The sequence below is a fragment of the Dermochelys coriacea genome, chromosome 17 (genome assembly GCF_009764565.3).
Source record: "Dermochelys coriacea isolate rDerCor1 chromosome 17, rDerCor1.pri.v4, whole genome shotgun sequence".
Classification (NCBI taxonomy): domain Eukaryota; kingdom Metazoa; phylum Chordata; order Testudines; family Dermochelyidae; genus Dermochelys; species Dermochelys coriacea.
Genome location: NC_050084.1, coordinates 25,283,371 through 25,426,853, shown reverse-complemented (window position 1 = coordinate 25,426,853; position 143,483 = coordinate 25,283,371). Strand labels below are relative to the sequence as shown.

Sequence of the window (143,483 nt, the reverse complement as noted above, 5' to 3'; positions counted from 1 at the left end):
TATGCTTGACTTGCCTTGCCTTGCCTTGCCTTTCCTTGCCTAGGCTAGCCTTGCCTTGCCTTGCCTTGCCTTGGCTAGGCTAGGCTAGCTTTTCCTTGCCTTGCCTTGCCTTGCCTTGCCTAGGCTAGCCTTGCCTTGCCTTGCCTTGCCTTGCCTTGGCTAGGCTAGGCTAACCTTGCCTTGCCTTCCCTTGCCTTGCCTAGGCTAGCCTTGCCTTGCATTGCCTTCCCTTGCCTATGCTAACCTGGCCTTGCCTTGCCTATGTTAGGCTAGGCTAGTCTTGCCTTGCCTTGCCTTGCCTTGCCTTGCCTTGTCTTGCCTTGCTCTGCCGTGCCTTGCCTTGCCTAGGCTAGCCTTGCCTTGCCTTGCCTTGCCTTGCCTTGCCTAGGCTAGCCTGCCTTGCCTTGCCTTGCCTTGCCTTGCCTTGCCTTGTCTAGGCTAGCCTTGCCTTGCCTTGCCTTGCCTTGCCTTCCCTTGCCTAGGCTAGCCTTGCCTTCCCTTGCCTTGCCTTGCCTTGCCTAGAAAAGGCTAGCCTCGCTTTCCTTTGCCTAGTCTAGCCTTCCGTTCCCTTGCCTTGCCTTGCCTATGCTAGGCTAGGCTAGGCTAGCCTTGGCTTGCCTTGTCTTGCCTTGCCTGGGCTAGGCTAGGCTAGGCTAGGCTAGCCTTGCTTGTCTTGCCTTGCCTTGCCTTCCCGTTCCTAGAGTAGGCTAGGCTAGGCTAGGCGAGCCTTGCCTTGCCTTGCCTAAGCTAGGCTAGCCTTGCTCCGCCTTGCCTTGCCATGCCTAGGCTAGCCTTGCCTTGCCTTGCCTTGCCTTGCCTTGCCTTGCCTAGGCTAGCCTAGGCTAGCCTTGCCTTGCCTATGCTAGCCTAGGCTAGCCTTGCCTTGCCTTGCCTTGCCTGCCTTTCCTTGCCTTGCCTAGGCTAGGGTAGGATAGCCTTGCCTTGCCTTGCCTTTCCTTGCCTAGGCTAGTCTAGGCTAGCCTTGCCTTGCCTTGCCTTGCCTAGGCTAAACTACAAGTATAAACTTCCTGGTGGCCAGATTATACCCCTTTGTTCTTCTGTCCACATTGGTGCTGAGCTGAAATAATTCCTCTCCCTCTCCTATATTTATCCCTCGGATATATTTAGAGAGAGCAATCCTGTCTCCCCTCAACCTTCTTTTAGTTAGGCTAAACTAGCCAAGCTCCTTTCATAAGTCTCCTTTCATAAGACAAGTTTTCCTTTCCTCGGATCATCCTAGGAGCCCTTCTCTCTACCTGCTCCAGTTTGAATTCATCCTTTTTCAACATGGGAGACCAGAAATGCACACAGTATTCTAGGGGAGGTCTCACCAGTGCCTTGTCTAATGGGACGAAAACCTCCCTATCCCTACTGGAAATGCCTCTCCTGATGCAGCCCAAAACCGCATTCGCTTTTTTCACAAGCATATCACACTGGCAGCTCAAACTTATCCTATGATCAACCAATACTCCAAGGTCCTTCTCCTCTTCCGTTACTTCTAATTCATGCGTCCCCAACTTAGAACTAAAATTCTTCTTATTAATCCCTAAATGCACAACCTTACACTTCTCACTATTCACTTTCATCCTATTACTATTACTCCAGTTTACAAGGTCATCCAGATACTCCTGTAGAAAACGCCGATCCTTTTCTGAATTGGCAATATCTCCCAGCTTTGTATCATCTGAAAACTTGATTACCACACTTCCCCTTTTAGTGCCAAAGTCAGGAATAAAAAGATTAAATAAGATTGGTCCCCAAACCGACCCCAGAGGAACTCCACAGGTAACCTCCCTCCAACCTGACACTTCTCCTTTCAGTAGGACCCGTTGCAGTCTCCCCTTTAACCAATTCCTTAGCCACGTTTGGATGTTCATATTGATTCCCATCTTCTTCAATTGAACTAATAATTCCCCATGTGGCACAGTATCAAATGCCTTACTGAAATCTAGGTAAATTAGATCCACTGCATTTCCTTTATCTAAAAAAATTGTTCCTTTTTCAAAAAAGGAGATTAGGTTGGTTTGCCACCATCTACCGTTTGTAAAACCAGGTTGTATTTTCTCCCATTTACCATTGACTTCAATGTCCTTATCTAATATCGCCTTCCAAATTTTTTCCAGGACCTTGCATACTACAGATATCAAACTAATTGGCCTGTAGTTACCCGGATCACTTTGTTTCCCTTTCTTAAAAAGAGGAACTATATTAGCAATTCTCCAATCATATTGTACTACTCCTGAGTTTACAGATTCATGAAAAATTCTTGCTCATGGGCTTGCAATTGCAGGTGCCAATTCCTTGAATATTCTTGGATGAAGATTATCTGGGCCCCCCCGATTTAGTCCCATTAAGCTGTTGGAGTTTCGGTTCTACCTCCGATATGGTAATATCGACCTCCATGGGCTCATTCCCATTTGTCATGCTACCATAATCCCTACGATCCTCTTTAGCCTTATTAAAGACTAAGGCAAAGTATTTGTTTAGCTATTGGACCATGCCTAGATGATCTTTCACCTCCACTCCATCCTCAGTGTTTAGCGGCCTCACTTCTTCTTGCTTAGTTTTCTACTTAGTTCTATGGCTATAGAACTTTTTACTCTTGCTTTTAATTCCCTTTAAAGGTCCAACTCTACTCGACTTTTAGCCTCTCTCACTTTATCCCTACATCTTCTGACCTCCATTAGGTAGCTTTCCTTGCGGATCCCTCTCATCTTCCACTCCCTGGATGCTTTCTGATTCTTCTTAATCACCTCTCTAAGATGCTTGCTCATCCAGCTTGGTCTATAACTCCTTCTTATGAATTTTTTCCCCTTTCTTGGGATACAGGCTTCCGATAGCTTCTGCAGCTTTGATTTAAAGGAATCCCAGGCCTCCTCCACCTTTAGAGCCAGAAGTTCTTCAGTCCAATCCACTTCCCTAACTAATTGCCTTACTTTTTCAAAGTCAGCCCTTTGGAAATCGAAAACTGTACTTGAGATTTATTTGTGTTAATCCTTCCATTTAGTTGGAACTGAATTAGCTCATGATCACTTGAGCCAAGATTGTCCCCTAAAACCATTTCTTCTACGAGGTCCTCTCTACTCACCAAAATTAAATCTCAAATGGCATCCCCTCGAGTCGGTTCAGCAACTACTTGATGAAGGAATCCATCCGCTATGGCATCTCGGAAAATCGGAGCCCTATTATTATTACTAGAACTGCTCCTCCAGTCTAGATCTGGGTAGTTCAAGTCTCCCATGATCACGCACTTTCCATGAGTATTTCCGTGATTGCAAACATTAAAAAGGGCTCTATCCATACCAAATTAGATCCCGGAGGTCTAGAGCACACCCCAAGCACTATCGTAGGAGAGGCTTTACTACTTATCATCCCCAATGTCGTTTTTGCCCAGACGCACTCTCTCTTATCTATTGCATCGCTTCGGATTTCTTTACATTCTACCTCATCCTTGATATACAATGCTACTCCACCACCTTTACCTTTCTTTCTCTCTTTCCTAAACAGCACATCCCCTTCAATACCTGTAGTCCAGTCATGACGACTAGTCCACCATGTTTCTCTTCTCCCTATACTATCTGCTTTCACTTCCTGCACCAGTAGCTCTAGTTCCTCCATATGGTTACCTAGGCTCCTCGCATTGGAGTATAAACATTTTCATTTTTGTCTTTGGCCTCGCTCACATTTTTACCCTATGAGGCACAGTCATTCTACAGCCAGGAGAACCTATTAGACTAGTATCCACACCGCCCTCGCTCCTTATATCCATTCTCCTACCCACGGCTGTAGCCTTTCTTACTTCGTCTTCTTCCCTCTCAAGGCGAAAATCTGGCGTGGCGATTACCTGGACATCTCCCAACCATCTCCCCCTAATTCCTACTTTCAAGCTCTCTTGACCAGTGGTGCCAGCCTCGATCCTTGAAGTCTATTTCCTTCCCTACTCAGATGAAGGCCATCCTCCGCTTGTCTTGCCAGATTATCGACATAATGCCATTTCTCCATTCTCACAAGACATTTGACCTCCTGGTGTGCCTTGCTCTACTGCTCCTGAGAGTTGTCCTTTAGCTTCTAGGATTTTGTCTCTAAAACTTTTTTCTTCAGGACTCCTCTGGTTTCTCTGGCGTTCCATGTGCTGGGTGGAATCCACTCCTTCCTTTTCTTCTGCCTCTCGCCTAGACAGGCATCATTGCTCTCTTGATAAATTCTCTTACTTTGTCCCTCTTCTTCTTGATCTCCTCATCTGCATTCTCCTCCTCTTATCACGCTCTCCAAATGCTTGAAACCTGTTCCTTGATAGACAGAAAGCCTTCATTCTGCAGTTAAAGGACTTTATCTTGTCAGGATCCTAACATCTATGTCCCTTCTCAGTTTTAGCTTGATGGAGGCCATCACAAGGTGCTAGTCTCTGCCAACATCTGCACCCCTTCTCACTTTCACATCTCTCAGGGCATTTCTGAGCTAGTGAAGTCCCTAAATTATGGTTTAAAGACTTCAAGGAGCAGAGAAGCCTCCCTCAAGTCACCCATGCCCCATGCCACAGAGGAAGGCGAAAAACCTCCAGGGCCTCTGCAATCTGCCCTGCAGGAAAATTCCTTCCCCACCCCAAATATGACGATCAGCTAAACCTTCTTTTAGTTAGGTTAAACAAGCCAAGCTCCTTTCATAAGTCTCCTTTCATAAGACAAGTTTTCCATTCCTCGGATCATCCTAGGAGCCCTTCTCTGTACCTGCTCCAGTTTGAATTCATCCTTTTTCAACATGGGAGACCAGAACTGCACACACTATTCTAGGGGAGGTCTCACCAGTGCCTTGTCTAATGGGACGAAAACCTCCTTATCCCTACTGGAAATGCCTCTCCTGATGCAGCCCAAAACCGCATTCGCTTTTTTCACAAGCATATCACATTGGCAGATCATACTCATCCGATGATCAACCAATACTCCAAGGTCCTTCTCCTCTTCCGTTACTTCTAATTCATGCGTCCCCAACTTAGAACTAAAATTCTTCTTATTAATCCCTAAATGCAGAACTTTACACTTCTCACTATTAAATTTCATCCTCTTACTATTACTCCAGTTTACAAGGTCATCCAGATCCTCCTGTAGAATATCCCCATTCTTTTCTGAATTGGCAATACCTCCCAGCTTTGTATCATCTGCAAACTTGATTACCACACTCCCCCTTTTTGTGACAAGGACAGTAATAAAAAGATTAAACAAGATTGGTCCCCAAACCGATCCCTGATGAACTCCACTCGTAACCTCCCTCCAACCTGACACTTCTCCTTTCACTAGGACCCGTTGCAGTCTCCCCTTTAACCAATTCCTTAGCCACCTTTGGATGTTCATATTGATCCCCATCTTTTCCAATTGAACTAAGAATTCCCCATGTGGCACGGTATCACATGTCTTGCTGAAATCTAGGTAAATTAGATCCACTGTGTTTCCTTTATCTAAAAAATCGGTTCCTTTTTCAAAAAAGGAGATTAGGTTGGGTTGGCACCATCTACCTTTTGTAAAAACAGGTTGTATTTTGTTCCATTTACCATTGACTTCAATGTCCTTAACTAATTTCTCCTTCAACATTTTTTCCAGGACCTTGCATACTACAGATGTCCAACTAACTGGCCTGTACTTACCCGGATCACTTTGTTTCCCTTTCTTAAAAAAAGGAACTAGATTAGCAATTCTCCAATCATTTGGTACTACTCCTGAGTTTACAGATTCATGAAAAATTCTTGCTCATGGGCTTGCAATTTCAGGTGCCAATTCCTTGATTATTCTTGGATGAAGATTATCTGAGCTCCCCAATTTAGTCCCATTAAGCTGTTGGAGTTTCGGTTCTACCTCCGATTTGGTAATATCATAGAATCATAGAATATCAAGGTTGGAAGGGACCCCAGAAGGTCATCTAGTCCAACCCCCTGCTCAAAGCAGGACCAAGTCCCAGTTAAATCATCCTAGCCAGGGCTTTGTCAAGCCTGACCTTAAAACCTCTAAGGAAGGAGATTCTACCACCTCCCTAGGTAACGCATTCCAGTGTTTCACCACCCTCTTAGTGAAAAAGTTTTTCCTAATATCCAATCTAAACCTCCCCCATTGCAACTTGAGACCATTACTCCTCGTTCTGTCATCTGCTACCATTGAGAACAGTCTAGAGCCATCCTCTTTGAAACCCCCTTTCAGGTAGTTGAAAGCAGCTATCAAATCCCCCCTCATTCTTCTCTTCTGCAGACTAAACAATCCCAGCTCCCTCAGCCTCTCCTCGTAAGTCATGTGCTCTAGACCCCTAATCATTTTTGTTGCCCTTCGCTGTACTCTTTCCAATTTATCCACATCCTTCTTGTAGTGTGGGGCCCAAAACTGGACACAGTACTCCAGATGAGGCCTCACCAGTGTCGAATAGAGGGGAACGATCACGTCCCTCGATCTGCTCGCTATGCCCCTACTTATACATCCCAAAATGCCATTGGCCTTCTTGGCAACAAGGGCACACTGCTGACTCATATCCAGCTTCTCGTCCACTGTCACCCCTAGGTCCTTTTCCGCAGAACTGCTGCCGAGCCATTCGGTCCCTAGTCTGTAGCGGTGCCTTGGATTCTTCCATCCTAAGTGCAGGACCCTGCACTTATCCTTATTGAACCTCATTAGATTTCTTTTGGCCCAATCTTCCAATTTGTCTAGGTCCTTCTGTATCCTATCCCTCCCCTCCAGCGTATCTACCACTCCTCCCAGTTTAGTATTATCCGCAAATTTGCTGAGAGTGCAATCCACACCATCCTCCAGATCATTTATGAAGATATTGAACAAAACGGGCCCCAGGACCGACCCCTGGGGCACTCCACTTGACACCGGCTGCCAACTAGACATGGAGCCATTGATCACTACCCGTTGAGCCCGACAATCTAGCCAGCTTTCTACCCACCTTATGGTGCATTCATCCAGCCCATACTTCCTTAACTTGCTGACAAGAATGCTGTGGGAGACCGTGTCAAAAGCTTTGCTAAAGTCAAGAAACAATACATCCACTGCTTTCCCTTCATCCACAGAACCAGTAATCTCATCATAAAAGGCGATTAGATTAGTCAGGCATGACCTTCCCTTGGTGAATCCATGCTGACTGTTCCTGATCACTTTCCTCTCCTCTAAGTGCTTCAGGATTGATTCTTTGAGGACCTGCTCCATGATTTTTCCAGGGACTGAGGTGAGGCTGACCGGCCTGTAGTTCCCAGGATCCTCCTTCTTCCCTTTTTTAAAGATGGGCACTACATTAGCCTTTTTCCAGTCATCCGGGACTTCCCCCGTTCGCCACGAGTTTTCAAAGATAATGGCCAAGGGCTCTGCAATCACAGCCGCCAATTCCCTCAGCACTCTCGGATGCAATTCGTCCGGCCCCATGGACTTGTGCACGTCCAGCTTTTCTAAATAGTCCCTAACCACCTCTATCTCTACAGAGGGCTGGCCATCTCTTCCCCATTTTGTGATGCCCAGCACAGCAGTCTGGGAGCTGACCTTGTTAGTGAAAACAGAGGCAAAAAAAGCATTGAGTACATTAGCTTTTTCCACATCCTCTGTCACTAGCTTGCCTCCCTCATTCAGTAAGGGGCCCACACTTTCCTTGGCTTTCTTCTTGTTGCCAACATACCTGAAGAAACCCTTCATGTTACTCTTGACATCTCTTGCTAGCTGCAGCTCCAGGTGCGATTTGGCCCTCCTGATATCTTTCCTACATGCCCGAGCAATATTTTTATACTCTTCCCTGGTCATATGTCCAACCTTCCACTTCTTGTAAGCTTCTTTTTTATGTTTAAGATCCGCTAGGATTTCACCATTAAGCCAAGCTGGTCGCCTGCCATATTTACTATTCTTTCGACTCATCGGGATGGTTTGTCCCTGTAACCTCAACAGGGATTCCTTGAAATACAGCCAGCTCTCCTGGACTCCCTTCCCTTTCATGTTAGTCCCCCAGGGGATCCTGGCCATCTGTTCCCTGAGGGAGTCAAAGTCTGCTTTCCTGAAGTCCAGGGTCCGTATCCTGCTGCTTACCTTTCTTCCCTGCGTCAGGATCCTGAACTCAACCAACTCATGGTCACTGCCTCCCAGATTCCCATCCACTTTTGCTTCCCCCACTAATTCTACCCGGTTTGTGAGCAGCAGGTCAAGAAAAGCGCTCCCCCTAGTTGGCTCCCCTAGCACTTGCACCAGGAAATTGTCCCCTACGCTTTCCAAAAACTTCCTGGATTGTCTATGCACCGCTGTATTGCTCTCCCAGCAGATATCAGGAAAATTAAAGTCACCCATGAGAATCAGGGCATGCGATCTAGTAGCTTCCGTGAGTTGCCGGAAGAAAGCCTCATCCACCGCATCCCCCTGGTCCGGTGGTCTATAGCAGACTCCCACCATGACATCACTCTTGTTGCACACACTTCTAAACTTAATCCAGAGACACTCAGGTTTTTCCACAGTTTCGTACCGGAGCTCTGAGCAGTCATACTGCTCCCTTACATACAGTGCTACTCCCCCACCTTTTCTGCCCTACCTGTCCTTCCTGAACAGTTTATAACCATCCATGACTGTACTCCAGTCATGTGAGTTATCCCACCAAGTCTCTGTTATTCCAATCACGTCATAATTCCTTGACATCACCAGGACCTCCAGTTCTCCCTGCTTGTTTCCATATCTACCTCCATAGCCTCATTCCCATTTGTCATGCTACTATTATCCCTAAGATCCTCTTTAGCCTTATTAAAGACTGAGGCAAAGTATTTCTTTAGCTATTGGACCATGCCTAGATGATCTTTCACCTCCACTCCATCCTCAGTGTTTAGCGGCCTCACTTCTTCTTGCTTAGTTTTCTACTTAGTTCTATGGCTATAGAACTTTTTACTCTTGCTTTTAATTCCCTTTAAAGGTCCAACTCTACTCGACTTTTAGCCTCTCTCACTTTATCCCTACATCTTCTGACCTCCATTAGGTAGCTTTCCTTGCGGATCCCTCTCATCTTCCACTCCCTGGATGCTTTCTGATTCTTCTTAATCACCTCTCTAAGATGCTTGCTCATCCAGCTTGGTCTATAACTCCTTCCTATGAATTTTTTCCCCTTTCTTGGGATACAGGCTTCCGATAGCTTCTGCAGCTTTGATTTAAAGGAATCCCAGGCCTCCTCCACCTTTAGAGCCAGAAGTTCTTCAATCCAGTCCACTTCCCTAACTAATTGCCTTACTTTTTGAAAGTCAGCCCTTTGGAAATCAAAAACTCTACTTGCAGATTTCTTTGGTTTAATCCTTCCATTTAGTTGGAACTGAATTAGCTCATGATCACTTGAGCTAAGATTGTCCCCTACAACCATTTCTTCTATGAGGTCCACACTACTCACCAAAATTCAATCTCAAATGGCATCCCCTCGAGTCGGTTCAGCAACTACTTGATGAAGGAATCCATCAGCTATGGCATCTCGGAAAATCGGAGCCCTATTATTATTACTAGCAGTGCTCCTCCAGTCTAGATCTGGGTAGTTCAAGTCTACCATGATCACGCAGTTTCCATGAGTATTTACGTGATTACAAACATTAAAAAGGGCTCTATCCATATCCAAATTAGATCCCGGAGGTCTAGAGCACACCCCAAGCACTATCGTAGGAGAGGCTTTACTACTTATCTTCCCCAATGTCGTTTTTGCCCAAACGCACTCTCTCTTATCCATTGCATCGCTTCTGATTTCTTTCCATTCTACCTCATCCTTGATATACAATGCTACTCCACCACCTTTACCTTTCTTTCTCTCTTTCCTAAACAGCACATCCCCTTCAATACCTGTAGTCCAGTCATGACGACTAGTCCACCATGTTTCTCTTATCCCTATACTATCTGGTTTCACTTCCTGCACCGGTAGCTCTAGTTCCTCCATTTGGTTACCTATGGCTCCTCGCATTGGTGTATAAACATCTTCATTTTTGCTCTTTGGTCTCGCTCACATTTTTACCCTATTAGGCACAGTCATTCTACAGCCAGGAGAACCTATTAGACTAGTATCCACACCGCCCTCTCTCCTTATATCCATTCTCCTACCCACGGCTGTATCCTTTCTTACTTCGTCTTCTTCCCTCGCAAGGTGAAAATCTGGCGTGGCAATTACCTGGACATCTCCCAATCATCTCCCCCTAATTCCTACTTTCAAGCTCTCTTTATCAGTTGTGCCAGCCTCCATCCTTGAAGTCTATTTCCTTCCCTTCTCAGATGAAGGCCATCCTCTGCTTGTCCTGCCAGATTATCGACAGAATGCCGTTTCTCCATTCTCACAAGACATTTGACCTCCTGGTGTGCCTTGCTCTACTTCTCCTGAGAGTTGTCCTTTAGCTTCTAGGATTTTTTGTCTAAAACGTTTTTCTTCAGGACTCCTCTGGTTTCTCTGGCGTTCCATGTGCTGGGTGGAATCCACTCCTTCCTTTTCTTCTGCCTCTCGCCTAGACAGGCATCATTGCTCTCTTGATAAATTCTCTTACTTTGTCCCTCTTCTTCTTGATCTCCTCATCTGCATTCTCCTCCTCTTATCACGCTCTCCAAATGCTTGAAACCTGTTCCTTGATAGACAGAAAGCCTTCATTCTGCAGTTAAAGGACTTGAGCTTGTTAGGATCCTAACATCTATGTCCCTTCTCACTTTTAGCTTGATGAAGGCTGTCACAAGGTAGTAGTCTCTGCCAACATCTGCACCCCTTCTCACTTTCACATCTCTCAGGGCATGTCGCCATTTCCATTGATCATAATATGATCAATCTGCTTCTTATCTCGGCCATTTGGAGGATACTATGTCACCTGGTGAATTTCACAATGTTCAAATAGGGTTCCACCAAGGACTAGGTCATTCCTATGACAGAAATCAACAAGCCTTTCTCAGTTTTCATTCATGGTGCCAGATGAATGGACCAATGGGGTTAGAGTGAAGATACCAAAAAAAGGAACTCTCAGTGATTGTAATACCTGGCATGGTATCGCACTTTGATCTGTACCAAGCAAAGTATTGTGTAAGGTCATAGTCCAGTGTATATCAGAGGCAGTTGATAGCGTTCTGAGAAAAGAGCAAGCTGGTTTTCAGAAAGGGCTTGGATGCACAGACCAGATCTTTACTCTACAAAACATAATAGAACGGTGCTAGTATGGCAACGGCAACTCTACATAAATTTCCTAGACTTTGAGAAGGCTTTTGATAGGATTCACAGGACCACCTTAGGGCACATTCTATGGGCATATGGAATTCCTTTCCATATGATCAACATCATCCAAAACTTCTCTTTCAACTTGACATGCAGCGTTGATCACAATGAGCTCAGTTTTGAAGTCAAAACAGGAGGATGTCAGGGGTGTCTCATATCTGCAATCCTCTTTGACATTGCCATTGACTGGGTAATGCAGCGTGCAACAGAAGACATGCCAAGAGGCATGAAATGGGACACTCTTTTAATCCCTTGATGACCTGGACTTTGCAGATGATATCACTTTCCTATCACTTACCCAACACCATAGACAAGAAAAAAACAACAACTTGATTCAACGCATTCAGCCAGAAAATTGGACTGAAAATCAACTGCAAGAAGACACATAGCATGACCTTGAATATTGCCTCCCCTTCACCAGTACAGAGAGAGGATTCTGTTCTCACCAATGTAGAAACTTTCCCATCCTTGGGCAGCCCCATTAGCCAGGATGGTGGGACAAGCCAGGACATCTAGAAGAAAATCAGGAAAGCCAGGAACACCTTCAGGAGCTTAAAAACAGTTGGGAAATCCTTAAAATACACACACCAAAACCAAACTCAAGATCAGAGCAGTGGACTTTCAACACTACTTTGTAGTACAGAATGCTGGGGAAGGAGGAAGTATGACATGTCCAAAGTGTCTTCATTCCGTGCCTCAGACAAATCCTCCCTATCTTTTGGCCCAGAACAATCTCCAACCAAGATTGAGATAGTGCAGCCAAGAGGATCTGAGCACCATCGTTGCCTGGAGCATTGGAGATGGATTGGTCGTGTGCTTTGGATGGAAACTAATTCCGTCACCAGAGGAGCAATAAGACGGAAACCTGACGGCAAGCAAAACCAAGGCCGCCCAAAAACTACATGGTGAAGAGCTGTGGAAGCTGAGCTGAAAAACCTGGGGCACAGCTGGGGAACCATTGACAGACTTGCCAGAAACAGACAGGAATGGAGGAGCTTTGTCACTGCCCTAAATGCCAGAGGCGTAAAGGAACAGGAATGAATGTAATTGATGCCAATCAACATGGTTGAAGGAAAATAGAGCCTGTCAAACTAACTGGATGTCTTTTTTGATGAGATTACAAGTCTGGTTGATAAAGAGAATAGTCTTGATATAATAAACCTAGACTTCTGTAAGGTATTTGATTTGGTTCCACATGTCATTTTGATTTAAAAAAAATTTAAAAAATTTTGACTTAAAAAAATATTTGGGAGGCTTTTGGGGGGAAAGACATTTCAAAACAAACTCTTTCCCAGTAAGTGGTGTTAGACGTTTGGTGATGTCAGCAAAAGGTCAAGGGCAAAAGGTAAAATAGTTTGTACCTTGGGGAAGTTTTAACCTAAGCTGGTAAAAGTAAGCTTAGGAGGTTTTCATGCAGGTCCCCACATCTTTACCCTAGCATTCAGAATGGGGAAAGAACCTTGACAAAAACTAAGCTTGATAAGTTGATGGAAGGGTTGATATGATGGGATAGCCTAATTTGGGCAATTAATTGATCTTCAACTCTTAGCGGTAGATATAGCCTGTGATTGGATGTTACGTGCGGGTGGGATCTGAGTTATTACAGAGAATTCTTTCCTGGGTTTCTGGCTGGTAAGTCTTGCACACATGCTCAGGGTTTAGCTGATCACCAAATTTGGGGTCGGGAAGGAATTTCTCCCTTAGGGCAGATTGGCAGATGTCCTGGGGTTTTTTTTGCCTTCCTCTGCAGCATGGGGCACGGAGTCACTTGCTGCAGGATTTTGTGCCTGTTGAAGTCTTTCAACCACGATCTGAAGCCTTCAATAGCTCAGACATAAGTTACAGGTTTGTTACAGGAGTTGGTGGGTGAGATTCCAGGGCCTGCCTTGTGCAGAAAGTCAGAGTAGACAATCAGAATGGTCCCTTCTGACCTTAAAGTCTATGATTCTAAGAGTTTTAAAAAAGTTGGCTGAGGAGCTGACTGGAGGGGTAATGTTAATTTTCCATAAGTCTGAGCGCTCTGGGGAAGTTCCTGAGAGCTGGAAGAAAGCTATTGTTGTGGTAATTTTGAAAAGGGGTAAATGGGATAAGCCAGGTAATTCTTGCCTGTCAATCTCACATCAAATCTGGGCAAGATGGTCGAGCGGCTGATATGGAACTCTGTCAATCAAGAATTAAAGGAGGGCAATGTAATTGATTTACCTTGAACATTGATTTTACACAGCATTCAAGTTATCCTTGGTAGGAGCTTTCCCATTTTGGAAGGATTTGATGGCTTGAATGATCTCTTCCTTAGTTGGGAAAAAGAAAAGGAGTACGTGTGGCACCTTAGAGACTAACAAATTTATTTGCGCATAACCTTTTGTGAGCTACAAGTACTCCTTTTCTTTTGGCGAATACAGACTAACACAGCTGCTACTCTGAAACCTTCCTTAAATGGGGGTATCTGTGTTGATATCAAGCTCTTCTTCTGTGTCCTGTTTGCTTCCTCTTTAGTTGGCTCCCTGTACAGCAATTCTTTGAAATGCTCTGTCCAATACATTTCTTGTTCCTATTTGGTTGTTAGTACGTGTCCTTGTTTGTTCCTGATGAGAGTGATGAGAGTGTTTTTTGGTGTCTGCCATTTACCACTGATAAACCTCGTCCTTTTGTAGATGGTTCATAGATACTAAGGTCAGAAGGGACCATTATGATCATCTAGTCCGACCTCCTGCACAGCGCAGGACACAGAACCTCACCCAGCCACTCCTACAAAAAACCTCACGTATGTCTGAGCTATTGAAGTCCTTAAATCATGGTTGAAAGACTTCAAGGAGCAGAGAAGCCTCCCTCAAGTCACCCATGCCCCATGCTAGAGAGGAAGGCGAAAAACCTCCAGGGCCTCTGCAATCTGCCCTGGAGGAAAATTCCTTCCCCACCCCAAATATGGCGATCTGCTAAACCCTGAGCATCTGGGCAAGATTCACCAACCAGATACCCAGGAAAGAATTCTCTGTAGTAACTCAGCTCTCATCCATCAAATCTCCCATCTCAGGGGAGTAGTCCCATTGATCCTGAATATTGAAAGATCAATTACTTACCAAAATCCCATTATCCCATCATACCATCTACTCCATAAACTTATCGAGTAGAATCTTAAAACCAGATAGATCTTTTGCCCCCACTGCTTCCCTTGGAAGGCTATTCCAAAACTTCACTCCTCTGATGCTTAGAAACCTTGGTCTAATTTCAAGTCTAAACTTCCTGGTGGCCAGATTAGACCCATTTGTTCTTGTGTCCACAATGGTGCTGAGCTGAAATAATTCCTCACCCTCTCCTGTATTGATCCCTCTGCTATATTTATAGAGAGCAATCCTATCTCCCCTCAACCTTCTTTTAGTTAGGCTAAAAAAGCCAAGCTCCTTAAGTCTCCTTTCATAAGACAAGTTTTCCATTCCTTGGATCATCCTAGGAGCCCTTCTCTGTACCTGCTCCAGTTTGAATTCATCCTTTTTCAACATGGGAGACCAGAACTACACCCAGTATTCTAGGGGAGGTCTCACCAGTGCCTTGTCTAATGGGACGAAAACCTCCTTATCCCTACTGGAAATGCCTCTCCTGATGCAGCCCAAAACCGCATTTGCTTTTTTCACAGCCATATCACATTGGCAGCTCATAGTCATCCTATGATCAACCAATACTCCAAGGTCCTTCTCCTCTTCCGTTACTTCTAATTGATGCGTCCCCAACTTAGAACTAAAATTCTTCTTATTAATCCCTAAATGCACAACCTTACACTTCTCACTATTACATTTCATCCTATTACTATTACTCCAGTTTACAAGGTCATCCAGATCCTCCTCTATAATATCCCCATCCTTTTCTGAATTGGCAATACCTCCCAGCTTTGTATCATCTGCAACCTTGATTACCACACTCCCCCTTTTTGTGCCAAGGTCAGGAATAAAAAGATTAAATAAGATTGGTCCCCAAAATGATCCCTGAGGAACTCCACTCGTAACCTCCCTCCAACCTGACACTTCTCCTTTCAGTAGGACCCATTGCAGTCTCCCCTTTAACCAATTCCTTAGCCACCTTTGGATGTTCATATTGATCCCCATCTTCTCCAATTGAACTAAGAATTCCTTATGTGGCACGGTATCACATGCCTTGCTGAAATCGAGCTAAGTTACATCCACTTCATTTCCTTTCTCTAAAATATCTGTTCCTTTTTCAAAAAAGGAAATTAGGTTGGTTTGGCACCATCTACCTTTTGGACCACCATGGTGTATTTTGTCCCATTTACCATTGATTTCAATGTCCTTAACTAATTTCTCCTTCAACATTTTTTCCAGGACCTTGCATACTACAGATGTCCAACTAACTGGCCTGTAGTTATCCGGATCACTTTTTTTTCCTTTCTTAAAAAGAGGAACTATATTAGCAATTCTCCAATCATTCGGTACTACTCCTGAGTTGACAGATTCATGAAAAATTACGGCTAATGGGCTTGCAATTTCAGGTGCCAATTCCTTGAATATTCTTGGATGAAGATTATCTGGGCCCCCCCATTTAGTCCCATTAAGCTGTTGGAGTTTCACTTCTACCTCCGATATGCTAATATCTACCTCCATAGCCTCATTCCCATTTACCATGCCACCATTATCCCTAAGATCCTCTTTAGCCTTATTAAAGACTGAGGCAAAGTATTTCTTTAGCTATTGGACCATGCCTAGATGATCTTTCACCTCCACTCCATCCTCAGTGTTTAGCGGCCCCACATCTTCTTGCTTAGTTGTCTACTTATTGATATGGCTATAGAACTTTTTACTCTTGGTTTTAATTCCCTTTGCAAGGTCCAACTCTACTCGACTTTAGCCTGTCTCACTTTATCCCTACATCTTCTGACCTCAATTAGGAAGCTTTCCTTTCTGATCCCTCCCATCACCCACTCCCTGTATGCTTTCTGCTTCTTCTTAATCACCTCTCTAAGAAGCTTGCTCATCCAGCTTGGTCTACAACTCCTTCCTATCAATTTTTTCCCCTTTCTTGGGATACAGGAAGCTTCCAATACCTTCTGCAGCTTTGATTTAAAGTAGTCCCAGGCCTCCTCGACCTTTAGAGCCAGAAGTTCTTCAGTCCAATCCACTTCCCTAACTAATTGCCTTACTTTTTGAAAGTCAGCCCTTTGGAAATCAAAAACTCTACTTGCAGATTTCTTTGGTTTAATCCTTCCATTTAGTTGGAACTGAATTAGCTCCTGATCACTTGAGCCAAGATTGTCCCCTACAACCATTTCCTCTATGAGGTCCTCGCTACTCACCAAAATTAAATCTCAAATGGCATCCCTTCTAGTTGGTTCAGGAACTACTTGATGAAGGAATCCATCAGCTATGGCATCTAGGAAAACCTGAGCCCTATTAGTATTACTAGCACTGCTCCTCCAGTCTATATCTGGGAAGTTCAAGTCTCCCATGATCACGCAGTTTCCATGAGTAGTTACTTGATTACAAACATTAAAAAGGGCTCTATCCATATCCAAATTAGATCCCGGAGGTCTAGAGAAAACCCCAAGCACTATCGTAGGAGAGGCTTTACTAGTTCTCTTCCCCAATGCAATTTTTGCCCAGACGGACTCTCTCTTATCCATTGCATCGCTTCTGATTTCTTTCCATTCTACCTCATCCTTGATATACAATGCTACTCCACCACCTTTACCTTTCTTTCTCTCTTTCCTAAACAGCACATCCCCTTCAATACCTCTAGTCCAGTCAGAACGACTCTTCCACCATGTTTCTCTTCTCCCTATACTATCTGGTTTCACTTCCTGCACCGGTAGCTCTAGTTCCTCCATTTTCTTACCTAGGCTCCTCGCATTGGGGTACAAACATCTTCATTTTTGCTGTTTGGCCTCGCTCACATTTTGTACCCTATTAGGCACAGTCATTCTACAACCAGTAGAACCTATTCGACTAGTATCCACACCGCCCTCGCTCCTTATATCCATTCTCCTACCCACGGCTGTATCCTTTCTTACTTCGTCTTCTTCCATCTCAAGGTGAAAATCTGGCATGGCGATTACCTGGACATCTCCCAGCCATCTCCCCCTAATTCTTACTTTCAAGCTCTCTTTATCAGTTGTGCCAGCCTCCATCCTTGAAGTCTATTTCCTTCCCTACTCAGAAAAAGTCCATCCTCCGCTTGTCTTGCCAGATTATCGACAGGATGCCGTTTGTCCATTCTCACAAGACATTTCAGCTCCCGCTGTGCATTGCTAGCTATAATGCTGCTGATAGTTGACCTTTAGCTTCTAGGATTTTGTGTCTAAAACGTTTTTCTTCAGGATTCATCTGGTTTCTCTGGCGTTCCATGTGCTGGGTGGAATCCACTCCTTCCTTCTCTTCTGCCTGTAGCCTAGACAGGCATCATTGCTCTCTTGATAAATTCTCTTACTTTGTCCCTCTTCTTCTTGATCTCCTCATCTGCATTCTCCTCCTCTTATCACGCTCTCCAAATGCTTGAAACCTGTTCCTTGAAAGACAGAAAGCCTTCATTCTGCAGTTCAAGGACTTGAGCTTGTTAGGATCCTAACATCTATGTCCCTTCTCACTTTTAGCTTGATGGAGGCTGACATAAGGTGGAAGTCTCTGCCAACATCTGCACCCCTTCTCACTTTCATATCTCTCAGGGCATGTCGCCATTTCCATTGATCATAATATGATTAATCTGCTTCTTATCTCGACCATTTGGAGGATACCATGTCACCTTGTGAATTTCACAATGTTCAAATAGGGTTCTGCCAATGACTAGGTCATTCCTCTTACAGAAATCAACAAGCCTTTCTCAGTTTTCATTCATGGTGCCAGATGAATGGACCAATGGGGTTAGAGTGAAGATACCAAAAAAAGGAACTCTCAGTGATTGTAATACCTGGCATGGTATCGCACTTTGATCTGTACCAAGCAAAGTATTGTGTAAGCTCGTAGGCCAGTCTATATCAGAGGCAGTTGATAGCGTTCTCAGAAAAGAGCAAGCTGGTTTTCGGAAAGGGCGTGGATGCACAGACAATATCTTTCCTCTGCAAAACATCATAGAACAGTGCTGGAATGGCAACGGCAACTCTACATAAATTTCCTAGACTTTGAGAAGGCTTTGGATAGGATTCACAGGACCACCTTAGGGCACATTCTATGGGCATATGGAATTCCTTTCCAGATGATCAACATCATCCAAAACTTCTCTTTCAACTTGACATGCAGCGTTGATCACAGTGAGCTCAGTTTTGAAGTCAAAACAGCAGGACATCAGGGGTGTGTCATATCTACAATCCTCTTCGACATTGCCATTGACTGGGCAATGTAGCGTGGAACAGAAGACATGCCAAGAGGCATTAAATGGGACACTCTTTTAATCCCTTGATGACCTGGACTTTGCAGATGATATCGCTTTCCTATCACATACCCAACACCATAGACAAGAAAAAAACCACAACTTGATTCAACGCATTCAGCCAGAAAATTGGACTGAAAATCAACTGCAAGAAGACACATAACATGACCTTGAATATTGTCTCACCATCACCAGGACACATAGAGGATTCTGTTCTCACCAATGTCGAAACATTCCCATCCTTGGGCAGCCCCATCAGCCAGGATGGTGGGACAAGCCAGGACATCTAGAAGAAAATCAGGAAAGCCAGGAACACCTTCAGGAGCTTAAAGACAGTCTGGAAATCCTTAAAATACAAACACCAAAACCCAACTCAAGATCAGAGCAGTGGACTTTCAAGACTACTTGATAGTACAGAATGCTGGGGAAGGAGAAAGTATGACATGTCCAAAGTGTCTTCATTGCATGCCTCAGAAAAATCCTCCCTATCTTTTGGCCCAGAACAATCTCCAACCAAGATTGACACAGTGCAGCCAAGAGGATCTGAGCACCATCGTTGCCTGGAGCATTGGAGATGGATTGGTCATGTGCTTTGGATGGAAACTAATTCCATCACCAGAGGAGCAATAAGACGGACACCTGATGGCAAGCAAAAAGAAGGCCACCCAAAAACTACATGGTGAAGAGCTGTGGAAGCTGAGCTGAAAAACCTGGGGCACAGCTGGGGAACCATTGACAGAGTTGCCAGAAACAGACAGGAGTGGAGGAGCTTTGTCACTGCCCTAAATGCCAGAGGCGTAAAGGAACAGGAATGAATGTAATTGATGCCAATCAACATGGTTGAAGGAAAATAGAGCCTGTCAAACTAACTTGATGTCTTTTTGGATGAGATTACAAGTTGATAAAGAGAATAGTCTTGATATAATAAACCTAGACTTCTGTAAGGTATTTGATTTGGTTCCACATGACAGTTTGATTTAAAAAAATTTAAACAAATTTGACTTCAAAAAAGATTTGGGAGGATTTTGCGGGGGAAGACGTTTCACAACCAACTCTTTCCCAGTAAGTGGTGTTACACGTTTGGTGGTGGCAGCAAAAGGCCAAGGGCAAAAGGTAAAAGAGTTTGTACCTTGGGGAAGTTTTAACCTAAGCTGGTAAAAGTCAGCTTAGGAGGTTTTCATGCAGGTCCCCACATCTGTATCCTAGCATTGCGAGTGGGGAAGGAACCTTGACAAAGACTAAGCTTGATAAGTTGATGGAAGGATTGATATGATGGGATAGCCTAATTTGGGCAATTAATTGATCTTCAACTCTTAGCGGTAGATATAGCCTGTGATTGGATGTTAGATGGGGGTGGGCTCTGAGTTACTACAGAGAATTCTTTCCTGGGTGTCTGGCTGGTGAGTCTTGCCCACATGCTCAGGGTTTAGCTGATCACCAAATTTGGGGTCGGGAAGGAATTTCTCTCTCAAGGCAGATTGGCAGAGGCCCTGCGGGTTTTTTTTGCCTTCCTCTGCAGCATGGGGCACGGAGTCACTTGCTGCGGGATTCTGTGCCTGTTGAAGTCTTTCAACCACGATTGGAGTTCTTCAATAGCTCAGACATAAGTTACGGGTTTGTTACAGGAGTTTGTGGGTGAGATTCCAGGGCCTGCCTTGTGCAGGAAGTCAGAGTAGACAATCAGAATGGTGGTCCCTTCTGACCTTAAAGTCTATGATTCTAAGAGTTTTAGAAAAGCTGGCTGAGGAGCTGACTGGAGGGGTAATGTTAATTTTCCATAAGTCTGAGCGCTCTGGGGAAGTTCCTGAGAACTGGAAGAAAGCTATTGTTGTGGTCATTTTGAAAAGGGGTAAATGGGATAAGCCAGGTAATTCTTGCCTGTCAATCTCACATCAAATCTGGGCAAGATGATCGAGCGGCTGATGTGGAACTCAGTCAATCAAGAATTAAAGGAGGGCAATGTAATTGATTTCCCTTCAACCTTGATTTTACCCTGCATTCAAGTTATCCTTGGTAGGAGCATTCCCATTTTTGAAGGATTTGATGGCTTGAATGATCTCTTCCTTAGTTGGGAAAAAGAAAAGGAGTACGTGTGGCACCTTAGAGACTAACCAATTTATTTGAGCATAAACTTTCGTGAGCTACAAGTACTCCTTTTCTTTTGGTGAATACAGACTAACACATCTGCTACTCTGAAACCTTCCTTAGATGGGGGTGTCTGTGTTGATATCAAGATCTTCTTCTCAGTCCTGTTTGCTTCCTCTTTAGGTGGCTCCCTGTACAGCAATTCTTTGAAATGCTCTCTCCAATACATTTCTTGTTCCTTTTTGGTTGTTAGTAGGTGTCCTTCTTTGTTCCTGATGAGAGTGATGAGAGTGGTTTATGGTGTCTGCCATTTACCACTGATAAACCGCATCCTTTTCTAGATGGTTCATTGAACCTAAGGTCAGAAGGGACCATTCTGATCATCTAGTCCCACCTCCTGCACAGTGCAGGCCACAGAATCTCACCCACCCACTCCTACAAAAAAACCTCACCTATGTCTGAGCTATTGAAGTCCTTAAATTATGGTTTAAAGACTTCAAGGAGCAGAGAAGCCTCCCTAAAGTCAACCATGCCCCATGCTACAGAGGAAGGCAAAAAACGTCCAGGGCCTCTTCCAATCTGCCCTGCAGGAAAATTCCTTCCCTACCCCAAATATTGCCATCAGCTAAACCCTGAGCAGATGGGCAAGATTCAACAGCCAGATATCCAGGAAAGAATTTTCTGTAGGAACTCAGCTCCCATCCATCTAATATCCCATCTCAGGGGAGTAGTCCTATTTTCCCTGAATAGTTAACGATCAATTACTTACCAAAATCCCATTATCCCATCATACCATCTCCTCCATAAACTTATCGAGTAGAATCTTAAAACCAGATAGATCTTTTGCCCCCACTGCTTCCCTTGGAAGGCTATTCCAAAACTTCACTCCTCTGATGCTTAGAAACCTTGGTCTAATTTCAAGTCTAAACTTCCTGGTGGCCAGCTTAGACCCATTTGTTCTTGTGTCCACATTGGTGCTGAGCTGAAATAATTCCTCTCCCTCTCCTCTATTTATCCCTCTGCTATATTTATAGAGAGCAATCATATCTCGCCTCAACCTTCTTTTAGTTAGGCTAAACAAGCCAAGCTCCTTAAGTCTCCTTTCATAAGACAAGTTTTCCATTCCTCAGATCATCCTAGGAGTCCTTCTCTGTACCTGCTCCAGTTTGAATTCATTCTTTTTCAACATGGGAGACCAGAACTGCACCCAGTATTCTAGGGGAGGTCTCACCAGTGCCTTGTCTAATGGTACTAAAACCTCCTTATCCCTACTGGAAATGCCTCTCCTGATGTCTTTTTCGATGAGATTATAAGTCTGGTTGATAAAGAGAATAGTCTTGATATAATAAACCTAGACTTCTGTAAGGCATTTGATTTGGTTCCACATGCCTTTTTTGATTTAAAAAAAAAATAAAACAAAACAAAAACCTAGAACACTATAAATTTAAGATAGCCACTTTTTTAGTCCATTTAATGGGTGCGAACTGATAGGTTGCAACATGTAACTATAAATGGGGAATCCTTATCAAGCAGATGTGTTTCCAGTGTTATCCCGCACAGATCAGTTCTTGGCCCATCGCTATGTAACATTTTTATCAATGACCTGGTAAACCTAAAATCATCACAGATAAAGCTTGCAGACGACACAAACCTTGGGAAGCGGTAAATGATGAAGTGGTCAGGTGACGGATTCAGAGCCCTCTGGATCCCTTGGTAAACTGGGCGCAAGCAAACAATATGCATTTTAATACGGCTTAAGGTAAATGTATACATCAAGGAATAAAGAATATAGGCCATACTTACAACGTGGGGACTCTCTCCTGGGAAACAATGACTTTAACAAGATATGGGAGTCACAGTGGATAACCAGCTAAACATGAGCTTCCACTATGATGCTATGCCCAAAAGAGCTGAGGCACTCCTGGGATGCAATAAACAGAGGGATCTTACGTGGGAGGGAGCAGAGAGGTTATTTTACCACTGTATTTGGCACTGGCATGGCTGCTACTGGAATCCTGTGTCCAGTTCTCGTGTCCACAATTCAAGAAGGATGTTGATAAATTGGAGAGGGTCCCCTCAGTTCCTCTGTGCGCTGACAGTGGCAAGGGAAGTGAATGATCTCCTTCAGCAGCACAGAGGAGAACAGAGGTTCTGCTATAATTAAGCAATCACCTGTCTGTCTTTTGCTGCACTAAGACCTGTCCTGCTGCCATCTGTGCATATCCCAGGACAGCTTCTCGCTCAGGCCGCTCTAGGGGGACATGCATTGTCAGCCATAATTAAACACGACAGTATTCTGCGGTGCTGGCGTAGAGCCCAACAGCTCACAGCAGGCTGTGGGGGTCACAGGAATCCATAGTGTTGTTCTGCTTAATAGGGGATGGGGCAGAGCCTGCCATCGCAACAGTTACACTTGTCAGACAGACCTTTGCAGGGAAGGTGGTGTCAGAGCTGGAGAAAGCAGGGGAAGAAGGAAAGGAAACAATGTGTAAGAACCTGACATGCCCAGAGAAAACAATGTACATGGATCTCCTGTCTTTGCAAAAGCAAGTCTATGGAAATCATTCTGCCTGGCAAGGTAGACCTGACTCCAAAACCCACATATTCCCCATTCACCACAACTTCCTTTAACCTTTTTCTGGCCGCATTGCACAGGCAGGCACCCCCTGTAGCTGGGTGTATTGCATCCAGGAGAAGTGGAAGCTTCCTATGGGTGGGGCTAGGGGGAGGGAAAATGAGCGCCTGAACACTGGCCCCACCCCCTGCACCACACCACTCCCTGAGACCCCATCCCACCCTTCCCCCGAAGCCATGCCTCCATCCCACCCTTCCCCCGCCCCCCAAGACCCTGTCCCCTCCCCCCTTCGCTTGTCCTTATGGTATGTAAAAAGGGGGAGGGCATAGCCCATTGCCCCCTGGTTCCCCCCTCCCTGTTCCAGCACCCCTGATTGCACCCTGACACTACTGATTCCTTCTGTTTTGCCTCTCAGGTGAGCTCAAAGCTTGTGACTGCATGGTCCCTGGCCCTTTGGCCATAATGAAAATTGACCATGAAAACTGACCCTTTTTGTCTTCTATCAATAAGACACTTTCTGGTACGTGACAGCTCTCTGTCTCCCTCACCATCGCACTATCAAGCCTATATCACAATGCCAGATAAAAGTTATACGGGCAGTCCTCATGCTGGCATGTCCCATCTTTTGAGTGTTTGACTTTGCAATCTTAATATAATAATTTGGGTGTGTGTAATTGCCTAGGTTTTTAAAAAAGCAAACAGAGAAACAGAAATTCCACCATGTGGCCTCATACTGACACCAGGATGGGCCATCCACAGGACTGGAACATTTACACCCACCACACAGCCCTCTGCCACCTGAGCTAAGATAGCAGTTGTAGCTTGTCATTCCCTGCATGGAGCAGCACTAGGAGAAGATGAGATGCGCTTTGCCAGGAGCTCACAGATGTTTGTTGACAGCAGAGGAATGGAGAGACTCAGGGGAGTTGGGTTCCTCTCCTCCTTGGAAAGGACTGTGCTCTACTGGGCACAGACTCTTCTGGCCCTTTCCCTCCAACCTGTCTCTCTCCCAGTCCTGTCTCTTCCCTACCCCTGGCTTCTCGCCTAGCCAGCCCTAGTCTCCACTCCTCAGTCATCTTATCCTAGACCCAGTTTCATTCCCCAGCCAGTCCTAGTCTCCCCCTTGGGGCCCTGTCACCACTACAGCGCCTCCTTCTGGCCATGTTTGGGAATTAACTCCACCAGGCCGACACCCCTTCCTGCAGTTGCACTCTGTCACCCTCAGTCTTGCTCTCTTGGGACTCATCTGCTCCTGCTTCATGGCTTGGCCCTCCGGGCAGGTCCCTATAGTCCTCTCCTTCCAGGGGATGGGGCGTGTATCTAGTTCTGTCAGAACCCACTGTCCCAGGCACTCTTCCCTTTCACTGCCCATTAACGGCACCACAGCCAGTGGCTGGAAGGGGAACCCAGACCCACCGTCTACGCTGGGGTTCCAGCCCAGCGACCCTACAACAAGCAATCATGGTCTGCACACTCCTGATCCTTACTGCTCTATCCCTGGGCTAACTCCCACCTTGTCTTCGCTCACCCTGAGTGTCTCTGCAGCCTCTCTCTCTCTGCAGCCCCCTTCTGCTCTTTGCTACTGGGCTTTCTACAGGCCCCTCCTATCCCTGGGCAGCTGAGCCTCATCTTTAATTAGTCCTCATTGCTCCCTGGCTCCTCCTCCAGGTGCAGCCTAGGTGGTTATTTGGCCCCCTTAACCTCTTTAGGCCTTGTGTGGGGTAGACACCCCATCCCAGTTCCACCCCAACCAGTCCAAGTTCCTCCGAGATCTTCGCCTGGTCTGTCTCTCTACCCCGTTGGATTGGCCCCCAGTTATCCTCCTCATCCCCATTCCGCTCCCTCCCACTTCCAGACTCTCTCCCAGGGCTCCTCACCCAACCTCTGTCTCCCACATCCACCCTGTCCCTGGTTTCTTGTCCTGGCCTCTTTACCCAGCCAGTCCCTGTTCTCCTCCTGCAACCCTGGCTCCTCATCAGATCTGCCTCCCCTCACCCACAACAAAACTAAAATGGGGAGTGGCACAGGCGAAGAGGGTTTAAACTCCTCCAGGCCAGAGGGCTACAGGAGAGCGATCCTATTGGGATCTGGGAAGTGCCAAAAGATCCCCCCCCAACCTAAGAGGGGGCTCCACAGGACCTGGATACCAAATAAATTTGGGGGACAACTAATGAAATAACAGGGACAGGAGTGTGGTCAAAGGGTCAAACGAAGGGAACCGGATGGGGACACCGAGCAGAGAACCCCGGACAGCACCCACTGCTCCTTGAAGGCATCAAGGGAGTCAGAGGACGCCACCCAGAGGAACTCTGCCCACATACGGAGGATCAGAAATAGGCCCCACAGTCACAGGAGACTCCATCAGCCAACCTCCTCACTCTGGTTTTATAGATGGCCATTTTAGCTAGGGCCAGGAGGAGGCTGACCAGGAGATCCCATGACTTTGTGAGGCCACGGATAGGGAGTGCATAAATGAGAAGATGAGGGGGAAAGTGCAACCAGAAATGTAATAAAATATTGGTGAGGAGCCGGAATAGGGGTTGCAGCCTGGCACACTCCAGATATATGTGTGCCAGGGTTTCCCTCACACCTCAAAAGGGGCAGGTGTCTGGGATAGAGGTGAACCGTGCCAAGAACACACCCGTGCTCACGGCTCTGTGAAGGAGCCGCCAACTGATATCCCCGGTGGAATATAGGCTGGCCCACCAGGGCGCATCACCCTCCAAAGGTGGCAGGAGGTCCCGCCATTTTGTGTTGGGGCGGGACATGAGGGTGAGGGTGTGAAGCACGAGCGTGTATAGATGTTTCCTTGGCGCGGTTTGGAAACAGACCGGCTGCAGCTCGTTCAGCCGGCTCACAGTGAAGGGGTGAGGGGGTCGGTTCTGTCCACGGGGCTGGGGCCCAATTAAAAGGTCCGGCGATCCTGGGGTAGAGGGTGGGTGGGGCGTGCCTTTGTGCAGGACCCAGTAGAGGTAAACCCGAGCAGCGGGCGGCAAAGCGGCCTTCACCTCCTGAAGTATGCGCCGGAGAGTACGAGGTCTGGAGAGCCGCATGCGCTGAGCGAGCATCAGGGGATCCAGTCAGTCTCCCCGGTAGTAGTCCAGGAGATCCAACTCTTGTGACTTCCGCCAGGACCAACCTCTGGCGCAGCGATTGGGACTCCGCCACCTCCACACGGAGCTTGGGGTTGTGTAGCAGGGGCTTCACAAGGAGATCTGCCCCCTCAGTGGCCGCCATGGACCCGGTTGTTGAAAACTGTTTCCAGGTGTGGAGGAGTTCCTGGTAGAAGACCGGCAACCCAGAGAGGTCTCGCAGAAGACCTCTCGGATGGAGATAAAGGAGCTGCCGGTTGTATCGGAGCCCTCGGAAGCAGCGCAGGAAGGCGTGCGCCAGTATGCTCCATGCCGGACTACCTGCACCATAAAGGAGCCTCTGCAGGGCCTTGAGGCGGAAGACATGGACCTGAGTAAGCGGACATTTCAGGCCTGCCCTCCCTCCTCCGGGGTAGGTGGAGAACCCCTACAGGGATCCAGTGCAGTCCTGACCAAAAGAACTCCAGAATCGATGTCCGGAGGTTGACCAGGAAACCTGGGGCCGGGACCAGGGTGTTGAGCTGGAATCAGAGCATGGCCAGGACTAGTTGATTAAGCACCAGCTCTCTCTCGAAGGGAGAGGCACCGGAGTAGTCCTAGGTTTCAGAGTAGCAGCCGTGTTAGTCTGTATTCGCAAAAAGAAAAGGAGTACCGGTGGCACCTTAGAGACTAACAAATTTATTAGAGCATAAGCTTTCGTGAGCTACAGCTCACTTCATCGGATGCATTTGGTGGAAAAAACCATTTCCGGAGCCACTCTATCACTCCGCCCTCTAAATTCTGCCAGTTCTCCGGCGGAGAGGGATGCGTGGCAGAAAAGTAATCGCCGAGATAGAGCAGCGGACCTGCGCTCCACCAGATGGCCTGAAACGTGGGTGGGAGGGAGCTCGCCTGCCAGCCGTCCCGGACCACCAGGCCAGAGCTCTTGACCCAGTTGACCCGTGCAGAGGAGGCTGATGAATAGATGGCCTGGCAAGCCTCCAACTGCACCAAGTCGCCCAGCTCCTGGACCACGAGGAGCACATCATCAGCGTACGCCGACAGGACCAGCTGCAGCTCCGGCTCCCATAGCACCAACCCTGTCAACCTCCTTCGGAGGAGACAGAGGAAGGGCTCGATTGCCAGAGGGTACTGCTAGCCTGAGAGGGGGCACCCCAGATCTACTCCTTGCCCAAAGCTGACCGGTTCCGCAGCAGCTGCCCCAATCACTGTAACCTATGTGTGTGTGTGTCATGCGGGGGTGGCAGGGTGCTAGGCCAGCCCGGGGGGGCGGTGGGACTAGGATGCGGGGGAGGGGTCAGGCTGGCCTAACGGGGGGGGCTGACATTGGCAGGGGGAGTCGGACCCATACTCACTGGTGAGAAATGGTATCCGCGATCCCAGCCCGCCCCAGCTCCCGGCATCTCCCGGCAGAGGGAGCAGAAGGTGGAATGAGGCGGAGCAGGGGTTGGAAGAGGTGGGGTGGGGATTTAGGGGAAGAGGTGGAGTGGGGACGGGGTCTGGGGCAGAAATGGAGGGATTTGTCCCAGGCCCCGCACCCCCATAAGGATGGCTCTGAAGGGAAGCACTGACCATTACAGTGATCATAAAACTGACCAGCATTGTGGGGGAGACAGAGGAGCTCCACACTCATCAGGTCTCTTTTCTCCCCCAAGGTGAGCCAGACACTGCTCTCTCCTGACTCTCATTCTAGCAGCTGGATGCCAAGGAGCTATTTCCCCCAAGAAGCGCATTGAGTGCCCCTGTGGTGCTGGGGTGGCTAGTGCTGCTCCTGGCTAAGGGGGCTGTCGGGGAGGGGGTGGATGTGTGCATAGACTCTCAGCTGCCAAGCCAGAGGGCGCACTTGGGACTCGATCAGACTGGCTCAGTGAAGGTGAGGGACTGACAGACAAATACAGACGCTCTCCAGAGTATGGAGCAGCTTCCGCCCATGCAGCCAGGCAATGAGCATTTCCCACAATGAACCTGCTCATCGGAGCCGAGGGGGAGGCGGCAGCTGCTGTTCCCGCTCCTCAGGGAAAGGCCTGTCAGCCAACAGACACTTGTTACTCAGCCACTGCTAAGGGCGTTGGGTTCCTCTGGTGGGAGTGTGGAGCACCCGTTTGTTTTCCTGTTCACACTCCTCTGTAGTGTGAAAACCGGGGAGGGGAAGCAGAAGCCCCACTTCCCTCCCTAAATGACGTCCAGTGGGAAAGCCAGGATAACAGGGTGGGGTGGCAAGTGGTGGCCAGACTCTTGCCACCAGGGTCTAGTCTAGCTCAGGGTCCAGCTCAACTTCCTCCCCGCGCACTGGCCCCCAATCTCCTTCCATCAACAGGTCAACCCGGGAACTCAGGCAGGAACGGGGTGAGGCAGCAAGTCAAGCTGAGCAAGGCAGGCAAAAGCGAGTCTTGCCTTTGTAGGCCACTCACAATGATGTCCTTTTTGTGAGCCATGGCTGACAAAACATCCCAGACAGAGAAGCAGCAGGGCAAAAGACTACGACATAGTTGCCAAAGTAGCTCAGTTGGGAGAGCGTTAGACTAAAGGTCTCTGGTTCAATCCCAGGCTTTGGCAGGCCTTTTTATCCCTCTTTGTGCAGGGGTGGTTTGTTTTCTAGGAGCACAGTGGCACCTTTACCTGATGTGAGTCCCTGATTTTGAGCTCCCCAGCAGGACAACAGAGCATGGGCTTCTGCCCCTAGTTGGCCCACCTGACCTTTAACAATGAGAGACGGGAGCCGTCTTTCCAACACACTTATTGGTCAACCCAATAAGGGTGGCGCCTGGGGGCAGCAGGGCGTGGAGGTCCCCCCCTCACCTTGGAGCCCCAGGGAAGCGCCGCACCTCCGACCCGCTCCCAAAGCCTGCATCCCCACCCCACATAAACCCCTCCCACCCACAACTCTCACCCAGAGCCTGCACCACATTCTGCAGCCCCCAAACTCCCTCCCAGAGCCTGCACTCGCACCCCCTCCTCCTGCACCACCACCCCTTGCCCCAGTCCAGAGCCTCCACCCAGGACCCAGACCCCCCCTCCCCGACCCAAACTCCTTCCCAGAGCCCAACCTCTCACCCCTTCTGCACCCAAACTCCCTCCGAGAGCCTTAGGCAGGTGGGGGGCAGAGTTTTTTGGGGGTGGAATTTTGGGGAGCGGTTTCTGTGCAGCAGGAGTGACATTATTGGTCCACTGGGAGAATTTGAGAATTGGCACTGGCCCTAAGGTAAAGTGAGTTTGAGACCCCTGTTTTAAGGGATTGGAGCAATGCTGGGGAGATCGAAGGGCACAGAATTGGGGAGCAGTGTATGCTCTGGGGAAAGTTGTTGTGCTCTGGTGGTCCTTTTCTTTTTGTTGAGAGTGTAGCTCACTGGTTGAATATTTGCCAGCAGGACAATGGGTTCCTTATTCAAATCCAAGCGCTTCCTTCCAAAAACTTTTTCCAAATGAAAATCGATTTCCAGACCCATCTCCAGTGTGTTTATGAATGGAAACACTCAGCATTTCCCTAGGCGAATGTAGAAAACCCAGCAGAGCTGTCCAGTAGCTGTAATCCGCTCCAGTCCTCCCGTCTCCAAGAGGAACACTCTGTATTTGAGGTATGTGCGACACGTCTGGGACGATAACAGGTGACAAAATTCTGGATCAATGTCAGCTGAGACCACAGGAAGGGAAGGTGAATGGCAGCATCACACAGGGTCGTAACACTCAGACCCAGCGCTTCATTATCACTACCCCTGTGTTTGCCATCATTTATAGCCTAAGAAACACACCCTCCTCCACACACTGTCACACCCAACCTTTTCCCCTGGAGCCCAACCCAACCCTACCCTACCCCTCTCCCACACACACTCCATGGGACACAGCCTCTCGGTGACTCACCCAGGTCGGGGCTTGCCTCTGCATCGCCCCAACAGTGGAGGAATGAACCAAAAGGGCCACAGGAGACAAATGGAGCTAGGCAGGAAGAGAAAAGATTTCCCTTCGCTTCTTCAGAGTCTCGTTAACCTCACCCAGGAGAAGTTCAGCATCGGGTGGGCTCAAAGCACCAACCAACCCCTCAGCAGTGGAAGGTGGGAACCAGCTCAATCACATAGAAGGAGGCTCCCCACCTTTGTTGCTGCCATTCTGCAGCCTTTCATAGGGATTTATTTTAGTAATGCAACCCCCACCAACCCATCCATCCATGAACTAAAGAGACAAGCACATAACTGTGGGCTCCTGTGGTGCAATGGGTTAGTGCACAGTACTTCTAGAACGATGCTGTAGTTTTGAGTTCAAACCCCAGCTAGAGCACTGGTTTTCTGTAAGCAGATGGCTCCTGCTAATCATTTTGCACTGCGGAAAATACAATTCCAGCCAGCAGACACCGAGGTCCCTTCCTTTACCGAGTGCAGGGCAGATTCACACATCTACAAGGCTGTGCTCTCCAGCCGCCGCCTGTGTCAGGAGGGGTCAAGCAGAGCCCAGAGTTCTGCCCATCCTGTGGTTCTTCACTCCCTGACTCCTCTTCAATCTTTGCTCCCCAAATCACCTGTGGGCACACCCTTCTGCCTGTGAGACTCAAACCCTGCCTGACTTTCTGTATGTTGATACGTTTTGTGTCTGTCGTATTGATGTGCATGTGGTCCTGGGTCATTTTTGTGGATGTCGTGCCCAGTTTTGTGTGCGTGTGTGTATGATTTTTACATGCATATTGATATTGCTTAGTATTCTTTTGGTATGTGGTTTTTTGTGTTTTCTTGTTGTGTGCTTTTTCCGTGTTTTTTGGTGTGGATTTGTTCTTTGTATGTTTTGAGTGACTTTCCCTTATGTGTGTATGGCTTGGTGTGTGTGGTTTTTGTTTATGTCTGTGTGGGCCTGTGCACTGTGCGATTGTCTCTTTGTTTCTGTGTTTGTCTCTCTGTTTGTATCTTCATGCGTAAATTCACTGTAACTTTTCAAAATAGCCACAGCTTTGTCAATTTTCACCAGGAATTTTTCTCCATCAACCAATTCTCACTTGTTCCCTACAGGTTGGTGACCATTGCCCCTGGGCAGTGTCACTCTCAGGGCCCTGACTTCCCATTGACCTTTCCCCCTTCTATTGGGACTGGGAACTATCCAACCAAAAAACCCCACAAAGTTTTATTAAGGGCCAACAGTCCCTTACACAAGCCAGCCCAGTGAGGGTCACTGATGGCCAGAGAAAGCAGCAGAAGCTGGTCCCATGGTGTAATGGTCAGCACTTAGGACTCTGAATCCTGCAATCTGATTTCAAATCTCAGTGGGAGCTTGTGGTAAATCCCTGGAGTTCAAAGTGATCCTGTCTCCGGCTGCGCAAGAGAGAGTTGTTTGCCTCCTACTGGGTGACTCATGCCCACTAGACCCAGGTCTTTGGTCAGGATGGCTGCAATGGGTTGGGGCTCTAGCAATGGCTACTGACACCTGGAGTCCTGTGGTTTGACCTGGTGGTTGGGGTTCTTGCTGCTTTACCTGATGCCCACAAATTTGGTCCTTGTGCTTGCAGCCACACTTTTCCTCTTTCCCACATGGCAGCTGAAGAAAGGAGTGCCGATGTGATGAAGCGGGACTGTTCTTAATGTTTCCTCTGAATATTTTGGGGGTGCCTCAGTTTCCCCTATGCAGTTCTTAAGTATCTAGGTAGTGGGAGAAGGGTGTATGATCGTTGCAGAGCTCTAGAGGGCAGGTGTGTGCTGGGGTCTGGACACAGAGAATGGCCAACAGCCTGTTTCCTGGCGCCTGATGGCCTGGCTCTTCCCCCCTGCAAGGTGAGAGCTAAAGGGTTGGAGAACAAAGCAATCCGGTTTCCTCCTGGCCCGGGAAATGGACAAAGCCCAGAGGACGAGGGGCTGGAGACAGTTTCAGTGTGGGGCTGGCTGGTGATATGGAGTGAAGTGCAGATGTGGTTGTCTGGCTCACTGCCCCCCCAAAATGGACTCAACTGAGGGGTCCTGTTCTCTGCACCTACAAGCTCTGTGTTAGACCATGTTCCTGCCATCTAAAAATCTCTGTTTTACTGGCTGGCTGAGAGTCACATCTGACTGCAGAGTTGGGATGCAGGACCCTCTGGCTTCCCCTTGGATCCCGCCTAGAAAGACTCACTGTGGAAGAGCACGGAGGGGCAGAGGCTGCTGAGTGCTCCGAGGTCAGACCCAGGAAGGTGGAAGCTGTGTGAGCTGTGTGTCCTACAGAGAGTCTGCTCACAGCCAGGAGACTTCCCCAGAGTCCTGCCTGGTTTCGTAGGAAGCAGTTCCAGAGCATCGCCCAAAGACTCCGTGACACCTACACAAACCCCTTTCAGGCAAACTTATAGACTTCCTAGATAAAAGGCTAGAAGCATTTGCCTTCCCTTTGCCACACACAAGTTCAGGAATCTTTTCCTTCTTGCTATAGGTTTCCACACCATCAGAAGGTAACACAATAAAATTCCCTTTCTGCTCTCCTTGTGCACTGGCTAGGCTCTCACCCTGATCAGACATAGTTCCTACAGCCTTTCCCAACAACACACTAGCAACAGGCAAAATACAAGCACCAGAATTGTCTGATCTCTGGGATTCTGCACTAACTGGATGCAAACTAGTTACAGTGCCATTCTCCCTAGCAGACACAAACTTAGGACCATTCCCTTTCTGGGCTTTAGCTGAATCCAGAACCAACTCTGAGACAACTGCACTATTCTCAACCATCACAGGCTGAAAGGCCCCTTCTATCTGCTCTACAGACAAAGAAGAGCCGGAGACACATTCTCCTTTCCCAGACACTCAGCTTGGGATCTCATTTTCCTGGTCCCAGCACACAAGGCTGTTCACAGTCAACTGCTTGGAGACTGGGCTAGCTCCCTCCATAGGCAAGTGTCCCTGACAGACACAGGCACATTTCCAGATGTGCATCCGATGAAGTGAGTTGTAGCTCATGAAAGCTTCTGCTCAAATAAATGTGTTAGTCTCTAAGGTGCCACGAGTACTCCTTTTCTTTTTAGGCACATTTCCTTCACTGTCACAATTTTCCACCCAGCTAACAGGTAAGGTACAGGGCCACTCATCTTCCACTCTCCTCACCTTCCCACACTGCTGATTAGACAAAGCCACAGCTCACAAGGCTGCCTAAGCTCATCCAAACTTTCCTTACCAAGCACCTTGCCACTCCCAACAGATAAACTGCTGCTCCTCTCACTACACTGAGCTACTTCCAGCAAATCACAGTTACCCTTCTAAGGTTCACTTTTATAAACTGTACTCTCAAAGCTCTGTTGTCCTTCCCTTACCCGGGTTGACCTGTTGATGGAAGGAGATTGGGGGCCAGTGCGCGGGGAGGAAGTTGAGCTGGACCCTGAGCTAGACTAGACCCTGGTGGCAAGAGTCTGGCCACCACTTGCCACCCCACCCTGTTATCCTGGCTTTCCCACTGGACGTCATTTAGGGAGGGAAGTGGGGCTTCTGCTTCCCCTCCCCGGTTTTCACACTACAGAGGAGTGTGAACAGGAAAACAAACGGGTGCTCCACACTCCCACCAGAGGAACCCAACGCCCTTAGCAGTGGCTGAGTAACAAGTGTCTGTTGGCTGACAGGCCTTTCCCTGAGGAGCGGGAACAGCAGCTGCCGCCTCCCCCTCGGCTCCGATGAGCAGGTTCATTGTGGGAAATGCTCATTGCCTGGCTGCATGGGCGGAAGCTGCTCCATACTCTGGAGAGCGTCTGTATTTGTCTGTCAGTCCCTCACCTTCACTGAGCCAGTCTGATCGAGTCCCAAGTGCGCCCTCTGGCTTGGCAGCTGAGAGTCTATGCACACATCCACCCCCTCCCCGACAGCCCCCTTAGCCAGGAGCAGCACTAGCCACCCCAGCACCACAGGGGCACTCAATGCGCTTCTTGGGGGGAAATAGCTCCTTGGCATCCAGCTGCTAGAATGAGAGTCAGGAGAGAGCAGTGTCTGGCTCACCTTGGGGGAGAAAAGAGACCTGATGAGTGTGGAGCTCCTCTGTCTCCCCCACAATGCTGGTCAGTTTTATGATCACTGTAATGGTCAGTGCTTCCCTTCAGAGCCATCCTTATGGGGGTGCGGGGCCTGGGACAAATCCCTCCATTTCTGCCCCAGACCCCGTCCCCACTCCACCTCTTCCCCTAAATCCCCACCCCACCTCTTCCAACCCCTGCTCCGCCTCATTCCACCTTCTGCTCCCTCTGCCGGGAGATGCCGGGAGCTGGGGCGGGCTGGGATCGCGGATACCATTTCTCACCAGTGAGTATGGGTCCGACTCCCCCTGCCAATGTCAGCCCCCCCCGTTAGGCCAGCCTGACCCCTCCCCCGCATCCTAGTCCCACCGCCCCCCCGGGCTGGCCTAGCACCCTGCCACCCCCGCATGACACACACACACATAGGTTACAGTGATTGGGGCAGCTGCTGCGGAACCGGTCAGCTTTGGGCAAGGAGTAGATCTGGGGTGCCCCCTCTCAGGCTAGCAGTACCCTCTGGCAATCGAGCCCTTCCTCTGTCTCCTCCGAAGGAGGTTGACAGGGTTGGTGCTATGGGAGCCGGAGCTGCAGCTGGTCCTGTCGGCGTACGCTGATGATGTGCTCCTCGTGGTCCAGGAGCTGGGCGACTTGGTGCAGTTGGAGGCTTGCCAGGCCATCTATTCATCAGCCTCCTCTGCACGGGTCAACTGGGTCAAGAGCTCTGGCCTGGTGGTCCGGGACGGCTGGCAGGCGAGCTCCCTCCCACCCACGTTTCAGGCCATCTGGTGGAGCGCAGGTCCGCTGCTCTATCTCGGCGATTACTTTTCTGCCACGCATCCCTCTCCGCCGGAGAACTGGCAGAATTTAGAGGGCGGAGTGATAGAGTGGCTCCGGAAATGGTTTTTTCCACCAAATGCATCCGATGAAGTGAGCTGTAGCTCACGAAAGCTTATGCTCTAATAAATTTGTTAGTCTCTAAGGTGCCACCGGTACTCCTTTTCTTTTTGCGAATACAGACTAACACGGCTGCTACTCTGAAACCTAGGACTACTCCGGTGCCTCTCCCTTCGAGAGAGAGCTGGTGCTTAATCAACTAGTCCTGGCCATGCTCTGATTCCAGCACAACACCCTGGTCCCGGCCCCAGGTTTCCTGGTCAAACTCCGGACATCGATTCTGGAGTTCTTTTGGTCAGGACTGCACTGGATCCCTGTAGGGGTTCTCCACCTACCCCGGAGGAGGGAGGGCAGGCCTGAAATGTCCGCTTACTCAGGTCCATGTCTTCCGCCTCAAGGCCCTGCAGAGGCTCCTTTATGGTGCAGGTAGTCCGGCATGGAGCATACTGGCGCACGCCTTCCTGCGCTGCTTCCGAGGGCTCCGATACAACCGGCAGCTCCTTTATCTCCATCCGAGAGGTCTTCTGCGAGACCTCTCTGGGTTGCCTGTCTTCTACCAGGAACTCCTCCACACCTGGAAACAGTTTTCAACAACCGGGTCCATGGCGGCCACTGAGGGGGCAGATCTCCTTGTGAAGCCCCTGCTACACAACCCCAAGCTCCGTGTGGAGGTGGCAGAGTCCCAATCGCTGCGCCAGAGGTTGGTCCTGGCGGAAGTCACAAGAGTTGGATCTCCTGGACTACTACCGGGGAGACTGACTGGATCCCCTGATGCTCGCTCAGCGCATGCGGCTCTCCAGACCTCGTACTCTCCGGCGCATACTTCAGGAGGTGAAGGCCGCTTTGCCGCCCGCTGCTCGGGTTTACCTCTACTGGGTCCTGCACAAAGGCACGCCCCACCCACCCTCTACCCCAGGATCGCCGGACCTTTTAATTGGGCCCCAGCCCCGTGGACAGAACCGACCCCCTCACCCCTTCACTGTGAGCCGGCTGAACGAGCTGCAGCCGGTCTGTTTCCAAACCGCGCCAAGGAAACATCTATACACGCTCGTGCTTCACACCCTCACCCTCATGTCCCGCCCCAACACAAAATGGCGGGACCTCCTGCCACCTTTGGAGGGTGATGCGCCCTGGTGGGCCAGCCTATATTCCACCGGGGATATCAGTTGGCGGCTCCTTCACAGAGCCGTGAGCACGGGTGTGTTCTTGGCACGGTTCACCTCTATCCCAGACACCTGCCCCTTTTGAGGTGTGAGGGAAACCCTGGCACACATATATCTGGAGTGTGCCAGGCTGCAACCCCTATTCCGGCTCCTCACCAATATTTTATTACATTTCTGGTTGCACTTTCCCCCTCATCTTCTCATTTATGCACTCCCTATCCGTGGCCTCACAAAGTCATGGGATCTCCTGGTCAGCCTCCTCCTGGCCCTAGCTAAAATGGCCATCTATAAAACCAGAGTGAGGAGGTTGGCTGATGGAGTCTCCTGTGACTGTGGGGCCTATTTCTGATCCTCTGTATGTGGGCAGAGTTCCTCTGGGCAGCATCCACTGACTCCCTTGATGCCTTTGAGGAGCAGTGGGCGCTGTCCGGGGTTCTCTGCTCGGTGTCCCCATCCGGTTCCCTTCGTTTGACCCTTTGACCACACTCCTGTCCCTGTTATTTCATTAGTTGTCCCCCAAATTTATTTGGTATCCAGGTCCTGTGGAGCCCCCTCTTAGGTTGGGGGGGGGATCTTTTGGCACTTCCCAGATCCCAATAGGATCGCTCTCCTGTAGCCCTCTGGCCTGGAGGAGTTTAAACCCTCTTCGCCTGTGCCACTCCCCATTTTAGTTTTGTTGTGGGTGAGGGGAGGCAGATCTGATGAGGAGCCAGGGTTGCAGGAGGAGAACAGGGACTGGCTGGGTAAAGAGGCCAGGACAAGAAACCAGGGACAGGGTGGATGTGGGAGACAGAGGTTGGGTGAGGAGCCCTGGGAGAGAGTCTGGAAGTGGGAGGGAGCGGAATGGGGATGAGGAGGATAACTGGGGGCCAATCCAACGGGGTAGAGAGACAGACCAGGCGAAGATCTCGGAGGAACTTGGACTGGTTGGGGTGGAACTGGGATGGGGTGTCTACCCCACACAAGGCCTAAAGAGGTTAAGGGGGCCAAATAACCACCTAGGCTGCACCTGGAGGAGGAGCCAGGGAGCAATGAGGACTAATTAAAGATGAGGCTCAGCTGCCCAGGGATAGGAGGGGCCTGTAGAAAGCCCAGTAGCAAAGAGCAGAAGGGGGCTGGAGAGAGAGAGAGGCTGCAGAGACACTCAGGGTGAGTGAAGACAAGGTGGGAGTTAGCCCAGGGATAGAGCAGTAAGGATCAGGAGTGTGCAGACCATGATTGCTTGTTGTAGGGTCGCTGGGCTGGAACCCCAGCGTAGACGGTGGGACTGGGTTCCCCTTCCAGCCACTGGCTGTGGTGCCGTTAATGGGCAGTGAAAGGGAAGAGTGCCTGGGACAGTGGGTTCTGACAGAACTAGATACACGCCCCATCCCCTGGAAGGAGAGGACTATAGGGACCTGCCCGGAGGGCCAAGCCATGAAGCAGGAGCAGATGAGTCCCAAGAGAGCAAGACTGAGGGTGACAGAGTGCAACTGCAGGAAGGGGTGTCGGCCTGGTGGAGTTAATTCCCAAACATGGCCAGAAGGAGGCGCTGTAGTGGTGACAGGGCCCCAAGGGGGAGACTAGGACTGGCTGGGGAATGAAACTGGGTCTAGGATAAGATGACTGAGGAGTGGAGACTAGGGCTGGCTAGGCGAGAAGCCAGGGGTAGGGAAGAGACAGGACTGGGAGAGAGACAGGTTGGAGGGAAAGGGCCAGAAGAGTCTGTGCCCAGTAGAGCACAGTCCTTTCCAAGGAGGAGAGGAACCCAACTCCCCTGAGTCTCTCCATTCCTCTGCTGTCAACAAACATCTGTGAGCTCCTGGCAAAGCGCATCTCATCTTCTCCTAGTGCTGCTCCATGCAGGGAATGACAAGCTACAACTGCTATCTTAGCTCAGGTGGCAGAGGGCTGTGTGGTGGGTGTAAATGTTCCAGTCCTGTGGATGGCCCATCCTGGTGTCAGTATGAGACCACATGGTGGAATTTCTGTTTCTCTGTTTGCTTTTTTAAAAACCTAGGCAATTATAAACACCCAAATTATTATATTAAGATTGCAAAGTCAAACACTCAAAAGATGGGACATGCCAGCATGAGGACTGCCCATATAACTTTTATCTGGCATTGTGATATAGGCTTGATAGTGCGATGGTGAGGGAGACAGAGAGCTGTCACGTACCAGAAAGTGTCTTATGGACAGAAGACAAAAAGGGTCAGTTTTCATGGTCAATTTTCATTCCAAAGGGCCAGGGACCATGCAGTCACAAGCTTTGAGCTCACCTGAGAGGCAAAACAGAAGGAATCAGTAGTGTCAGGGTGCAATCAGGGGTGCTGGAACAGGGAGGGGGGAACCAGGGGGCAATGGGCTATGCCCTCCCCCTTTTTACATACCATAAGGACAAGCGAAGGGGGGAGGGGACAGGGTCTTGGGGGGCGGGGAAAGGGTGGGATGGAGGCATGGCTTCGGGGGAAGGGTGGGATGGGGTTTCAGGGAGTGGTGTGGTGCCGGGGGTGGGGCCAGTGTTCAGGCGCTCATTTTCCCTCCCCCCAGCCCCACCCATAGGAAGCTTCCACTTCTCCTGGATGCAATACACCCAGCTACAGGGGGTGCCTGCCTGTGCAATGCGGCCAGAAAAAGGTTAAAGGAAGTTGTGGTGAATGGGGAATATGTGGGTTTTGGAGTCAGGTCTACCTTGCCAGGCAGAATGATTTCCATAGACTTGCTTTTGCAAAGACAGGAGATCCATGTACATTGTTTTCTCTAGACATGTCAGGCTCTTACACATTGTTTCCTTTCCTTCTTCCCCTGCTTTCTCCAGCTCTGACACCACCTTCCCTGCAAAGGTCTGTCTGACAAGTGTAACTGTTGCGATGGCAGGATCTGCCCCATCCCCTATTAAGCAGAACAACACTATGGATTCCTGTGACCCCCACAGCCTGCTGTGAGCTGTTGGGCTCTAGGCCAGCACCGCAGAATACTGTCGTGTTTAATTATGGCTGACAGTGCATGTCCCCCTGGAGCGGCCTGAGCGAGAAGCTGTCCTGGGATATGCACAGATGGCAACAGGACAGGTCTTAGTGCAGCAAAAGACAGACAGGTGATTGCTTAATTATAGCAGAACCTCTGTTCTCCTCTGTGCTGCTGAAGGAGATCATTCACTTCCCTTGCCACTGTCAGCGCACAGAGGAACTGAGGGGACCCTCTCCAATTTATCAACATCCTTCTTGAATTGTGGACACGAGAACTGGACACAGGATTCCAGTAGCAGCCATGCCAGTGCCAAATACAGAGGTAAAATAACCTCTCTGCTCCCTCCCACGTAAGATCCCTCTGTTTATTGCATCTCAGGAGTGCCTCAGCTCTTTTGGGCATAGCATCATAGTGGAAGCTCATGTTTAGCTGGTTATCCACTGTGACTCCCATATCTTGTTAAAGTCATTGTTTCCCAGGAGAGAGTCCCCACGTTGTAAGTATGGCCTATATTCTTTATTCCTTGATGTATACATTTACCTTAAGCTGTATTAAAATGCATATTGTTTGCTTGCGCCCAGTTTACCAAGGGATCCAGAGGGCTCTGAATCCGTCACCTGACCACTTCATCATTTACCGCTTCCCAAGGTTTGTGTCGTCTGCAAGCTTTATCTGTGATGATTTTAGGTTTTCCAGGTCATTGATAAAAATGTTACATAGCGTTGGGCCAAGAACTGATCTGTGCGGGATAACACTGGAAACACATCTGCTTGATAAGGATTCCCCATTTATAGTTACATGTTGCAACCTATCAGTTCGCACCCATTAAATGGACTAAAAAAGTGGCTATCTTAAATTTATAGTGTTCTAGGTTTTTGTTTTGTTTTATTTTTTTTTTAAATCAAAAAAGGCATGTGGAACCAAATCAAATACCTTACAGAAGTCTAGGTTTATTATATCAAGACTATTCTCTTTATCAACCAGACTTGTAATCTCATCAAAAAAGACATCAAGTTAGTTTGACAGGCTCTATTTTCCTTAAACCATGCTAATTGGCATCAATTACATTCATTCATGTTCCTTTACACCTCTGGCATTTAGGGCAGTGACAAAGCTCCTCCACTCCTGTCTGTTTCTGGCAAGTCTGTCAATGGTTCCCCAGCTGTGCCCCAGGTTTTTCAGCTCAGCTTCCACAGCTCTTCACCATGTAGTTTTTGGGAGGCCTTCTTTTTGCTTGCCGTCACGTGTCCGTCCTATTGCTACTCTGGTGACGGAATTAGTTTCCGTCCAAAGCACATGACCAATCCATCTCCAATGCTCCAGGCAACGGTGGTGCTCAGATCCTCTTGGCTGCACTGTGTCAATCTTGGTTGGAGATTGTTCTGGGCCAAAAGATAGGGAGGATTTTTCTGAGGCACGGAATGAAGACACTTTGGACATGTCATACTTTCTCCTTCCCCAGCATTCTGTACTATAAAGTAGTGTTGAAAGTCCACCGCTCTGATCTTGAGTTTGATTTTGCTGTTTGTATTTTAAGGATTTCCAGACTGTCTTTAAGCTCCTGAAGGTGTTCCTGGCTTTCCTGATTTTCTTCTAGATGTCCTGGCTTGTCCCACCATCCTGGCTGATGGGGCTGCCCAAGGATGGGAATGTTTCTACATTGGTGAGAACAGAATCCTCTATCTCTACTGGTGATGGTGAGGCAATATTCAAGGTCATGCTATGTGTCTTCTTGCAGTTGATTTTCTGTCCAATTTTCTGGCTGAATGTGTTGAATCAAGTTGTGGTTTTTTTCTTGTCTATGGTGTTGGGTATGTGATAGGAAAGCGATATCATCTGCCAAGTCCAGATCTTGAAGGGATTAGAACAGTGTCCCATTTAATGCCTCTTGGCATGTCTTCTGTTGCACGCTGCATTACCCAGTCAATGGCAATGTCGAAGAGGATTGCAGATATGACACCCCTGACGTCCTCCTGTTTTGACTTCCAAACTGAGCTCACTGTGATCAACACTGCATGTCAAGTTGAAAGAAGCTTTTGATGACGTTGATCATCTGGAAAGGAATTCCATATGCCCATAGAATGTGCCCTAAAGTGGTCCTGTGAATCCTATCTAAAGCCTTCTCAAAGTCTATGAAATTTATGTAGAGTTGCCATTGCCATTCTAGCACTGTTCTATTATGTTTTGTAGAGTAAAGATCTGGTCTGTGCATCCAAGCCCTTTCCGAAAACCAGCTTGCTCTTTTCTCAGAACGCTATCAACTGCCTCTGATATACACTGGACTATGACCTTACACAATACTTTGCTTGGTACAGATCAAAGTTCGACACCATGCCAGGTATTACAATCACTGAGAGTTCTTTTTTTTGGTATCTTCACTCTAACCCCATTGGTCCATTCATCTGGCACCATGAATGAAAACTGAGAAAGGCTTGTTGATTTCTGTAACAGGAATGACCTAGTCATTGGCGGAACCCTATTTGAACATAGTGAAATTCACAAGGTGACATGATATCCTCCAAATGGCCGAGATAAGAGGCGGATTGATCATGTTATGATCAATGGAAATGGCGACATGCCCTGAGAGATGTGATAGTGAGAAGGGGTGCAGATGTTGGCAGAGACTACCACCTTGTGACAGCCTCCATCAAGCTAAAAGTGAGAAGGGACATAGATGTTAGGATCCTGACAAGCTCAAGTCCCTTAACTGCAGAATGAAGGCTGTCTGTCTTTCAAGGAACAGGTTTCAAGCATTTGCAGATCATGATGAAGAGGAGGAGAATGCAGATGAGGAGATCAAGAAGAAGAGGGACAAAGTAAGAGAATTTATCAAGAGAGCAATGATGCCTGTCTAGGCTACAGGCAGAAGAGAAGGAACGAGTGTATTACACCCAGCACATGGAACGCCAGAGAAACCAGATGAGTCCTGAAGAAAAAAGTTTTAGAGACAAAATCCTAGAAGCTAAAGGACAACTATCATGAGCAGTATAGCAAGGCACACCGGGAGGTCAAATGTCTTGACCCTTGACCCTAAACCTAAACATAACCCTTAACCCCTAAACCCAAACTGCAACCCCAACCCCAACCCTAACCGCAACCCCAACCCCAACCCTCTAAACCTAACCCTAAGCCCTCTCCCTGACCTATCACTAACCCTAAACCTTAACCCTAACCCTCACCCCAACCCCTGACCCTAAACCCAACCCAAACCCTAAAACCTCAGCCTGACCCTGACCTAGCCCTAAACCCTGACCCTAAACCCTAACCCCTAACCCTGACCCATAACCCACAACCCCTACCACCCCACAACTCACACACCATACCCTGCAGTTTGGCACCCACTTCGGTTCAGAGCTGTTTTTGATCAAACAGACCAAAACACGGGAAGACAGATTCTTTGTTCATCAACACAGTGCTTTTATTAGTGCTTTTATTGACTCAACGAGGCATTGGTACATTAATGGCTTGCAAATATTGGACACTGTATAGTATGGCATACAAGGTCAATGACGTTTTATTTTGCATACATTCACATGATGTATTACATAACATGATCACCAACAGCAAAGTCCACATTTAATTTCCAGATACTTCAAAACGTCGCCTGTACGAAACCTTGCACATATTGTTACAGACGGGTATGGGGCTCGACCGTACCTCACCTAGCAACTGGCCAGAATGCTCCCTCAACAGCACCTCCCGATGCAAAAAGTCAAGTCGAAGAGTGTCCGGGACAGTCCTGACCATGGTGCAGTGCAGCGAAACATCCATAAGGCTGACAAACAACGTCAGCCTTCTGGCTGTTTGACTGCACTGCACCATGGTTTCAAAATCACTGCAGTGATTCAGCACGCTACGACATGGATGACTAAAGGAGTCATCTGACCGAAATACAAGCTATACGTTACAGTTCTACAAATACAGCATGCGCAACGATAAGAAAACAATTGACAAACGCTTCGGAATGCCCAAAATAATTATACCACCCCTAACGGTGTTCTCTGGCGACTTTGATGGCTAGAATGTTTAGAGAGGCATACAAACTACTCCTTCAAAATAAAGTTACATTTTGTGCAAGTAATTACAGGAACTACTTCGCACAAGTGACCAAATGCATGAACCTGATCTCTCCTCTTGGGATTGCACAAATGACAATAATGCCATTTCATGATATTGGTAGTTCTGCTAGATACCGGAACACAGTGACACCAGCCCCGCTGCTCTACTACATTCTAGCCATCGAACAGAGGACACTTCACATCACAACCCCAAAAGTATACGATCTAACCCTGATTCTTCCAAACAAAGCACGCCGAAGTCTTCTTCGGTGACACCAATACCTTCGGACCACAGGGACGGAAATAGCATCCTATGAGAATCAAAAAAAAGTTTCACACATTCAACAGCTGTAGAACAAATGCTAAACATCTCGGTTTCTAAAACAACCACAACAAAAGCACATGAAATTCCCATTGACATGCACCCAGTGAAACACGTTTCCCATCTCCGACACAGAACAGACAGACAAAAATACCATGATCGATAACCATACTTAACTTGCAAACCTGCCATCGAATCCACTTCCATTTTGGGAAACGAGTACTTCGTGTCCCTCACAGTCGTACTTCAACTTCACTGGTTCTTTGCCAAATTGGACCCCCGTCTTCGCACAAGACCTACAATGACAAAAAACTTTAACGACGCCCGCACTGCACATAGACCGACAGCCTAGAGAGTATCTCGAACCATCTTCGGAACACACCGATGGTGAGTAGAAGAAGAGAATACAGTACGAACACCAGGACTTCGCACCCCAATATTTACGACGAGAGTTGAGGACCAAGCACCTTGACTGACGGGAAACCTGCACACCGAAAATCGATTGTATTTCACCGACGTTATTACACTCCCTACCCGAATCCCGATCTCTCCTTCCGATATTCAACTCGAAACACAGCTGGATGATCTCTTTGCTCAGAACCCCGGCCCATGCAAATATAGGGAATGTTTCTCCGTCTCCACGATCTAGTCGATACTTACCTCGACCGAACAATGATTTCCTCTTCCTCCGCACGGGACTGTCGCATTTCCATGTCCCCGGATGCACCCGCATTATCTTCATTTCATCACACGTTCTCATCGACTCATTACCCTTAGACTCTGAAAAGACACCGACGCCTATAAAAGTATCCGGCGCTAACGTCTGCGATTCAGACCCGCGCGTGCTGACAAAAACCCCATGGCAGCTTCCTGTAACCCTTCGTTCGTCCCCGCCTGATGTAACTATCGCTACGAGTTACGACCAATCGGGTGACGCTCTGCTCCCTCTCCTCCCACCGAACCGCCACCTGACCGATACCGAAATTAGCTACATACGTGACAAAAAGCAACGAGCACCAGTGATGTGACAAGAGACAGCTTGGAAGCACATAAAGTCGACTCTCTATTTCACCTCCACCTCTGCCAACCCCACAAAGGACCGTAAAAGTACTCATGCACCGTGCACGACATTCTTTTCCAAACTGCACCTCCTGAAGCCTCTTAACTACCTGCAAACAACATAAATGATGCAACGAGTACTGACCGTCAAACCCACGGGTGATGCGACACATCCCGCCCTATTTCTCAAAAAAACCATCTACGGTAACAAACCCCGGAATCGCAGGTCCTGAGATCTCTCACCCCTCCCTAGCATTGCAACTCTCAGTCCCCCGATGTACTTTCCACGCTCTCCTCCCCATCGCTACCTCTGCCCCAAAGGATAGCAACACATGTCCGTATCTTGTATCACACATCCACAATATGTTCGAGGAAAAACAAAACTCAACGTTTTAGGGCACATGTGACAATACCCTTGCTAACCACCCACCTAAATCCAACCTTCTAGATAACAAGCAACACTTTAACCCAAATGTTGTCTTCTCTGTCTGTTGTCTCACATATACAAAACTGGTGAAGAACCCGTGTGTAATAAGCCCACCCTCACCTAACACAGCAAAGACCGCATGCCCATTGAGAGAAGTGCATTAAAGCTCTAACTTAACACTTACCTCGTGGATGTGACCAGCTCCTCTGCTCCCACTGGCACCATGTAGACCGAACAGGGTGTGCTTGGCACAGCCCGTTCCCTTGGTTCCGGACTCGGATCCCCCTGTGGCACGCAAACAATAAATGCCACGTTATTGCTAAATGTCACAACGGCACAATACCAAACTCTTTGCTAAACTGACCTATTCAACATGCCAAAAGAGCCCTGACGCATTCATACCCACAATGAAGGAGCAACCGACTACTTCTGTATGGTTAAAATGAAACAGCAAAACTCAAAATTTACACAATACTCATGGCCTTTTCCCACCCTGACGGGGGCCCATCACTAACTACGATGCTCACATCCTCCCGAGGAAACCAACACCCGTTACAGGACGGACAAACAACGTAGTGGTGACCAGTGATACAAACCCAGTGCTGTGTAAGAGAGAAAAAGTGAGAACGGAGCATCTCTAGTTATGGACAGGTCACTCGGCCAGCACTTGACCTTCCTCCATGGAAAAAGCATGCTCCCTCCATAAAATGAGCTCCCTCACACGCCAGTTAAGAACTAGCAGAGTTTACAGGACTTCTCTCCCTAAACAAGAAGCCTCAATGGCACAGATACTTCTGATTATCGAACCCTTTGGCAGAGACTTAACTTTGACAGCCGCTCCCGCTCTCAACATCTTATTGTCCTTTGTACACCAGCCTTCACTCCTGTACTTTGACAGCCATACCGCGATGTCGTGACACGGTCACAGAGAAGTAGTCGCGACCCTCCATGCAACGACATGACGCAGTACCGGATCTGGACGCGTCTGCAAAGACGAACAAAGCTTGACTGCAAACCAACTCACAATGCGCCGAACTACACGATATGAAACATGACTTCACCTGCATACTGCTTTCCAAACAGAAGGAAAGCCTACTACGCATTACACCCCCCCCAAGAACCGCCTAACCCTAACCCTTAACCCTAACCCTAAACACTAAACCCTAACCCTAAACCCTACCCTCACCCTGATCCCAACCCTAACCCTGACCCTGATCCCGACCCCAACCCCTGACCCTTCCCAAAGCACCCTTCAGCCACTTGCACAGTGGGATAGCTACCCACAGTGCTCAGCTCTCTGTGTCCATGCAAGAGCTACTACTGTGGATGTGCTCAGTCAACATAAGGAGCTAGTGTGGACATGCAACAGTGGCTTAATTACAGTTGTGGCTGTACGTCGACGTAATTTAAATCGACTTAACTTTCTAGTGTAGATATAGCCTTAGACTCGGTTGACTCGGGGCCTAGATCAGTGGCAACTGGAATTGCCATAAGGACAGGCTCTTGATTATCTGCTTCAGGATTATCAAAAGAGCTGCAGCATGTGGTACAGGTTTTAATGCTTGATGGAAGAGACTTGGTTACTAAAGAGATGACGAAGGGGGGTGTGACAGGGTTGGGAACTCACCACCGCAGCACCTCCCACTGGTACATCTGTGAATTAGCTCAGTCCATGTGAAGCGCCCTCCGTTGGTGGTGTCCCGTCCATCTTTCGCCCTCTGTTGGCATCTGGACCTGCAACGCTCCCTTTTCTCGCGGTGTCCTCTTCAGGACATTGCCCTCTGGCAGTGCCCCTAGTCCAAGGTCACCCCCTTCTGGGTGGGGGGGGTTAACAGCAATCCTTCCGCTTCACCCCAGCCACTGTGGCCAACCACACTCCCAAAGTCTAACCCCTTTTGGCAGGGGTCTGGTGCAGTCCATGATGGCCACTCCTAATGGCCAGGTGTAAGTGCAAGGGGGAGGGACCCAGGCCCACCCTCTACTCTGGGTCCTGACCCAGGGACCCTTTTGTGGCAGCCTTCCTTGCTGCCCTCCTTCTCTCCGTTTGTCCATCTCTCTCCCTGGGCCATTTCCCCTTTGGCCTCTTTGCACCGGCTAGGCCCTTTCCTCAGGGCCTGCAGCCTGGCAGGTACCAAACTGGAGTTCCCTTCTGCTCCCCCAGCCTGCCCAGTACTGCATTGTCCATGGTGCTAGTCTCCTCAAGCAGGAGACAGACCTTCACCCTCTGAAGACCTGGGAGAGACTCCCTGCCTCCCGCCTGAGCAGCCTTTATATAGGGCCTAGCCTGGCCCTGATTGGCTGCCTCTTGCTCAGCCCTGATTGGCTCCCCACAAGCCCTCTCTGATTGGCTGTCTGTCCGCACAGCTGCTCTGGCCTGCTGTAGCCCAATCTGGCCTGGGGGTGGGGCACTGCCCCACCACAATGGGATATGGTAGAGGTCTAGAAAATCATGACTGGTATGGAGAAAGGAAATAAGGAAGTGTTATTTACTCCTTTTCATAACACAAGAACTAGGGGTCACCAAATAGGCAGCAGGTTTTAAACAAACAAAAGGAAGTATTTCTTCACACGGATTACCAATCTGTGGAACTCTTTGCCAGAGGATGTTGTGAAGGCAAAAACTATAACAGGGTTCAAAAAAGAACTAGATAAGTTCATGGAAGATTGGTCCATCAATGGCTATTAGCCAGGATGGGCAGGGATGGTGTCCCTAACCGCTGTTTGCCAGAAGCAGGTAATGGGTGACAGGGGCTGCATCACTTTGATTACCTGTTCTGTTCATTCCCTCTGGGGCACCTGGCATGGCCACAGTTGGAAGACAGGATACTGGGCTAGATGGACCTTTGTTCTGACCCAATATGGCCATTCTTATGCTCTTATGTTTTTATGTACTAAAACAGATGACACTCTGCACTCCTGAAAGATTCTCGGGCACGCTTTGATCTCTGGGCTTTTATCCTTCCAACTTTAAAATAAACAGTATAAACCTCAGTATACCGCTTGACAGCAATCTCATTCGTCTTCCTCCTGATATCACCAAAACAACAAGTTCGGCTCAGGAAGAGACAGAGGTTCCTAATGTGGAAACCAGCTTCTCCATTCACTTCTTAAGCATCCCAGTAGCAGAAACAACAAATGTGAAGCTTTAGTTGAGGATACCAAGCCAGCCTATGTGGATCTGCACCTTTCTCCCCCATCCCACCCCACCCCCATTTGGTTCCCCCCTCTCTTTAGGGATGCCTGAACTGCAAGAATCTCAGTTCATTGGGACTTGCAGGTCATTCAATAGGGGTATACCTGACAATGTCATATCATTCTCTCCCCATCACATCAACTTAAAGAAATCACATTTGAGCCCATCCCAATCCATAGAGTTTATAGGCGCTGTCCTGGATTCCAGGCTGACAAGGGCTCACCTCTCTCAAGAAAGAATTCAGAGTGGATCCCATCTGATCTTCATTCACACCCACAGACACTGATAAGAACTGGTTTGAGGTTACTAGATTGCACGGCCTCTTCCACTCAGGTGACCCCCTTTGCCAGACTGAGACAGATCTCTTCAGTCCTGAATAACATCTGAGCGTCAACCAATGTATCGGGATTCCTCAGTTGGTGGTTAGATTAGGACTACGTTTGTCAAGGAATAACTGTCTGATCTCTCCCACCCAGACACTAATCACCAACGCATCCACAAGTGGCTGGGGTGCATATCTGGCTCAATTCCACAGTCACAGCCTGTGGACCTCTGCAGATCCATCAGCTCGCAGTATTGAAGCTGAGGATGATTTGTGATGCCTGCAAAACATTCCTACTACTGTCGAGAAACCAAGCAGTGAGGATATTAAACAGACCACACCACAGCAGTGTATTGTATAAAGAGACAGGGAGGAGCCAGATCAGACTCCCTCTGTCAAGAAATCATTCTACTCTGGGAATGGTGTGTCAGTCACCACATAGTTTCATAGATTCATAGATACTAAGGTCAGAAGGGACCATTCTGATCATCTAGTCCGACCTCCTGCACAACGCAGGCCACAGAATCTCACCCACCCACTCCTACGAAAAACCTCACCTATGTCTGAGCTAATGAAGTCCTCAAATCGTGGTTTAAAGACTTCAAAGAGCAGAGAAGCCTCCAGCAAGTGACCCGTGCTCCATGCTACAGAGGAAGGTGAAAAACCTCCAGGGCCTCTAATCTGCCCTGGAGGAAAATTCCTTCCCGACCCCAAATATGGCGATCAACTAAACCCTGAGTATATGGACAAGATTCACCAGCCAGATACTACAGAAAATTCTTTCCTGGGTAACTCAGATCCCATCCATCGAATATTCCATCTCAGGGGATTAGGCCTATTTACCCTGAATATTTAAAGATCAAGTAATTACCAAAATCACATAATCCCATCATACCATCTCCTCCGTAAACGTATCGAGTAGAATCTTAAAGCCACATAGATCTTTTGCCCCCACTGCTTCCCTTGGAAGGCTATTCCAAAACTTCACTCCTCTGATGCTTAGAAACCTTCGTCTAATTTCAAGTCTAAACTTCCTGGTGGCCAGTTTATACCCATTTGTTCTTGTGTCCACATTGGTGCTGAGCTGAAATAATTCCTCTCCCTCTCCTGTATTTATCCCTCTGATATATTTATAGAGAGCAATCATATCTCCCCTCAACCTTCTTTTAGTTAGGCTAAACAAGCCAAGCTCCTTAAGTCCCCTTTCATAAGACAAGTTTTCCATTCCTCGGATCATCCTAGTAGCCCTTCTCTGTACCTGCTCCAGTTTGAATTCATCCTTTTTCAACATGGGAGACCAGAACTGCACACAGTATTCTAGGTGAGGTCTCACCAGTGCCTTGTCTAATGGTACTAAAACCTCCTTATCCCTACTGGAAATGCCTCTCCTGATGCATCCCAAAACCGCATTCGCTTTTTTCACAGCCATATCACATTGGCAGCTCATAGTCATCCTATGATCAACCAATACTCCAAGGTCCTTCTCTTCTTCCGTTACTTCTAATTGATGTGTCCCCAGTTTATAACTAGAATTCTTGTTATTAATCCCTAAATGCATAACCTTACACTTCTCACGATTAAATTTCATCCTATTACTATTACTCCAGTTTACAAGATCATCCAGATCCTCCTGTATAATATCCCGATCCTTCTCTGAACTGGCAATACCTCCCAGCTTTGTATCATCTGCAAACTTTATTAGCACACTCCCCCTTTTTGTGCCAAGGTCAGTAATAAAGAGATTAAATAAGATTGGTCCCAAAACTGATCCCTGAGGAACTCCACTGGTAACCTCCCTCCAGCCTGATAGTTTGCCTTTCAGTAGGACCCACTGTAGTCTCCCCTTAAACCAATTCCTTTTCCACCTTTTGATGTTCATATTGATCCCCATCTTTTCCAATTGAACTAAGCATTCCCCATGTGGCACGGTATCAAACGCCCTACTGAAATCTAGGTAAATTAGATCCACTGCATTTCCTTTATCTAAAAAATCTGTTACTTTCTAAAAGAAGGACATCAGGTTGGTTTGGCACGATCTACCTTTTATAAAACCATGTTGTATTTTGTCCCATTTACCATTGACTTCAATGTCCTTAACTAATTTCTCCTTCAAATTTTTTTCCAGGACCTTGCATACTACAGATGTCAAACATATATCCCATACAGATCCATCTCCCAGGAAATCAAAGGTTCTGGCAGATAAACCAAGCAGGGGAAGTAATTGCACTTCCAAATGGTCTCTGAAGGAGTCAGCACTGATGGACACCTCCTTAACACTGGATTTCTGAAAACAGATCTATTTGCATCCAACAACAAAAAATACCCGTTTTGCTCTCATAGGGATTGGAGTCACGGAACTCTAGCAGATGTGTTTCTAATCTCCTGTTCAGTCACTTGGCCTGTATGTCACCCTTCTGCCAATGATCCTTATTCTAGGGGATTCACTACTATTTTTTCATTTTTTGGCTCGAGTCCCCACCCAGTAATCTGGGAACTGATAACCACTCTGAGGACCTCTGCAAATCTGTACCCACTCACAAGCACAGAGGTTTAAACAAACAAACTTTATTGGGATAGGTGGAAGAAAAGGGAAAGGCCAGGCTGACCTGGGAGAAATATTTACACTTTATAACTTTTCACCCCAGTTACCTCAGGGTGCACAAGCCAGTCCCAGACAGTTGGACCCTGGTGCAGTTTTCGGCCTCCCACTCTCAGTTTGTGGGTCCCCCAACTTCCTCACTCACAGTCTGTGGTTCCAAGAGTCCAGGAAAATCATGGGACCGGTTTTGTAGACAGCTGGAGATCTACCTCCTGACTTGCTATAATGATGTCAGCAGCTAGGACAGGGAAGCCTCACCAGAGTGCTAGGCTGATGTAGACAGTCGCTATGGATTTCTCTGCTCCCTCTGGAGTGCACCCAACTTCTTTCACTCTGATGCTCCATCTGTTGGAGGCTGTGGCCTGTGGCTGAATCCAACTGTACTTTGCGCTGCCTGCTGGGGGCTTCAGTTGGGCCCAAAAGCTGCCTGGGCTCTGCCTGCTGCTCAGGTGAGCAGAACTGCTGCCTGGCTCTGGTGTCTGTCCCGCTGGCTAGACAACTGGCCGCTCTGGGAAGCTCTGCCTGCATACTGCAGGGATGGCGCTTGGCTCAGCTCTTTCAGATAACAGGGGATCAATGGCCTTAGGCACCCATCAGAGTCCCTGTCACTCCCCGAGAGGTGTTCCCAGCAACAACCCAAGAACGATGCAAACTCCTGCTCTTTGCCCTCTAGCTTTGTGCTCTTACCACCTTCCCTCTCGGCAAACATCAGCAATCATCAGGGTGACCCCATACCCAGTCATTGGCCAGGCTTTGCCCAGGTGGGTTCCCAGCAGAATCATCTCAAAAATATGGGTTCCAAACACAAAACTTAGTGCAATTATACCCAATGTCCTCAAACTACCCGCAGTTATAGTAATAGGCAAATAAGGTACTGCCTCTCTCAATCCACTCCCCTTGCTCTCCAGTAGATGGCACTCGAGAACACAGCTGATATTTAAATGAGGCGCTGCCTCACTCATTTAACTCCCCTTGTTCTCCCATGGGTGTCCTCAGAGAGCTCACCGATACCTCCCTCCTCTGGTAGGCTTCAGGCCTCAGGGTTGACATTTCACCCACGTCTCCGATTCCTGGGAAGATATAGACAGAGAGGTTGTAGAGGGCTCAGCTGATCCTGGTGGCCCCAGCGTGGCCTTATCACTTCCGCTATCCAGACCTACTGTGTCTATCCAATCATCAATTCGTAACTCTTCCGCCTCTGCCAGACTTAACTGGGCAGGGTTCAACCTCCTTCTGTACCGCTGTTGACCGCTGGGCCTGGGAACCCTCTGGTTATCATCACTGGGTAAAGGCTGTTCTCATGACATACAGAGCATTATCATGGAAAGTAGAAAGCCTTTAACTAGGGAGCAGATTTGGCTAAATGGAGGAGTTTTTCCCTATGGATGCATTCTGCTCCTCTTCAATCATCTATTCCACAAATCCTGGACCATCTTTTGTTGCTAAACCAGTCAGAACTTTTGCTTAATTACCTGAGATTTCGGTCTTTTATCCTCCTAGTCAAGATTCCTTGGGTTTTTCACAGGAACCAGTCATAGGTATTCCTTACGGATTTATTGCTCATGTATCTGCCAGTAAAAGAAATGTCACCTTCTTGGGACTTAAACTTAGTTTTCCCTTCACTTGTGGAGCTCCCTTTGGAAGCTCTGGCCCGCTGTTCTCATTGCCATTTATCAATTAAAGTGGCATTTGTGGTGACAATCATTTTGGCATCTACAGTAAGTGAGATCCAGGCATTTATGCCTGCTCCTCCATATGCAAAAAGAAAAGGAGTACTTGTGGCACCTTAGAGACTAACAAATTTATTTGAGCGTAAGCTTTCGTGAGCTACAGCTCACTTCATCGGATGCATTAAGTGGAAAATACAGAGGGGAGATTTTCCACCTAATGCATCCGATGAAATAAGCTGTAGCTCACGAAAGCTTACGCTCAAATAAATTTGTTAGTCTCTAAGGTGCCACAAGTCCTCCTTTTCTTTTTGCGAATACAGACTAACATGGCTGCTACTCTGAAACCTCCATATGCAGTATACCTTGCAGACAGAGTAACTATGTAACCTCACCCTAGGTTTATCCCTAAGATTGTCTCAAACTTTCATATTAATTGATACATATACTTACGGGCAGTGATGAGCTGCCAAAATCTTAACAACCAGTTCCCTCCTCACCCCACAAGGGAGTCGTGCCCCGCCCCCGTCCCCTGGGACTCCTGCCCCATCCAACCCCCTACATTCATTGACGCCCCCCCCAGGACCCCTGCCCCATCCACCCCCCTCCCCTGTCCCCTGATTGCCCCCAGTACTGGGCAGGAGGGTCTCATGGGCCACCGAAGTGGGTGCCCACCCCACTGCTAAGAACCAGAGGGACCTGCGGGGGGCAAGGTGGGGAGTCCCAGTGCTGCTTACCTGGGGCGGCTCCCAGGAAGCATCCAGCAGGTCCCTCAAACTCCTAGAGGCGGGATAACATAGCTATGGGGGGAGCAGGGGGAATGGCTTCTCCCCCCACTGATCACATCAAAAGTGGCACCTTAGGCACTGACTCCGTGGAGCCCCCACCAGCAGCTCCCCACCCCATGCCTGGCCCCAGCTCACCTCCTCTCCGGCTCCGCCTCCTCCCCTGAACACACCACCCCACTCTGCTTCTCTGCCCCCTGGCTTCCCGTGAATCAGCTGTTTGCGCGGGAAGCCATGTGTGGGGGGGAGCTGAGAAGCAAGCGGCAGTTTTGTGCTCAGGCTCAGGGAGGCAGAGGCAGAGCGGAGGTGAGCAGGGGCAGGGGGGCGCGAGGAGGGCTGCCCGTGCCGCAGCAGGTAACCTGGGGGGCGTGCAGGGGAATCGCTCCCTGCCCCAGCTCGCCTCCACCTCCCTGGGCCTGCCGCCACTTGCTTCTCAGCCCTCCCAGGCTTCCCGCGCGACCAGCTGATTCACGGGAAGCCAGGGGGCAGAGAAGCAGAGTGGAGTGGTGTGTTCAGGGGAGGAGGCAGAGCCGGAGAGGAGATGAGCTGGGGCCAGGCATGGGGCGGGGAGCTGCTGGTGGGGGCTCCACAGAGTCAGTGCCTAAGCTGCCACTTTGATGTGTTAGTCTCTAAGTGTATGATCTTGCACTTTGCGCTATTAAATTTCATCCCATTTCTATTACTCCAGTTTTCAAGGTCATCCAGATCTTCTCATACAATATTCTAGTCCCCCTCTATATTGGCAATACCTCCCAACTTTGTTTCATCCCCAAATTTTATAAGTGCAATCCCACTTTCTGTGCCAAGGTCATGAATGAAAATGTTAAATAAGATTGGTCCCAAGCCAGATCCCTGAGGAACTCCACTAGTAACCTCCCTCCAGCCTGACAGTTGACCTTTCAGTATGACCAACTGTAGTGTTCCTTTAACCAGTCCCTTATCCTCCTTTCAATTCTCATGTTAATCCCCATCTTCTCCAATGTAACTAATACTTTCCCATGTAGAATTGTGTCAAAGGCCTTATTGGAATCAAGGTAGATTAGATCTACTGTATTTCCTTTGTCAAAAAAATTGGTTATCTTCTCAAAGAAGGAGATCAAGTTGGTCTGGCATGATCTACCTTTTGTAAAACCCTGTTGTATTTTATCCCAATTACATCTGATGAAGTGAGCTGTAGCTCACGAAAGCTTATGCTCAAATAAATTTGTTAGTCTCTAAGGTGCCACAAGTACTCCTTTTTTTTTATCCCAATTGCCGTTTACCTCTACATCTTTAACCACTTTCTCTTTCAAAATTTGTTCCAGATACCAGATCAAGCAATTGCTCATTCTACCAGGTCCAAGTTACCTCAGCAGCGGGCTTCAGTAGACTTCCAATCATCTAAATCTGTAGAGCAGCGACATGGTCCTCAGTATATACCACAAAACCTTAATCTTCAGTATCAGCATTTAGAGTGAATACTCAGCTTCTGCAAACCATGTGGAGACGGGCTCCCAGCTCCCACCACCTAATTCACCAAACTGCTGGTAAATCCCCGTAAATGAGTGACATGTAGACATGAGTGGCAGGTGGAGCCCCCCTTCAGGGAGGCTAGCCCCTGGCTCCGCCCCTTTCACCCAGGGCCAGTGCCCTGAGACCCCCGACCCTGCTGGCTGAAGCCCCAAGTCCCCCCACCTGCCTGAAGGAGCCCCGAGCCAGCCACAGCCATGCCGTGCCTCCCCTCCCCAGACCCCAACCTGCCCTGGGGAAAAGCATCTCACTCTCATGAAGATGCTTTTGCTATGGCCCATGAAGGTTCCAGGGTGGCTGAGGAGGCGGTATTTGCTTCCTGGGTTCCTCAGTAATCTCTCTGGAGTCCAGGAAAGTTACTGATGAACCCAGGAAACTGAATAGCACATACCACCTCCCCAGCTGCCCCAGAATCTGCATGGGGCATAATAAAACAAAAACTTACCTCCCCTCAAAATCCTGCAAAATCCTGGGGGTCCAGCTGCCGCAGCAGTGCTGGGGAGGCAGAGCCTCCCTTGGCCTATTATACCCGCCACCCATGCATATGGACAGGAACTGGAAGAGGAAGAAACAATGACTTACCTTATACAAACTGTTGCTCTTTGAGATGTTCTGTGCTCACACAACCCATCCTCCATCCTTGCAGCTCAGAGACTCCTCTGGAGACTGTGGACAGCAAAGGAACTGAGGGTGAAGGGTCATGCTGCCCCCTTATGCCTGTGAGGTGGGATGCAAGGGCATGAACTGCTGTCTGAACTCCTGAACTCCTGGACAAGGGGCACTGCCATTCCCTGTATGGGAGCCACACGAACAAAACCTCTCCAAGAACAACAGTTACTATCAGGTAAGTAACCGTTTCTCCTCGTGGGGTATTGCACTTATCAGTAGTCTTCTACCGCCACAGCTCCCAGACTATGGTCCATGGAGCCTTTCCTGGTTCTTTGCAGATTGAAACACTTCGAAACGCATGTAGTGTGGGTTGGGAGAAAGCGGTTCGCCTGGGGATCTTTCTCTGCAAGTGCCTTAGGAGGAAAGAACTAGACAAGCCCTGGTATAGAAGAGTCCTATTGTACTGATTGCAGGAAGGATTGTGCTCAACGTTGGTATGTGTGACACTGACAGATTGGTCAACTGGGTATGACCAACTTAACAACAGGCATTGAACAGAGACATAACATAAACATAACAACAGAACAACTTAACAACAGGCATTGAAATCTAATCAAGACAATCTACTTGTATGTGAATTTCAAAGAGGTGTACTAAACCATAAATCATTAACCCATTTATTTGTAGTGATAGAAATCCAGGGTAGATGCTAAGTGTATTTTTCTGTGTTTACCTGTATCTTCTTTGAAGTTCATCAATGTAACCAAATCAGCTTATAGAATCTAATTCCCTTTCATGTCTTAATGGCATTATATTATGCATGCAGATGGTTCAGTTAACCTTAAGATCAAAGATGTAAGATACTGTAGGAATCAATAATATAATTTACTTTGTCTTCAGCTTAATTATCTAGGCAAAATCAACTGCCTTGATATTTTGAATCGCTAATTGCCTTATGTCATTAGTTTATCTGTATATGCATAGGAAATAAAAGTTTAGCTTCTAAGCAGCAATATGTGCTGCCTATTCTTCATCCAGGAAAGTCCTGCTGTGACAATTGCTGTCAAAAGACTTATCAGCTTGCTAGAAAACTATACAGAAAAAGTCCGTGGCCTGATCCTTTTTATCTCAGGTCTGCTTAAACTTTGAGAGGGATGCTCTAGCCACAGGTCTGAGGTCTCCAGGTTTATTCTGGATTTAACCTGGGATTCTCATGAAATACTTTGAACAAACTCTAAACTTGGACTGCCTATTGGAATATAACCTTTAAAATTGATTCCAGAGAGATTTTATAAATCAGTAGCCTTGCCAGCTCCGCTGTGAAACTGACCTAAGGACTTTTCCCATATCTGTATGTATATTGATCTATTAACCACTGCAACTTTCTTCTTTCTGTTTCTTTCTAGTTTTAGTTACTAAAGGGTTGACGCCTGTGTGATTATTGGGTAAGATCTCAGATGCATATTGAGCTGGGGATCAGCATCTGGTTATTTAGGACTGGTGGACCGAACATAAGGGGAATCCGGTTTTCAGTAACCACTCACTATATCAGACTTGGCTGTCTAGATGCGGATCAAGAATCAGAATGCTTAAAGGGGACTGTATTTGACTTCTTGGTGTGGAAGCAGAAAAAGAAAAAAACAAAACTAGAGGATCTGGGGGTAGATGTCTTAGTCAATTTAAGGATGGAGTGACAGGAAACCCTAACCCTAATAATGCGAGACTTATAAGAGATGCTGGTGCCATTGCTTTTAGTTGATAAGGATGGAATGGTGATTTAAGCAGAAACCTTGAGATAAGGTAGCATCTGCAGGGAATTTGTATAAACAAAGGATGACCGTTAGCCATTGATGTATGTAACAGGAAAGTATAAATAGTTGTCTTATACTACTTATAGACAACTGCCTAAGGTCAGGGGACCCCCCTGTCCGACCACAGTCTTCCCTTGAAATTGCTCATAAAAAACTGTCTCTGACTTGTTGCTAACAAACGCAGAACGAGGACTGGTTTTCTTCCACAATTTGGTGCTGTGACTCAGATGGCAACACCTACCTGAGACAGCGGCAATCACTACAGACCGTTCCCCTTTGAACCCCAAGGCACCAGACAAGCGGTAAGAGACCTTTTGAAATCTCTAATGGGGTTCAGAGGAGGACTGCCCATGGGGCCATCTGTCCCCCTTGGGCTTACACCATGTGAACTTATTGATTTGCAACAAGGTCAGATGCAAAGAGGTGCTGAGGAGATTGCTGCCTCAAATAAGGGACAGGTTACAGCTGCATATTGGTGCTGAGGAGATTGTCGCCTCACATAAGGAAACGGTTGTGATAAATCTGGACGTAAGGAATTAAGATTATGGTTAAAAGAGATGCATCCAGGTATGGGAGGAATGAATAAGACTGAGTGAATAAGTGACGAGTGAATGCCGCTGACCAGGTCTAAAGACTTAAGCTGACTCCAGCTGCCCCAGAACTACCCCATGCAGGAGGAGTCAGCCGAACCTTCTGACCCAGCAGAAGATTTCCCTTGCCAAGTCTGCTGACCAGGTCTGGGACTCAAGCTGCTGAATGGTGGAACTCCGTGACCCAGTAGACCCTTTCCCAGGAGTGCGAGAGAGCAAAAGTCTTCCCTTACTTATTTGCTGACCAGGTCTGGGACTAAGCTGACTTCAGCCGCCCCAGGACTACCCCATGCGGGAGTTCTGAAAGCAAGGGAAGTCAGCCGAACCCCGTGGCCCAGTGAACTTTCCCTGAGTGCCTGAAAAATGGGTAGTGATCAGTCTAAGAACATTCCCCATCACAGAAAGGTACCCATGTGTACTACATGTATGGGCATTATGGTCCTAGGACTTGTAAGTATCTAGATAACTGGAATTTTTACAGGTTTCAGAGTAGCAGCCGTGTTAGTCTGTATTCGCAAAAAGAAAAGGAGTACTTGTGGCACCTTAGAGACTAACAAATTTATTAGAGCATAAGCTTTCGTGAGCTACAGCTCACAAATTTGTTAGTCTCTAAGGTGCCACAAGTACTCCTTTTCTTTTTGGAATTTTTACACGTGTGATAATCCATCTAAACAGTTTCCACTAAAAGGTAACCTTCAATTTAGATAAGATCATACATCTCAGAGGAGCTCTTGAATTACCAAAAATCCCTAACATACAGTGGGAACAATTTGTCTATTGGTGGCAGGAAGCCACAAAGAGACTCCATGAATCTTGAGTGCATAGTCTAAAGGACTCCCAGAAAAAGTTAAAAACCCAAGTGCAGGATTTAAAAACTAAATGCAAGGCATCCTGATGTCCCCCTACCCAAACTACCTCATCAACCCCCTCGGCTCCTTTATATCCCCAATTAGTAAAGACTGAGAGCAAGGAGGAGACAGCCAAAGACATTGCAGATTTTTTTAACAGTGCTTCTCAGTGGGCTGTGCCTCCAGCAGGACACAAGCAGCAGCTGCCACCATCTTCCTCCCAGCACCTCGGGGCCACACAGACTATCCCTTCTGATGGCTTCCGAACAGTAGTGCCATCATCATCACCACACATACTGGCTACACAAGCCATTCATTCCGGAGAGGAACCTCCCCCTCGGCTGCCCTACCCACATCAGCAGCCGAGGGCTGTTCCTGATCTATCCAACATATCGCTCAGCTCTGATACTTGCATCCCAGTCTCCAAAAACACTAGGAGCTGACAAGACCAGTCAGTAGTGTGCTAGACCCCCTTAAGGCAATTGCCTGGTGAAGGAGATCATGCCCCCTGGACACCAGCGGACCTTAGAAATTTAGTTAAGGAATTTCCTAATATTAAAGAGGAACCAGAAAAATTTAGAGAGAAACTCCAGACAGTGATTCAGTGTTACAATCCATCATGGAAAGACGTTAACCAACTCTTGCGAATAGTTCTGCCATCTGAAGTTCAACAACGGTTACTTACTCAGGCCCAATGGCCCAGAGCTGACCCAGGAATTGGAGATGCCCTGGTTCAGGCTAGGAATAGCCTCATGATTGCCATTCCGGAAATTTGCCCTAGGAAAATGGATTGGACAAAGATCAACAACTGTAAACAGAACAAAGTCGAGTCTCCCACTGATTATTTAGATAAATTGACAAAAGTGTTTGAACAATATTTGGGGATTGCCTAGCCAGCTAACAACGCCAGAGAGGCAGTGGTGGCTGCTTTTGTTCAAGGACTCTTGCCAAAGATTCAACAGCAGTTAAAGTTGATCTGCATCGGCTGGCAAACTAAGCCCCTTTCTGAACTGGTGACAGTTGCCAACCATTGTATAGCTTGCATAGAGAAGAAGAAAGAAAGTTCTGAAACAGAACTACTGGCCGTGAAACTGCGGACTTATCAACATAGAGGCTGTGGGGTAATGAGAGGCGGGAGAGGATGAAGTTGGGGAAGAGGAAGAGAGAGAGGTCCCTAATGCCCTGACTCAACAGGGAACAATACGTGTCATTATTGTGGTCAGGAGTGGCATTGGAAAAATGAATGCCCGAACCAACCTCCTCAAATCCCCCAACCCCCATTCCCAAACTCTGATGTGCCTGCTTTTTCTCCACAAAATAATTCCTATTAGTACACCCTGAGGGAACGTAACTGCATCATGCATCCTTTAATTCCTCTTGATCAAAAAGGCCCATATGTAAAATGTGAAATCGAAGGACAATCTGTAGCTTGTCTTGTAGTTACTGGTGCTAGCAGATTAGCTTTAAGGTCCTTTGAAAAAAGAAAAGGAGTACTTGTGACACCTTAGAGACTAACACATTTATTTGAGCATAAGCTTTCATGAGCTACAGCTCACTTCATCGGATGCATTCAGTGGAAAATACAGTGGGGAGATTTATATACACAGAGAAAATGAACCAATGGGTGTTACCATACACACTGTAATGAGAGTGATCGGGTAAGGTGAGCTATTACCAGCAGGAGAGTGGTGGGGGAAAAAAACCTTTTGTAGTGATAACCAAGGTGGGCCATTTCCAGCAGTTGACAAGAACATCTGAGGAACAGTTGGGGGTGGAGGGAAGATAAACATGGGGAAATAGTTTTACTTTGTGTAACGACCCATCCACTCCCAGTCTTTAGTCAAGCCTAAATTAATTGTATCCAGTTTGCAAATTAATTCTGACTCCAACGAGAGACTGCTGAATTGGAATTAATTTGTAAACTGGATACAATTAACTTAGGCTTGAATAAAGACTGGGAGTGGATGGGTCATTACACAAAGTAAAACTATTTCCCCATGTTTATTTCCCCCCCTCCCCACACTGTTCCTCAGACGTTCTTGTCAACTGCTGGAAATGGCCCACCTTGATTATCACTACAAAAGGTTTTCTCAAACCCCTCCCGCAGCTCTCCTGCTGGTAATAGCTCACCTTACCTGATCACTCTCGTTACAGTGTGTATGGTAACACCCATTGGTTCATGTTCTCTGTGTATATAAATCTCCCCACTGTATTTTCCACTGAATGCCTCCGATGAAGTGAGCTGTAGCTCACGAAAGCTTATGCTCAAATAAATTTGTTAGTCTCTAAGGTGTCACAAGTACTCCTTTTCTTTTTGCGAATACAGTCTAACACGGCTGCTACTCTGAAAACTGTCAAACCAGCCTGTATCCCATCCTATTATTAAACCCCTTTCTGTTTCCTTAGGACCCATTTCAGATCAACATGCCTTTTTACTCAGCCTGTCTTCTCCTGTTAACTTGCTGGGACGAAATCTTTTGTGCAAATCGGGCTGCACTATCTATTGCAGACCAGACAGCGTGTCCTTAGAAGTCCCTGATGAGAATACCAACCTAGTGCTGGCCACCCTTCAAACAAAGGAGCCAGCCCAATCAAATGGGGCTCTCAGCAATGATCTTGTTAAGTTGTTGTCACAAGTACCCTCTTATCTTTGGTCTCAGCCTGCAAATGAAGTAAGGCAGATTCAAACAGCCGAACCAGTTAAAATTCTTGTTGACCCTTTCAAAGCACTTCCAAGGGCACCACAATATCCACTATGTCCTGAAGTGGAAGAAGGAATAGCTCCAGTGTTAGAATCTTTGTTACAGCAAGATATTATCATCCCTACTACCAGTTTTTGTAACACACCTTTTTTACCTGTAAGGAAACCAGGAAAGAACGCTTTCGTTCAGGATCTCTGCGCGGTTAATGCTGTTGTCTTGCCGTCTTTTCCAGTGGTCCAAAATCTGGCTACCATACTTTCTTGTGTTCCCCCCAGCCACTTATTTTCCTGTTGTAGACCTTTGTTCAGCCTTCTTTTCTATTGCTATTCATCTTGATAGCCAATAGTTGTTTGCCTTCACCTAGAGAGGGCTCCAATATACCTGCACCCACTAACCCCAAGGATATACTGAATCTCTATCCCTGTTTTCCCAGATCCTAAAAAAGTATCTGGATGATGAGGCTTTTCCAGGAAAATCCACACTCATACAATACGTGGATGATCTTTTGTTGGCATCCCCTTCCTTTGAATCCTGTAAAACTGATACTTTAGTTCTTCTGACTGCTCTTGCTGCCAAAGATCACAAGACATCTCAGGATAAGCTTCAGTTGTGCCAATTAAGAGTCCATTACCTTGGTCATGATATTTCATCCGGCACCCATCAATTGTCAGATTCCCGCATTACAACCATCTTTAAAATGCCCAGGCCTATCACTATTTCTCAAATGCGAACCTTCCTTGGCATGACTGGGTACTGCAGGCAGTGGATTTTGGGTTATGCAACAATAATTAAGCTGTTACAAAATCTGACTAAATCAGACACTTCTGAGCCACTTCCATGGTCCCAAGAGGCTGAACAAGTTTTTGTGGACATTAAACAAGCCCTTTCTAGTGCCCCAGCACTTGGACTTCCTGATTGCACTAAACTGTTTGTTCTTTTCTGCCATGAATGCAACAGGTTTGCCTTAGCTGTGTTAATGCAAAAACATGGAGATAAACACCACCCATTTGCTTATTATAGCACTGCCCTGGACACTGTGGCAGCTGGGTTTCCTCCTTGTTTAAGGGCTGTAGCGGCGGCTGCTCTATCTGTGCAATTGTCTGAATCCATAGTCCTAGGATCACCCTTGATTGTTGCGGAACCTCATGCTGTGGCTGTTCTTCTGTTAAAATCTCAGACTCAACATCTATCTATTTCTCGCCTCACCAAATATGAACTTGTGCTGCTATCCTTGTCTCATATTACCCTGACTCGCTGTCCCATTTTAAATCCTGCTTCTTTATTGCCTGGGCCAGAGGACGGAGAGCCCCATGATTGTGTCTGTGACTTCTCTCCTTACTCATCCAAGGGAAGACCTCATGGATGTGCCTTTACAGAACCCTGACCTCATTTATTTTGTACACGGCTCATGTTTGCAAAATTCTAATGGAAATCTGGTCACTGGCTAGGCTGTATGCTGTTTGTATTCTGTCATTGAAAGTGCCCTCCTTCCCTCTGTATTTTCAGCCTAGGTTGCTGAACTCATTGCCTTGACCTGCGCCGGTATTTTGGCACAGGCTCAAGCTCTTACTATTAATACTGATTCCCGCTGTAGTACAGCGTAGTACATGACTATGGTCAACTGTGGAAACACAGAGGCTTCCTTACATCCTCTGGTTCCCCTATCAAAAACGGCACATATGTGTCTGCTCTTTTGGATGCTCTTCAGTTGCCCAAAGCTGTTGCAGTTGTAAAATGTATTGCTCACCAGACCCCTCATGATGAAGTTACACATGGAAATGCTTTGGCTGATTCAGCAGCCAAAACCACGGCCCTTTCTGCCCCTCAGGCTGCGTACACTCTTGCCATGATTGAGCAACCTCTGCTGGCCTCTCTTGAGGACCATGCCAAGATCCAGGACATGGCACCGGAAGCTGAAAAATGTTCTTGGAGTGTTGCTGGGTGCACCTTGCACTGTGATCATCTATGGTGCTCCCCGGATGGCCGCCTGGTTGCGCCTAAGGTGCTCTTGCCCTACTTTGCTTGCATACACCACGGGATGGTACACGTGAGCAAAGGTGGGATGATTGCTGCAATTAAATGAGACTGGTATGCACCAAATTTTTCTCCTGTAGCCCAACATTACTGTCAACAGTGTGCGATCTCCCAGTAACATAATGTTGGAAAAGCAGTCAAAGCTAGAAAGGCAGTGCAATCCCCTCCTTGGGGACCTTTTGTAAATATTCAAATTGATTTTATTCAAACGTCTAAATGTTGTAATTATGAGTATGCGCTAGTCTTAGTGGATGTTTTTTTCAAGCTGAGTTGAAGCCTTCCCTTGTAGGAGGGCAGATGCTAAGTCTGTTGTGAAAATTTTGCTTAAGTACCATGATTTGGCATACCTGTTGGTATCAACAGTCGAAAGACTGGACTTAGCCCTCATGAAATCCTGACAGGGTGCCCAATGAGACTTCCAGCAATGCCTCCTCTGGCCCTCACACAGATGGACATTCATTTGATGGATGATACAATGCTTAATTACTGTCAGGCATTAATGAAATGTGTTAGGTCTTTTTATTCACAGGTGAAAGAAGCACTACCTAAGGATCGTGAGCAACCCTGCCATTCATTGGAACTAGGGGACTGGGTCTACATAAAGGTCCATCAATGAAGGGCCACTCTAACCCCGTGCTGGAAAGGCCCTTATCAAGTTCTGTTGACTGCCAACACTGCCGTGAAGTGCCAAGGACTGATTGCCTGGACCCAGGCTTCTCACTGCAAAAGGGCCACACCACCTCGAGATGATTCTACTCTGACTGCTGATCAGCCTCTCTCTCCTTCTGGTACTTCTTTCCTTCCTCCTGGACAGCAGGAAACAAAGACAAGGTGAAGTGCTAGTAACCTCTCCGTTGTCCACTCACGGAACCACCATATATCCAGCATCTGTTAAAGGAACCAAACCACCACAGAGTGAACTGCTGGTAACCTCTCCCCTGCATGATCCTGCACCATGACTACTCCGAGAAAGAAGAAGGAACACTCGTTCCACCAAAACTGCCAAAGTCCAGGGATTCCTGACTACAAAAGACATTAAGAATTGGCGCTGGTGGAGGAAACGGAGTATTGTACATTGGCAGGGAGGGACTTGCGGGGACCGTTCCTGGGAATGTGGGGTTGAGTGGTGGTTTGGGTTTCTTCTGGGGGCTGGGCTCTGTGCTTACAGACAAGTACCGTCAGAATGCACTGCCCTCCCTAATTGGCTTCTGGATGATGAATACCAAAAGTGCCTTGCTGCCATGAACACTACCACTGCTAGCTCCTCCACCACCCCTGCAACTCACCCAAATATCAACAATACCATATCTTCTGATGAAACCCAATGGCCAAGGCCTTCACATCTTAGTGATATATTTAAATATTGTTTGGAAAATTTATTCTTTAAGTTTCAGAATTTCTCATACAAGCGAACAATTGAGTAGAAAACAGATGGGTCAATAGAAATAGAAGTGTATGATATCACTACAAATGAGTCTCAAGAATCCGACATTGAGATTAGTGGGTTTCATAGTGGGGTTGACATGATGGCCATTCCCAGAGCCTGCAAAATGTTGGAAGAAAGGGGGCCTTACTGTTATTTAGTTATCCAATTAGTAAATCAAATTTATACTCAAAAGGTGTGCTCCACTAATGGAAATTTTACCTTGTGACAAAGTTCCTACTCTGCCTTGGTGGGTCCTACACTTATTGGTGGATTTGCTTGCCTCAGAGATTCATAGCAGCCCTCAGTTTGGCCACTTTTGATAGTGGCTCAAACCTGCCATTCACTCATCACTGGCCAGCATGGGGAAAAGGAAGGAGAACAACCCCCACAGTCTCTGCTGGTCCACCATGTGGGTCGGGGAACAGCCCAGAGACCTCCCCTCTGGTGGAACCCACAGTCCAGGTCAACTCCTCCTGTATCTGATCAGGAGTTGGGAGGTTTGGGGGGGAACCCGGGCCTGCCCTCTACTCCAGGTTCCAGCCCAGGGCCCTGTGGACTGCAGCTGTCTAGAGTGTCTCCTGGAACAGCTTCAACTCCCTGGGCTACTTCCCCATGGCCTCTCCTCCCAACACCTTCTTTATCCTCACTACAAGATCTTCCTCCTGGTGTCTGATAATGTTTGTACTCCTCAGACCTCCAGCAGTACGCCTTCTCACTCTCAGCTCCTAGTGCCTCTTGCTCTCAGCTCCTCACACGCACGCCACAAACTGAAGTGAGGTCCTTTTTAAACTCAGGTGCCCTGATTAGCCAGTCTGCCCTAATTGATTCTAGCAGCTTCTTAATTGGCTCCAGGTGTCCTAATTAGCCTGCCTGCCTGCCTGAATTTGTTCCAGCAAGTTCCTTCTTGTTCTGGAACTGCCCGTGTTACCTTACCCAGGGAAAATGGACCTGCTTAATCTGAGACTAATATATCTGCCTTCTAAAACTCTCCTGTACCCTTCTGGCCTGACCCTGTCACAACTTGTACTGAATTAATCCCGATAACCAATAACTTAACCTGCACCATATTGCAATATCCTCCTTCCAATGCCAATAATGTTGATATTTCCCAGAACTATATGAGAATTGTTAACCAACAGATATGGTATGACACTGTACCAGAGAGAGATGTGCTAGGATATCAATGGACAATAGTTAATGCTATGCTAGGGATTGTAAAATTTATATTGCCATTATCCAGTTTTCAGGTTACCTCTTTATACCCAAATTGCTCCAAGGGGGCTGCCATTCAGTTACAGAGCAAAGGGCATCAGTCTTCTCTAGAAGGGAAAGGGACTTGGACGGATGCCTATGGGATGGTGCCAATAGCGCAGCAGCAATTTGGAATATTTACAAGGGCCAACAACATGAGGAAAAACTAGGGCAGCTGGAGAAAGCCACAGGACTTATTATGGAGCACAGTTAACCCAGGTACAGGCTGGAATCGGTGAATTGCATCTTATCTCCACCCTCACCTCAATAACCCAGGAACTACTGACAAGGATGGTATTAAACATCACTGAGGCGGGAAAGGTATTGCAGTGGGATTTGGCCTGTTCAGAGAGTCAGGATTTCCTGAATGTCCAGCTCATGGCCATTTGGAGTGATCTTGAGCATCAGACTTGGCCCACTGCCCTTACTAATGCTTCGGGGTGCCATCTGAGTTATGGACTTGGAGACGTACTTGGAGGCTGTCAGGGTGGAAATGCAGATGCTTGCAGTGCTCCTTCCAAGCATACAGGCCAGTTGGAGGGGTGTGGGCTCCCACATACCGAATCCTGCTGGGTCCTTGGGGAGGATGCATGTGGGATTGGGTAATTCACCACGATATTTGGGAAATTAAACCACCTGGTGAGCCTAGCCAATTTATAGTCAGTGCTCCTGGAATAACACCCAATATTTGGATAGGGATAGGAAGCCAATGAACACTCTGGCCTCTAGAACCCCCGCAGCTTCATGAAAATTGAAACAAGGAGAGGTTGTCACAGTTCATGACAACGTTTGTTGGGAAGGCATGGGACTATGAACAACCCTGGCAGGGTGCCTGATCTTTCAGGCTAATGACAGTTGTGTATATGTTAAGAGCTTCCTTTTGCAAGATATACATGTTAATCTTACCACTGCTGCAGGAAGCTATATTATCTAATGGCCTGCAGACCGAGTCTTACGCTCAACCCTTAGGTTCCAAATACCCTTTAATTGGATTATTTTAGTACCTGATTGATTCCAAAACTTGCTTTCCTTCCTACCAGAAGTACAGAAAATCTCTGAATTACAAGGTCAAATTCATGTACTCCAAAATATATATCAAATTGAAAAACATGCTTTCCATACCGCCTACAGAACATCTCTCTTGTTTACTAATTATGATATATCATGTTATGTAACTAAAGTTCTGGAACAACCACAGGATGTTAATAATTTTATTGTTTTTGTTTATCCTAGGAATGTTTTATTGTTGTTGCAAGAGGTGTACTAATGGAAATAGTTTTCATGTTCATACTAATTATGTATTAACGTTACAACCAACCAAAATTTATAAGGTCAATCTCACTAATCTGGAAACAGAAATACAATGTCTAATGAAAATAGAAATTTAATAACATTAGTTGTGCTATAAGCACAAAAGGGGGGAATGTGGAAGTAGAAAAAGAAAAAAAACAAAACTAGAGGATCTGGGGGTAGATGTCTTAGTCAATTTAAGGACAGAGTGACAGGAAACCCTAACCCTAACCCTAACAATGCAAGAATTGTAAGAGATGCTGGTACCATTGCTTTTAGTTGATAAGGATGGAATGCTGACTTAAGCAGAAATCTTGAGATAAGGTAGTGTCTGGAGGGAATTTGTATAAACAAAGGATAATGTTAGCTGCTGAAAGTATAAATAGTTGTCTTATATTGCTTGTAGGGGGAAGATCTGCCTAAGGTCAGGGGACCCCCCCCCCGTCCAACCGCAGTCTTCCCTTGCAATTGCTCATAATAAACTGTCTCTGACTTGTTGCTGACAAACGCAGAGTAAGGACTGGTTTTCTTCCACATTGGTAACCAGTCTGGTATTGCAGAAGCTGTTTCGTTACTGGCTTGTTGAATCTAATTCTAGAATGAACCACCAGTTTGGAGGATTGTCTGCCCTATTCCTTGCACTCTGCCCTGAGTGTGGCATTCTCCATATAGCCTCTCCAGGCACTCAGTCACAGTACATCTCTTCCATTTCCCTTTTCCTCTGGTAAGTAGCTAATCCCCAGTCTCTAAGGGCACCAAGCCTGCTCACCATGGCTTTGAAATGTCTCCAGATAGTATTTTTTTTTTAAATATTTCCCTTTAACTTCTCAACGGCTAGTCTATGAGATGCTCCCAATGTTGTAATGAATCCACAGGGCACAGTGGTGAGGTCCAGGCTTGTTTTTCTCTGACTTGTGAGCGAATTAAGAGCTGGTTGGAGAATGAAGAAATGATTCCTGCATGAGGCTTGTGCCAATCAATAGAAAAGTCAGTCAAATAAACTCTCTGTGCATGTTATTCACCCAGCTCTCAACAATGACCTCCATACTGAATGTCATGGAGACTACTCACCTGGACAGGGACTACTCATCTGAGTGCAGATTTGAAGGGCTGATCTCTCAGTAGGAGTTGAGACCACTCAGCCCCTCACAGGATCTGGCCCTCCATTTGGAAATCAGGCCTTATGAGACTGACCCCAGCTTTATGTCACTGTTTGCCCTGGTTATAATTAGGGGGCTATGCCAGGAGTAGCTGAGCTGGACACTTCTATATGCCTATGCTGGGGCTGGTCCATGTTGTTCTTGTATATTTATTATTAATAAATTGGGGAAAAAGAGATTAAAATAAGAATCTCTGACCAATTCACCCCCCTGCTGATCTAGTGACAGTGGGGAGGCAAAACTGGGTGACTGGCCAACAAAATGGCAGATGAAATTCAATGTTGATAAATGTAAAATAATGCAGATTGGAAAACATAATCCCAACTATACATATAAAATGATGGGGTCTAACTTAGCCGTTATCACTCAAGAAAGAGATCTTGGAGTCATTGTTGGTAGTTCTCTGAAAACATCCATTCAATGTGCAGTGGCAATCAAAAAAGTGAACAGAATGTTGGGAATCATTAGGAAAGAAATAGACAATAAGACAGAAAATATCATGTTGCTTCTATATAAATCTATGGTATGCATACATCTTGAACATTGCATGCAGATCTGGTTGCCCCATCCCAAAAAAGGTATATTGGAATTGAAAAAGGTTCAGAAAAGGGCAACAAAAATGATAAGGGGCAGGGAATAGCTTCCATATGAGGAGAGATTAATAAGACTGGGATTTTTCATCTTGGAAAAGAGGAGACTAAGGGGGGATATGGTAGAGGTGTATAAAATCATGACTGGTGTAGAGAAAGGAAATAAGGAAGTGTTATTTACTCCTTCTCATAATACAAGAACTAGGGGCCACTAAACAAAATTGACAGGCAACAGGTTTAAAACAAACAAAAGGAAGTATTTCTTCACACACAGCACAGTCAACCTGTGGAACTCTTTGCCAGAGGATGTTGCGAAGGCCAAGACACTAACAAGGTTTAAAAAAGAACTAGATAAGTTCATGGAAGATGCATCCACCAATGCCTATTAGCCAGGATGGGCAGGGATGTAAAACCATGCTCTGAGTTTGCCAGAAACTAGGAATGGGCAACAGGGCATGGACCACTTGATGATTACCTGTTCTGTTCATTCCCTCTGAAGCATCTGGCATTGGACCATTGGTCTGAACCAGCATGGCCATTCTTATGAGGCCATGGTGACATTCTTTCAAATCCACATGGCGCCAGGAAAATGAATAGATTCATAGATTCCAAGCCCAGCAGGGACCACTGTGATCATCTAGTCTGTCATCCTGTATAGCACAGGCCAGAGACCTGAACCTAAATAATTCCTAGAGCAGATCTGATAGAAAAACAGCCAATATTGATTTTTAAAGGCCAGTGATGGAGAATCCACCACAACCCTTGGTAAATTGCTCCAGAGGTTAATTACCCTCACCGTTAAAAGTTTACACCTTATTTCCAGTCTGAATTTGTTGACTGAATTTGTTCATCTTCCAGCCATTGGATTGTTAGACCTTTCTCTGCTAGACTGAAGAGCCCATTATTAAATATAAGTTCCCCCTATATGTACTTATAGACTGTAATAAAGTCACCCCTTAACCTTCTCTTTGGTAAGCTAAGTAGATTGAGCTCCTTGAGTCTTTCACTATCAGGCAGGTTTTCTAATCTTTTAATTGCTCTTGTGTATCTTCTCTGATCCCTTTCCAATTTACCAACATCTTTCTTGAATTGTAGGCACCAGAACTGGATATAAGATTCCAGCAGCAGTCGCACTACCAACAAATACAGAGTGTAGTGGGGCGGTTACCCCACTCCTGAGATAAGAGGAGTGCAAACAGCTGAGGGAAGCTGACTGCATAGCTGACCACAGGTGTGGCCAGCTCAATCAGGGCCCAGCTGGCCCTGATAAGAGGGCTGTGAGGGAGGAGCTGGATCAGAGTCTCATTCCAGCCCTAGCTGCCTGGGAGCACAGGGTACTGGAAGCTGGGAAGGGCAAGAGGAGCTTGGGAGCTCCAGCCTGGCAACTCCCCAGACTGAGACCTTGGTAAAGGCCTAGGGAGGTACTGGGACTGCAGGGAAAGCCAGCTGGTCTAATCCCCCCTTGCCAGTGATGAGTGGCTGTTGCAGACTGCAGATTGCCCCCATGAGAAGGGGCTAGATGATGACTGGCAGTAGCCACTGAGGCAAGGTGGGCATAGGGGGAGGAGGTTCTCCTGGGAGGGGAGACAGAGCATGGGGACTGCTGGGGGAGAACCCTGAAGTAAGGGGCACTGGGGTCTGGGAGGGACATGAGGAGGGCCTGGGGCAGGTGAGAAACCAGCCAACAGGAGGCATTCTGAGGGCTGGAAAAGAGCTAATTCCTGAGGTAACCAGCAGGAGGTGCCGTGCCAGTGAGTGCTCAATTTGCTACACAGAGGTAAAATAACCTCTCTGTTCCTGCTCAGGATTCCCAGTTTATACAGGCCAGGATTACATTATCTGTTTTTGGCCACAGCATCACACTGGGAGCTCATGTTTAGCTGATTATCCACCATGACCCCAAGATCTTTTTCAGAGTCACTGCTTCTCAGGATAAAGTCCCCCATTGTGTAAGTATGGCTGACATTCTTTGTTCCTAAATGTATACATTTATATTTAGCTGTATTAAAATTCATATTGTTTGCTTGTGCCCAGTTTACCAAGTGATCCAGATCACTCTGATTCAGTGACCTGTCCTCTTATTTATTTACCATTCATGCAATCTTTGTGTCATCTGCAAACATTATCACTGATGATTTTATATTTCCTTCCAGGTCATTGATAAAAATGTTAAATAGCCTAGGGACAAGAACTACCCCACTGGAAACATACTTTCTCGATAATGATTCCCCATGTATACCTACTGAGGCCTATCAGTTAGCCAGTTTTTAGTCCATTTAATGTGTGCCATGTTCATTTTATATTGTCAGAATTCTTTTTGTTCCTAATATATTTTAAAAACTCCTTCTTATTGTCCTTAGCTTTGTTGGACATAGATTTCTCCTTGTGTCCCTTATTAATATTCTACAGTTCATAACTTCTGATTTATATTCATTTTGTTGTATATCTATTTTTTTTTTTTATAGCTGCCTTCACTTCCCCTCTAAATCTGGTGGGTTTTTTAACCCGCACAGCTTTCTTTCTCAGTTGTGGGATTTTGGCTTTTTGTGCATCTAGAAGGTGTTCTTAAACAATTACCGATTTATCATTCATATTTTTCTGATTAAATTCTTTCTCCTAGCTGATTTGGCTCATAATTGTTATTGCCTTTGTGAAACTGGTGCTGTTAAAGTACCAAGTATATTATTGGTCTGGAGTTTTTCTGCTTGCACATTACAAATGTGATCAAGTTATGATCACTTGTACTTAAGCTACCATTAATTTTTTAAACTATTTATTTAGGAAGTGTTAAGTTTACAATCCTTGCCATGTAAATATCAGAAACAAAACAATCATTAAAACAAAGCTTTTGTTTAAAGAGATGTTATACAGGAATATAGTCATCAGATCTTTCTATTTAACAGGCTGTTACCATATTGCAGCGTAAGCACCATTTCAACATCTATGTTGTTTCTAGTGAGTTTATTTAAAAAATGAGTGAAATCTCTATATATGTATGTTTGTCAAATGTTAATAGTCAAAACATTTGACAGCTATACTGGTTCTTTTACAGGCTACCATTAATTTTTAGTTCTGTGATCAGTTCCTATTTATCTGTTAGAACAAGGTCTAATAGAAAATTCCCCCATGTTGGTTGCAAGACTTCCTAAGTTAGGAAATTGTAATTTCTAATGTTTGAAACTCCAAGGATGTTTTAGTGCTGGCAGCATGAGCCCTCCAGCATGTGTCACTCAGATTGAAGTCCCCCACGATCACGCAGCTTTTCCCCTACACACTATAGATAGGTGTGTAAGGAGACACCTTGTGTGATTTGGTGGTCTGTAGCACGCACCAACTAATACCCTGGTCTGTTAGGACATTGCTCCATAAGCATTCAAGATCATTGTCTTCCAAGTTATCAGTGACTTGGAAACAGGTCATGGCATTTTTGACGGAGTGCCACTTGCCCTCCCTTTTTGATCCTTCCTACATAGGTTACAACCATTGATTTCAACATTCCAATGGTGCAAATCATCCCACCAGGTGTCAGTGATACAGCATGCTCCCGATAATCCAAATGACCTGGGGGACATGGATTTGTTTCAGATAATCGAGAGGGCAGGAGCCATTGAGCCATTCAGCAGCAGGGTGGCCTCCCCTTGGCCAGGGCCACCACCTCCTCTCCCTCGCCGCCCTGGCTGGGGGGGGCGGGGTGGTCCTCTGCTCGGCCCGCTCTCTCTCTCTCTCCATGACAGCAGGGATGGAGAGGGTTCCTGAACTGCCACAGGAGCCGTTCAGCTGCAGGGTGGCCTCCTCTCAGCGGGGGCCCGTCCTCCTCCTCACAGCCCTGATCGCGGTCTCTGCTTTATTATCTGAGCTTCTGCGTCATCAAATCCCTTCCTTATCCCCTGGCATGAGATCCACACCCTCTGCAGCATCTGTCTCCAGCTGGGGAACAAGGAAGGGACTCGGATAGCATGGAGGTTCAGATAACAGGGTTCTGGATAAACGGGCATGTAACTACCAACTAGAGCAAATGTAGGCTCCGAAATGAGCAATTCCTCTTGTTTGTTACCCAGGCTCCTAGCACTGTTGTGTAGGCAATTCAATAATTCCTTCTCTTCACGTCCTTTGATTCCTTGATTAATTTTGTTCTAAACATCTCAATTTTGTGCTGTTTATATCTTCCTCCCCTGAAGAGGTTGGTCCCCCTTCTACTGAGGTGGAGGCCATCCAAACTATATATCCCCCTCTCCACATAAAGGGTAGATCAATGTTCCACAAAACCCTCTACCCTACACTAATAACTCATCCAGTGCTTCACTTCTAGAATCTCCTGCCATCTGTCTTCCTTGGCATAGACTTTAAGGTCAGATGGGACCATCATGAGCATCTAGTCTGACCTCCTGCACACTGCAGGCCACAAAACCTGACCCACCCACTTATGGTTTGTGGCCCTGGAAAGATCTCAGAAGATCACTTGGACACTTTTCTTCTTCAACATGCTTCCAAGTTCCCTGAAGTCATCTACTATCTTTAAAATATCCCATGACACAGGGTCATTAGTGCTGATATGAACCATGGCCAATATGAGCCATCACCCACTGACTTCAGACGCCTAGCCAATTGGAGAGTGACATCTCATGTCTTGGCCAACCTGTGGTCTGCCTGTCCCTTGAAGAATCTTCTTTCGATTCTTTCTGAGTATTGAATCTCCAACAAGAATTGTCTGTCTTCCTTGGATGATTGGAGACCTCTTTGTGGGCAAGCTTGCGCTTTTTTTTTTTTTTTTTTTAACAGGTTGGGCTAAGCTGCCATCCCCAGGTGTGTCCCATACATCTCTCCCTCCCCTTGCCCCTGCAGAATCTTGACAGGCACCTTCCAAAGTTTCCACATGGAGGCCCTGTTGTCGACTGGAAACTTCTAGCTGTGTGGAATTCCTCCTGGTCCTTCTCACTGGTGGCCACAGTCTGCCTAGCTCCCATGTCTCCATCTGTGCAGAATGCTGCCGTGACCTCTTGTCGCTGGTGGTTATGAACTGCCAGGTCTTCTCTCTCTCTCTTCCTCTCTCCCCAATTCCTTGATGGCCAGCTCCATTCTTCTTTGAACCTGAGCTACTGGTGTTTCCCAAACCTGACAGTCTAGGAACATCTCAGCTTCTCAGCAGCATCTCTACTCACCTCTCCAATCCAATAATCTTTTCCTCCAGCACAGCCACCAACTTGCATTTCATGCAAGGAAAGAAAGCATGGCAGGCACAGAAAATCGTAGAATATCAGGGTTGGAAGGGACCTCAGGAGGCCATCTAGTCCAGCCCTCTACTCAAAGCAGGACCAATCCCCAGCTAAATCATTCCAGCCAGGGCTTTGTCAAACCTAACCTTAAACCTCAAAGGAAGGAGATTCCACCACCTCCCTAGGTCACACATTACAGTGCTTCACCACCCTCCTAGTGAAATATTTTCCTAATATCCAACCTAAACCTCCCCCACTGCAACTTGAGACCATTACTCCTCGTTCTGTCATCTGCTATCACTGAGAACAGTCTAGATCCATCCTCTTTGGAACCCCCTTTCAGGTAGTTGAAAGCAGCTATCAAATCCCCCCCTCATTCTTCTCTTCCGCAGACTAAACAATCCCAGTTCCCTCAGCCTCTCCTCATAAGTCATGTGTTTCAGCCCCCTGATCATTTTTGTTGTCCTCCAACGGATGCTTTCCAATTTATCCACATCCTCCTTGTAGTGTGGGGCCCAACACTGAACACAGTACTCCAGATGAAGCCTCACCAATGTGGAATAGAGGGGAACGATCATGTCCCTCAATCTGCTGGCAGTGCCCTTACTTATATAGCTCAAAATGCCGTTACCGTTCTTGACAACAAGGGCACATAATTGACTCATACCCAGCTTCTTGTCCACTGTAACCCCTAGGTCCTTTTCTGCAGAACTGCTGCCTAGCCTGTAGCAGTGCATGGGATTTTTCCATCCTAAGTTGTCTTTGTTGAACCTCATCGGATTTCTTTTGGCCCAATCCTCTAATTTGTCTAGGGCCCTCTGTATCCTATCCCTATCCTCCATCATATCTACCTCCCCTCCCAGTTTAGTGTCCTCTACTAACTTGCTGAGGGTGCAATCCACACCATCCTCCAGATTAATGAAGATATTGAACAAAACCAGCCCCAGGACCAACCCTTGGGGCACTCCACTTGATACCGGCTGCCAACTAGACATGGAGCCGTTGATCACTACCCATTGAGCCCAACAATCTAGTCGGCTTTCTATCCACCTTATAGTCCATTCATCTAGCCCATACTGCTTTAACTTGCTGGCAAGAATACTGTGGGAGACTGTATCAAGAGCTTTGCTAAAGTCAAGGAACAACATGTCCACTGCTTTCCCCTCATCCACAGAGCCAGTGTTCTCGTCATAGAAGACAATTAGGTTAGTCAGGCATGACTTGCCCTTGGTGAATCCATGCTGACTGTTCCTGATCACTTTCCTCTCCTCTAAGTGCTTCAGAATTGATCCCTTGAGGATCAGCTACATGATTTTTCCAGGGACTGAGGTGAGGCTGACTGGCCTGTAGTTCCCAGGATCCTCCTCCTTCCCTTTTTTAAAGATGGGCACTACATTAGCCTTTTTCCAGTCGTCCGGGACCTCCCCCATCACCCTGAGTTTTGAAAGATAATGGCCAATGGCTCTGCAATCATATCCGGCAACTCCTTTAGCACTCTCGGATGCAGCGCATCCGGCCCCATGGACTTGTGCTCGTCCAGCTTTTCTAAATAGTCTCGAACTACTTCTTTCTCCACAGAGGGGTGGTCACCTCCTCCCAGTGCTATGCTAACCAGTGCAGTACTCTGAGAACTGACCTTCTTCGTGAGACAGAGGCAAAAAAAGCATTGAGTACATTAGCTTTTTCCAGATCCTCTGTCACTAGGTTGCCTCCCTCATTTAGAAAGGGGCCCACGCTTTCCTTGACTACTTTCTGGTTGCTAACATACCTGAAGAAACCCTTCTTGTTGTTGTTAACATCTCTAACATCCGTTCCATTGCTGGCCATTTTGATATCACATGTGATGCTGAACCTGGAAGGAAAACCTCTCCCTCCCTCTACACTTCTCCAAACTCCTGTTAGCTGTTTTTCTGTTGGCAGCTCTGATGCCAGGGCAATTCTTCTCATTAATATTCAGTTGAGGTCTGGCTACAGCACCGCACCCCCTTTAGACTTCCCCCGATGCAGACCCATCATCCACAGCCAACACAGAGCATGGAGACTTGGGCAGAAGGTCCTGCCTGCCCATGCTACCTTCATTGGCTGCCCTGTAGATACCTCCTGGGTCTAAGGGAGAGATTCTCAACAGCACCCATGGAGCTGGCTGCCTGACTCCTGTTGAAAGCCAGAAGCAGGTGGGATCCATCTTTGAAAATCTCCCCAAGACTTTTGTTTTAAGTTTTCAGGCCCTGAATAGACTATGTCTACCAAACTTTCTCTGAGTCCTTGCCTCCTCAGAGGTCCCCAGGGAGACCCTGTCTGTATCTTTGCCTCTGCCTTCTCCCTGGCTCAGAGGAAGACCCCTGGAGAAGCCAATTTAAAGCGGGTTCTCACCCTGTTTCCTGGGGCATGGCTCAATGAGTTGCTCTCTTCTTTGTGCTGAGCTGGACCCTGGTTGCTATAATCGCCTCTGTTTTTGTCCCTTAATCTGTATTTGTTCCCTGGGAAGTGTTGGGGGATACATTAGTACAGAGGCGCTAGGTAAATACCATGTATTTTTCTTCCACACGCAGGCAGAGCAGCCACCGAGCCAAGGTAAACAAAGCCGAGTGAGCTCTCTAGCAGCAGGGTGAGGACCTGCTGCTTGTGAGTCCTGTCTCTGGCTTCCCAGCTGGGGGGAGGGGGGGCGGAGGGGGTTGGGAACAGGAGGAAGCTGGAGCAGCTTCTCATTTTAAATTTAGGCAGCTTGTTATAGAAATTAAAAATCTAGTGTGACCCAGAGGCCCCACCTTTTCCCAAGATCCAGCAGACAAGGAGTTAACTCCCTGCTCGACTCCTGTGCCCACCCCCTAGCCCCACCCAAGGGCATGGCTGGGGTAAAGAAGCTAGGCTGAGCACTGAGGCGGGGTGGGGTTACACCCTATAAATAGGACTCACCAGGAGACAGCAGGGGAACTGCAAGCTTAGCAGGGAGTCTTAAAGGAGACAGAGCAAGCAAGAAAAAGGGTGTGGAAGCAACATGCTGACCAGGGGGTGTGGTGAGCACACATTATGCTAACTGGCATGTGTGGGGCTGCTGTGAGGTGGGCTGTCTATGTACTCAGACAGGTTTACTGGCAGGTGGCTACTTGCCACCAACACCGGACACAATGGCTGGAACACAGGTGGGGCTGCATGGACCATTCCCGGACCCGCAGGTCGGGTCAGACCCTGACTCTGACTCTGATTCAGACTTAGAGGGTCTGGGCTCAGGCAGTGCTGGGCCAGGCTCAGGCTCCCTGTCCCACTCACAGGTCATCCACAGTGGCCACTTCATGGTCTCCTCGCCGCACAGCGACTCGGTGCCCCGCCGGCGCCACCATGGTACTGAGCCAGAGCCAGCTGATCCCCGCACCATCGACCTGACCCTCACCCGGCTCTTCGAGTGCATGAGCCTGGCCTACAGGTGAGTCTGAGGATCCTTTTGCCTGGGACCCCTGGCTTCCCTCTCCCCTGGGATCAGTGATTCCCCCTCTGCCAGAATAAGGCTCCTGGCCCAGGATACATGGGCTGCAGAAGAGGAGGGACAGACTAAAGAGTCTGCTTAGGAATTTCCCCAACCAACCTTCTCCCTCTTAACGAAAAAGGATGCAGCAAAGGCCCAGGAAGCCCCATTTGTTGCCCAGATTCCCTGTCACCCTGCAGCCCTTTGCAGCTCCTTAACGCCTGTAAAGCAGCCGCACAGACCCTTGGGGAATGCCCCAGGGGCAGTAGGGTCACCCTGGCCAGTGCAGAGCTGGTTCTGCTAGCTCTGGACCTCCCCACAGGGCTCCCGGGCTTAGGGCACATTCTAGGTGAGTGAGAAGCATTCCAGAGGCAGAAAGGGGTATGGCTGTGGCAACTACAGCCTGGCTGCCCCTAGTTCCATAGGGACCCTTGGAAAGCCAGGTACAGGGTATGGCAGATTTCAGGGCTGTGCCTGGGCCAGGAGGCTGAATGGAGCCCTGGCAGCTCTGGGATGGAGCAGTGCAAGCTTCAGCCTTGCACTCTGCACAGCACTGAATTCAGCCAGCATTCACACTGGGCTCCTGAGGCTCCCACTAGTACAGCTGGAGTCCGAGCATGGGGCAGGGGAAAGAAAGCCCTAGTGTTTCTACTGCATCTTTTTTCCCCCCTCCCCTTCTCTGCCCTCAGCCAGCTGGACACCCCACAAACCCACACCAAACAGGCATGCTCCCTATCGCACACTGGCTAGTGGGACAGAGGAGAATTGGGTCTGTTTTGCATTTGCCTTATTCAGGCTTTAGCCCATCTCCCATTCTAACCCCACTTATAGTCCCTCTGCACTTCCAGGCCTGGTCTCTGACCCAGGGGCGTTGTTTTGTGTTGGATCACTTTGCGGAGGAGCCAGTTGTCTGCATTTGAGAAGCAGAGTAGGAAGCCAGTACTGTCACCTTTCCAGGGCTAGTTGTGCCTCTGTCTCTCACAGTGCGCACACCTCACATCTTAGGACTCCTGCCCCTACCTGTCTCAGGGCCCACATGCTGCACAGCAGGGGTTGCTACAGCTTGGCAGAGTCTTGCAATTCTTCAGCTCTTAGACTGTACCTTACCCTGTGTCTACCAACCATTACTACCCTGCAGGTCCCACTGCGTTTTGGATACCTGCAATTAGTAACACTGACCACCAGCCTCTTGAATTATTTTTACTTAGCAACTGGAACAAAACATTAGAGAACAAAGATGATAAAAGCAAACAGTTGATACACCTATTTACTCCTACACTTTCCTACCCCAGAGATCAACTTTCCTCTTTGGTTACAGGAGGAGACTAGAATCAACTCCTGTTCTCCTATTAAGCTCAGATGCTTCTGTAAACCACATTGGTGACCATTCACAACGCGTCTTCTTGTTCTTCACCTCACACTTGTCTGTTCATCTCTCGCCTCATCTACACAAACCTGCATTGCTTTATTTACACCCCTAGAGTTAAAGTGGTACAACCCCTTAGTGCAGATAAATTCATACTGGTGTGCTTGTAGCAGTATAGCTAATTCCACTTATTCTCTACAGGAAGACCTATACCAATGTACAGCATCCTTATACTGGTATAGCTGCAGCCACAACAGCAGTTGTACTGCTATAACTATTTTGGTAATTAAAAAAAAAAACACACCCTAACCAAAATAGCTATACCTGGGAAAAATTTGTGTAAACCTGGTCTATAGCACTGTCTTAGGTGTCAAGCACATCTATTGTCTATTTTGATCTGTATCCAAAACACAACTAGTACAAGTGCTTTGGACCACGGTTCACCCCAAAGTCACTTTTCCCATTAGAAAATAGCTCCAGCAGCCTTTTTTGTTTTTCTTTCAGAAGTGCCCTGCAACTGAACATACTGAGGTTGAAATTGGCAGGGAGAAACCTTTGCATGTTAAGGCTGCCATGTGCTTGTTTGGTACTAATCTGATCTCATAGCCCCCAGCAGAGTGGTAGCAGATTCTGTAGCTTTGCAGTGGGTCAGTTTCTTATTAAAAAAGAAACTGGTGTAAACAGAAAATCACAGCAGAAGTCACCAAGTCTGCATCACAACTGTCCCAAATCCTGTTTCCCTTCATAGGGCTGTACCCAAGCAATTGCACTTGCAGAAACCCCAGCTACAGACCCACTGAGTATTTGCTCCTGGTGCCAAGACGCAGTCCCTTTCCCTCATCCTTTGTGTTGGTCCCTTTGTTTTTAGAACACATGGTCTGTTCCTCTTTCCTGCTGGTGCCCTGGCTATGTCTCCTAGCTGCTATGGAGTGGTATGGCACTCTTGCTCACAATGCTCTATGTGGGCTAGTTCAAGTGGGCCTGGGCACGGGCACCAAGCCTCCTGGTGAGCAGTTTGCTCTCACTACTACACTGCTCAGCTAGTCCCCAGTCAGAGAAGAGAGCTTAATCCACATGATTCTTCAATGCACGTCCCGGTGTGTATGAGGCAGCCAACCCTCTGGGGGGAACTGAGCCCAGATTCATCAGGCCCAAATCACTGCCCTACATCTTGAGTGTACATGTGCCGGGGGGGGGGGGCAAATTTACTGCCCAACACACCCCCCTCCTGGCTGGATGTGGCATTGCAGCACTTTTTGCCTCTGTTTCTCCCACCTTCCTATGCCAACTCCAGGGCAGGAATAACCTGGCACTCCCGCCAGACCACATTACAGATAGCTGCCCTGCTGGGGCTTCAAAGCCTGACGGAAATGCATAGAAACCAAACCTTCCGCTCGGCTGTCATTCACCTCATGGTGGGCGCACCTCTGCTGCTCTATACTCTCCACCTGTGCGACCACGAGTTCTGTGCCTCAATCAACGCTTGTTCCTGGGGCTGGCACACTCTCCCCTCATTCAGGGGTTCAGGTAGCTACAACTCTACAGGGCCCCACTCACCCTGAAGGAGCCAGCCTGCCTGTATACTCTTCTCAGCTGTCTTTCAGGCTGCCTCCTAGAGAACTTCAGAAGAACAATCTACCTCACCTCCTCTGGGTCTCCTCCCTACTGCTGGGTTCTCCAGCTCTTTATGGGGGAGCCATCTCTGCCCCAGCTGGGCTGTACCTCTAAGGAGGCCTAGCCCACCCTCCAGGCGCAGGAAGACAGGTTAAGTGGCTTTTCAGCACAAGGGGCCATGCACTGGAGAGTCAGGCCTTTGTGTCTAACCTTTTCCATAGAGTTTCCCTAATCTCTCACATGCATTTCATTAATGCCTTTAAGTCCCATCAGCACAGGCACATGTCTCATCTAGATACCTAGATGTAGCATCTTCGGCTAACGAGGCTGCCAGAGTTCAGTGCTGTGACTTCCAGGAAAGGACTCAGTAAACAACACAATACTGGGTCACGGTCAGCACTTTTCATCAAAACAAGTTTTTAAGAGAAGCTTGTTCTGTTCCCCAGGACAAGGCTTCGTACTGACAAGCTGCAGTTTGGTAGATGCTTTCCAAGTTTGGGATGAAAAGCCAGAAATGAAGAAATTTTCAGGCCAATTCTTGGTTAAAAATGTTTAATGTTCAGGTTCACTTTTTGAATATTTTACTTATTTTTTTTTTTTGAAAACCAACATTTTTCTCTTTCATTTTTATTTTTTTAAAAAAAGGCAAAAATCTTTCATGAGCAAATAAAAAGAAACTCACCATTTATTTTCAAAATTTCCCCAAAAAACCACTGGCATTTTTAACCAGCTCTAAAAATTGGGGGTCTCATGCTTTGTAGCTTTTGTTGGCCGAGCTGCCAGTAGACACTCTCACAAATTTGCATCCCCCTCACAAATTTTTTGTGTGCCATCTCCCATCCCACTTTATTTTAGGGACTTTCTGCAATGCCCCCCTAATGGCAGGAGATGTGTGCCCCCCATTTGCATTCCAGGGTCCCCTTTTCCTCTCCATGCCCAAACTCTGTGTACCCCTCCATTTCCCCCTTCACATACCATTGTCCCCCTTTCTCCCTCCATGCCAGGGGCTCTGTGTGCTCCCCCAATATGCTTTCCCAAATTATTGTCACCTGTACACCTCCCCAACCCAGGAGCTCTGAGTATGCCTCCATGCTTCTCTCTTGCCCCTTTTATTCATATTTCTGTCTGAGATCTCAGTCCTTCAGGCTGTCAGCATTTTACACTGTATTGGGAGGGAGGGTGAATGGGCAGGGTCTAGATGTGGTGGTATTATACTGGAAGCTAGTAATTGCTGCCATCACAGGTTCTTTGATCTACAGACAGTTATGGAGGTGGACGAAGCTGATGGTCCTGCTAACCCTCTGCCAGTTGCCACACCTCAGGGTTACTGCACCTGTATGCCCCCTCTGTGGTCCCTCAAAAACTCCCATTTAAAGGTTTCTGGCTCCCAGCCATCCCCTCTTCTGGGCAGAGACCCATGTCTCCGTCCTGATCAGGGGTTGCAAGGCTGCACAGCTCCCTGGATTTACACTGTGATATCCCCCAGCAAGCCAAGCTGCCTAAACAGGCCAGCGCCTGCTCTTTGCTTTCTCTCTGGGGGTGGTGACTTGGTATTGCCTGCAGCTGAAATGACCACCCAGCTCTTTCTAAGTAAGCATCTGTAGTCTTAAGATAAAAGCATTACAGAGAAAACCTTTTAAAGCAATAGCATGCTAAAAAGCTCACCAAAGCTCACCCCAAATCCAGCCTGGGGCAGTGCTAAGAGTCAATCCTTCAAAACCACAACTAGGTTTTCTCCCTGGTTACAAGTTCATATCTGTCTTAGACCCAGAACCAAATCAAGAACAGGGCAGAGCAGCCATTTCTTTAGGCAGCTTGGGCCTTTGATATTTTTCTTCGGTAACAGATAATCAGCAGACAAAGCTGATAGACAAAGCATAGCTTCAAAAGGCTGGGTTTTTGCATAATCTCTGCCATAGGATTCCCTAGGAAATCCACTTTACATTTATTGTCCCAAAACTGCATTCTGGTCTGTACATTTTCAATATAGCCTTTTGAACTCTCAGATCTTATATTCGTCACCCTAGAAAGGTTACACACACCCCAGCCCACAATAATATATATGCTTAATACAATCAGATCCTGGAAATTGCCATGTCTGTCATAGAATCATAGAATATCAGGGTTGGAAGGGACCCCAGAAGGTCATCTAGTCCAACCCCCTGCTCAAAGCAGGACCAAGTCCCAGTTAAATCATCCCAGCCAGGGCTTTGTCAAGCCTGACCTTAAAAACCTCTAAGGAAGGAGATTCTACCACCTCCCTAGGTAACGCATTCCAGTGTTTCACCACCCTCTTAGTGAAAAAGTTTTTCCTAATATCCAATCTAAACCTCCCCCATTGCAACTTGAGACCATTACTCCTCGTTCTGTCATCTGCTACCATTGAGAACAGTCTAGAGCCATCCTCTTTGAAACCCCCTTTCAGGTAGTTGAAAGCAGCTATCAAATCCCCCCTCATTCTTCTCTTCTGCAGACTAAACAATCCCAGCTCCCTCAGCCTCTCCTCATAAGTCATGTGCTCTAGACCCCTAATCATTTTCGTTGCCCTTCGTTGTACTCTTTCCAATTTATCCACATCCTTCCTGTAGTGTGGGGCCCAAAACTGGACACAGTACTCCAGATGAGGCCTCACCAGTGTCGAATAGAGGGGAACGATCACGTCCCTCGATCTGCTCGCTATGCCCCTACTTATACATCCCAAAATGCCATTGGCCTTCTTGGCAACAAGGGCACACTGCTGACTCATATCCAGCTTCTCGTCCACTGTCACCCCTAGGTCCTTTTCCGCAGAACTGCTGCCGAGCCATTCGGTCCCTAGTCTGTAGCGGTGCATTGGATTCTTCCATCCTAAGTGCAGGACCCTGCACTTATCCTTATTGAACCTCATTAGATTTCTTTTGGCCCAATCCTCCAATTTGTCTAGGTCCTTCTGTATCCTATCCCTCCCCTCCAGCATATCTACCACTCCTCCCAGTTTAGTATCATCCGCAAATTTGCTGAGAGTGCAATCCACACCATCCTCCAGATCATTTATGAAGATATTGAACAAAACGGGCCCCAGGACCTGTCTCACCTCTGCCCAAAGAAATGAGTGTTACGGGGTGCAGCATTATAGGGGGATCCATTGACTTGTTTCCTGAACAGAGCATCAGCACCAAATTTGCATTCCCTTTAACATGAGTCACATCCATAGAGAATCTTGGAGCACTAGGCTCCATTTTAGCAGTTTGGCCTCTGGCCCTTTCATTTGCTGTAGCTGGGTGCATGGGGAATGGTCACTGAACACGGTGAAGTGGTAAGCAAGGACTGTCATTTGCTGAGCGCTCACAGCATGGCCAAACATTATTTTTCCACTGTCACCTAATTTTTCTCTTGGGGAAGCAATTTCTTGCTCGGGTGCCTAAGGGGTGTTTCTCCCCCTTTTCACCAGTTTGCATCAGCACAGCCGCAAGCCCTGTGTCAGAGGCATCTGCGAACACCACAAAAGGCTTGTCAAAGTTTGGGCTTACCAGATAGAGTCTGTGCTCAGGGCCTCCTTTATAGACTCATAGACCTTAAGGCCAGGAGGGACCATTGTGATCAAGTGGTCTAACCTCCTGCACCTCTGGCTGTGTTACTGAAGGCCTCAAATTATGGTTTAAAGTCTTCAAGTTACAGAGAATCCACCATTTACACTAATTTAAACCTGCAAGTGACCCATGTCCCAGGCTGCAGGGGAAGGTGAAAACCCCCCCAGGGTCTCTGCCAATCTGACCTGGAGGAAAATTCTTTCCTGATCCCAGATATGGCAACCAGTTAGACCCTGAGCTTGTGGGTGACACTTCCTTTTGCAGAAGGCCTGTTGGCACTGTTTGGACTCTTGTGTGGCTGACCATTTTTACACAGATCAATGAGGGGAGCAGGCAGAGGGAGGGATGAACCTCCAGTGACACCCTGCTATGCCAGGAAAGGATGGTACCTGTTTCCCTGTCGGGGGAGCGGGCCGGTCTGTAATCACCTACACTTTGGCAGGCTCTAGTTTTAGACAGCCGCTCCCCACTCTATGGCCGGGACAGCCCACTGCCATCATCCCCACCTTGCATTCCTCTGCCTTGACAGTCAGGCCTGTTGTCTGAATGCTGTGAAACACCGTCCTGACCTGGGTCTTGTGCCCTTCTCGCTCTGAGTGAAAACACAAACATCATTGATTGGACGTGATTGGAATAACAGAGACTTGGTGGGATAACTCACATGACTGGAGTACAGTCATGGATGGTTATAAACTGTTCAGGAAGGACAGGCAGGGCAGAAAAGGTGGGGGAGTAGCACTGTATGTAAGGGAGCAGTATGACTGCTCAGAGCTCCGGTACGAAACTGTGGAAAAACCTGAGTGTCTCTGGATTAAGTTTAGAAGTGTGTGCAACAAGAGTGATGTCATGGTGGGAGTCTGCTATAGACCACCGGACCAGGGGGATGAGGTGGATGAGGCTTTCTTCCGGCAACTCACGGAAGCTACTAGATCGCATGCCCTGATTCTCATGGGTGACTTTAATTTTCCTGATATCTGCTGGGAGAGCAATACAGCGGTGCATAGACAATCCAGGAAGTTTTTGGAAAGCGTAGGGGACAATTTCCTGGTGCAAGTGCTAGGGGAGCCAACTAGGGGGAGCGCTTTTCTTGACCTGCTGCTCACAAACCGGGTAGAATTAGTGGGGGAAGCAAAAGTGGATGGGAATCTGGGAGGCAGTGACCATGAGTTGGTTGAGTTCAGGATCCTGACGCAGGGAAGAAAGGTAAGCAGCAGGATACGGACCCTGGACTTCAGGAAAGCAGACTTTGACTTTGACTCCCTCAGGGAACAGATGGCCAGGATCCCCTGGGGGACTAACATGAAAGGGAAGGGAGTCCAGGAGAGCTGGCTGTATTTCAAGGAATCCCTGTTGAGGTTACAGGGACAAACCATCCCGATGAGTCGAAAGAATAGTAAATATGGCAGGCGACCAGCTTGGCTTAATGGTGAAATCTTAGCGGATCTTAAACATAAAAAAGAAGCTTACAAGAAGTGGAAGGTTGGACATATGACCAGGGAAGAGTATAAAAATATTGCTCGGGCATGTAGGAAAGATATCAGGAGGGCCAAATCGCACCTGGAGCTGCAGCTAGCAAGAGATGTCAAGAGTAACAAGAAGGGTTTCTTCAGGTATGTTGGCAACAAGAAGAAAGCCAAGGAAAGTGTGGGCCCCTTACTGAATGAGGGAGGCAAGCTAGTGACAGAGGATGTGGAAAAAGCTAATGTACTCAATGCTTTTTTTGCCTCTGTTTTCACTAACAAGGTCAGCTCCCAGACTGCTGTGTTGGGCAACACAAAATGGGGAAGAGATGGCCAGCCCTCTGTAGAGATAGAGGTGGTTAGGGACTATTTAGAAAAGCTGGACGTGCACAAGTCCATGGGGCCGGACGAATTGCATCCGAGAGTGCTGAAGGAATTGGCGGCTGTGATTGCAGAGCCCTTGGCCATTATCTTTGAAAACTCGTGGCGAACGGGGGAAGTCCCGGATGACTGGAAAAAGGCTAATGTAGTGCCCATCTTTAAAAAAGGGAAGAAGGAGGATCCTGGGAACTACAGGCCGGTCAGCCTCACCTCAGTCCCTGGAAAAATCATGGAGCAGGTCCTCAAAGAATCAATCCTGAAGCACTTAGAGGAGAGGAAAGTGATCAGGAACAGTCAGCATGGATTCACCAAGGGAAGGTCATGCCTGACTAATCTAATCGCCTTTTATGATGAGATTACTGGTTCTGTGGATGAAGGGAAAGCAGTGGATGTATTGTTTCTTGACTTTAGCAAAGCTTTTGACACGGTCTCCCACAGCATTCTTGTCAGCAAGTTAAGGAAGTATGGGCTGGATGAATGCACTATAAGGTGGGTAGAAAGCTGGCTAGATTGTCGGGCTCAACGGGTAGTGATCAATGGCTCCATGTCTAGTTGGCAGCCGGTGTCAAGTGGAGTGCCCCAGGGGTCGGTCCTGGGGCCCGTTTTGTTCAATATCTTCATAAATGATCTGGAGGATGGTGTGGATTGCACTCTCAGCAAATTTGCGGATGATACTAAACTGGGAGGAGTGGTAGATACGCTGGAGGGGAGGGATAGGATACAGAAGGACCTAGACAAATTGGAAGATTGGGCCAAAAGAAATCTAATGAGGTTCAATAAGGATAAGTGCAGGGTCCTGCACTTAGGATGGAAGAATCCAATGCACCGCTACAGACTAGGGACCGAATGGCTCGGCAGCAGTTCTGCGGAAAAGGACCTAGGGGTGACAGTGGACGAGAAGCTGGATATGAGTCAGCAGTGTGCCCTTGTTGCCAAGAAGGCCAATGGCATTTTGGGATGTATAAGTAGGGGCATAGCGAGCAGATCGAGGGACGTGATCGTTCCCCTCTATTCGACACTGGTGAGGCCTCATCTGGAGTACTGTGTCCAGTTTTGGGCCCCACACTACAAGAAGGATGTGGATAAATTGGAAAGAGTACAGCGAAGGGCAACAAAAATGATTAGGGGTCTAGAGCACATGACTTATGAGGAGAGGCTGAGGGAGCTGGGATTGTTTAGTCTGCAGAAGAGAAGAATGAGGGGGGATTTGATAGCTGCTTTCAACTACCTGAAAGGGGGTTTCAAAGAGGATGGCTCTAGACTGTTCTCAATGGTAGCAGATGACAGAACGAGGAGTAATGGTCTCAAGTTGCAATGGGGGAGGTTTAGATTGGATATTAGGAAAAACTTTTTCACTAAGAGGGTGGTGAAACACTGGAATGCGTTACCTAGGGAGGTGGTAGAATCTCCTTCCTTAGAGGTTTTTAAGGTCAGGCTTGACAAAGCCCTGGCTAGGATGATTTAACTGGGACTTGGTCCTGCTTTGAGCAGGGGGTTGGACTAGATGACCTTCTGGGGTCCCTTCCAACCCTGATATTCTATGATTCTATGATAGACGCCAGGCCAAACTCCCCCAGCCTATCCAGTCATCGATCCACCAGCTGCTGGAAGGGAATCAGGGTCCCCTTGAAGCCAAAAGGGAGCAACAGGAACTCAAAGAGCCCAGTCGGGGTGGCAAATGCCAATTTGAGCCTGGCACCAGAGTCCAAAGACACCTGGGCGAGGTCCCTTGTGGTCAGGAATTGGCCCCTCCCACCTGGTCTGGTAGGACACTAGTCCATTCTAGGCATGGGGTACACATCCACCACAATGACAGTAGCGCGCTTTCTACAATCCCACAGTATCTGACTGACCCATCCTTAGACACCAACGCTCAGGGGGATGCCCACGGAGTGTCTGACTGTTGGATCACCCCTAATTCTAGAATGTCAGTGATTTCCTTCTCTAGGCTCTGCTCTGTTTTCCCAGTAACCCCAAAGGGTGGACTTTTAACTGGGGCTGGTGGACAGCAAAGCAATGCCTGTCCAGGCTTATTGGAAAATATCTGGTGTTAACCCTGCAGCACACCCCTGATCTCTGCTTGTGTGGGGTTCAGTGATCACAGAGAGCAGTGGAGTCAAGGGAGGGGCAGGCCCCTGTTTCTGCCACCAGATCTCTTAGGGAATCATCTCTCTTGTCCTCCTAGTGCTCACACCCGGCCAGCGCTGGAGTATCTCAGTCAGAACAGGGGTTCATCATGTTCCCATGCTACCCTCGGTGGAGGTGGGAACAGTCACCTCATTGAGCTGTTTGATGGTTTTAAAGGGCCCTTCCCAGGCAGTCCGGAGTTTATTCCACCACACTGGGTTAAGAACGAGCACTCGGTCCCTGTGCCATACATCCAGACATATGTGGTGTGGTCAGATCAAGCTGTCTGTTTCTCCTGAGCTCTCGCTGGATTCTCCTGGGCAAAACCCAGGCATTCAGTGAGTACTCCCAGAAGGCCAGCACATACTGCAGCAAGGATTCCCTTTGGGAGAGGTTGTACCTTCCCACTCTTCCCTCATTAGGTTCAGGGGTCCCCATACTCTCCTCCTATAGAGCAGTTCAAAAGGGGAGAATCCTACGGATTCCTGGGGAACCTCCCAATAGGCAAAGAGCCGGTAAGGTCACTTTTATCCCAGCCAACAGGGGACTGATCCAAAAAAGTTTTCAGCATCATTTTAAGGGGCCTATTAAATCTTTCAAGCAGCTCGTTAGCCTTGGATTGATAGTGAGATGACAGGAAGTGCTGAACTCCATGTTTCTCCAATAGACTGACATGCAGGGCAGACATAAAGTTTGCCTCCTGGTCAGTCAAAACCTCCTGCAGAAATTCAGCCCAGCTGAATAGTGCCAGCAAAGTGTCAGCCAACTTGTCTGCCTCTGTGGAGGATAGAGCTGCTGCTTGTGCTGAGTGGGTGGTGTAACCTACTACTGCCAGAATAGCCTTTTCTTCCACTGGGTAACTTTGCTAAGGGGCCCCACAATGACCCTCTGAATAGGTTCCACTATGATGGGCAGGAGGATCAGGACAGCCTGGTCCATATCCTGGCCCTTCCCCACCTTCTGGCAGGGGTTACAGGACTTACACTATTTTTGCACTTCCTCACAAACCCCAGGCCAGTAGGAAATGTGTAGTAAGCACTGCTTGGTGCTCTGTGCATGTGCCCTGAGAAGGGTATATCACGGGCCAGGCTGAGTAATCTAAGGCAGTACTTTTGTGGTACCACCAGTTGTCTCTGTATTTCACATGGCTCAACTTTCCCAGGGGGCATCCACTCTCTATGGAGCAGCCCCAGGGACCCAGAAAACGTTTCCAAGGGCTCTCCTGTCAGAGGCTGCCAAGGGAGTCTGTTTTTTCTAGTGAGGGGTCGATCACTTGCAATCAATTCCAAACCAGGAGCTAGGGTTCTCTGCTCAGCCTGGTCACTGGGGCCTGTCCCCAGTCCCCTCAGGTCAGCGTATCAGGAGGACTCTACATGGCTGTGGCCACTCACTCACACGATCAGACAGCCACTCAGAGCTGCTCCTCAGCTGCCAGCATGCAGCTCAGGGTCAGAGCCTAGGGCTGCAGCTGTTGGCTTTTGGCTCCAGGAGACCACACAAGTGGCCTGGGCCCAGGACCATTCATCATTTCCCAGCAAGGCCTCTCCCAGCAGTTGGGAGTGTAACCCAACATCCTTAGGTCCTTTACTGGCCCCCATTTCAGATGGATCTGAACTACCAAGAAAAGGGGGTCCCACTAGTCCCTGACTGGTCAGGAATCTATTGGGGATGATGCTCAAGGGGCCAGCATCCTTTGGTGAGCCAGAGTTACCTGGGCCCCAGCATCCCGCCATCGCTGGGCCTTTCCCCATCCACTGCCACCGGGAAGCTGATTCCCCTTTGGGGTCTGACAAGGTCAGGTTTCTGCTGGGACCACTGGGGCTGGTTCCATCAGTGGTGAGGTCACTGCTACCTGGACCCACTGTGGGTTACCACTAGCCACTGATCTCCCTAGCACCGGGCAGTGTGTTGCCTTATGGCCAGACTTGTGGCAATAAAAACATCTCAGCTCCCTGGGTTCCCTTTTTGGGCCCCTCTTAGGGTTTGCCTCCCATCCAGGTCTGGATCTAGCCCATTCTCCCTTCCCAGGGAGGGCTGGATTGGGGTCCACTTTGTGGCCATCTCCCTTGATTTTCCCCTCAGATCCAGGCTGGCTATCTGTATACTTGTTGTTCCATTTCCCAGCTACGGATACATCTCTAGGATCTTGGTCCAGTAACCATTATTTCAGGCCAGAGGGGTAGAATCTATAGAACTGTTCTAAACCCCTTAATTCACCAGCCTCATCGACTCTGGTAACTGCTTAGCCAGTTCCCCATTTTCTTACGTAACCCCTAATTTGAGCTGAAACCTCAGTATAGGTCATGTCCCCATTTTTCTGAACTCCCCGAAACCTTTTCCTGTATGCTTCAGAGGTCAGTTTAAACTTTTGCAACAGAGCTTGTTTACATTGCTCATAATCTATATAGTCCTCTCTATCCATAAGGGTGAAAATGTCTAAGATCTTTGTCCCTGACAGCAGTGGACCCAGATACCAGACCATGTCCTTCTGCCCCACCTTGTTCTATTCACACCCCATTTCAAAAGCATTTAGAAACACACCCATGTCATCCCACTCCTAAAGCAAAGAAATAATTTGGCATCTATGTCACCCACCATCTGGGTATACATGTGCACTTACCCTGAAACTGGGACACCATGGACTCCATGTGTCCCCACCATTCCCTCTTCTAGTTTTCTGATTTTCACCACAAATCACTAGGGCTCTGCCCTTATATGCATAGAATAGTCCCTGAAATGTTGGAACGTATTGGATGCAGCGGTCACACGTTATCACATTTCAGACAGAGAAATGCCATTGAATTGAGAGTGAGACTTCGCTTCGGTAGGCCAACTATTTTTACACAACATACTGCTCTATGTGTACAATGTAGAGGGAAAGGGAAAGCTCTGGCATACGTAGGTTCTTATATGGGCCCCATTATTGTAGTTTCTGTGCACCTCTCAATCTTTAACACACAGAGCTGGGTGGGAAGAACGGATGGGGAGTGGAGGCAGAGAGACTAAGTCCATGTCTACATTAATTCATTAATGATCTGGATGATGGGATGCATTGCACACTCAGCAAGTTCACAGATGACACTAAGCTGAGGGGAGAGATAGATACGCTGGAGGGTAAGGATAGGATACAGAGGGACTGAGACAAATTGGAGGATTGGGCCAAAAGAAATCTGATGAGGTTCAACAAGGACAAGTGGAGAGTCCTGTACTTAGGAAGGAAGAATCCCATGCCCCGCTACAGGCTGGGGACCAACTGGCTAAGCAGCAGTTCTGCAGAAAAGGACCTGGGATTACAGTGGATGAGAAGCTGGATATGAGTCAACAGTGTGCCCTTGTTGTCAAGAAGGCTCACGACATACTGGGCTGTATTAGTAGGAGCATTGCCAGCAGATTGAGGGCAGTGATTATTCCCCTCTATTCGGCACTGGTGAGGCCACACCTAGAGTATTGCATTCAGTTTTGGTCTTTTCAATTACAGAAGGGATGTGGACAAATTGGAGAGAGTCCAGCGGTGGGCAACGAAAATGATTAGGGGGCTGGGGCACATGACTTACAAAGAGAGGCTCAGGGAACTGTGCAGAAGAGAAGAGGGAGGGGGGATTTGATAGCAGCCTTCAACTACCTGAAGGGGGGTTCCAAAGAGGATGGAGCTTGGTTGTTCTCAGTGGTGGCATATGATAGAACAAGAAGTAATGGTCTCAAGGTGCAGTGTGGGAGGTCTAGGTTGGATATTAGGAAAAACTAGGAGGGTGGTGAAGCACTGGAATGGGTTCCCTAGGGAGGTGGTGGAATCTCCATCCTTAGAGATTTTTAAGGCCTGGCTTGACAAAGCCCTGGCTGGGGTGGTTTAGTTGGTGTCGATTCTGCTTTGAGCAGGGGGTTGGACTAGATGACCTCCTGAGGTCTCTTCCAACCCTATTATTCTATGATTCTATGATACACTGGGGTGCTATAGCAGCATAGCTACAGTGCTGTAGCTATACCTCTGTAACCCTGTCGTGTAGACACAGACAACATCCAGGGAAGGGGTTTTTCTGTCATTTTAGGAGCTCCACCTCCCCAAGTGACTGTAGCTAGTTTGACAGATTCTTCTATCAATCTAGCTGTGTCTTCTCTGGGGTTTACGTCGGTATAGTTACAGCACTCAGGGTGTGGATTTCAGCAAACTAAGTTCTAAGTGCAGACCAGGCCAGAGTAACTTGTCCAGGGTCACCCAGGAAGTCTGTGGCAGTGCAGCAAATTCAACATGGGTCTCCTGAGTCCCAGGTTAGCGCCCTAACCACTGGTCCACACTTCCTCTCTATGTAGGATACTAAATGTGAGCATTGAAGAGGCCAGGGAGGAGGAGCTGGTAGTCACGGCAGAAGATAACTAGGGCATGGACATGTGTTGTATCTGTGTGGACAGGAAGAAAGGGCTAGATTTTTGCTACATTATGGAGGGAAATGAAGTGAGGATGTGTGTACGTGGGGAGGGGGTTTGAAGATGAATCCAAGGTTGTGAGCCTGAGAACCAGGGAGGATGGTGTCTGCTGTGGCAATGGCGAATAGAGAGTTTTAGGGGAAACAATGAAAAACAGGGTTGTGGCTATGTTTATCTTAGCTGGAGGATATGGCAGGGAAAGAGGACGAGACAAGGATCTGGGATAGACCTGCAGAGGCAGCTCAGAGAACCACCAGCAGACACGATGAGGAAAATTAACAGTTTACTTTTTTCAGAGTAGCAGCGGTGTTAGTCTGTATTCGCAAAAAGAAAAGGAGTACGTGTGGCACCTTAGAGACTAACAAATTTATTAGAGCATAAGCTTTCGTGAGCTACAGCTCACTTCATTATCATCACTTCATCACTTTATTATGCTCTAATAAATTTGTTAGTCTCTAAGGTGCCACAAGTACTCCTTTTCTTTTAACAGTTTACTGACATAGTTACAGGGTATTTCAGGGATCTAAATGCACCATGGAACCTGCACTCTCGGGTGCATGGGGAGGGCAACCATTAGCTTTCTGGGTCTCCCAATGCACCTTAAGGAGTGTTTGCCCTGGTGCCAGGATGTGAGCCCTGGGCATGGCAATAGCTCTCTGCAGGGGGAAATGGGGTATTAATGGAAGGAGTGCCCATTTGTTATGCACTGACGGGGTCTTTGGTTCAGGAGCAACAAACACAGGATTCAGGTGGAGGATCAGGCTCAGCTGTTGAACAGGCCTGTGGAAGGGTGTATTCTGAGACCAAGGATTTATCATGTGACCTGACAGCCATTCTCATTACTGCCAGGCCAGGCTGTGGTGGCTGCATGTGTGGTTGGCATCATGTTTAATTTAAGTGCTGTTTTATCCCAGGAAAACAGTCAGGAGGGCCTGGAGGAGTCTTGTGCAATTCCACCTCATCCATTCTCCCAGAGACCCAAGAGCTGGATGGTCTCAATGGTGCATTGCTGGGTGCTTTGTCTGGTCTCATTTAAATGGCTCAAGTCCTGGGGCTTCCGCTTCCCTCGGGGGATTGTTCCCCAGGCTCCTGAATCTCACTGACAGGAAGGAAGATTTTCCTGATATTCAGCCTAAACGTTCCCTTTCTTCATTTCATCCCACTTCTCCTTGGTCCAGCCCTGAGCCCTAACTTGATTAATTCCTGCCCCCCCGCTTCCGGTATTTATCCTAGTCAGGTGTGCACAGAGGGTTAGATCATATTCCCCACCCTATGTGAAGTCATTTAGCCGAGTCTGCAGATCTAGTTTTTCACTTTTCCTGCAGTCCCTCCATTTTTGTTGCCTCTTCTCAGAGCTCCCTCCCAGTTGTCTGTATCTATCTAGATTTGGGAGGTCCCGATTTGAATGTGATATTCCAGTGGCAGTTGAACCAGAGCCACAGAGAACCACTGACCTGTCCCCTACCTTGTGTGTGACGTGATGCCTCCAGCCCTTTCCCTGGGCCTGTCACGATTACATTCCCTCTAATCACTCTCCACTCTCAACCTGTATTCTCAGGCTAGGGTTTCTCTCCCTCTGGTTACAGCCTTGCATTGGGGGATTCACTCGTGTTTATCACAATGGATCTCGTTCTGTTTCCTGGCCCTGTTTCTGGTCTCTCTGTTGCTCCTGCCTCCCATGCTGTGCAGTCAGCACCAACGTTCTGTGTGCGAACCTGGGAAAGTGCTGTGGCGTGGGCAGGGGCTGTTGTGCTTGTGCAGTTGGGGGTGTTTTGGAGGGTGGGAAGGGTGCATGCATTGATCTGGGCACAGTTGAAGTTAGTGCCCACCCAGGACCCTCCTTCACTGAGCTGTACTCAGGAATAATCTTCAGGCTTAGCAATTTTTGACCATACATCCCCTCACCCCAAAGCTCCCCATCTCTGTAAGTACATTGCTCCCCATTTTATAGGTGGGAAACTGAGGCACAGAAGTTAAGTGACTTGCCCTACATCACACAGTGAGTCGATGGCAAAGCTAGGGATAGAACCCAGGAGTCCTGTGTTCCAGTTCCTTCCCTTTTGCATTATGGCCTTACTGGTGTGCCTATTCCCCGGGGACTGGCAATTCCTAGGCACCAAGATACATTTCCCAGCTTGGTTGAACGCACTCTCTATGCAAGGTAATGGCACCATGGGGAACTGACTGTCTGGCTTGAAAAGAATCCCAACCATTTCCCATCTCAGGCCCAGTCCATGAAGGGGAAGCCGCCTCTGGCCCTCCATGACAGGCCTGTGATCAGGAGCTGGGCTTTCCCTTTCTGAGTTTCAGGTGGCTAGCCTAGTGGCTCATCTGTCTCTTCAAGTCCCGCTCCGCAGCTCAGCCTTGCTCTCCTCCAGGAGTTGTTTCTGAAGGGGTAAGGCCGTCTTCAAGAGTGGATCAGGGAGCAAAGATCAGCCTGATGAACTTGACAATTGATTACATGATAATTAATGTTGGGAAACAACATAAGGATAATTAAGCTCTAAATCCATCTTCCTCTTCCCTCCATGCTTCTAAGGGGAGCTCCGTGTCCTGCCACGGGGAAAGAGGCTGGCACCATGTTCAATGTGGGCATAGGGGATTCTTTAAAGCCTTTTGCGGAAGGGTGAGTTGCTGTCTCTTTAAGGGGTCAAAGTTCAACACTTTTGGCAGTGACTGAGCCTGGGTAACCTTGGCCGGCTGGCACTGGCCAAGCACCCAGGAAATTCTGCAACTCAATTGGCTCACCCACCTGGCACTGGCAGGGTGTTTGCTTTGTAGCTCTGGGGAAAGTTCAAATTCCCTGGTGATAGCAGAGATACCCCTCTGTGTGCCTCACTCCTGTCTGCCTGACTCCCCCTTCCCCCCAATCTCCACAGCCCTTGATGGGCACTCTGGTGAGCAGGTGACACGCGCGCCATTGGCACAGGAGCTGCCCCGGAGTGTAACCCCACTGCATGGGGCCCACTGGCTTCGCACTGCCACTGACCATTTGCTCCTCCCCAGTGCACCTGCCCTTTCTCAGCCAGGGCCCAGGCTTATCACACCGTGGGCCAGGAAAGGGCCAGACAGAGCTGGAGGCAGCCATAAGCTGTTTGCTTTCTCACTGTCTTTTGTTGTTGTGTGGAGAGGGGCAGCATGGAACATGGAGAGACATCCCCCCTTCCCTTGTGTATTCATGGAGAGTGAGAGGGAGTTCCAAACTCTACATTATAACAGGGGCCATTGTGAGAGACCCTCCTGGGGCTCACAGGCAGACACCTCACTGTGCTAGGACTGGGCAGCACCCCTGAGGAGGGGGAATCACAGGGAGCAGCCCCACCATGCAGCCAGCAGAGACTGAGCAATGCTAGTGTGCCCACCTTCCACCAAGGGTGCACCGCCAGGAGCTCTGTGTGCTGGAGCCTCAGAAATCCCAAGGGTTTCCTGGCCTCCCTCCAGGAAGTGGTTCTAGATGCATGTGGTTCTTGCAGGATACTGTCACATCCTCTGTCAGCAACACAGCCAATGGCCCTGGGGACACTGTGCAGAACTGACCATAGACACCATGGGCCAGGTGTTCAGAAGGACACCTTTAGAGGACTGGGCCAAAAGAAATCTGATGAGGTTCAACAAAGACAAGTGCAGAGTCCTGCACTTAGGACAGAAGAATCCCATGCACCGCTACAGACTAGGGATCGAATGGCTAGGCAGCAGTTCTGCAGAAAAGGACCTGGGGATTACAGTAGATGAGAAGCTGGATATGAGTCAGCAATGTGCCCTTGTTGCCAAGAAGACTAACGGCATTTTGGGCTGTATAAGTAGGGGCATGGCCAGCAGATCGAGGGACATGATCATTCCCCTCTATTTGACATTGGTGAGGCCTCATCTGGAGTACTATCCAGTGTTGGGCCCTACACTACAAGAAGGATATGGAAAAATTGGAAAGCGTCCAGCGGAGGGCAACAAAAATGATTAGGGGACTGGAACACATGACTTATAAGGAGAGGCTGATGGAACTGGGATTGTTTAGTTTGCAGAAGAGAAGAATGAGGGGGGATTTGATAGCTGCTTTCAACTACCTGAAAAGGGGGTTCCAAAGAGGATGGATCTAGACTGTTCTCAATGGTAGCAGATGACAGAACAAGGAGCAATGGTCTCAAGTTGCAGTGGGGGAGGTTTAGGTTGGATATTAGGAAAAACTTTTTCACTAGGAGGGTGGTGAAGCACTGGAATGTGTTACGTAGGGAAGTGGTGAAATCTCCTTCCTTAGAGGTTTTAAGGTCAGGCTTGGCAAAGCCAAGGCTGGGATGATTTAGTTGGGGATTGGTCCTGCTTTGAGCAGGGGGTTGGACTAGATGACCTCCTGAGGTCCCTTCCAACCCTGATATTCTATGATTCTAAGGACATGGCATGGTGGGTACACACTGGATGCTGATCTCTTCTGAAACTAAGCTCCAAGAGCCTAGGTCACAGGAAATAGATTTCAGGGGTAATCATGCAGGAGGAGAATTTTGTAGATTTGAATGGACAAAGGAGAGAGCTGCAGGAGCAGACTGCCTCAGGGCTCCCATGTTTGCTTGGCGGGACAGACTTTGCTCCCATGACATTCCCATAGAGACACACCAGGATGGCGCCTTCTCAGGCCCTGTCAGGGCACTGCATGTGGGGCAACTCTAGAAAGCTAGGGGGATGCTGGGAACAGCAGGGTGTGTTGCTCCCATTGCTCAGTATAAAGAGAGGATCCATGCCTCCTGCTTCTATATCCTGTGCATAGGAGTCATCTCTGGAGAAACTGAGCTCCACTCCCAAGGGATGGCTGTAGAATTCCTGCTCCAGTACCAGACAAAACATAGTCTCTCCTGCTTGCAAGGGACCCTTCCTGGCCTTGTACCCAGAATCCTGAATGATATCCAGAAGCTAAAAGGTTTCAGAGTAGCAGCCATGTTAGTCTGTATTCGCAAAAAAGAAAAGGAGTACTTGTGGCACCTTAGAGACTAACAAATTTATTTGAGCATAAGCTTTCGTGTAGCTCACGAAAGCTTATGCTCAAATAAATTTGTTAGTCTCTACGGTGCCAAAGTACTCCTTTTTTTTTTTTTTAGAAGCTAAAAGAACTCCAGATCCCTGGCATCACATGCTCACTGCAGCTCGCTCCTTTTAGGATGGGCACTAGTTGATTTTCCAGGGGAATTCTAAACTGAAGCCAGTGCAATGACCCAGCCAGGAGCTAGAGAAGGCAATGGAGAGCAGCAGTGAGTGCAAAACATCAGTCTGTTGGGCAGCTCTTGCTGGGAAGGAGCTATGGGGAACTGCTCCTAAGTGATAATCCAGGAGCAACCAGGGATCCACTAAGACCCGATAGCGGTGAACTCTTCTGGCAAAGGGCTGCACAACTGCTCAGTATCCGGGGCAGACATGGTGCTCTCCAGCTGTGCTGCTCCATGCATGCACTGTTGCCCCAAGCCCTACGTCATTCCAACCCTCTCCAGGCGGGGATGCTGTGAGGTTGGCCCCAGCCAGCTCTGTGTCTCCGAGGCTTGGGGAGGAGAGACACAGCAGACTCCATGCTCCCAAGGCAGGGGCTGCAGAGCTGAGCACCAACAAGCCTCAGACTTTCCTTGCAGCCAGGGGTTCAAGTGGCCAATGAGTTGGGGGAAAGTACGTGGGTACGGCATATTGGTAAACTGTGGCCACCGGTACCGGCCCATAGCAGCCGACGTTAAAGTGCTGCCATGGCAAAGCATTGCCACAGCAGCACTTTACCGTCGTTGCCTTTTCTGGCCCCCGCAGGCCGCCAACGGGGGGGGACAAAATGAGCAGCTGCCCCGGGGTCAGCGACTTAAAAGGGCCCGGATCTCCGGCTGCCGCTGCAGCTACTGCACCAGTGGCGGCCGGAACCCCGGGCCCTTTAAATCGCTGTTGGAGCCCTGGGTGGTGTGGGCCAGGGAGTGTGAATGGGCTGGCTGGAAGACGCTGACCCCCAGCCCCGCCGCTTCTGCGGGACAGAGCCAGCCCCTGTAGTACTAAGTGTTGAGTGTTACTTTCACCCCTGCCAACGAGCAGCTGCCCCGAGCCCCCTGGAGGGAGGAGCAAGAAGCCATTGGTGGGCTGGGCCTGTGACTGGGAAGGCTGACATGTTTAATGAGCCCTGGCCCTAGCTGCCCCATACCCCCAGCCTGGGAGCCTGCTCTGCCCCAGGTCCTGGTTGTCCCATACCCCCAGTCTGAGAGCTTGCCCCATTTCAGGCTCCAGCTGTCCCATACCCCCCAGCCCCGGAGCCTGCTCCTCCCTGGGCCTTGGCACACTCTTGCTGTGCACAAGCAGCCTGGAAGCCCCTGACTGAAGTTACACTTGGGGTGATCGCCCTGAACTTTGCTGCCAGACACAGTCTCCCAGGGCTGCGGCTGCCCAGCTGCTCTCTGGGCTGGAAATGGATGTACTCTCCTGAGCCCGGGTGTATGGATTAGTGTAATGAGGCTGCCAGCACTACAGGCCCATTAGGGGCACGCAGCCACCACAACAAGCTGTAAAACAAACACGGCTGCCTCTGGGAGCCTGGATACGGGGAGAGAGGGTGCAGGCCAGGCCCTGAAAGCAGGGAGGGGAAGGGAAGGGAGGCAGAGAGCAGGCCTAGACCCAGTGGAGGCAGAGATGAGGGAGAGCTTTTGAAAAATCCTGCAGATTTTCAAGTAATGGCCATAGAGCACCACAAATGGAGCTGCACAGACCTTGGCAGCACTGAATGTGACACAGCCCAGCACCGCGTTCAGCCCCAGAGCAGTATACAATCTCTGACTGCCCTGTAGTTTCCTTTGGCTATGTACCCACATTGTGCAGTAATGTACCTGGGAGCTGTTAACAGCTGCCTTGCCCACCCCAGAAGTGGCTGCATTTCAGGGCCAGAGAAGGCGATACTATGCATCTCTTACCCGACTCCCAGGGTTTGTGAGGCATCCTTACTGCTGGCTTATAAAGCCCTGGGAACTCCTCCGATGGCCAGTGCTGCTAGGACAAGCCTTCTCCCAATCCCATCCCATCCCTCTCCTGTGTTTCAGTGGGAAGCTGGTGTCTCCAAAGTGGAAGAATTTCAAGGGTCTGAGGCTGCTTTGCCGGGATAAAATCCGCCTCAACAACGCTATCTGGAGAGCCTGGTACATCCAATGTGAGTACACAGCCCAGCTGCCCTTGGGCTGGGCCCTGAATCCTCCCCCTGCAGCCAGACTTATGGCTCCGAGAACCTGGCCCTCATCTGGGGACGTTGGGGGAATGACTCTGGGGAGTGGGAGAAGTCTCTCCCACAGTGTGGGAGGGGCAGATCTTCACCCTAAGGAGGAACTCAGAGGGGGTGGGTGAATGAGAGAAAAAGGGCAAGTCCTCTCCCTGGATGAGGTGGTAGAGGGGGCAAGTCCTGTCCCTGGATGGCGTGGGGAGGGGCGACTAGACCCTGACTCTAGCCTCTTGTGGGCAGATGTGGAGAGGAGGAAGAGCCCCGTGTGTGGGTTTGTGACCCCCCTGGAGGGCTCCGAGGCAGAAGAGCACCGGAAACCCGAGGTACGTACACAAGGGCTCTTCCCAGACACATTGGGGTCGGGGGGGGGATAGAGCTGCAGCCGGTTGCCTGGGTCTGGGCTGAAGGTCTCTACTGGTGTGGCTCTGACAGGCTGGGGGCAGTGATGGGGCGGTGGGGGTTGTTTCTGCAGTTCCCAGGATTCAATGGCTTCTCTTTTGGCTGAGGAAAACCAGCTCAGAGGCCAAGCACGCAGATGGGAGCCACATTGCACTCCTGCAGCTGGGGAAAGGGATATCATAGAATCATAGAATCATAGAATATCAGGGTTGGAAGGGACCCCAGAAGGTCATCTAGTCCAACCCCCTGCTCAAAGCAGGACCAAGTCCCAGTTAAATCATCCTAGCCAGGGCTTTGTCAAGCCTGACCTTAAAAACCTCTAAGGAAGGAGATTCTACCACCTCCCTAGGTAACGCATTCCAGTGTTTCACCACCCTCTTAGTGAAAAAGTTTTTCCTAATATCCAATCTAAACCTCCCCCATTGCAACTTGAGACCATTACTCCTCATTCTGTCATCTGCTAAAATATGTGTGTGTCATGCCTCACCCAGCAGAGGGTCCTGTGGGGAGGGTGCAGGATTGCTGGCTGTGGGGGGAGCTAACACCCAGGTGCTTGCTGAGGGTGCCTGTGACCTGTGTGCTGGCTGTGTCTTTGCTAGGCTGTTGTGCTGGAGGGGAACTACTGGAAGCGTCGGATCGAGGTGGTGATGAAGGAGTATCACAAGTGGAGGATTTACTACAAGAAGCGGGTCAGCGTCTCCTTTCCCCTAAGCGCTCATTGCTTTGGGGCTGTGAGGCCAGAGCAGGGCACTCGTGGGTGGCAGGGCCCAGACACTACAGCTCTGGGCATGCTTGACAAGCACAGAACCTGAGCCAGCCCCTGGGCTCCTGGACTTGCTTAGGGACACTGTCTGTGAAGGCAGCTTGCTGGGAGGCTGAGGGCTGCACCTATCACTGTGTAGGGCGGATTGCAGATGTCCCCTAGTCTCTGATAGAGGGCAGGCCTCAGATCTCTCAGCAGCCTGGCACAACTCACTCCCCCAGACCCCACATGGCCTGGCCTGGCCTGGCCTACCCGCAGCGGGATCCCCAGGGCTGCGCTTCGCCAGGCTGCCTGCAGTGGGATCCCCAGGGCTGCGCTTCGCCAGGCTGCCTGCAGTGGGATCCCCAGGGCTGCGCTTTGCCAGGCTGCCTGCAGTGGGATCCCCAGGGCTGCGCTTTGCCAGGCTGCCTGCAGTGGGATCCCCAGGGCTGCGCTTTGCCAGGCTGCCTGCAGTGGGATCCCCAGGGCTGTGCTTTGCCGGGTGCTGATGGGCCCCATTGCCCCCATCAGCCACCCCAGGAGCAGGTGACGTGGGACAGAGTGAAGGAGGGAAAATCAGCAACCAAAGGGTTCTGCGGAAATCTGCTAGGGCCAGGCAGGGCGGTGATGCCACCTAGTGGTTGTCTTAGGTTCCTGGCACATGCCCTGTCTCCAGAGTCTCCCATTTTGGAGTACGGCAGTGGCTGGCTGCATAAACCGGGAGGAGAAGCTGCTCTCCCAGGGGCGGGGTGGGGCGGAGGGGGAAGGATCTCTCATTCCCTGCTGCTTATCTACTGGAGCCAGCATTCCAGCAAGACAAGGGGAGGGTTCTGCCAGTCGTCTGTGATATCCCTTCTATTCCCTGGGCAGCCCATTCGTGATCTACTGGGGTTTTGGGGGGAAGGATCAGAGTCTTTATAAAATAAATACAAATAAAAATGCCACTGTCACTTGGCCAGTGCGTGGGGTCATGGTCCTGGCCAGTAATGGGAGGTTATCCATGCTGAGGGTGGCCAGAGTGTCTATTTTGGGGTGCCAAGGTACAGATGCCACCCTACAGCACTGCCCCCTCCCAGGGCACCCCACTCCTGGGCTGAAGACCTCTGCAGTCTCGTCAGCCCTGCCCAAAGGGAAGAGCCATGGTGCCCTTGTCCACCTCCCTTGTTGGCCGCTTGGGGTGCACTGCCAACCTCGCTCCAGCTTGGCTTCCCTATCAGGAGAAGGGGCTGACAGGTCATGTTTCCCATGCAGCTTCGAAAGTCCAGCCGAGAGGGTGAGATCTCCAGCCCGAAGCAGGTGAGTCCCCCACAGGGGTGAGGGACGGCCTTCTGCAAGAGGAAGTGGTGGGAGGAGTGGCACTCGCTCCAGATCCCAAGCATTGCCAGCTCTCATGGTTCAATCATTTGTCTCATGATACTTGGTGTTTCCTTAAAGCCCCAGCTGCTGGAGTCTGGTGATTACACGAGCGTCTCAGCTTGGTGTCTTTTAAAAAGTACATTTCTCGCCCTCGTGGCTATGTGAAAATGCTGTAAAGTGCCTCCAGAAGGCTCAGATCTCAGAAGGCGAATACCAAATGCCCCACATGCAGTGGTCTTTTTTAAAGGGCTCCTGGCTTTTAAGCAAAAAAGAAAAGAAGTACTTGTGGCACCTTAGAGACTAACACATTTATTTGAGCATAAGCTTTCGTGAGCTACAGCTCACTTCATCTGATGCATCCGATGAAGTGAGCTGTAGCTCATGAAAGCTTATGCTCAGATAAATTTGTTAGTCTCTAAGATGCCACAAGTACTCCTTTTCTTTTTTGTGAATACAGACTAACACGGCTGCTACTCTGAAACCTGGCTTTTAAGCCAGTGTCCTGATTTTTTGGGGCCCAACTCTTTGGAGTTCGTGGGGCTGGAGATGCTGGAGCCTCATTTTCCCAGTTGGAATGTATGAAATTAACAGGAGCAATGTCCTGGAAATGAAGGGTTAAATAAAGTCCTGGGCAGGTAAATATTCATTCGGTTAAAACTGGCTTGATCGGCTAAGCCCCCTACACAGCACAGGGGTGCTGGCAGGGGAAGCATTTCTGCAGCTTCAGAGCTGCCTTTGGGAATGGTTTGAAGCCTGGCCAGCATGCCCCCGGGGACCCAGCTGGAGCGCTGCTTCACTGCCTGGGCTGAATTCAGCTCCAAGAAATGGGACCTGAAAGGGAAAGAAGAGTCCAGTTCCATACTCCAGCCATCCTGCCCCCAGCCCCACACTGCGTCCATCAAGAGCAGGGAAGAGACGCCTCTCAGCTGGCTGTACAAACCTGCCAGGTCTGGGAGCTGGAGCACTGGTCCCATGGAGAGAGAAGTGGTAGAACTATGGCAGACCCCCATCGTGTCCCCCAAAAGAGGGGATTCAGGCCAGGGTCAGAGAGAGCTTGAGGCCTGAGTATGTGACTGGGAGACACAGTGACATTTAACAAATGTCCTCTCTGGGCCGCCACATCCCCATCTGTAAGTGGGGCTGTCAGGATGGAGGGAGACTTGTGTTGGTAAATGCAGATGTATAGCCCTACACACAGGCTAATTATGCTAATTATGGCTGGCTGTGAGTCAGAGGGGACTGTTCCTTGTCTGTAAATGTGTGTCTGTAAATGTGGCCGGGAGGGGTTGGACAGACTATATGTTTGTGCATAATCAAAGGGCTGGGGGGTGGGGAGAGGGGTGATATTGTTCCATTTGCTGCCATGGTTGGATGAGAGCTGAGCCTGAGCTTCAAGGTCTCCTGGACTTGGCCCTGTGGTTTGAGTTTGGGCCCTTCTATGTCTGGAGTCAGGCGAATGTCGAGTGACCCTCACTCCAGCACTGATTCCTCTGGGTTCAGAGGGCACTGCAGCCAGCTCTGCAGGTCCAGATTGTCCTATCCCACCCTGCAGCCCAGCTGCCTCCAGGAGGGCCATGGCTGGCCAGCCCCACACATTGGATGGCTCCACTAAGACAAGGGAAGGGGAATGGTGGGATTCCCCCAGTGCTCCAAAATTCCAGCTGGATGCATTTTGCTTTGACTATCCCAGACTCTCTGAGTTGAGACAAGGGATGTGATCTTGAATGAACCAGGAAAACTTTCTTCAAAGAGGGATCTGGGGTACAGGAGCTGTGGCAGCCCAACCTGCTGGGGAAGGCTCTAGTACAAGAGTCATTTCCCATCGTGAGATGCAGCCACTTCTGGGCTAGGGGAGGGCAACTGTTCCCCTGCATAGCTATGCCCCCACAGCACTCTGGGGCAGGCAGGATGCGTGTCAGATCAAACTGTAGGAGGATGGGATGGAGAGCAACAGAAGGGCTTTGCCAGCGTTAGTGTGTGGCCAGGGCAAGGAGGTTAACAACCCTCTGTCCTCTGGATTAAAGACTCCCTGGTGACTAAAATGGCTACAAGGGCAGAGGACCTGGAACCAGCACCAGCCACCCAGCACTATAGAGGTGTTGCTCTGTCAGAGCAGGAGGGGGGCTGCCAAGGGCGAGACTGCCGGTGGAGAGGGAACAGGGAAGGCCGGGGGCTGCCAGGGGAGAGGGGCTGGGCAGGTGCCTGGGGAGAGGTGCCCGGGGAGAGGTGCCTGGATTCTGCCCAGGGAGAGGTATCTGTGGGGGCTCCTTTGATGAACTGTCTCATGCAGGATGAGGGTGTGTGGAAGCCATCGGAGAAATGGTGCAACCAGCTGTTCTCCAGCGTGGTGCCCATGCTGCTGGGGGATGAGAATGAGGAGGCTGGAGGGCGGCAGCTCTTTGACTTGGACAGCTTCCTCTCGGACATCTCAGACACACTCTTTACCATGACGCAGCCCCCCTGCTCCCACCAGACACTCCCAGAAGACGGTACGTCCCTCAGACTGTGTTCTCACCCATGAACCTCACTGGAGTAGTGGGGGGTGGCTGAGGGGTTCTGGCGGGGTCCTGCCCTAGTTGCATTAGCTTCTTCACATTTTCTTAGCACACACCCCCCCCAAACGAGGAGCTCTGATCCTGTCCTGCACTAGCCAGGCCTGGTCTCCCCAGCGCGGCTCCTCCCAAAGCAGCAAGATCAGGTTAATGAGGTGCTACAGGCAGTGCCCACTCCCTTTCCTTCAGTGCCCTGCCCCCACCCGGCAGCTCACGAGTCATTCAGGTGGGGCAGGGGCAGCACTTCCCATGCATGCAACGGAGCAAAGGATACAGAGGGAGCTAGTCACAGGAGCAATGGCACAGCGCTAATAATAACAGCATACGCTTCCAGAGCACCTTCCTGTCAGGGGACCCCAGGGCTCTGCTCAGCCACCACAGTCATGCAGCCCCCTCTGGGGTGGAACATGGCCCTTGTGTACCACTGCACAGCAAACTAGAATGGCAGGCGGAGAATGCCATGCCCTGCTGAAAGTGGGCGCATGTAAAGCCTGGAGTGGGAGCAGGCTAACATGCTCATTGGTAGCCTGTTTGGTAGCCCCCCCTTTCCCCCCAGTGGCAAGAGCTGTTGGCATGTCTCAGGAGGTCAGTGGGAGAGGTGGGGCTGAGACAGGAGTGTTCCCTAGCAGCTGCTGTAAGAGCCCCAATGGGGCAAAGTCCCAGGGAGGGCTTCAAGCTGCCAATGCTTTACAATGTGGGGAGCAAAGTCACTACTAGCCCTGTAGGGAGGCAGTGTAGCCTAGAAGCTGTCACACTGGGCTGGGACTCAGGACCCCTGGGTGCTATCCCACCTCTGCCACTGAGTGACCATGGACAAGTCATGTCCCTTCTCATGCCTCGGTTTCCCCATCTATAAAATGAGTATAATGACACTGGCCTCCTTTTCAAATGTGCTGAGACCCAAGGCTGAAAGCTGCTGGAGATTACTGTTAATATGTCTCCTTCCAGGATAGTTCTCCCCGACACATCCTTCTGCCTGGCTGAGCCCACCCTGGTCTGTGCAGGGCAGGTCCTCTCCCTCCTGCTCCAGGGTCCCTGCCATCTCAGCCCTCCCCTCCTGCCTGAGGGAAGGAGAACCTGCTACCAGAATGCAGCAGCCCCTCCTGGGCTTCTGGCTCCCTCAACCAGCAGGAAGAGGGGATCCAGCACCCAGGGCTGGGAAATGCCTCCCATCCCTTGTGCAGATGATTGAGGCTTCAGGCCATGCGGGGAAAAGCAGAGGATTCTCGCTGGGGAGGCTGCCCAGCATTAGCGCTGGAGCAGATGAGTTCTCAGCTGCCCCCCTTCTATTGGCTCGTGGCACAGATACATTCTCTGCAAGGCCATGAGACAAATGGTCTCCCAGGAGAGCCCTATAACGGGGCAATTGCAGAGAGGCAGAGCAGGAGGCTCCTTGAGGGCTAACAAGCTAGCAACAGTGAGCCAGGGAATTTGGGGCACAAGTGGAGGACTACAGGGAGCAGGAATTGGGGTCCAAGGGAACGGGCAACTGATGGGCTGGTTCTGCCCTTTTGCAGCTTACACTGGGAACGCCGACATGATCCAGCCAGGCTTGACCCCACTGCAGCCAAATCTCGATGATTTTATGGAAATCTCAGGTAGGAGCCAGCCCTGGCAGAGGACCGGCTATTTGCAGAATTTGCTGGATTTGTGCAGCGGGGATGCCTCAGAGAGCTTAGCCACAGTGGGCTGGAGCTGAGTGCTGTTCCCTGGCCTGGCAACAGACGGGGCTGACAAATGGCAGTGGGTAGAGCTGCAGTGGGAAGCGGAGCCCCTGGGATTTCACACCAATGAACCTGAAGGAGGCGAAGCAGTGGCACTGTGGTGAAATGCCCTGATCGTACTAAGCTGGGGGGAATTGCAAACAGAGCAAGGATGGAGCATACAGCGGGTCCTGGGGAGCCGAGCTGTGCTGGGGCAGGAGGCCAGGTCCTGGGGAAACTGAATTTCTCCAAATGTAGCTCTCTTTACAGGAATGTGAAACCACAATGGGGTTTGGCTGCAGACAGAGGAAGGAAAAACTCTCCCCACAAGAAAGAGGAAATCTCTAGGGGACGAGCAGCTTTCTGCTGTGCTGCCGGGGCTGGGGGGCAGGATGGGGGCAGGAGCCTGGGCAGGGCAGGGGGGAGCTTTCGGAGGGGTCCTCTTGTTGCTCCTGGAACTCCCCTGTCTGCCCCCGCACCCCAAGGCCATTGAAATAGCCTGCGTCTGGCTGCATGGGAGTGCAGGACCCTCAGGCTGGCGGGACCAGGCCTTAGGGAACAGGGATCTCCTGGTCACCGTGCATGGTTCAGGGCCCGAACAGAGGTGCAGCCCTGTGATAGCTGCCCCTTGCAGCTGAGAGGAAAGGAAGTGGGCTCCTGATGATGGCCCCCAGGGATCAGGTCCTGATGGGGCCAGGCAGTGATTTGCTGTCAGAGGAGGGCAGTGACTTAATGCATATGGTGACTGACCTCGCAGGGGGCTGTTCCTGCATCCTCTGGGCAATGCCGTCCTCCAAGTGCTGCTCACCGAACCAACCTTGTCATCTGGAGATTGGTCTTGCAGGCGGGTCATGGGCCACTGTGCAAGGGAGGGGAAGGAAGGGGAGGGAGTGCATCCACTTGGTGCTGGACTTCTCCATTGTGCTCCAGCAGCTCAACCCCCAACTCTGCCCCAGAGGGAGGGACGGTGAGACCAGACTGGGCCACTGAGCTATGGGGCAATAGTAAATGGCGGACCCTGCCCCATGGTGCTCACGCCACCAGCTCTGCAGAGGGGAACAGCCCAACCTGAGAACAGGAGTTGAAGGGTTTTTAGGGGGTAGGAGTCATGGGATGCCCCATCCAGGTGGGGGGCGGGAGTGTGAGCATCTGGGGGCCTCTCCCTCTCCTGCTGGAGGGGGGCTGGGAGGAGAGAGGCTGCAGAGGAGGCTAAGAAAGTGTGGGTGGGGGGGTGAGAATATGCAGGAAAGAGTTTGCAGGCGGGAATTGGGACAGAATCAAGCCATGAAAGTTGGGCTAAAGGAAACCCAGATCTAGAGACTGGTCAGGGAGAGCAGAGATCCCTGCTCACAGCCCTGCAAACTGGGCTGGAGCCAGACGCTGAGCAGTGCTGAGGAGTGGGGTAGGGAGCCAAGGGGAGGAACACAAATGAGAGATACAGCTCAGGTCCCTCTACACTTTTTTCAGCTGTGGGGCAGCCCCACCCCAAGGCTCCAGCATGGCCCCTTGCCATTGATGGGCCCAACTTGTCCCCAAACCAACCTGTAGCTTTGGGCTTCAGCTCCAGGGGGGAAGTTCTGGAAATGCCCTAGCTATTAACTTGGAAGGTGCCCGGCCAGCACAACCTGCTGAGCTAGGTAGAGGTCCATAAGGAGCTATGTAGAGGGCCAGTCATTTTGGCTGCACCGTATCTCGCAAACCGGGGGCAGCTGGGAGTCCTGTCCTAGTGGAATGGCCTGGGCATCGCCACAGCTCTTGTGCCTGTGGCTTCCTGTGGGCTCAGGGGTGACCTTTGTGGAGGCTGATTGGCTTGGGCCTCCTGGAGCTCTGCTGCCAGTATCCACTTCCCACTTTCCTCCTTGGGAGGAAACAAGTGACCTTGCATCATTTGGCTGCTGGCTGATGCAAGACCAGTTGCTGGCAGAAAGCTTAGGCTGGAACGGCAGACGTTAGTGCAGCTTGCAGGTGCAGTCCTGGGGCACACTCTGGACAAGCCAGACATGGGGGAAGTGAATGCAGATTCTGCACTCTTACACCACTTCCTGCAGCCCCACTTGCTGGAGACACTGGGGGTTCCCCAGCTCTGGCCAGCCCCCGCTAATTCGTTTCCTACAGCATCTCCTGAGGGGAGAGGCCAGGACTGGAGCAGCTGCAAGCTCCCCACCGCCAGGGCTCCTGCAGCTGGGAACTAGGGCTGGTGGGAAATTTTTTGCTGAAATTGTTTTTCGATGGAAAATTGGATTTTCAGCAGAATGCTCCCAAAGAATGTCTGCTTTCCATGGTAAATTCCCACATCACTGAGAAACAGAACTACCTCTGTTACACATGGCGCCATGGTGCCTCATAGGAATTGTTGTGTGCATGTCTCACACGCCCATTCTCCTTCATGGGCCATGGCGTCTGACTCCATCGCTCATGCTGCACCATGGGCAGGGAACCTGAGATTCCGAGATTAGAAGGCCAGAAGGGATCCCTGGGATCTGACCTGTATAACACAGGCCAGAAACCTGCCCTGAATTAATTCCTGGTTGAACTAGAGCAGAGCTTTTAGAAAAACCTCCCAGATGTAACAATTGTGAGTGCTGGAGAATCTATCACAACCCCTAGTAAATTGTTCCAAAGGTTAATTACCCTCACTGTTAAATATTTGCACTTTATGTCTAGACTGAATTTGTCTAGCTTCCACCTCCAGCCATTTGATCTTGTTCTGCCTTTGTCTGCTAGATTGGAGAACACACTAGCAAAGTTTTATTCCCCCTAGAAGTACCTAAAAACTATAATCGATAGATTGAACTCCTCGAATGTGTCACTAGAAGGCAGGTTTTCCAAACCTTTAATCATTTTCATGGCTCTTCTCTGAACCCTCTCCAAATTATCAACATCCTTCTTGAGTGGTAGATGTCAGAACTGGACACAGTATTCCATCACTGCCAAATGCAGAGGTATAATAACCTCTCTACTTGTATTCGAGATTCCCCTGTTTGTACATCTCAGGATCACATTAGCCCTTTTGGCCACAGCGTCACACTGGGAGCTCATCTTCAGGTGATTATTCACCATGACCCCCACATCTTTTTCAGAGTCACTGCTTCTCAGAGTCCCCTGTCCTGTAAGTATGATCTACATTCTATAGTCCTAGATGTATGACTTTACATTTGGCCAAGTTAAATTGCATATTGTTTGCTGCATTCAGCTTACCAAGTGATCCAAATCACAATGTATCAGTGACTTGTCCTGGTCATTTTTTACCATCCCCTCTATCTTTGTGTTGTCTGCAAACTTCATCAGAGATTATTTTGTTTTCTTCCATGTAACTGACAAAACTGTTAAAATGTGTAAGGCCAAGAACCAGTCCCTGTGGGACCCCACTGGAAACACACCTGCTCAATGGTGATTTCCCATTTACATTTACATTTTGAGCCCTATCAGTTAGCCAGTTTTAAATCCATTTAATGTGTGCCATGTTAATTTTGTATATTCTGATTTTTTAATCAAAATGCTTTTCAGTATCAAGTCAAACACCTTACAGAAGCCTAAGTATATTACATCAACACTATTACTTTTATTGACCAAACTTGCCATCTCATCAAAAGATATCATTAGTTTGATGGGAGCTATTTTCCATAAACCTGTGCTGATTGGCATTAATTATATCACCCTCATTTACTTGTTAATTAATCAAGTCCCAGATCAGCTATTCTATTATTTTGCCCAGAACTGATGTCAGGCTGACAGGCCTGTAATTACCTAGGTCATCCTGTTTACCCTTTTGAAATATTGGCCCAACATTAGCTTTCTTCCTGTCCTCTGGAACTTCCCCCAAGGCTCCTAGAGTTATTGAAAATCAACATTAATGGTCCAGTGAGTTTCTTGGCCTGCTCCTTTAAAACTCTTGGATTATGTTATCCAATCCTGCTGATTTAACAATATCTGACTTTAGTAGTTGCTGTTAAAAGTATTCTGGTGTTGCTATGGGAATGGAAAGTATTTCATCTTAATCTTCATCCTCATCATCATCTCTGACATGACTATACCGGCTGTGTTTTTTCACAAATACAGAACAGCAATATATATTAAGCACTTCTGCCTTTTCTGCATTTTCTTTGACAGCCCTACCAAGAGGGAGAAAGGGGTGCTAGCATGAGGCACCTAAACTATAACTCCCAAAAGGCACCATGGCAATAGTTTGAATCAGTTTTCAGTTTTTGGCCAAAATATTTGGCTGAAAACTCAAAATTTTCCATGATCCCTCACCCCTTTCCCTATTTTCTAACTTGCTGTCCTGGGAGCTCCCCACAGCCAGCACTCCTGAACCATGGCCTATATCAGCCAGTCCTAGCCTGCGGTCTGTGGAACATGTGGCTTGGGCTCTGTGGAGGGCAGGCTGGGAATGTGGTGGCTCTTATTTCCAGCTGCTAAAATGCATGAATGGAAGAACAAGCTCCCTTTCCTGTTCTCTGCCGCTGCCCTGTGGAGGTTATGTGATTGAGGGGCAGTGATGTGTGGGAAGGGACAACTCTACGGAACACTCTCCAAGATGTTTCCTTTCTTGTCTTTCCTGGGGGGAACTGGGTGTGCTGGATGGGCAGAGTGATCACTCAGCCCAGCAAGGGCTCTGAGCTGAAGCAACAGTTCAGTTTGGTCCCTTCATTGTCACTCCCTCTGGGCTTGTGCTGCTGCTGCTGCTTTTGCACAGAGACTGTCGGAAGTCGTAGCATTTCTGCTGAGCACAGTCAGAGAGGAAAATACCCTCCTGCTGGGAGGGGATGGCTGGCTTAGGCCATATTTCTAGTGGGCACAAAAAGACCAGCGCCACCTGGCCAGTGCTACTAGGCCTGGGAAATGTGCAGAGTGCGGGCTATGGGGAGAGTGAGGTGGGTTGCTGGCCCCATTGCTAGGATCAGGCAGGTCAGTACCTTACAGCGGAATAAAACAAGCAAAGCCCAAGAGGGGGAGACAAAGCCTGAGCCAAGGATAAGCCCTGGCCCTGTCACGGTGCTGTGTGCCTGTCAGTCAAGGAGCAGAAGCCAGTCTGGAATGAGGAACCACCCCGTGCCCTTAGGGAGTATGAGAGAGGGGTCAGAGTCAGATGGAGAAGTCCTGATGGTAGAGCCAGGGGAGCAGCTGGGCCTGGTGTCTGACTGCTACCTGCACCCTGCTTCAGGTAGGACCCCACTCTTTGCTCTTGGGACTGCTGCGGGGCTGGGCTAGCCCAGCTCTCCCGAACGACAGCCCCTCTGTTCTCCACGGACTGGGGACGAGGGGGTTAAAGCCCAGAGGCACTGAAGAGGCTTTGATTTGGAAGCTGGGGGGCGGGGGTGGAAAAGACACAAGAAGGAGCTGTACCGCCCTACTCTACTGAGGACAGCCCCAGTACTCTTGCCATTGGGGCAAAGGGCTTGGGAGCTCAGGTACTGGGCTGTCAGCATGAGCTCCTGCTCTAAGCTAGCACTCCAACCCATCATGGTTACCTTCACCAGCCCAGAGGGACGCAGCAGCCAGTTCCCAGGACCATGTGCTAGGAAAGGAGGGGAGGTGTGACTGGGACAGAAGGGTCTGGGGAGAGCATTAGTCTGTCCTGGGGAATAGGGGGGCACATACCGTCTCTGCACTGAGAAGCAATTGGGCAGGGCTTGCGCCTGTCTCTGTCGTGCACTTGGAGAGGTCCCCTGAGGAATCAAATTGAGCACCAGGGAAATGCCTAAAATATACACTGTGCCGGCAGCTCGTTCCCCTGGCCATGGGAACAGCCCAGCCCCTCTGCTAGAGAAGAGCATGTGGGGGAGGCTGGCTTTGGCATCTCTGGGTGATCATGGGGCTTCACACTTTTTTATGGCTGAGATCCTGGGATACTGCGCTGAGTAACCCAAGATGCCCACCCCAATACCTCCCCCATGAACACGGCTGAGTGGCACAGGTTGGGGCTGGGCTCCTGACTCTGAGTTACTTGCACCTGTGAGTTACTTACACCTGTGCAAAGTGGGTGCAGAATGGCTGCTTTGCACATCCACTGCAGGCAGGGAAGAGCTGGTTCCCTCCTCTCTCCTCCTTGGGCCCCTGCACCCATCAATGTGTCCATAAAGGAGACGACTTTACAAAAGTGAAAGTGGGGCCTCTGGGGTTACCAGCTCTGTAGAGAAGAGAAGCATTTTCCGAGGCAGTACCACAGGGCTCGCTCCCCAGATGGCCTCAGCCTGAGGAAACGTCAGAGCCCCGGGAGTCCCATCCAGAACTATCTGCCCAGCTGCTGGGAGCTGAGCCCTAGAGACTAGGATCCTGCTGCCCTGATGAGTTTGCAATGGACACGAGGCTGAGTGGGACGGTTAGTGGTGGGGTTGGCCTGTGACTGGTTAATGCCGGGGTTCCCCTGGGGTGGCTGGTACCAAAACAAGCTCTTGGCTCTACTGGGATCCCTGTCCCTTATTGCATTCCCTGCTAGACACAATGCCTCTGGTCTCTAGGGTACAGCTTTGCTGCAGGGGGAGATGTAAGTCCCATGTTTAAAAAGGATGAATTCAAACTGGAGCAGGTACAGAGAAGGGCTACTAGGATGATCCGAGGAATGGAAAACTTGTCTTATGAAAGGGGACTTAAGGAGCTTGGCTTGTTTAGCCTAACTAAAAGAAGGTTGAGGGGAGATATGATTGCTCTCTATAAATATATCAGAGGGATAAATACAGGAGAGGGAGAGGAATTATTTAAGTTCAGCACCAATGTGGACACAAGAACAAATGGGTATAAACTGGCCACCAGGAAGTTTAGACTTGAAATCAGACGAAGGTTTCTAACCATCAGAGGAGTGAAGTTTTGGAATAGCCTTCCAAGGGAAGCGGTGGGGGCAAAAGATCTATCTCGTTTTAAGATTCTACTTGATAAGTTTATGGAGGAGATGGTATGATGGGATAATGGGATTTTGGTAAGTAATTGATCTTTAAATATTCAGGGTAAATAGGCCAAATCCCCTGAGATGGGATATTAGATGGATGGGATCTGAGTTACCCAGGAACTGTGTTACACAGCAGTGCAGACTAGAGGCTCACAATGGTCCCTTCGGGCCTTGGACTCTATGAATCTTGGGGGAGCGATAGCTCAGTGGTTTGAGCATTGGCTTACTAAACCCAGGGTTGTGAGTTCAATCCTTGAGGGGGCCATTTGGGGCAAAAATTGGGGATTGGTCCTGCTTTGAGCAGGGGGTTGGACTAGATGATCTCCTGAGGCCCCTTCCAACCCTGATATTCTATGATTCTATGATTATGAAAGAATTTTCTGTAGTATCTGGCTGGTGAATCTTGCCCATATGCTCAGGGTTTAGCTGATTGCCATATTTGGGGTCGGGAAGGAATTTTCCTCCAGGGCAGATTGGAGAGGCCCTGGAGGTTTTTCGCCTTCCTCTGTAGCATGGGGCGCGGGTCACTTGAGGGAGGCTTCTCTGCTCCTTGAAGTCTTTAAACCAAGATTTGAGGACTTCAATAGCTCAGACATAGGTGAGGTTTTTCGTAGGAGTGGGTGGGTGAGATTCTGTGGCCTGCGCTGTGCAGGAGGTCGGACTAGATGATCAGAATGGTCCCTTCTGACCTTAGTATCTATGAATCTAAGTCCCAGCTCAGACAGACATACATGCGCTGGTGCTTTGACTGAGCTAGCATGAGATGACTTGCAGAGTAGCAGCAGGGGTGCGGCTAGCCACCTGAGCATGTACCTGGGACCTGAGATTGGGTTGTCATCAGGCAGCCAGCCTGCACTGGCTACGCTGCTGTTCTCAGCACGGCAGCTCCAACAGAGCTAGCCCATGTACATCTACCTGAGCTGGGAATTGCACCTCCAACTCCAGTGTAGATGAACCCTAGAGAGAACCAATCAGCTCTTCCCAGCCAGGGCAGTGCTGAGATCTGGGGATTGGGTTTTGATGGAGCCTGCGGCATCCCTGGATCTAGCAGATGGTGAACACCCTGCTGCAGGCTCCTGGGGACCGACACCCACACAAGGTCAGGGGTTGGGCTCCTGGCCAAGGGTTCATGCTAGGCAGTGCTGTGCCATAAACAGCACTCAAGGGGCAGTGGAAGGGGAAGCAGGAAGGCAGCAGGCAGCAGACATCCAGCAGCCTGCCCAGGGGCACCTGGTGCTGGAGAGCTGCAGGTGTACATAGAATCATAGAATCATAGAATATCAGGGTTGGAAGGGACCCCAGAAGGTCATCTAGTCCAACCCCCTGCTCAAAGCAGGACCAAGTCCCAGTTAAATCATCCTAGCCAGGGCTTTGTCAAGCCTGACCTTAAAAACCTCTAAGGAAGGAGATTCTACCACCTCCCTAGGTAACGCATTCCAGTGTTTCACCACCCTCTTAGTGAAAAAGTTTTTCCTAATATCCAATCTAAACCTCCCCCATTGCAACTTGAGACCATTACTCCTCGTTCTGTCATCTGCTACCATTGAGAACAGTCTAGAGCCATCCTCTTTGAAACCCCCTTTCAGGTAGTTGAAAGCAGCTATCAAATCCCCCCTCATTCTTCTCTTCTGCAGACTAAACAATCCCAGCTCCCTCAGCTTCTCCTCATAAGTCATGTGCTCTAGACCCCTAATCATTTTTGTTGCCCTTCGTTGTACTCTTTCCAATTTATCCACATCCTTCCTGTAGTGTGGGGCCCAAAACTGGACACAGTACTCCAGATGAGGCCTCACCAGTGTCGAATAGAGGGGAACGATCACGTCCCTCGATCTGCTCGCTATGCCCCTACTTATACATCCCAAAATGCCATTGGCCTTCTTGGCAACAAGGGCACACTGCTGACTCATATCCAGCTTCTCGTCCACTGTCACCCCTAGGTCCTTTTCCGCAGAACTGCTGCCGAGCCATTCGGTCCCTAGTCTGTAGCGGTGCATTGGATTCTTCCATCCTAAGTGCAGGACCCTGCACTTATCCTTATTGAACCTCATTAGATTTCTTTTGGCCCAATCCTCCAATTTGTCTAGGTCCTTCTGTATCCTATCCCTCCCCTCCAGCGTATCTACCACTCCTCCCAGTTTAGTATCATCCGCAAATTTGCTGAGAGTGCAATCCACACCATCCTCCAGATCATTTATGAAGATATTGAACAAAACGGGCCCCAGGACCGACCCCTGGGGCACTCCACTTGACACCGGCTGCCAACTAGACATGGAGCCATTGATCACTACCCGTTGAGCCCGACAATCTAGCCAGCTTTCTACCCACCTTATAGTGCATTCATCCAGCCCATACTTCCTTAACTTGCTGACAAGAATGCTGTGGGAGACCGTGTCAAAAGCTTTGCTAAAGTCAAGAAACAATACATCCACTGCTTTCCCTTCATCCACAGAACCAGTAATCTCATCATAAAAGGCGATTAGATTAGTCAGGCATGACCTTCCCTTGGTGAATCCATGCTGACTGTTCCTGATCACTTTCCTCTCCTCTAAGTGCTTCAGGATTGATTCTTTGAGGACCTGCTCCATGATTTTTCCAGGGACTGAGGTGAGGCTGACCGGCCTGTAGTTCCCAGGATCCTCCTTCTTCCCTTTTTTAAAGATGGGCACTACATTAGCCTTTTTCCAGTCATCCGGGACTTCCCCCGTTCGCCACGAGTTTTCAAAGATAATGGCCAAGGGCTCTGCAATCACAGCCGCCAATTCCTTCAGCACTCTCGGATGCAATTCGTCCGGCCCCATGGACTTGTGCACGTCCAGCTTTTCTAAATAGTCCCTAACCACCTCTATCTCTACAGAGGGCTGGCCATCTCTTCCCCATTTTGTGTTGCCCAACACAGCAGTCTGGGAGCTGACCTTGTTAGTGAAAACAGAGGCAAAAAAAGCATTGAGTACATTAGCTTTTTCCACATCCTCTGTCACTAGCTTGCCTCCCTCATTCAGTAAGGGGCCCACACTTTCCTTGGCTTTCTTCTTGTTGCCAACATACCTGAAGAAACCCTTCTTGTTACTCTTGACATCTCTTGCTAGCTGCAGCTCCAGGTGCGATTTGGCCCTCCTGATATCTTTCCTACATGCCCGAGCAATATTTTTATACTCTTCCCTGGTCATATGTCCAACCTTCCACTTCTTGTAAGCTTCTTTTTTATGTTTAAGATCCGCTAGGATTTCACCATTAAGCCAAGCTGGTCGCCTGCCATATTTACTATTCTTTCGACTCATCGGGATGGTTTGTCCCTGTAACCTCAACAGGGATTCCTTGAAATACAGCCAGCTCTCCTGGACTCCCTTCCCTTTCATGTTAGTCCCCCAGGGGATCCTGGCCATCTGTTCGCTGAGGGAGTCAAAGTCTGCTTTCCTGAAGTCCAGGGTCCGTATCCTGCTGCTTACCTTTCTTCCCTGCGTCAGGATCCTGAACTCAACCAACTCATGGTCACTGCCTCCCAGATTCCCATCCACTTTTGCTTCCCCCACTAATTCTACCCGGTTTGTGAGCAGCAGGTCAAGAAAAGCGCTCCCCCTAGTTGGCTCCCCTAGCACTTGCACCAGGAAATTGTCCCCTACGCTTTCCAAAAACTTCCTGGATTGTCTATGCACCGCTGTATTGCTCTCCCAGCAGATATCAGGAAAATTAAAGTCACCCATGAGAATCAGGGCATGCGATCTAGTAGCTTCCGTGAGTTGCCGGAAGAAAGCCTCATCCACCTCATCCCCCTGGTCCGGTGGTCTATAGCAGACTCCCACCATGACATCACTCTTGTTGCACACATTTCTAAACTTAATCCAGAGACACTCAGGTTTTTCCACAGTTTCGTACCGGAGCTCTGAGCAGTCATACTGCTCCCTTACATACAGTGCTACTCCCCCACCTTTTCTGCCCTGCCTGTCCTTCCTGAACAGTTTATAACCATCCATGACTGTACTCCAGTCATGTGAGTTATCCCACCAAGTCTCTGTTATTCCAATCACGTCATAATTCCTTGACATCACCAGGACCTCCAGTTCTCCCTGCTTGTTTCCAAGGCTTTGTGCATTTGTATATAAGCACTTGAGATAACCTGTTGATCGCCCCTCATTCCCAGTATGAGGCAGGAGCCCTCCCCTCACAGACCTTCCTGCCTGTGCTTCCTCCCGGTATCCCGCTTTCCCACTTACCTCAGGGCTTTGGTCTCCTTCCCCCGGTGAACCTAGTTTAAAGCCCTCCACTAGGTTAGCCAGCCTGCTGGCAAAGATGTTCTTCCCTCTCTTCGTAAGATGGAGCCCGTCTCTGCCCAGCACTCCTCCTTCATGGAACACCATCCCATGGTCAAAGAATCCAAAGCCTTCTCTCCGACACCACCTGCGTAGCCATTCGTTGACCTCCACGATTCGACGGTCCCTACCCAGGCCTTTTCCTTCCACGGGGAGGATGGACGAGAACACCACTTGCGCCTCCAACTCCTTTATCCTTCTTCCCAGAGCCACGTAGTCCGCAGTGATCCGCTCAAGGTCATTCTTGGCAGTATCATTGGTGCCCACGTGGAGAAGCAGGAAGGGGTAGCGATCCGAGGGCTTGATGAGTCTCGGCAGTCTCTCCGTCACATCACGAATCTTAGCCCCTGGCAAGCAGCAGACTTCTCGGTTTTCCCGGTCAGGGCGGCAGATAGATGACTCAGTCCCCCGGAGGAGAGAGTCCCCGACCACCACCACCCGCCTTCTCCTCTTGGGAGTGGTGGTCGTGGAACCCCCAACCTCAGGACATCGCATCTCATGCCTCCCAACCAGCGGAGTCTCCTTCCGCTTTCTCCCCCCAGACATATCATCTGGTCCACTCTCCGCATTGGTACCTGTGGAGAGAACATGAAAGCGGTTAGTTACCTGTGTCTGTGTTACTGGAACCCGGACATTCCGCTTACCTCTTCTGGAGGACACATGTTGCCAAGCTTCTTCACTGGCCTCTTGGCTCCTCTGTGCAACCTGCTCTATATCTTTAGAGCTTTGTACCCCTAGAAGGCTATCCTGAGTTTGGTCCAGAAAATCCTCAGTCTCTCGTATACAACGCAGGGTCGTTACCTGTTGCTCCAGACCTTCAATCTTCTCTTCCAATATGGAGACCAGCTTGCACTTTGTACAGACAAAGTCGCTTCTGTCCTGTGGAAGAAAGACAAACATGGCACATCCAGTGCAGGTCACAACAGCTGAATCCCCCCTTCCATATCACATGTGAAGGGGCTGAGGAAATCTGGGGGAGGGGCGACTCTGCCAGGCTGGGTGGGCAGACGGTCAGCTCCCAGCGGGACAGCGACTTGGCTGTAGGACTGAGGTACAGTCCTGGTGGAGCCCAAGCCCCTCAAATCCCTCCTGTCTGGAGAGGCTGATCTTAGTGAGACCCACGGCCAGGGCTTGTGTCAGACATGGCCCTATGCCATGTGTACAGATGCCCGGACACAACCCTGCTTGGGCAGCTGGCTGCCCTTGCATGCCTGCCTTCACACGTAGCATGAGGCTGTTGGGCTTGCAGCACCCCGATCCCTGCCGGAGACCTGAGCACATGTCCTCAGCACACTGGTTTGCACAGTGCACAACCCAGGCCAACTCCACCCTGGCCCTCCTTCCTCTGATCTGCAGAGGGCAGCATGTGGCACAGGGCCCCTTCCCAAGGGGCCTGAGGCACTAGCATGATCAGTGTCTGGGTCTAAGTGCTCAGCCAGGCCCATTAGAAGCCCAGGAGCCCGTAGACCGCGCACTGCCCCAGAGGGAAGCGGGAGGTTACAGGGCCAAGGTCATTCCCCTCATGGAGGTGGCAGGCCCAAAAATGCCTGCCCAGCACTTTGTGCTGTGCCTGTCTGAGCCTGCGGAAGTAGCGGGTTTGGGGATGGGGACAGGAAGGGAGAGCAGAGTCGCAGCAGGGTCACGGGGCCTGGCTTCGGGAAGGCTGCAGGATGTGGTTAGCCACAGGGCCACACAGAAGGTTAGAGCACGGGCATGGGGGACTCAAAGCCTACAATGAAAATAAACCTCCACCCAGACCACTGGTGGGGCGTTAACCTGGCAGTGCCATACTAGGCAGGGCCCTATCCCCCAGCACTGCACTTAGGCCAGGAGCCTTACTGGGATAAAGCTCACTGGGGTGATGGGGAATGTCTGCAGGAGTTAACATGGCACCTAGCATGTGAGGGACTTGGGCTGGCCGAGCTGCGGGAAGGGACACACGTGGGACCCAAAGCCAGAGGAGGGGACACACATGGGACCCAGGCCTGGTGGAGGGGACACACATGGGTCCCAAGGCTTCAGGAGGGGCACACATGGGACCCAGGGCTGCGGGAGATGACACATGTGGGACCCAGGGCTGGGGGAGATGACAGACATGGGACCCAGGGCTGAGGGAGATGACACATGTGGGACCCAGGGTTGGCTGAGCTGGGGGAGGGGACATGCCTGGGACCCACGGCTGGGGGAGGGGACACACATGGGACCCAGGGCTGGCCAAGTGCAGGAAGGGACACACGTGGGACCCAAAGCCAGAGGAGGGGACACACATGGGACCCAGGTCTGGTGGAGGGGACACACATGGGTCCCAAGGCTGCAGGAGGGGCACACGTGGGATGTGGGACCCAGGGCTGCGGGAGATGACACATGTGGGACCCAGGGCTGGGGGAGATGACAGACTTTGGACCCAGGGCTGGGGGAGATGACACATGTGGGACCCAGGGTTGGCTGAGCTGGGGGAGGGGACATGCCTGGGACCCACGGCTGGGGGAGGGGACACACATGAGACCCAGGGCTGGCCGAGCTGGCTACACCCCACACAGCAGTGCACATGCTGATCCCACCAGCCCATGGAATTGGAGACTGGAGCTAGGGCTGCAGAGCTGGGTGACGTCTCCCTTCAGTTCTCCAGGGGCTTCCCGCTCTGCTCAGGCTGGTGCAGGATGGAGCCCTGAGGGGCTCAGCCCTGCTGCAGGCTGGCCTCGCCCCGAGGACCATGCTTGCCATGGCTGGACAGATGGGTGAGGGAAGAAAGGTCCCGCCCTGCTGCAGGCGGTGGCTACCCTGTGGCATGGGAGGGTTTTCCTGTGTCCCTCTCCCTGTGTGCAGCACGGCTGGGCCCCTGGCGTAGGGGCTGCACAGAGCTGCCTCTTTCCTCTTTGCACCAGAAACTCCAGCATTTCACAACTGCTGCTGCCACATAGAGCATGGGGAGCTAGGAACTCCCTTAGCCCCACCCCACTGCCCCAATCCCCCAGAACCCACGAGGGAGAGCCAGGGGACGCTGACACCCCTTCACCTCAGCTAGAGGCAGAAAAATTGGTGAGTGAAACCATGGCTACTCTGGAAAACCTTCATCCCTGCCATCATAAGCCTCCCCCAGCCATGAGGAGACACTGAAATGCCTGTAATGGGCCGGTCCATGTTGGGGTGGGGGCATGCGAGGCTGCTTCTGAATTTGGGAAAGAAATGAGGTCTGTGAGGTGAGTGAGAAGCAGGGCAGCTGGTCCTTGCTCCCAGTGGGGACACTGGGCAGAAAAGCCCAAGGTGGCTGGGGCCGGGTATTACAACTCCTGGTTATTGGAGGCTTGGAATGCCGGGGCACAGGCAGCTGTCGGAGTAGCCCACTGTGCCTGTCTGAGCATGGGGCAGGTGGGCACACTGCTCGTCCAGTCTGGGCGTGTGGGGCAGCAGCTGTCTCTGACCGGCCTGGACTGTGAGTCCCAGCAGTGTCTGGACTGTGCTGCCAAGCCTGGGCCAGGCACGCTAACCAGGACTGGTTGGGAGCTCGGCACGGAGCCCTGCCACAAGCCGGGTTGTATCTGGCAGGACCTGGCCCAGTACGCCAGCCTTGCCCCTTGCTTTAGGGAGTGTGTCTTCCCTGCTCCCAGCAACCGCGCAGAGAGCTCCCCCCGTGTGATAGTAACACCCCACCCCACTGTGCTGCTGGCAGGGCCAGAAAAGAGTGCAAAGCCCAGGCTGATGCGGCCTGGGAAGGAGGCACTTTGGGAGACTGATGGAGGGATGGTGCTGGGAAGGGGAGAGTGAGCCAAGCAGCTCCTCCCCCTGTGACCGCCCCCCAGCACCGGCTGCCACTCCCAGGCAGGAGAGGTGAAGGGGGCTGGTCCCTGGCAGGCAGGAGCCTGGGGAGTACATACTGTAGCTGGGTTAAGGTGGGCTGGAGACCTGCATGGCTTTAAATGTGCGTCTGGTGTCTGACAAAAGGATAATGGCCCCTTGCCAGGGGCTGGGGGGCAGGGGTGAGTTGCCCTGTAGGGGGCAGGGAGGAATGATTTTCCCCATGTTGATTCTTGCATAACTGCTCAGACTCATGGGACATTTTCTCTGTAACAGGGTGGGCTGCTGCAGGAGGCAGGTTGTCAGCTCGGGTGGCCCAGTGCTCTGGCTGGGATTGTGCTGTAAGGGTAAACCCTGTACCTGCCCATAGGGCTGGCTAGCATGAGCTTGGGCGGCCTCAGGAGGTGGGGGTCTACATATCTCTGTTTTGCCTTGCAGATCTCTTCACCGGCCACCGCCCACTGCCTTCACAGATGCATCTGAGCTACCAAGAGCAGCCCTGCTTCACGCCCATGGCTGACACCCTATACAGCAGCAGCAGTGCCCCACCCGCCAGCCACACCAACCCACTGATGGCCTCCAGAGTCCTGCCTGCCAGCTACGTTGATGCCCCAGTCCCACCCAATGGCCACCTACAGGTGAGCAGGTCTCCAGGCAGGGATCACATCCTGATCTGCTTCTCTCTGGCCTTGGGATTGCTCTGCCCTCTGTATTTTCTTCACCAGAGCAATGGTGCCAGGCTGCCGTGCTGCTGCACAGCAGCCTCTGTCCCCATCTCCCTTGCAGTCTGTTATCCCTGCCCCTCTCGGTCCTGGTCCAATCCAGCAGTCCAGGGGCAAATGCTCCGTAATCTGCCTCTGTCTCTTTCAGTCTAGCAGCAACTGCTCCTCCCAGCTCTGCCTGCCTGGCTCCTTCCTCAGCCCCGATTTCCAGCCAGCCCTGCAGCCCGTGGACCCCTGCAGCAGCCTGCGCACTGACCTCAAGCACAAGCCCCCACTCCATTATGGGCTTCCCAGCAAGAGTCTCAGCATGGAGCCCTTCGGCCCTTCCTACAGCACCCCAGCAGCCCCCCCAGGCACCTTCCTGCTGGGTCAGGACCCCCTGTACCCACCGGCTTCAGCACCGAGATCCAAATTCCATTACTCCGGCTCCATTAGTGGCTCTTCGCTCTCCACGCCATCCTTTACCCAGCACGCACCAGGCCTGGGCTACAGCGTGGACCTTCTGCCAACAGCATACCCTGCTCTGTCCAGAGCCCAGCCGCTGCCCCCCGTGATGCTGAGCGACCCCAGGTTTGCCACCCCCAAAGAGCAGTCGCCGCCTGGGGGCAGCAGGCCAATGGTGAAGCCAGCTAGCCCCAAGACAAAGAGACCCATGGGACTCCCTGTGCCCCCACGCATGGCTGTGCCCAACCCCTGCCTGACCCAGCTCCTGACTGCAGGTAATAGAGTGGGGGATTGCATTGGGGGTTGCCATTTGCCACTGGCTCAGGGCATCTGACTGCCCCCATCTGGCCAGCTGGTTTCATTCAGATGGAGTGGGAAGCTGGTACCAGGCTGTTGGGCCGGAGGATGGTGGCAGATGGGCTGACCCTGTATTCCAGAGAGGGGAAGGAGAACTGATATCTGGGCATGGGCTGGTAGCACCCTTTCTTTGGGCTCATTACTCATCTCATTTGATGTCACTCCCCTGCCACACCCCACTCCATGGCATTGCGTTGCTGCAGGCGCCTAGCCTCCTCTGTTCATGCCAGCGACGCTCTTTCCCTTGCCCTAGATCCACAGGCTACCATGATGTGGAAGAAGCATCCAGGGCAGGAGAGAGCTGGGGGGGAGCAGGAGGCTCGGCGGAGGAGGAGGAGTGCAAAGAAATGAGTCTGAGATGGCGGCTGAACTGTAGGAGGAGTCACCCGGGAGCTTGAGTTTGGGAATTGCTGCCTGCAGGAGGCACTGGGAGTGAGAGCCCTGAGCCGCTGGCTAAGGGCATGGGGTGCTGACAGGGCAGCGGTGTCTCAGCAGGCAGGTGAGGATGGATGATCACAGCACCTGTATCCAAGGCTGCAGAGAGCCCCAGAAGGGTGCAGGGCTGCGGTGACTCTGCCTCGGCTGGGAGGAGGCCGTTGGCGACCCTGGCGAGGGCAGGATGGGTACAGTTGTCCATAGGGTGCTGTGAGTGCCCAGCTGTGGGGCAGGATCTGAACCCTGGGCCCAATGCTAGTCACACAGATTGGGAGCTTGGTTAGCGTTGCTGTTTCACCCCCTGGAATCATTCACCTCCCCGTGCAGTGCCCTGCCCCGGAGCCCATGACAGTGGGGGAACCCATCCTCTTGGGAGAGCCAGGGGCCCTGCATGCGAGAAATATGGGGGGAGCTGCCCTGCCCCAGGCCAGGTACTGTGGCCCCTCTGGTCTGGGTGACTACCCAGAAGAGAGGAGGAGCTCAATGGCTGCAGTACCTCACCAGGCCCAGTCTGTGCCAGACATTCATAAGAACATAAGAACGGCCACACTGGGTCAGACCAAAGGTCCATCTAGCCCAGTGTCCTGTCTTCCAACAGTGGCCAATGCCAGGTGCCCCAGAGGGAATAAACAGAAAAGGTAACCATCAAGTGATCCGTCCCCTGTCGCCCATTGCCAGCTTCTGGCAAACAGAGGCTAGGAACACCATCCCTGTCCATCCTGGCTTATAGCCATTGATGGACCTGTCCTCCATGAATTTATCTAGTTCTTCTTTGAACACTCTTATAGTCTTGACAGGTTTCAGAGTAGCAGCCGTGTTAGTCTGTATCCGCAAAAAGAAAAGGAGGACTTGTGGCACCTTAGAAACTAACAAATTTATTTGAGCATAAGCTTTCGTGAGCTACAGCTCACTTCATCGGATGCATGCAGGGTGTTCCTGAGGAAATAGAAAGGTACATCCTAGATGGGAAGCCCAAAACTGTAATCGAGGCGGGAGAGGTTGGAGCCAAATGGGTGGAGGTGGCAGAAAAGAAAAAACCTAGTAGCAGTTGGAGCAAATTGCAGAAGGGGCAACCCAAAACAAATTGGTTAGGATATTATTCTCAAGCCTCCCCAGGAAAGGGGGTGTGTAGGGCTTGGGGAGGGGGATATTTTGGGGGAAGATGTCTTCAAGTGGTCTCTTTCCCTGTTCTTTGTTTAAAATGCTTGGTGGTGGCAGTATACTGTTCAAGGACAAGGCAAAGTTGGGGAAATCTTGGGGAAGTTTATAACCTAAGCTGGTAAGAATAAGCTTAGGAGGTCTTACATGCAGGTCCCCATATCTGTACCCTAGAGTTCAAAATTTGTTAGTCTCTAAGGTTCCACAAATACTCCTTTTCTTGTTATAGTCTTGGCCTTCACAACATCCTCTGGCAAAGAGTTCCACAGGTTGACTGTGCGTTGTATGAAGAAATATTCCTTTTGTTTGTTTTAAACCTGCTGCCTGCTCCATGCCAAACCTTGGGGTCTGCAGCCAATGTCAATGTGAGCACATGACAAGCTCCGTGTCAGCATGGGGAGGGATCATGGATTGCCACGTTTGGTGATCACGTCAAACCTCTCGCCAGCCCTGCCCTGCCTGGATGCAGTGCCTCATTCTACTGACAAATCCTGCAATTTCCTGGGCCTGTATTTCTGTCTTTGTAACACCAGGTACCCAGGTCCCAGTAGTACCTGTGAGTAGATCCACACAGTCCAGATGAGCTGTGGCATGTCAGCACTCAGCCCCCTGCCCCTTCCCTGTTTGGCTTGATTTGCAAAGAAACAAAGGCTGGAATCTGCATTCCAGCCCTACCCTACTTCCCAGGCTTGGTCAGTCCCTGCAGCACCTCCCTGGGGCTGTTGGGTCCAGACCCTCTACCCAGAGAATCAGGAGGTGGCAGCAGGAGTCAGTCTGCATCTCCCTGCAAGGCTTCCTTGTGCTGGCCGCTGACTCTGGTGGGAGGGGATGTCAGGGAGCCCCAGCCTAGCTCTGCTGTCATTCTGCGTCCTCACCTTCTGCTGCCTTCTGTCTTGCAGCTAAACCAGAGCTGGCCCTGGACCCTCCCTCCACTCCCAGTACCACCCTCATGTCGCTGGCCTCCCCGGTAAGAGCTCACCAGCAACACCATCTGCTGGGCAGCCGAGGGCATAGGCCTTTCACTGCCGCATGCTGGGTTCAGACATGTGCTCTGGCAAGCAGCAATGGGCAGGGGACTGCAGTGAGATCACCGGTCCCTTCTGTGTGCCTCAGTCCTAACAACAGACAGAGATGGATGAGCAGGGGGTGTCTCAGGACAGGAGTGAGGGGCACTGGTCGAGATGGGAGGCTTTGGGGCTGGATGAATGTGGGGGTGTTAGGGCAGGAGTGAGGGGCATTGGGGCTGGATGAGCCGGGGGTGCGTAAGGGCAGGAGCGAGGGGCATTGGCAGAGCTGGGGGGCATTGGCGCTGGATGAGCCAGGGATGGGTCAGGGCAGGAGTGAGGGGCACTGGTGGAGATGGGGGGGGGCATTGGGGCTGGATGAACAGAGGGGTGTCAGGGGAAGAGCGAGGGCATTGGCAGAGCTGGGGGCATTGGGGCTGGATGAGCAGGGGGTGGGTCAGGACAGGAGTGAGGGGCTTTCACGGAGCTGGATGAGCATTGGAGCTGGATGAGCAGGGCAGGAGCGGGGGCATTGGCAAAGCTGGGGGGGTATTGGGGCTGGACGAGCAGGGGGTGGGTCAGGGCAGAAGTGAGGGGCACTGGTGGAGCTGGGGGAGCATTGGAGCTGGATGAACAGGGGGTGGGTCAGGACAGGAGCGGAGGCTGGGAGAGGTATTGGGGCTGGACGAGCAGGGGGTGCGTCAGGGCAGGAGTAGGGGGGCATTGACGGAGCTGGGGGGTCATTAGGGCTGGATGAGGAGGGGGTGGGTCTGGGCAGGAGCAAGAGGCATTGGCGGAGCTTGGGGGCATTGGGGCTGGATGAGCAGAGGATTGATCAGGGCAGGAGCAAGGAGCATTGGTGGAGCTGGGGGGCATTTGGGCTGGGTGAACAAGGGGGACATCAGATCATAAATCACAGAAATGTAGGGCATGAAGGCACCTTGAGATGTTGTCTAGTCTGTCCCCTGCACTGAGGCAGGATTAAGTATTATCTTGACAGTCCCTGCCAGGTGTTTGTCTAACCTGGTCTTAAAATCTCCAATGATGGAGATTCCACAACCTCCCTAGGCAATTTATTCCAGTGCTTAACCACCCAGACATTGAGGAAATTCTTCCTAGTGTCCAACCTAATCCTCACTTGCTGCAATTTAACCCTATTGCTTCTTTTCCTTTCTTCAGTGGCTAAGGAGAACAATTTATCACCCTCCTGTTTATAACAACCTTTTATGTAGCTGAAGACTGTTATCATGTCCCCCATTCCCAGACCTGAAGAAGAGCTCTGCAGGGCTTGAAAGCTTGTCTCTCTCACCAACAGAAGTTGGTCCAGTAAAGGATATTACCTCGCCCACCTTGTCTCAGTACACCCCCCACCCCCAGTCTTCTTTTCTCCAGACTAAACAAACCCAATTTTTTCAATCTTCCCTCATAGGTCATGTTTTCTAGCCCTTTAATCATTTTTGTTGCTCTTTTCTAGACTTTCTCCAATTTGTCCACATCTTTCCCAAAGTATGGTGCTCAGAACTGGACACAATACTTCAGCTGAGGACTAATCAATGCAGAGTAGAGTGAAATAATTATTTCCTGTGTCTTGCTTACAACAGTCCAGTTAATACAGCCCAGAATAATGTTTGCTTTTTTTGCAACATTATTACATTGTTGATCCATATTCAGTTTGTGATCCACTATAACCCCTAGATCCTTTTCTGCAGTACTCCTTCCTAGGCAGTCATTCTCCATTTTGTATTTGTGCAGTTATTTATTCCTTCCTAAGTGGAGAACTTTGCATTTGTCCTTATTGAATTTCCTCCTATTTACTTTAGACCATTTCTCCAGTTTGTCCAGATCATTTTGAATTATAATCCTACCCTCCAAAACACTTGCAACACCTCCCAGTTTAGTATCATTCGCAAACTTTATAAGTGTACTCTGTATGCAATCATTTATAAAGATATTGATTAGAACCAGACCCAGAACAGATCCTTGTGGGACCCCACTCGATATGCCCTTCCGGCTCGATTGTGAGCCATGGATAACCACTCTCTATGTGCAGTTTTGCAGCCAGTTGCGCACCCACCTTATAGTAGGTTCATCGAGATTGTATTTCCCTAGTTTGTTTATGAGGTCATGTGAGACAGTATCAAAAGCCTTACTAAAGTCAAGATATACCACATCTATCGTTTCCCCTCATCCACAAGGCTTGTTACCATGTCAAAGAAGGATATTATATTAGTTTGACATGATTTGTTCTTGACAAATCCATGTTGACTATTACTTATCATCTTATTATCTTCTAGGCGCTTAACAAATTGATTGTTTGATTATTTGCTCCATTATCTTTCTGGGTACAGAAGTTAAGCTGACTGATCTGTGATTCCCTGGGTTTTCCTTATTCCCCTTTTTATAGATAGATACTATATTTGCCCTTTCCTGTCCTCTGGGATTTCTCCCGTCCTCCATGAGTTTTCAAATATAATCGCTAATGGCTCAAAGATCTCTTCAGTCAGTTCTTTGAGTATTCTAGGATGTATTTCATCAAGTTTGAAGACCTCTAACTTGTCTAAGTAATTCTTAACTTGTTCTTTTCCTATTTTAGCCTCAGATCCTGCCCCATTTACACTGATGTTCTCTGTTAGTTGTCCGATGATTGCTAACTTTTTTGGTGAAAACTGAAATAAAAAAGGTTTCAGAGTAGCAGCCGTGTTAGTCTGTATCCGCAAAAAGAAAAGGAGGACTTGTGGCACCTTAGAGACTAACATTTATTTGAGCATAAACTTTCGTGAGCTACAGCTCACTTCATTGGATATATTATAAATAAAAAAAGGCATGTAACGCTTCAACCAATGCTGCGTTTTCTGTTTTTGTCTTTCCCTCCTCATTTAATAATGGGCCTACCCTGTCCCTGGTCTTCCTGTTGCTTCTCATGTATTTGTAAAATACTTTCCTGTTACCCTTTATATCCCTAGCTAGTTTAGGCTTATTTTGTGCCTTGGCCTTTCTAATGTTGTCCCTATATGCTTGTATTGTTTGTTTATATTCATCCTTTGTAATTTTACCTAGTTTCCACTTCTTGTATGCTACTTTTTTGAGTTTCAGGTCATTGCAGATCTCCTGGTTAAGCCAGGGTGCCTCTTACCATACTTCCTATCTTTCCTACGCAGTGGAATAGTTTGCTCTTGTGCCCTTAATGATGTCCCTTTGAAAAACTGCGAACTCTCCTGAACCCTTTTTTCTCTTAGACTGGCTTCCCATGGGATCTTACCTACCAGTTCTCTGAGTCTGGTAAAGTCTGCCTTCTTGAAGTCCATTGTCTTTATTCCGCTGTTCTCCCTCCTACCATTCTTTAGAACAGGGGCAGGCAAACTTTTTGGCCTGAGGGCCGCATCGGGTTTCGGGTTTTGAAATTGTATGGAGTGCTGGTTAGGGGAGGCTGTGCCTCTCCAAACAGCCAGGCATGGCCTGGCCCCCACCCCCTATCTGACCCCCCATGCTTCTCGCCCTCTGATGGTCCCCTGGGACTCCAGCCCCATCCAACTCCCCTGTTCCCTGACGGCCCCCCAAGGACCTCTGCACCATCCACCCCCCACTCTCTGTCCCCTGACTGCTCCCAGCCCCCCCGCCCCTAACTGCCCCCTGCTGCCCCATCCAACTCCCCTCTCCTTCCTGACTGCCCCCCAAGACCCCTGCCCCATCCAACCACCCCTTCTCCTTGACCGTCCCTGGAACCTCCACCCCTGTCTGCCCCATCCAACCCCCCCTCCTTCCTTACTGCCCCCCCAGGACCTGTGCCCCCATTCAACCACCCTGTTCCCCGCCCTCTGACAGCCCTGACCCCTTTCCACCCCCCCACACCCCCTGACTACCACCCTGAACTCCCCTGCCCTCTAGCCAACTCCCCTCCCCCACTCCCTGCCCCTTTACGCGCTGCCTGGAGCAGCGGTGGCTGGTGATGTGGCTGCACCAGGACAGGCAGCCGCACCACCCAGCTGAAGCCAGCCACGCACTGCACAGCCCAGAGACCGGGTCAGGCAGCCGCGCTGCAAGGCACAGAGACTGGATCAGCCCCCCCGCCCGGAGCATCACGCTGGCAGCGCAGTGAGCTGAGGCTGTGGGGGAGGAGGGACAGCGGGGGAGAGGCCGGGGGCGAGCCTCCTGGGCCAGGAGCTCAGGGGCTGGGCAGGAGGGTCCCGCGGGCCAGATGCGGCCCACGGGCAGTAGTTTGCCCACCTCTGCCTTAGAACCACGAACTCTGTCATTTTATGGTCACCTTCACCCAAGCTGCCTTCCACCTTCAGATTCTCAGCTAATTCCTCCTTGTTTGTCAGAATCAAATCCAGAACAGCCTCTCCCCTAGTTGTTTTCTTCACCTTCTGTAATAAAAAGTTGTCTCCAATGCATCCCAAGAACCCATTGGATAATCTGTGCCCTGCTGTGTTATTTTCCCAACAGATGTCTGAGTAGCTGAAGTCCCCCATCACCACCAAGTCCTGTGCTTTGGATGATTTTGTTAGTTGTCTAAAAAACAGTGTCATCCACCTCTTCTTCCAGGTGAGGTGTGCTATAATAGACCCCTTACCATGACATCACCCTTGTTTTTTACCCCTTTTATCCTTTCTCGGAGACTTTCAACAGGTCTGCCTCCCACTGTTGTCTCAGTCTCAGTGCAAGTGTAAAAAGAAAAGGAGTACTTGTGGCACCTTAGAGACTAACACATTTATTAGAGCATAAGCTTTCGTGAGCTACAGCTCACTTCAGCTGATGCAGTGAGCTGTAGCTCACGAAAGCTTATGCTCAGATAAATTTGTTAGTCTCTAAGGTGCCACAAGTACTCCTTTTCTTTTTGCGAATACAGACTAACACGGCTGCTACTCTGAAACCAGTGCAAGTGTAGATATCTTTGATATACAAGGCAACTACTCCTCTCCTGCCTGGCCTTCCTGAACAAGCTGTACCCTTCTATACCAGTATTCCAGTCATGTGACTGATGCCACCAAGTTTCTGTGATGCCAGTTCTGTTCTATTTATGATTATTCACTAGGATTTCTAGTTCTTCCTGTTTATTCCCCATACTTCTTGATTAGTATGCAGACATTGGAGATGTTTATTACATTTCCCCTCTATATTCCCTCTGGGCTGTCCTTTGTCCATGCTGTGATTTCCCATGTCCCCCCCCCCCCCCGATTCAGATGCTTCACCCAAGTCTCTTTGTTCTAGATTTACCTGTGGGCTTTTGTCTGCTACCCCTGTTGGACCTAGTTTAAAGCCCTCTCACTAGCTTAGCCAGTCTGCGTCTGAAGACACTCTTCCCCTTTCAAGACAGGTGGATCCCCATCTCTGCTCAGCAGCCCATCTTCTCGCAACAGGATTCCATGGTCGAGGAAACCAAAGCGCCCGGTGACACCATCAGGGCACGAGCGAGGGGCACTGGTGGAGCTGGGGGGAATTGGGGCTGGACAAGCAGGGGGTGGGTCAGGGCAGGAGTGAGGAGCATCAGCAGAGCTGGGGGGACATTGGGGATGGACAAGCATGGGATGCATCAGGGCAGGAGCGAGGGGTATAAGCAGAGCTTGAGGGGCACTGGGGACTGGACAAACCCGGGATGTACCAGCCCAGGAGTGAGGGGCACTGGCAGAGGTCAGGGGGCACTCAGGATGGTATTTTATGGCCTGTATTTCCAAGTGGAGAGCATTTCCTCAGGATAAAGAAAATCCTGTTTCCCCCTGCCTGGCTCAGGGCTGGCAAAGGGTCCCTTGGCCTTCCATGGGGGTCGTCTCACATGGCGCTGCTCCCCCGGAGAGGGCTCCCCCAGCAGCACCAGTTATGCAGTGTTCAGCTGCCAGCCCAGCACACAGTCAGCTTTCCAACCGTGGGGTTCTCGGGGCCTGTTCTTTGTCCAGTCCCTGGGAGCCCCAGGGCTCATGACATGTTGCTGTAACCTTGTGAGGAGTTGGGGGCCCTTCCTTCTCCCCATCCCCTTCATGGAGTAGGTCTAGTTTGACCATGAGCTTCACGGGCAGTGACCAGCTCTCCTTATCTACAAGAGTCAAACTGCTGTAGGTACTTCAAAGCCTGTCTCCTGTGTGCTGGCTGGGGAAAAGCCCTGGCCCCTTTTCACTCTTGGCCTCCTGGGTCGCAGGCCTGAGACTTTCAGCCAGGGACCCCAAAGTGCAAACTCCTTCTCTCTGGCTTCTCTCTTTGCAGGAAGGGGGCCTTGCTGAAGTCCCCTCTGACTTCCTTCCCCGAATGGCCCAGCTGAGTCCGGGACTGTCTCCTGGCTCCAGCCCTTCCCAGTCTGTCCCCATCACACTGGCTGTGGCACAGCCGGGATCCCTGCTCGTCCCCAAGACGGAGCAGCTCTCCCCCCCGTCGGCCTGTGGTGAGCAGTGTGGCGTCTTTGACAACTCCTCTTTGATTACCAGAGAGAGCAAACGCCCCTGTAGGTCATGCAGGCTCAGCAACCTTTCAGTGGGGGAAATCCAGCTGAAGAAGGCTCCCCCCTGTATCGCCAGAGTCAGAACTGAGCAGGTTGCTGGTGCTGCCCCCCCAAGATCCTCTTGAAGATCCACCCCACCCCTCAGTTCTATTTATTAACCCAGGAGATGGATGGGTGGGTGTTGACAATACAGAGAGATTGAGGTTAGCAGAGACTAGGCAGGTAGGTGAGAAAAGAGAGACCCAGAAAAGCCAGGACATGGAGCCACACCAGGGACACAACACCAGAGCCAGCCCTGCTGTCATACTGCTGCCCTAGAGTGGCAGAACCATGCAGACAACTTGAATCAGCTTGACTTAGCTGACAGGGTCCTGGTGGGCAACTGCATGCAAGGTCAGTGGGCAGTTCCAGGGGGAACTGGTGCCAAATGCTGGAGGGTCGGTCACCAACCGGGCAATCCAGGGCAGCCTTGGAGTCTTGGTTGAAGTCTTTTTCTCAATATTTTTTCTGCAAAAAATGTGCCTTTCACCAAATGGAAAATGTTTGCAGTAACTCTTCCTTCTGCTTGAAAGGTTCTGCTTTTACAATGGAAAAAAAAAAAGAAATCACTATTCTTTCAGTAAAAATATCAACTTGAGTTAAAATGTTTGGTTTTTTGGAAAAAGTAATTCAATGTTTAGTTTTCAAAAACCAAAAACGTTTGCCTGAAATGTTATTTTTTAAAACAAACCTTTTTTGGTGGCTTCAGGTTTTCTTTGAAAATCCACATTTTTTGCTGAAAGTTTTAGGGGGAAAACCCCCCCAAAAGTTCAAAATTTCTCAGGGAACATAACAGGCATTTTTCGAGCAGCTCTGAAATTGGTGGTGATCTTCCCACTCCCACCCCTGCTAGGATCCTGTGCCCACATTGGATCACCCATCACAGTGAGAACAGAAAGGGGCAATGAAAAGTACTGGGGGCACCACTACTGGTTAGCGTCAGGGCTTGTAGGATCTCTCCCGGCTCTGCTACTGACCTGCTGTGTGAAATTGGGTGAATCACTTAACTTGTCTAATGAGAATAGCTCATGCCTGCCTCCTCGTGGGATTGAGAAGAGTCGGTAAAAGCACTGAGGTTCCTCTGATGTAAAGCACTACCGATGGATACAGTGTTGTTAGCATGTCAAAGACAAGGCCTTTTGGAATCAGAAAGGAGCACGGGGCGCTTTGACAGAGGTATGGAGAGAGGAATGAATTCACACACACCCCAATATGGGAACACGGGGACTTGTGGTGAACCTAGGAGGCACCATAGAATGGATAGAATGACTCCTTTCTTTGGATGCAATGTATAATCTGTGGGACTCACTGCCTCAGGACATTATGGAGGTGCATGGCTTTGTGAGATTCAGCAGTGATTAGACTGTGACTTGAGTGAGGTTAGAATTGGCAGGGACAGTGTCTGGGATCAGTGTCAAGGGCCATCATCTCCTTGCTTCAGGGCACAGACTGCTCTATCACTGCATGGTCAGGAAGCAATGCCTCCCATCCCCAGCTCCACCTTGCTCAATGTGGTGCATTATGGGGAGGTGATCCCTTTCCCTGAAGCCCCCGGCATTGGCCAGTCAGTGCCGGGCTGCTGCACTAGTGGGGCTCTCGAACTGCTCCAGGGCACCTGTCCTTCTGTCTCTGTTGTGCAGTGGGACGGGACCTGAGCCATTTGGACTGAGCCCACCTGTGCAGGAGGCTCGCAGGACCCAGCCTAGGCAGTCATACCCCCAGTCTCAGCCCCTGCACTGGGGCAGGTCCTGGAGCCAGTAGGTGCTGCCCACTCAGCCCCACCCAAACATTTTATCTTCCAGCCAGTGACTGGCCGAAGCCTGGACGAGTCTCCCCGGTGCCGGTCGGGGTGCTGACTGCCAGGATCTCAACCCCCAGCCGGGGCAGGCCAGAGTCCAGCAAGGTACGCAACAGTCCAGGGCTCCCAGGGAGACAGCCCCTCCTGTCTACACACCTACACACATCTATACACACCTGAGGGTGTCTCCTCTCTGCCTACCCAACGGGCACAGTCCTCTCCTCCCTGCCCCTTCAGGACTCCAGATTGCCTTGTTTCACACCCCTTGTGCTCCCATCGTTCCGCTCCCCCTGTTGCGACATCTATGGGTCTTTCCTGGCCTTGGCTCAGGTTGGGGGTTCTGGGGGTCTCCCCCACACCCTTTGGGGTGCCTGATTCTGCCCCTGCCCTGCAGACAGAGAACCGCCGCATCACGCATATCTCCGCCGAGCAGAAGAGACGCTTCAACATCAAGCTGGGCTTTGACACCCTCCACGGGCTGGTGAGCACCTTGAGTGCCCAGCCCAGCATCAAGGTGAGCAAGAGGGGAGCAAACCCCAAAGCAAGCACTGAGGGCAGGACTGGCAGCTCCCCAGGGGACACCCAGTGCCCAAAGTACCAAACCTCTCCTAACCGCGGTGCCCCAGCCCCCCGGAGATTCCCCAGAGCTGGGAGTGGGAGTGCCCGGCTCGGGCTGCATCAGTGATTCAACTCTGCCCTGGCCAGGCAGCTCTTGTGTGCTCCTGCAGGTCTAGGCCCCCAGCCAACCGCTCCCCTCAGCCCTTTTCCCCAGCTATAGACTGTCCCTTGGCTCTCCCACCGTGGAATGGGGCGGTTCTGTGCTGGCCAACCACCTAGGTCTCAGAGACCCTATAGGGGTGGCTGGGCGAAGCCATGTCTCCCCAAAACCCTGACAGCCCAGCACCCTGCTGGGCAACTCCTTCCTCCTGGGAGGCAGAGTGGTGGGAGGGGGCTGAGAGACAGCCGCAGGAGATCAGCGTCACTCAGCCCCCACATCTGGCCCCTCAGGTCAGCAAGGCCACCATGCTGCAGAAGACAGCAGAGTACATCTGCAAGTTGCAGCAGGAGAGGGCCACCCTGCAGGATGAGACGCAGCGGTTGCGGGAGCAGATCGAGGAGCTCAACACAACCATCAAGTAGGATGGGGGGAGAGGGGAGGGGAGCCAGGCTGGGGGACGGGAAGGGCAGAGAGGGGCAGGGAGCCATGCTGGGGAGGGGAGCGGATGAGGAGTGTGCTGCAAAGGGTGACCACTCAGTAGGGGGTGCTCTTCCCTTGTCAGTGCTGAACTTAATCCCCTAGCATGATGCAAAGGGGCACTAGGCTGCTGTCTGTGGAATGAGATGTCACATCTAAAAGGGGGCCCTTCCTGTGAAGCTTGCGGTGCAGTGTTGCTATGTTGTGTGTGCTATCAGCAGCTGCTGTGTTCCACCCCAGAAGCAGTGGCACATCAGTCATGTGGGAGGAGGTTTCCCACTATGTTTGTAATGCACTTTGGGGCCCGGAGATGGAGAGTGCCCCAGCAATGCAGGGTTATTATTAATGGAGCCGAGGTGCACTGCCCCCTTCCCTGAAGCACTCAACCTGTCATAGTGCCAATGCGGGGGGGATTAGCCCCGTGTGGGCATAGCTCCCCATACAGCTCCAGCTCCTCTCTACACAATTCATTCGCTCCGGTTCCATTGTAAATGCCCCACGTAGTCATACTGGGAGGCTAGGGCTGCAGGAAATGGGCTTGGTGCTGCCTCTGCTACGGCCCTGGGAGCCAGCCCTTCCAGAGAAGGGCAGAACCTGGAGCCCACACACAGGGGTCTTGGGAAGGATCACCCCCCCACCCCCGAGGGGAACCGAGGAGCCTGACCAGCCCATCCCAGTGGGCCCCAGGTACCAGGGGCAGGATGAGAGCAGGATGCTGTGCACAGGCAGGTATAGGAAGGGGAGCAAAGGGTGTGCCCCAGCCAGCTTCACCGGGATGCAAGCATTAGCCCCCTCTCCCCCCCCATAGCCCTGTCCCCCATGGCTAGATGGAGGGTGGCACCAGGAGCCTGGCACCTCTTAGAGAGTCTGGCATGGCCATCAGTATGGGGCAGCCCTCAGAGGGAGAAAGTGCACGGGGAGGTGGGCAGGAGCCGCCTGTTGCCACAGGAATGGGGGTGCAGCCCACCACCACTTGTTGCTGACACATCTCAGAAGTGGGGCTTTCCCCAGGTGACCATCAGCCATGGAATCGCTAATCACTGGTGATCAGCTCGGCCATGCCTAGGGCATGGTGTCAGTCAATCGCTCCCTGCAATCGCTCCCTGCTACAGCCTGGACAAGGCTGGAGCGCAGCAGGGGGTGAGGGTGGCTGGAGAGCTAGGCCTGGGGGCGGGATGTTGACTGTTCTCCCCAGTGCCCATCTCTGTGTGTGTGTGCCTGTCAACCGAGGCAGACAGGCGCCATCTTCTTGTGCCCCTGCAGCCTGTGCCAGCAGCAGCTGCCTGCCACAGGAGTGCCCATCACCCGCCAGCGCTTCGACCAGATGCGTAACATGTTTGACGAGTACGTCCGCTCCTGCACGCTGCAGAACTGGAAGTTCTGGGTTGTATCCTTTGGAGATGGGCGCCCCACCCCGCTGCCCCCTGCCCAAACACTTGGGGTCCCTGCAGTTTCTTAGGGTGCTGAGGAGGGCCAAAGAGGTTACCATGGTGACAGCCTCCTGGAGGCAGACACCTCACAGCCCCTCCCCCTCTTCCGTCACTTCTCGAGGGGAGACACCAGGGCCCTGTGCCTGCTAGAGCCTGGGTGCTAGGAAATGGCTCTGTGTCCACGGCTTCTATGCCCTGCTCACACACCTCATGCACTGGGGCCACAGGTATCAGCCTGCTCCTTGGAGCCAGCTGGAGGTTTTCAAGACTTTGAAGCCCACTCCCCTATGCTAGCCTTCAGATCCCCTCTGCAGCCCCGATGACATCCCCTAAGGTCCAAGCTGGACATTTGAACAGCAGTGTCCCCTTAAAAGCTGCAAAGAGTCCTGTGGCACCTTATAGACTAACAGACATATTGGAGCATAAGCTTTCGTGGGTGAATACCCATTTCGTTGGATGCATGTAATGGAAATTCCCAGAGGCAGGTGTAAATATGCAAGCAAGAATCAGGCTACGGATAAAGAGGTTAGTTCAGTCAGGGAGGATGAGACCCTTACTGCTCCAGCCCAGGGTGTCTCTTACACTGCTCTGCTAAAAGCAGCCCATCCCAGGCTCTACTCATACAGCCAATAGCATGTGACGGCACACCCAGCAAATTACATGAATGCTCTCACAGCCACTCATTAACTGTATATAGGATGACACCTGCAAATCCCCCAGCCCCAGCGTTGCACCTCAGAAATGTGCATCTCACACTGCTCAAGACCCCCTTGACCAGTGTAAACTAATAGTCAGGGCTGTATTAACTCTCCTGTGGGCCCGGAGCTATTAGATTTTGTTGGGCCCCTGTGGGTTAGGAGTGGGGGAGTGGGCTCAGGGCTGGGGCAGGGGATTGGGGTGCAGGAGGGGGTGCAGCTCTAATGGGGGGGTGGGCTCTGAAGTGGAGCCAGGGATGGGACAGGGGGTTGGGGTTCAGCAGGAGGTTCATGGTGCAGGTTCTGGGAGGGAGTTTGGGTGCAGGTGGGGGTTCCAGGCTGGGGTAGGGGGTTGGGCTGCAAGAGGGGATGTGGGATCTAGGCTCCAGCCGGGAGGTGCTTAGCTTGTGCAGCTCCTGGTCAGCGGTGCAGCAGAGCTATGGCAGGATCCCTGCCTGCTCTGGCTCCACGCTGCTCTGCTCCCCGAGATGTCCGGCATGTCTGGCCCCTGGCCAGGCCACTCTGCACGGTGCCCGCTGCCCGTGCCCGCTGGCGCCCCACGCAGCTCCCCTTGGCTGCGGTACCAGGCCAGTGGGAGCTGCGGAGCCAGTGCTGGGGGCAGGGGCAGCACGCAGAGATTCCCTGAACGCCCCTCGCTTAGGGGCCACAGGGACATATCAAGGAGCTGGCGCTCGCGGCTCCAGCCAGCGCGGAGACTTCACGCGGGCCGAATGAAAGAAGCAGCGGGCTGCATCCGGCCTGCCCGGCCCCCCTTAGTCCACAGCACTGAGCTGCAGCCCCTAAAGCCCCTGCATTAATCCGGCCCAGCTAATAGTTCTAAAAGCAAAACTGGTTGTCTCACCATAAACTGCAATACATTTCACAGGCTGTTTCCTCTCAGCCTGGGACAATCCCTCCCATAGGCACCCAGTTTCTAATCTGGGGGGGGGTGCTCTCCCTGGCTCCGCCCAGGCCCCCCCTCCTAATCCTTCCCCCAAGGCCCCACCCCCACCCTGCTTCTTCCCACCTCTGGCCCACCCCATCTCTTCCTGACCTCACCCCACCCCTTCCCCACCCAGTTCCATAGGCACCGACTCCGTGGGTGCTCAGGGGCTGGAGCACCCCCGGGGAAAAATTGGTGGGTGCTGAGCATCCACTGGCAGCTCCCCACCCAGCTCACCTCTGCCTCCTCCCGAGTGCGCCACCGTTCCTCCTCCTCCTCCCTTTCGCGCAGCAAGCTGGAGGGGGAGGAACGTGGCACGTTTGGGGGAAGGGGAGGAGGCAGGGCCAGGGAAGATTGGGGGAGGGTCCAATAGGGACAGGGGAGTTAGGGCAGGGACTTTGGGGCGGGGGGGCACAAGTACCCACCGGCCCAGAAAAAAGTTGCTGCCTGTGCTCAGTTCCATCCCCTCCCCCAAGCCTGCTGCGCTCTCACTCTTCCCCACATCCCCCCAACACTTCTTGAGTCTGACACCGCAAAACAGCTGATCCACAGCAGGCGCTAGGCACTGGGAGGGAGGGGGAGGCGCTTTCGGACAGGGCCCACCGGCGGCAGGAGGCGCCGGGGTGGGAGGGGGAGGTTCTGGTAGAGGGGCTGCCGGTGGGTGCTCAGCACCCACCTTTTTTCTCCATCACTGCTCCAGCCCCAGAGCACTTGGGAGTCAGTGCCTATGACCCCTCCATCCTTCAATGATATGTCTCGATCTTTCAAATGATCTTGCTTCCATGTGTGGAGGTGAGAGAGGAAAGGTAATGGGGAAGCCATTGTCTTATTTTATACCCTCCTCCTCTCTGTGAGGAACACCCACCCCCAGCTGGGGTGCAGACTATCACGCTGGTGTATATGAGATTCGAAGCCCCTTTCAGGTAAATTGTAAATTTCTTGCTGACATCATCTGTGTTCTTGACATTTGAAGTGTCTTCAAGGATGACATGCAAGGCCTTTGTTTACAGCCCTTTCGTTATTTCGTAAGGACCTAGTCTGTGGGCGTTCTTCAGACTCAAAATGTTTTTCAGTAACAAACATATAGCAAAATCTCATGCCTCGCTCCACAATGACAATAAACATGTTAACAGGACAGCGATATTCACTGAGTAAGATCCTGAGTTTTCAAATGATACCTTGTACTGCATGCTTTGTACAAAATGTATCAGAACACAAGTGGTGAACATGGGGTACAAGGTATCACCTGACCCCCAGCCCCACTCCTGGTATCCACACCCCTTGTAGTTCCCCCCCACTGGTGTTGGTCTCAGGACACCTGTCCTTGTTTCCAGCAGGATGCTGTGGGCTTAGAGCTCATGCTGCTGCCCCCAAGATGAGCCCTGCCCTGATCTGGCACCACACGGGGTGGCACTAACTCTGCAGCCTGCCATGTCACTCCCCAAGTGCCAGGAGCCAGCAGGAAAGGGGCAGCAGCAGAGGGAGGGACATGGGGGCTGATCAGTCAGTTCTGCCTTGTGATGGGGAGTCCTTAACTGCTCTGTTTGCATCAGTTCAGCATCATCATCCGGCCTCTGTTTGAATCCTTCAATGGCATGGTCTCCACAGCCAGCATGGACAGCCTCAGCCAGACATCACTAGCCTGGCTGGACCAGTATTGCTCCCTCCCAGCACTTCGGCCCAGTACGTAGTCCACTTCGTCCCTTGCCTGCCCTGGAGAAGGCGGGGGCTGTCCCTGCCTGCCATCTGCTCCTAGCTTGCAGCCCCTGCTGTTCGTGCCTGAGCTGGGTGGGAGGTCAGCTTAGTGCCGTGGTCAAGAGAACTGCACTGTGAGGGGGCTGTGCTTGCATGGGGGGGATGCTGTCTTGGAGGAGTGGTGCTCTCAGGGCCAGCTCTGGGGCTGCCCAAAGCTGCTCTGGCAATGCTCTTCCCCCCTTCCTTGGGGTCAGCAAGGGATTCACTTCCTAGCTCCATTTGGCCCTGGTTCTCCTGCTCCTGAGCTTGGCCAGAGGGAGGTTCAATCTCTACTCTAGCTGGGGTTCAGCAGCAGGGACCCGCCACACTGGGATGTGGTTCCGGGAGCAAGGTCAGGATTGAAAGGATGGGAAGGGAAGACTAGCTTGTTGGATGTACAGTCTCCTGATCTGCAGCTACGGCACAGAGACATCAATGGTTTTCCAGTCTTACTGTGGGCAAAGGGAAAGGCTGCACATTGCAAACCCAGAGGGAGGAGCAATACTTTTCTCATCACACAATTAGCCTATGGAATTCCCTTCCACATGAGCTCCCCAAGGCCAAGCTTAGCAGGATTCAATAGGTTTCAGAGTAGCAGCCGTGTTAGTCTGTATTTGCAAAAAAGAAAAGGAGTACTTATAGCTAAGGTGCCACAAGGATTCAATAGGGGATTGGACAAAGGTGCAGATAATGAGAAGAGCCATGAGTACATGGGACAGGATTTAAGCCCTGCCAGGGGGTTGGGAGGGCACCTCCCATTGGACAGGTTATGCCATAGCTGCCCATTAACAGGGATCTTCCTATGCAGCAGTTGGCCCAGGCCAGTGTGAGAGCTGGGGTATGCGCTAGATGGCTGGCATGGCGGGCCCTGTGGCGAGCAGAGAGACTGACTGAAGCAGCTCAGAGCCTATCAGCAGAGAACACTGACTTGTCCCATTTGGTTTGGTCTCCCCAGCTGTCCTGAGTTCTCTCCGCCAGCTAAGCATTTCCACCTCCATCCTGACCGACCCGGCATGCATACCCGAGCAGGCCACCCAGGCAATGATGGGGACAGACCCCAGCAACAACTCCTCCTAGTTACAAGGGAGGGGCCCTTCACACATGGTAAGATGCTTCATTTCTGCAGAACAACCACTCACCTTCACCAGCAAGAGTCTCCTATTGCAGTCTCGGTCCCGCCATTGCCATCCTGCCTCCCGGGGACTGCACCCCTATCCATGCGGTAGGAGGCCATCAGCAAAAGGAGAGACAAAATCAGTGCATGATCCAGGACACCTGCTGCATGGAAAGTTCCACCACCCAAGATGCTGACGTCCAGAAGAACTTTCCCTCAGAAAATCCCTTACCTGAAAATAGCACCGTGCAAGGCTTCAGAGTAACAAAATGATGGGAAATGCGGACGATCTTGGATAACCTGGTTCCTTCACAACAACTCCCTCCAGGCGCTGACCTCGAACGAAAACACTGGTGTACTCTAACTTGAACAAGAGGCGGAGTGGCAAAGGCTGGTGACTATCACCAAGTGGAAGCTGAGGGACGACCCCAGATGTGAACGTGCAGAGCTTAGGCAAACTTTTGAATACTGCCTGATGGAGTGCCCTGGCAACATCCTGTACTCCCAAGGAACTATTTGAGATTAGTGAGAACACCAGGTCTTGGCTGCGGTTTTGGAGCAACAAGCTATTATGATGACTAGTGAGAGCAGGGCCCCAAGGGGCTCAGAGGAGCCCAGGGTACCGACTGAGAGGAGAGCACCTTCCCCAACTCACTGCTCAGCTCTAGAGGCAGCAACCACTGACCCTGGGGGGGGAATCACTCGGCTGCCTCGGGCTCCTGAGGAGAAAGATTTGGGCCTTCAGTCTGCCTGAAGCCTCATCTTCTGAAGCAAGCAATGGAACCTGGTACTGCATCCCCAGAGATCAAGGGACAGAGAGACAACAAGAGCTGCAGAAAAGCCCACCTCAGCAGCAAGATGCTAGTGCCTCATCCCCCACCGGTCCTAGGAATGGAAGTGCCCCTGGAACTTGCCGATGATGAGGCTAGTGCATGAAGTTCTTTGTGGTTCCATGGAGGATGTCCCATGAGAAGGTCAGCATCTCTCACTGCCCAAGCCTTATCTTCACAAATATGGCTGCTTCCGTTCAGTATGGGAGGGCCTAGACTCTGGATAACCAACTCTATCCAAACTCTTTGTGTGTTTGCTTTAGTCTCCAGCCCATTGTTAATAGCTCCCATGTCCACACTAGGTCTGAGTTACTCTGGCTGGTGGGTGTTAAATTCTAAGCAGTGGTTGTTCTGGTCACATCTGGTCAATCCCCACCTCCCTTTCAGTCCAATTTGAACTCAGAAGCTGGCTTCTGGAGTGGAGAATACTGTACAAATCAACAGAAAGCTCTTGGTCATATTGTTGTTGTGCTAAGCTGAATAATTGGGCAGCTCGGTTTTCTCCTGCTGCATTTTGTTGCCCTTTCGCTCCTTTTCCTGTAATACAAGCAACGTGTCTTCTTGTCTCTCATGTTTGGAACAGTAGCTCAAAGGCAGCTGCTGGATTTCCCCTTCATGGGTGTTTCCCAAGCAAATGTTCTTTGTCTTTTAATTTTAGGATGTTCTAGAATGCAGGAGTTTTCCCATGAATGTTGTTTGATGTCATGTTGCCAAAGGAATGTCCTGTTCCTATATCCCATGCTGCATGCCCTGGCTCTGTAAGAAATGGCAGATCCTTTGTGATAAAGAGACTTTGTTCCTTCCCATTTTAGTGGTGTGTTTCTTAAGTTTTTCAGCATTTCTCACCCTGTTGCTGCCTCTGGAAAAATACACAGAACTGAGCAACGGGGCTCCTGCTGCCAAAAGCCTGCAACTAAGGATTCCTCCTTTCCCTGGGCTCTGTAATACTCCAAGTGGAACATACTGTGAATAGATGATTTGCAAAGGAGCGTGCATAGTAACCCTGCACCAGCCCTAGGTAGATTTCAGGTGCTTATGACGATGCAGGTGTTTCCATCTGCTGTGCCTGCA

At 50.0% G+C, this 143,483-nt stretch overlaps 1 protein-coding gene across 3 annotated transcripts; it reads left to right on the top strand.

The window, feature by feature from the left end:
- The first annotated feature begins 71,312 nt into the window (after positions 1–71,312).
- Positions 71,313–143,218, top strand: MLXIPL (MLX interacting protein like). 3 transcript variants are annotated; one of them, XM_038375660.2, is made up of 18 exons: positions 71,313–71,468; positions 78,005–78,156; positions 100,172–100,278; positions 100,585–100,667; positions 101,343–101,432; positions 102,737–102,781; positions 105,132–105,330; positions 106,911–106,991; positions 122,523–122,722; positions 122,955–123,525; positions 126,100–126,167; positions 132,403–132,577; positions 134,476–134,576; positions 134,866–134,985; positions 135,480–135,607; positions 136,930–137,053; positions 140,288–140,417; positions 141,424–143,218. In XM_038375660.2, the coding sequence occupies exons 2-18, from the start codon at positions 78,026–78,028 to the stop codon at positions 141,543–141,545; spliced, it is 2,475 nt and encodes an 824-aa protein (XP_038231588.1). In that variant the 5' UTR covers positions 71,313–71,468; positions 78,005–78,025; the 3' UTR covers positions 141,546–143,218. The 3 variants fall into 3 exon arrangements, with proteins under 3 accessions (XP_038231588.1, XP_038231585.1, XP_038231590.1); XM_038375657.2 differs by lacking the exon at positions 71,313–71,468 and having other exon boundaries at positions 77,654–78,156; XM_038375662.2 differs by lacking the exons at positions 71,313–71,468; positions 126,100–126,167; positions 132,403–132,577 and having other exon boundaries at positions 77,654–78,156.
- The last annotated feature ends 265 nt before the right edge of the window (positions 143,219–143,483 follow it).

What these genes read in the sequence shown, in the direction of transcription:
- MLXIPL (XM_038375657.2), top strand. Translation starts at nt 77,861, where the DNA reads ATGGCTGGAACACAGGTGGGGCTGCATGGACCATTCCCGGACCCGCAG. An exon ending in AGATCTCCAGCCCGAAGCAG is followed by an intron (nt 102,782 to 105,131) that starts GTGAGTCCCCCA and finishes TGTCTCATGCAG; the next exon opens with GATGAGGGTGTGTGGAAGCC. An exon ending in CCAGACACTCCCAGAAGACG is followed by an intron (nt 105,331 to 106,910) that starts GTACGTCCCTCA and finishes GCCCTTTTGCAG; the next exon opens with CTTACACTGGGAACGCCGAC.